The 144179-nt window shown below is 33.0% G+C and overlaps 9 protein-coding genes across 9 annotated transcripts; 7 read left to right on the top strand and 2 right to left on the bottom strand.

Annotated features, from left to right (window-relative positions):
• Positions 1–12186: 12186 nt before the first annotated feature.
• LOC132718864 (probable dimethyladenosine transferase) lies at positions 12187–27003 on the bottom strand. The gene is made up of 12 exons (XM_060702602.1): positions 26826–27003; positions 24499–24572; positions 23103–23189; positions 22700–22761; positions 21770–21863; positions 16526–16575; positions 15861–15984; positions 15531–15623; positions 14771–14835; positions 13876–13939; positions 13394–13500; positions 12187–13075 (listed from the first exon to the last, which is right to left on the bottom strand). Exons 1-12 carry the CDS (start codon positions 26881–26883, stop codon positions 13033–13035), a joined length of 921 nt encoding a protein of 306 aa, XP_060558585.1. The 5' UTR covers positions 26884–27003; the 3' UTR covers positions 12187–13032.
• Positions 27004–27025: 22 nt separating this feature from the next.
• LOC132718865 (small integral membrane protein 7-like) lies at positions 27026–36942 on the top strand. The gene is made up of 5 exons (XM_060702604.1): positions 27026–27192; positions 30467–30508; positions 32438–32487; positions 32915–33005; positions 33670–36942. The coding sequence occupies exons 1-5, from the start codon at positions 27167–27169 to the stop codon at positions 33683–33685; spliced, it is 225 nt and encodes a 74-aa protein (XP_060558587.1). The 5' UTR covers positions 27026–27166; the 3' UTR covers positions 33686–36942.
• A 5488-nt stretch (positions 36943–42430) lies between these two features.
• LOC132718863 (uncharacterized) lies at positions 42431–47703 on the top strand. The gene is made up of 5 exons (XM_060702601.1): positions 42431–43225; positions 43516–43624; positions 43877–44006; positions 44782–44845; positions 45387–47703. The coding sequence occupies exons 1-5, from the start codon at positions 42544–42546 to the stop codon at positions 46169–46171; spliced, it is 1770 nt and encodes a 589-aa protein (XP_060558584.1). The 5' UTR covers positions 42431–42543; the 3' UTR covers positions 46172–47703.
• A 2992-nt stretch (positions 47704–50695) lies between these two features.
• On the top strand, positions 50696–52865 carry LOC132718845 (uncharacterized). Its single transcript, XM_060702583.1, has 2 exons — positions 50696–51570; positions 52753–52865. Exons 1-2 carry the CDS (start codon positions 50886–50888, stop codon positions 52863–52865), a joined length of 798 nt encoding a protein of 265 aa, XP_060558566.1. The 5' UTR covers positions 50696–50885.
• A 203-nt stretch (positions 52866–53068) lies between these two features.
• On the top strand, positions 53069–57698 carry LOC132718862 (uncharacterized). Its single transcript, XM_060702600.1, has 3 exons — positions 53069–53193; positions 55088–55151; positions 55737–57698. Exons 1-3 carry the CDS (start codon positions 53113–53115, stop codon positions 56048–56050), a joined length of 459 nt encoding a protein of 152 aa, XP_060558583.1. The 5' UTR covers positions 53069–53112; the 3' UTR covers positions 56051–57698.
• LOC132718843 (uncharacterized) lies at positions 56254–72917 on the bottom strand. The gene is made up of 3 exons (XM_060702582.1): positions 72868–72917; positions 68886–69279; positions 56254–56517 (listed from the first exon to the last, which is right to left on the bottom strand). Exons 1-3 carry the CDS (start codon positions 72915–72917, stop codon positions 56254–56256), a joined length of 708 nt encoding a protein of 235 aa, XP_060558565.1.
• Positions 64740–114357, top strand: LOC132718860 (uncharacterized). Its single transcript, XM_060702599.1, has 11 exons — positions 64740–65053; positions 74665–75314; positions 85420–86082; positions 86510–86618; positions 87205–87334; positions 96573–96636; positions 97342–98031; positions 99532–99640; positions 108253–108382; positions 110586–110655; positions 111482–114357. Exons 2-11 carry the CDS (start codon positions 75305–75307, stop codon positions 112276–112278), a joined length of 2772 nt encoding a protein of 923 aa, XP_060558582.1. The 5' UTR covers positions 64740–65053; positions 74665–75304; the 3' UTR covers positions 112279–114357.
• Positions 112650–120014, top strand: LOC132718842 (uncharacterized). The gene is made up of 3 exons (XM_060702581.1): positions 112650–112667; positions 114586–116179; positions 119995–120014. The coding sequence occupies exons 1-3, from the start codon at positions 112650–112652 to the stop codon at positions 120012–120014; spliced, it is 1632 nt and encodes a 543-aa protein (XP_060558564.1).
• A 1307-nt stretch (positions 120015–121321) lies between these two features.
• On the top strand, positions 121322–131174 carry LOC132718859 (uncharacterized). Its single transcript, XM_060702598.1, has 6 exons — positions 121322–121439; positions 125721–126396; positions 127130–127244; positions 128544–128673; positions 129044–129107; positions 129373–131174. Exons 2-6 carry the CDS (start codon positions 125721–125723, stop codon positions 130035–130037), a joined length of 1650 nt encoding a protein of 549 aa, XP_060558581.1. The 5' UTR covers positions 121322–121439; the 3' UTR covers positions 130038–131174.
• Positions 131175–144179: the final 13005 nt, after the last annotated feature.

Raw genomic sequence — 144179 nt, 5'->3', positions numbered from 1 at the left:
ATATCAAACATGCTCTGAAACCATTATTTTACTGTTATAATACTCATTTTTGCATTTCTAATGAGTGCAAAGTATTTATGTTTCTGTGGCCTAATAATGCCTTAAATAAGATTTAACCTCACGATTTAACCTCATATCAAATATGTTGTCGATACCTAACATAGGGTAAATAGAATAATGATTGTTTTCATTCTTGGTTTTTTTTCGTGATAAGAAAAAATACATAGTAAATGTAAGTAAGTCGGTATTAAACTGTAAAAATAAAATATATGACATTGTATTTATTTATATAAACAAAACTAAAACAAAATAATATAATTTTTGAATAAATGATAAAGTTAAATATTTGTTCATTGATCAATTATTTTCTGGTGCATATAAATACTTTAAATCTTTTCAAAGATAACAAGGGTGCCATAGTCACAAAATACGCCCGTTTACGAAAGCTTAAGATGGAGATGGGGGCATTATGGATAAGTGTTATCTAGCAAGCAAGTTTTTATTCTTGGAACTGTGTTGTTAAATGAACCTTAAAACAAATCAGTAGGGAAGATATGCACAGGATGTGTGACCTTGACCTTGGTCGCAGGGACCTGAATTTTATGCACGGCACTCAGCCTCACAATGATGAACATTTGTGCCAAATTATATTGAAATCCCTCTATGCATGTAGAAGTTTTGCTCCAGACAAGCGTTTTTCTATGAGCTCTAACTGTGACCTTCACCTTTGACCTAGAGACTTGGTTCATGTGCAGGGCACTACGTCTCATGGTGGTGAACAATTCTATAAAGTAACATTAAAATTCCTCCATGCATGTAGAAAATATGCTCCGGACAACATCTGGATATTTAATCATCTCCAGTGACCTTGACCTTGCAAATATTAACCTAAATTAAATGTGTCACACCTGTAGTCATGATAGTTACCATTTGTGCTACAATCTATCAATAAATGATGACTAAATGGTCCCTATACACATCTTCAAATTTTTATCTGAACTTTGACCTCAGTAGGGAAGATATGCACAGGATGTGTAACCTTGACTTTGGTCGCAGGGATCTGAATTTTGCGTGCGACACTCAGCCTCACAATGGTGAACATTTGTGCCAAGTTATATTGAAATCCCCCTATGAATGTAGAAGTTTTGCTCCGGACAAGCGTTTTTCAATGAGCTCTAAGTTTGACCTTGACCTTTGACCTGGAGACTTGGATCATGCATGGAGCAATACATATCATGGTGGTGAACATTTCCATAAAGTATTATAAAAATTCTTCCATACATGTAGAAAATAATTATGCTCCAGACAAAATCTGGATATTTCACCATCTTTAGTGACCTTGACCTTGCATATATTGACCTAAAGTACATGTGTCACAGCCGTAGTCATGATAATGACCATTTGTGTTACAATCCCTCAATAAATGATGATTAAATCGTCCCTATACACATCTTCATATTTTTATCTAAACTTTGACCTCTATGGGTGACCTTGACCTTAGCTGCAGGGACCTGAATTTTGCGTGCGACACTCCGCCTCACAATGGTGAACATTTGTGCCAAGTTATATTGAAATCCCTCTATGCATGTGGAAGTTTTGCTCCGGACAAGCGTTTTTCAATGAGCTCTAAGTGTGACATTGACCTTTGACCTAGTTCATGTGCGTGACATGGCTTCTCATAATGGTGAGCATTTCTATGAAATTTCATTAAAATCCCTCCATGCGTGTAGGAGATATGCTCCGGACAAAATCTGGATATTTCATCATCTTTAGTGACCTTGACCTTGTATATATTGACCTAAATTATATGTATCACAGCCATAGTCTTTGATAATGACATGTGGAAGTTTTGCTCCGGACAAAGCATTTTTCAATGAGCTCTAAGTGTGACCTTGACCTTTGACCTAGAGACCTGGTTCATGTGCGCGACACTGTTCCTCATAGTGGTGAACATTTCTATGAAGTTTCATTAAAATCCCTCCATACATGTAGGAGATATGCTCCGGACAAAATTGGACGCCGCCCGCCCGCCCGACCGCCCGCCTGCCAGGGGCGTTCCCATAATACGTCCCGTTTTTCAAACGGGCGTATAAAAAGCGCCTAATTGATCTATATGTAAGATGATATATGATATGATGTGATATACAATACCCCCCTCGCAAAATCACTGCAATCTAATAACAAATACAAAATAAGTGTATATCAATCAAAACAAGCAACATTTTGCGCTTTAAATATCATATAGAAGCATTAGCAGTTGATGCAAGAAATAAATAAACAAAAGAATTAAGAAATACGTTTATCAAACTATTCAGATATAAATTACACCATCACAGAAGCTAAAATGTGTCCATCTATGTCTAATGAAATCAATTCAAGTTTATAATAAAAAGTCTTTTCATGCTATGCAATGTGTTATGTTTTACGTATTAAAAACTATACAAGTCTATATAATGAGTGTTGATTCGTCATAACACATAGTCAAAAGCGCAAAACACACGTACGCAAACGGACGAACACACGCACGCACGCGCCACCACACAAAATAGTGGAAACAAAATTCCCGAGGAACGCCCGAACAGGCAAAAGTAAAAATGTTGCAGACTCGGTTTGATTGAGCTTGTTCATGGGCGGTATGTGCCGCCCAAGCTCCAAAGCACCGGTTTAATCAGAATTCAACATATAAACATAAAACTAGTGACATTATGAATGTTGAAACATCCCAATATTTCTTCTTATAGCGGTTAACATGAACCCTTCAAAGTGAAACGACTGTGCCATTCCATGAAAAATGGCGTATGGTCCTCAAGTAAAAGAATACGTGTGCCTTTAACGAGAAAACAGTGTGCGGAACTGAAAAATTGAAATTTGAAAGGGGAGCCTGCGTATCACAGATAAGCTGTCAAAAGACAAATATAAAAAGCAGGCAACGTGGAATACTGGAACACCCAACTCGAAAAAGATCATTAAGAAGAAACTAAAAATACTACAAATACAACACTATCGTGGTGAAAGATCTCCAAATATCGGAAATATAACATCTTTGACTGAATGTACAGTGTGGCGATATACAGCCTCCACAAGGCACACACAACATTGATGTGACAATGACATAGAGAAAAATAAAACAACAACAAAACAACAAGAAACAAACAAGCAACATTATGCGCTTTAAATATCATATATAAGCACCAGCAGGTGATACAAGAAATAAATAAACAAAAGTGTTGAGAAATACGTTTATGTGGTTCCAGTATTCGATCCACTCTATTTTGAAAGGAAACCCTAAATATTAAGACATGGAAACTCGCGTGACTTTGCAAGCGTTTTCCTCGCAATGATTAAAACCTCAATTGGGCCAAAAATCGCGCGTCACATATTACTTTTTATGCATTGTCAACTTGAACTGAATCTAAAGGAGTCGACTCTACCTTCTGGAATCTATATAAATGTAAATTATCAGCCATGTCTTTCAACATCATGCTAAGACCATACACACCATTTTTTATATCTAATTTTGATTTCAATAAAAAATGGACAACCATGCACCATCCGATTCCAAAAACAAGAGTTATGAGGAAGATCGCTAAAACGATACCACTAAAATTTGTTGCCAGATTCGCGACAAAACCACTCGACATGATTAGAAAAGGAACACCAAATATCAACAAGTACTGCCAGATGTGATCTAGATCCCCAAAAAATATCTTACTAATTATTTTTGATGCTAAGACGATAATACCCCTTACACAACTCAGCACTTCGGTATGCAAACTGGATGGTGGTGCTTTAGGTTCCTTCCTCGTTGAGTTATAAATCTCATAGACATAACATGAACCCCAGTAACTGCAGTAAATTCCAATTGCAAAGAAGATAAGGGAAACAGCAAACGCTATCCCAATTAAAGATTGCAAAACGTTGAGAAACAGTACCAAAGCGGCTAAACCATACAAACTCACAACCTTCAATAGAGTAACAAAATGCAACTTTTTCACCATCAAAGAACATTCACTTGTTACCAATGGACCAGACACACCATGTTCACTTTCACGTACAACAGAAAATATATACATTTCGCTCAGCGTGTCAAGACCTTTTACTTCGTATCCATTTATGTAGCTCGGTAGGTTTTCTTCGACTATAGTCCATTTGCCGTCGTACCATAACTTCTGCCTTATCACGATGTTTGTTTCAGCGGTCTCTTGGACATCTTGCAGTCCCCAAACAAGAACCGCAGAGGTTTCTGTAACATTTTGGAAATGTATCGGTCCAGCTGGTTTCACGGGTTTTTTCAAGTTAAGTTGTCTGAGTTTATCTTTAAGTATACCGAAGTCTATGAGAACATCGATAACAAAGTCCATTGTAGAACTTGGGGCAAAAGGATAGTGGTAAGTCGAAATTGTTTTGTGGAAAGACGTGTTCTGAAAGGTTTCGTTTTTGTAACCAACTAGGTATATATTTGCACCATTCAATTTACTATCTCTCAAAGATTTTTTCATTTCCTCCGGTAGCTGTTCAATTGGACGATCAGTTAAAACGATTACTTTGTTGGCATCCTCCAGCAACATTTCTTCATCTTCATAAACGGAAAATTCTTCTTTAACAAATTCAACAAGTTGATTTTCAGAAGTGTTAGAGCTTAAAACGTCCACTAACTTTAGCTTAATAGCATGCGGATAATGATCGCCACTACCAAACATTTCTCGAAGAAATTGAGGCCACCAAAGGAAAATTCTGTCCAAACTTTGAACAGCAACCGAGTTGTTTTCCGTCTCGTAACTTATTCCTAAGACTTGATGGCCTGGATTTGCTTGTCTTACGGAAACGAAAAAACTTCTTAGTTTGTTACGATTATTTCGTTTCAGTGCATCAATCCATGCCATTAATTGGATAACATTGGTTTGTTCTTCTGACAACAAAAACAGCACTTTTCCTGTACGATTTTTGAATTTATCGTTTTCGGCATCATCTATGTCGAAGCAAGTGATGTCATGAAGTTTTGTTTTCCGCTTAAGTACACTACATATCCTCTCTGCAAAGGTACGTAACTCCTTATTTTTGTTGACTATAATAACAAGATCGCGTTTTATAACTGGAACAGTTCCATAGACATCCGTTGCAGATGGCCCTGCCTGATTTTGTGCGGGTTGAACACGCATGTCAACTTATGGCTCTGTCTTTAACGAATTTCAATTTTAGTCTGACGGGGCCAAATGATTCACAAAGCGTTTTGACTGGTGTCAACCCAGTTATCTCTTAGTGTTATCTTTTTTCTGTGAAAAACTCTTTTTTTCTTCCTTGTTTTGAATCTGTTTCATACTTTTCTTCTAACCATGATTAATCATAACTTGCTGGGGTGTTTAATGTGATAAGTGGATTTCAATTGACCTATATACGTCTATCAATATGTACAAAGTTACGACGAACCTTAGGACAGACCAGTGGCTTATAGTCGAAATTCGTATGTCAAACAAAACCTTTATATACATATGAACTTCATGAAAAATGCACCGTACCAACTTTTTTTTAAATTTTTAATAAATCGGTAAAACAATTAACATTATGTTCTCCTTTTGTTGCAATGATAGCACTGATTATATAGGTAATAGACCAAGGAAGAAGGTCATTATCTTCAACATAAATTAGCTACAAGGTTACAGTAAAACACCTCTGCGTGTGGTATTATATTAAATTAAAACTCGGTACACGTTTGGGCTATTTTTGCCTTTGTCATTATTTACATTGGATCAATCGAAATAAATTTTCTTTGTAGATAAAATTCATTGTGTAAGACTTTAAATTTGAAATTTTACAGATAACCTAGTTAACCTAATAGAAGTATTTTACACTTAACAAATATATAAGTTTTTACATTCATTTCGGTAGAAATATTCCATTACGATATTTTGTCGCTAGCTTACAAGATAATACCACTACAAAGTATACTGTTGTTAACCAAAATGGTTTCTTTGCGGTCAATTTTGCGTTCCCTTTCCTGCTATACAAATAAGCACCTGTTTCTATGGGAATATAAAAAAATCATGGACTAGGAGCAGAAAACCGATGTGAGAAGTCTCACAGATGCTGTGTTTCACGGATCATTATAATTATTCATGTTCAGTATTTTTATTTGTTCCGTTGATATAAGTCTGAATTAAATCGACAGAAAAGTAAAAGGCAGTGAATGAAATCTGTAAAATACAACGTTGCTTTTATGATGAAGAACTGGTAATGTTTCAATGACCATTCGCTGTGACTACAAACAACTTAAACATGTGTCTTGTGACGTTTCATTTAAATTTGTCGGTGAATATCGGTACAGTAGGGGTCATGACAAATATCAGAAAACACCCTTAGTCATGTCAATTATAATCTAAATGAAATTATTTTCACTCATCACTCTAAATATTGACAGAAAAGGCATGCACACTAAACAAATGCCAATGCACATTCTTTGTGTATAACTTACAAAACAAATATTACCATACCAGCTACACACAAACGACAGCTAGTGCAAACAAGAGGGCCAGTATGGCCCTGAAATCGCTCACCAGTATATAGGCCCCTGTGCCAAGGCCAATTTTAACCCAGGGGACTTTTATTTGAACAAACTTGGTAGACACCCATTAAACGATGGTTCATGATAAATATCAAAGCTCTAGCTATTTTGGGTTTTTTATAAGTAGATTATTTAAGATTTTACTATATACATATAGGGAAAAACAATGCCCCCCCCCCCCCAATTTTGACCCCAGGGCTTTTATATGAACAAACTTGGTAGACACTCACTAGAAGATATTTCATGCTTAGTATCTAGACTCTGGCTCTTTGGGTTTTTATAAGAAGATTTACATATCAAAAGAAAATCAATGACCCCAGGGGCGGGGCCAATTTTAACCCAAGGGCCGTTATTTGAACAAACTTGGTAGATACCCACTAGAAGATGTTGTCAAGATATGTACGTTAGCGCTCTTATGCACGTGACGTCTACCGCTATTTATACGTTACGTTGTAGACGGTGCTCCACCTTTCTCCGTCACAGGAATAGATTTTTCTGGCGCTTTATACGTAAAAGATAAAACCGGAAGTGAGACAAAAGCATACATCTGCCTATTCACATGTGCATCAACTAGAGTCGTACACTTAGAACTAGTTCCCGATTTATCTGAAGATTCATTTCTTCAAGCATTCCGAAGATTTTGCAGTCGTATGTCCGTGCCTAAGATCATGATTTCAGACAATGCTTCGACTTATATGGCAGCAGCTAACCACATCAAACGCCTGTTTAAGTCTGATTCCCTGCAATCAATAATTAGTCACAAGGGTACACAGTGGCAGTTTATTCCTAAACGTTCACCATGGCATGGCGGTTGGTGGGAAAGACTTGTTGGCCTGACAAAACAACATTGAAAAAGATTCTTAGACGGACACACATAAGCTATGAAACTTTACAAACAGTTGTGACGGAAGTAGAAGCCGTGATGAATGACAGACCACTAACGTACGTCTCTTCCGATTCTTCTGATGCTGAACCACTTACACCAGCCCACCTACTTTACGGCCGAAGATTAACGACATACCAAGACGTTACCGATACACAAATTAATAACTCCAGTTTAAGTGATATCATGTGTATTTACAAGAGCCAGAGTTCAGAAATTACTGATTGACCGGTTCAGGGAGAAATGGAGAGATATCTCACTGCCTTACGTGAACACCACCAGACGACAGGAAACAATATTCAGACGATATCAGCTGGAGATGTAGCTCCAAAAACCGTGACGAAAAACCCCCCTTCTCAGTGGGAAAAAATCGCCGTAGTAGAGGAATGGCTTTAAAACGGCAGCCAAAAAAAAGAACCAAAAAATGGTATTAAAAAAAACAAGCCCATTTTGAAACTTTAATTTCCCTTGGAAAGTATTTAAATATAAATCTAAATTTAAAATTTTCCAAAATAACAAAATCTTTATCAGTGAAAAATTGACTTAAAGGGGCAAATGTGGGTTTTTTAAAGGGGGGGAAAAATGTTGAAAACTTTTAATTTAACAAAAATTTTTTAAAAGTTTTTCAACAAAATTGCCGGCCAAATTTAATTTTCATTTCGCGGCACCCGTGTCAAGATATGTACCCTTAAAACGGCTCTTATGCACGTGCCGTTTTAAAGCTATTTATACGTTTTAAAAAATTTTAAAAACGTCATATATGTTTACAGTTCTATGTCTATATATTACAATAAAGGTAAGAACCTGAAAGACGTATTCTTATACTACAATATTATGATTCTCGATAGATGTTTCATGCTAAATATCTTAGCTCTAGCTCTTTGGGTTTTTTGGAAGAAGATTTTTTAAGTTTTTACTATATACATGAAGGGAAAAACAATGATCCCCTGGGGCGGGGCCAATTTTGGCCCCAGGCCTTTTATTTCAACAAACTTGGTAGACACCCACTAGCTTAATATCTAAGCTCTAGCTATTTTGGTTTTTTAAAAGAGGATTTTTTAAGTTTTTACTATATACAAATAAGGAAAATCAATGACCCCTGGGGCGGGGCCAATTTTGACCCCATGCCTTTTATTTCAACAAACTTGGTAGACACCAATTAGAGGATGTTTCATGCTTAATATCTAAGCTCTAGCTATTTCGGTTTTTTAAAAGAAGATTTTTAAGTTTTTACTATATACAAAAGGAAAATAATTTTTTTTTCACTATATACAAATAAGGAAAATCAATGACCCCCGGGCAGGGCCAATTTTGACCCCAGGGCATTTATTTGAACAAACTTTGTAGACACTGACTAGATGATGTTTCATGCCAAATATTTAAGCTGTAGCTCTTTCGGTTTTCTAAAAGAAGATATTTTAAGTTTTTTCTTTTGGTTGCCATGGCAACCAGAGTTCTGCTTGGAATTAAATTCTTTGATTTCATGAATTCATGTCATCATCATGTTATACAGATGCTTCCTGTTTTTACTATTGAAAAACCATCTGTCAATGCAAAGTTGTAAAATTATTTTAACATATAGATGCATGTGAATATAAACTGGTTAAAGAGATATCTCCTAACATAAACTGGTTAAAGAGATATCTCCTAATATAAACTGGTTAAAGAGATATCTCCTACACATAGATTATCCGAACACTTGGTCTGTTTTTAAACATTTTTTCCAAACAAATATGTACCTGGTCACCTAGTAATATAAGAGAAATGCAAACTGTGATAAATGATGAACTTTTAATGAGTTTATAATGACCTCAACTTTTTATAGAACTGCCTCAAAACATTCTTACTACCAAACTACCAGAAGGTAGTAAAATTTGCATTGAAAACAGGCCACTAAAACATATAAATGAGCCACGCCATGACAAAACCAACATAATGTGTTTGCGCCCAGCATGGATCCAGACCAGCCTGCGCATCTGTGCAGTCTAATCAGGATCCATGCTGTTCTCTTACAAAGCCTATGACAAGTAGAGAAACTGATAGCGAACAGCATGGATTTGATCAGACTGTGCGGCTGCGCAGGCTGGTCTGGATTCATGCTGGTCGCAAAACGCATTATGTTGGTTTTGTCATGGCGCGGTCTCAAATGTAAACATAATTGATTGAAGCTAATTTTTCAACTTATTTCTACTTAAACAAAGATTGCATTTGAGAAAAATGCTATGCCACCGCATTAATACAACACTAAATAGTAGTGTAGGAACAGATTTTTTTTGTTTCTATTCAATTTTGTAGATTGTCATAATGCATAGATCCCTGACGACCTATCTAATTCTTATCAGATTAGTGGTTAAATCTGTTGTTAACTCAATAAAAGATCAGAGTAGGAATATATCAATGCACTCAAGTCTAGTGAAATTTGGTGGTGAAAGTCATATTTCAAACAGCCTAAATTTCATGACTACATCAAAGGACAACACAGTAAGACACTTTGTCAAAATCTAGGTCAGCTGATATCAAAGTTCACTTTACACATCTTTAATCTGTGCACATGGTTCAAATTTCATAGCTGTACATCAAAGGACAAGAAAGTAGGTCACATCATCAAAATCTAGGTCACCTGATATCAAAATTCAATTTTACAACTAAAACTGTGCACATGGTCAAAATTTCATTGCTGTACATCAAAGGACAAGAAAGTAGGTCACTGTCCCCTTGGGGCAAGGCAAAATTTTGGACCCAAGGGTTTAATTCAAAAACAATCTTGATACAGGTCCACCAAACAACATTTCAAGTCAATTATCTAAGCTGTAGTTTTCTCCATTCAGAAAACATTTGTTTTTTATTTTCTGTTTTTTACTATGTGTACATAATGAGAATCACTGCCCCTGGGCACGGCCAATTTTAACACCAGGGGAAAAATTTTGAACAACTTTTGGTAGAGGACCTATAGATGATAATATATAATATAGCAAACATCAAAGCTCTATGCCTTGTACCTTCAGACAAAAAATATTTTTATTTTTTTTACTATATGTACATAATGAAAATTAATGACCCCCAGGGCAGAACCAATTTTGACCCCAGGGCTATAATTTGAACAATCTTGGTAAAGGTTCACTTCGCAAAGTCTCATGCCATATATTTAACCTCTAGCCTTTGTCAATTCAGAGAAGAGGATTTTTCAATTCTGAGAAGAGGATTTTTCAAGTTTTTACTTTATACATATAAGGAAAACTATCGCCTCTGGGCAGTTGCAATTTTAACACTAGGGGCATAATTAAAACAACTTTAGTAAAGGACCAATAGATAATACTATATACCAAATATCAAAGCTCTAAGCCTTGTACCTTAGACAAGAAGATTTTTTAATTTTTTACTATATGTACATAGTGAAAAATCAATGGACCCCTGGGGATGGGCCAATTTTGACCCCAGGGCTATAGTTTTTACAATCCTGCTAGAGGTTCACTACATAATGTTTCATGCAAAATATTTTAACTCTAGCCTTTGTAAATCTAGAGAAGATGATTTTTTTAAGTTTTACTATATACATATAAGGAAAGCCTATGGCCCCTGGGGCGGGGCTAATTTTGACACTAGAGGCAAAATTTGAACAACTTTGGTAGAGTACCTATAGATGATATCATTTAACAAATATTAAAGCTCTAAGCCTTGTACCTTCAGACAATAAGATTTTTTTTTTATTTACTATATGTATATATTGAAAATCAATTTACCCCGGGGCGGGGCAATTTTGACCCCAGGGCTATAATTTTGAACAATCTTGCTAGAAGTTCACTTCACAATGTTTTCATGCCAAATATCTAACCTCTAGCATTTGTCAATTGCTAGAAGAAATTGTTTTAAAGTTTTACTATAAGTTTTTACTATATACATTTTTAGGAAAACCAATGACCTCCGGGGCGGGGCCGATTTTTGATCCCAGGCCTATAATTTGAACAATCTGGGTAGAGGTCTACCAGACAATGCCTTATGCAAAAATATCTAAGCTCTAGGCTTTTTGAGTCTTTACAAGAAGGTATTTTAAGTTTTTTACTATATGTACATATAGTGAAAATCAAAGACCCCCGGGGCGGGGCTGATTTTGACCCAGGGCTATAATTTTGAACAATCTTGGTAAGGGTCTACCAGACAATGCCTTATGCAAAATATCTAAGCTCTAGGCTTTTGGTTTTTACAAGAAGGTATTTTAAGTTTTTACTATATCTATTATATAGTGAAAATCAATGACCCCCAGGGGGGGCGGATTTTGACCCCAGGGCTATAATTTGAACAACTCTTGGTAGAGGTCTACCAGACAATGCCTTATGCAAAATATCTAAGCTCTAGGCCTTTTGGGTCTTTTACAAGAAAGATTTTTTTAATTTATTCTTATAATTCCTTTTGGTTGCCATGGCAACCAGATTTCTGCATGAATGAATGAAATTCTTTGAACAACTTTGGAAGCGCTTCACCCAAGGATCAATCCTGCCAAGTTTTGGTTGAAATGGACTAGTGGTTTTTTCACAAGAAGATTTTTTAAGTTCACTATATAATCTATATAACACACACACACACAAACAAACAAACAAACAAACACACACACACACGCACACACACACAGGTGAATCGCTATATGCCACCGCATCGCAGATGCTGCGGTGGCATAAAAAGTACAAGTGTTTATCTCCTGTTATGGTACATAACAAACATGTTTTGGATTGAAAAATAATGCATAAAGTGCTTTTTTGTTGTAACTTTAGTAATAGTTCCAATCATCATTTCTAAATGCCTAGGAAGAAAATTCTGTTGTTGTTTTTTTTATTTATTTATCGTACACTGATTATAAACATGTTGATTTCATTGTTATGGTGCCTCTGTTTAAATGATAGATAATAATGTAAAGCCGATAATAGATCACCCCTTTCCCTTTAATAAGTTATTCATCATAAATAATCAATTTAAAAATAACACACTCAATCTCACTATTATTCATATTAAATGTCAATAGGATTGCATATTTACTTCAGTTGAAATATCACCTGGAAGAAATTTACCAGACAAAATCTTGTTGCAATAAAACAGAACAAAAGTAAAACATTCACCAACAATCATAAATAATTTTGCACTAATATTAAATTTAAACATATCATCATATCAGAAAAGAAATATCAGCATTTTTGTTACTTGAGCCCTTTGACACATTATAAACTAGCATTTACTTAGAATGACTTATTTAATTTTAAACAATCCATGCTGGATTATTCTTCTCAACACACAACTTAATGTCTATACGATGTAACAATACCTTAACTTCATATGAATATATATAGTATAGTCTCTGACAAGGGTGTGATTGCTTGAATTGTTCAATGATTTAACAATATCTAGCTATGCCCTGGTGCCTAAATAATGTACAACTCAAGCATGTCTCAAGGAGAGTTTGATCCCACTTTGATGCATGTCACATCTAACTTGACGATTCTGAGAGTTAAGGAATACCATGACGTGATAAATGTGACTTTTTCCCCTTCATGCATAGCAGAGTTACTCCCCTTTTGAAGTAAAATAACCATTTGCATTTTCATCATGAAAAGTGGAAGCCCTCAGAGTTGAAACAGTTTAAGAGTCTGGAAACAAAACAAGAACATGTTTTTATTTTTGACACAAAAGAAATGATAATATTTATATATACAGATAATTATGCTTCATTCATTTTGACTATCTAAGGTTTCTATGACATTTCAATGACTGGACAATTGATTTATTGTTTTCTCTCTTTTTTTCAAGTGAATTTGCAGACAAAAATATCAAATACATTGTACCTGATAACAATAGTTCACAGATTAATGTTTTAAATGGCCATAAAATATTAAAACCTCTGAATTGGTTTTAATGTTACAGAAACTTAAATTTTATGGTTAATTCCTACTTTATTATCAACATACCCTAAAAAGTCATCTATATCCATAGTTCTAGCTCGTTTTAATTCATATCCACTTTTTTCTAGCATATCTGTTATTTTGGCTTTGACATCAAAATCTGGCGGTACAGGCTAAAAAAATGCACAACAAAAACAAATGAAAGTTTCACAGTAAAACGTATTTATGACAAAATTTGTTTATTTGTTTTAAATGGGATGACCTAAGATGCACATAAATTGTATCTGAAAATAATGACATTAAAAACGCCTTTTCCAATTGGAAACTGTCAATTCAATAATTGGTTGTTTGTCAGTTTTATTAGATTGATGGCCATGTTGTTCAAACCCTGTCAGGGGCAAGGCGTTGTGTCCTTGAGCAAGAAACTTTACATTCTTTGCTTAGTACTGGTTGGTTACAGGAATGCATTTGTTTTACAATATGCGTATAGCTTTTTACACATGCAAACTAAGATAAATTGTGTATAAACCAAACATTCATATACTTACAATACTTTTCAATGAACAGTGAACTTTGTAATTTTTCTCTAGCAGTTCTAACACCTTTGTAAACCTGCAATTAAATAAACAAACCATTTACATGTAGTGTTCAACTTCAAATGCTAAAAGGTTAGTATACACAAACTAATCTGTCTAAAATAATCAATTCAGATTGTTGACATTTCTTTAAAGGGACTCCACTGAGGTTTTTTGACATGATGGGACTGGAAATATTTTTTCCAGATAAATGTACCATTTGATGTAGGTTTAGACCACTAATCTTTGTGCAAAATTTCAGATCATTCGCGCACTTTTTCCAGAATAATTATTCAAATTGTAAAAAAATGACCCAAAATGAAAAGCGTTTAAACTGGTAAGGTAACTGGTTTTTAAGGCATGGCAGCAGAGCTAAGTGATTTACACTTCTTTCTTAATATACAAAGTCTCACAACACATGATGCAAATCTTCTTCAATTATTTTTGTGCTGACAAAAAGAATTCAAGAAAACAGATATGCTGTAATTATTTCCTCAACATCTCATCTCTTCTGCAAAACAGAATGACTATGCAAGACTAAGCGTTTAAACGCTTTTCACTCAAATCAGGCTAAGGAAAGCATAAAAATACTATTTTCAATTAATTTCAAAATATATTTCTAAACTATATTTGCATATATTTCTGTTTGAAGTGCCTCAGCTTATTTATGTAAGAAATTCAAATGTTATGTTTTTAGGCTTTTTTAACATCAGTGGAGTCCCTTTAATATCTATATAAAGCAAGGAAAGGTAACTGGTTTTTAAGGCATGGCAGCAGAGCTAAGTGATTTAAGCATCAGACTAGTAATCTAGGGATTCCCACTGCGAGGTTAAAATAATGTTCACAAACTCATCACATTGATCATTACCTAAATGAAGCACCAATGGTTTTATTCTTTCTTGAAAAACATATCCTGACAAGACCATCCCATTCCTACAAAACAAATTAAAATAAAACATGTATTATACAAAACTTTTTTTTTTCAAATAAGTGTTTAAAATAAAGATTTACACTTCTTTCTTAATATACAAAGTCTCACAACACATGATGCAAATCTTCTTCAATTATTTTTGTGCTGACAAAAAGAATTCAAGAAAACAGATATGCTGTAATTATTTCCTCAACATCTCATCTCTTCTGCAAAACAGAATGACTATGCAAAAAAATGAAGTTTTCCATAGAAATTAAGCATAAAAAAAATTGGTTGAATAAGATGAATAGTAACTATTATCCATTTTCATTTCTATCATTTTGGACTAATATTGATAAATATGAGGACTAATATTGAAACTTTTGAGGACCAATATTGAAACTTATGAGGACCAATATTGAAACTTATGAGGACCAATATTGAAATTTATGAGGACCAATATTGAAACTTATGAGGACTAATATTGAAACTTATGAGGGACTTATATTGAAACTTATGACGACTAATATTGAAACTTATGACGACTAATATTGAAATTTATGAGGACTAATATTGAAATTTATGAGGACTAATATTGAAATTTATGAGGACTAATATTCAAACTTATGAGGACTAATATTGTAATTTAAGAAAAATGAACCAGTTCTATTTTCAAAATATTTTTAAGAAATTCCACAAAATGATAACCATATCTTACCTGAAAGTTGATAGGAGGTGGTGGATTTCTAGGTTCTATTCTAACAACACTAGATTCTACTTTAGGAGGTGGCCTAAAGTTATTCTTTCCAACCTGTCAAAGTACATTTGTAAATTACTTTATTCTATACATTCAGGTATTTTACAAACGATCTTGGAATATGCACCAAAACTTGTTATCCTGTAGGTAGTTGTCAATAAACTTATTACAGATATCTCAACAGTGGAGAACAAAGACATAATCACATAATAACATAAGCTAAGACTTTCTTACAACTAAGACTTTGTCTAGTAAACAAATAATAACCCCCAAAGATATAACTAAACATACCTTCATTAAATGATCCACTCTTGCCAGGAGTTGTGTGTTGACAGACAATCTACAGTAAAGTTTATCCCCTGGTTTTGCTACAAGTCTCTGGGCAAACTCTCTTTGAAACATCAGAACTGCACATCTACAGTGGAGTGAAAAAAAATACTGTCAACAATATCATAGAAGGGTTTCAAGACATAACAACATTAACAAACTAAACAAAGCTGTGTTTTATACACTTTGCAAGTATAGGAATATCCCTTATGCTTTTATGTTCAATATTCCTGGGCGCATGTGTAGAATCAACAATCTTCATTAGGTTACCCTTTGAGTTTCCTTGCTGAAAAGAAACCAGCGTCCCTGCTACAAGTTTTCAAAGATAACCACTTTAACAAATCAGTCAAAAAAGGTCCAACTTTTACAATTTCCTGTATATTGTTTAGTAATTACAACGCTCAAACATTCTGATGCTGTTCAGTACATGACAGAAACAGGTCAATATTAAATGATTATTACTTATTTAAACATAATAATACACTAAATAGTGTTTGATGTGTTGCTCATTTATTAATTCATATACATCTGAAAATGCAAGATAAGGCCTATTACTCTCACTCCAACAACTATACATAAATTACATATAAAAGAAGGAAAATTAATGCTAAAATTAATGGAGGACTTACCTAAAGAAAGGTCTGTGGAGAAGTAATTTAAATACAAAAGGAGAAGATATCTGAAATAATAAAATATATATTGATACACATACTTGTTAAATGTATACAAATGACAACAAAAAACTAAGATGTATTTTAAAAGTCTTGTTGAGTAAGCATAAAAGCAGTACAGAACATATTTGAAACTAGCATAATCAATGATCAATTCTTCAGAATTGAACACTAAATGCACTGTAACTTTCTGTTTTGATTCGCAACATATATATATAATCTATTTATTTTTTTGTAATACATATTTATTTTTTATCATTTTTTTTTTTGAAAGAGTAAAGTACTTTTAAGAATATGACTATGAACTTTGTCCACTATTTTATTGATAAGACATTTTAAGCAATTTCAAGCATTTTGCGAGCAATTGTAATTTTGACTTTCAATTACAGGGGTAGGATATGTTTTTTCAGGAGTGTACAACAACACAATGTCATATGAAAAATTTAAAATTCAACTTGTCTACCATGCTTTGTGTACGTATTTTTTTCATTGAAAAGAATCCAAGAAAAGTGCAGACTAGGTTTGACTAAGTCTGTCATTGAGAGACAATGTGAAAATGTAACAACCCTCATGTCCCACAGCACCAGCTTAAGCGACATTCAATCTTCAACACTAAATATACATGAAGGGATTAATGATCTCAAAGAGAAGCAAGTCCTAAGTGCTACTTACATTCAAAACATTAACTTATTTACATGTAAGTAAAATAATACTATAGTCTGTCCCATCAAATTTGAACATTCCATTTTTTATTTAATATAATAGTAAAATCATTTAAATTAATGTCATGTTAACCCTGACGTCAATATCTCTAGGCATGTTTTTCATTTTTTTCATAAAGTCACGAATGTTGTCAAAATGCTAAAATTATATTTTTTCCCGTTGACTTACGTTGTAACCTGACGTGACGTCCATTTCAAAATGGCGGCGCCCATATAGACGTCATTTAGGGTTCGTCTCACAATTAGCGTGAAATATACCCGGTAATTATAAAAAAATATTATCCTTATTCACTTACTGGTCAATAGCTAAAGGTTATCATTAAAATGAAAAATGACAACAAAGTTGGAGTCCAAAAGGCAATTTTACTAGCAAACCATTATTTAAAATAATCAAAATCATTTGAAGTGAAAATATCAGTAAGGTTTATAAATTCTAACCCAAAAGATTTAATTAGTTACCATGATATAATGTCGTATTTCATATTTTTTTAAGAAAGTGATTTGATTATAGCTTTTCAATCAAGTGCGTATCTTGAATACCGCAACGCGTCGTAGGGGAGCGGGAATACCAGCTAGAAGACTATAACAAGAGCACCGCTAGGCGGAGCATTATATGCCCGAAAGTGTTTTTTTTTTAGTAAGGCTGAATCATTTGTAAGACATGGGAATTCGCTGTTCATCCTATAAAATTTTACAGCTGTAGGTTGATTAATACTTATAGTTATTAATAATGACCTATACCTTTGACCTTGTGACCCCAAAATCAAAAGGGGTCTTCTACCTTATATGGACAATCATCCTAAGAAGTTTGAATATTGTGGGCCAATTGGAACTTTATTTATGCTCTAGAAACTGTTTTCAGTATTCAGGTAAAAGTGACTTTGACCCTTGACCTTGTGACCCCAAAATCAATAGGGGTCTTCTACCCATATGGACAATCATCCTATGAAGTTTGAATATTGTGGGCCAAATGGAACTTACATTATGCTCCGGAAATTGTTTTTGGTTTTAAGGTAAATGTGACCTTGACCTTTGACCTAGTGACCCCAAAATAAATAGGGGTCTTTTGCCTAATATGGACAATCATCCTATGAAGTTTGAATATTGTGGGCCAAATGGAACTTAAGTTATGCTCCAGAAACTGTTTTCAGTTTTAAGGATATAGTGACCTTGATCCTTGACCTTTTGACCAAAAAAATCAATAGGGGTCTTCTACCCAATATGGACAATCATCCTATGAAGTTTGAACACTGTGGGTCAAATGGAACTTAAGTTATGCTCCGGGAAACTGTTTCCAGTATCAAGGTTATAGTGACCTTGACCTTTGACCTTGTGACCTCAAAATCAATAGGGGTCTTCTAGCAAATATGGACAATCATCCTATGAAGTTTGAACATTGTGGGTCAATTGGAACTTAAGTTATGCTCTAGAAACTGTTTTCAGTATCAAGGTAATAGTGACCTTGACCTTTGACCTTGTGACCCCAAAATCAATAGGGGTCCTTCTACCCAATATGGACAATCATCCTATGAAGTTTTGAACATTGTGGGTCGAATGAAACTTAAGTTATGTTCCCCGAAACTGTTTTCACTTTTAAGGTCATATAGCGACCTTGACCTTTGACCTAGTGACCCCAAAATCAATAGGGGTCTTCTACCTAATATGGACAATTATCCTATGAAGTTTGAACATTGTGGATCAATTGGAACTTAAGTTATGCTCCGGAAGCTGTTTTCAGTTTTAAGGTCATAGTGACCTTGACCTTTGACCCCAAAATCAATAGGGGTCTTCTACCTAATATGGACAATCATCCTATGAAGTTTGAACATTGTGGGTCAAATGGAACTTAAGTTATGCTCCGGAAACCAAATTGCTAACGGACGGACGGACGGACGGACGTACGGACGGACGGACAGACAGACGGACGCCAGGGGGTATAACATAATATGCCCTTTCGGGCATATAAAAATGGTTCTTCGCTAATCAATGTTTAATTTAAATAATTCTGTAGTTGTCTGAATTCTGTCCATTAGTGTGCATCACGTCTATTCAAAAATTAATAAATTGACCACGTTCGATGGGATACAAAAATATGTTACCCTTCTTATTTCGAGTGCGATGTTCGTGCGCTAAAACTTTCCGTAGGTTTCAACTTTCACAAGAAAACGCCAACAAATACAACATTATCATGCAAATCTGACAAAAAAATATTAAGAAAACTGATTCACAATACGTTCAGCATTGGTTTGCTTGTTACCACAGTGTCTACTTTAACTAACTCCGTCGCTAACGGGAGAACACAGACTCGCGTTCGGGGAAAATGTAAATTATAAGAATATAATATCATGCTTTCTAGTTTAAGCAATCAAACGTAGGCCTATTCACTTTAAGCTCGTAAATACATGTTTAACTTTCCGTCTCGCAATTCAACAAAATGTCCAGAAATACCGGCAGTGATTTGATATTATTAAGAGAAAGTTTGAATTGGAGTGTTCAATAAGCGACAATAAGTGTTTTTTTTGTAGACACAAAATGTTACATGTATATGTTAGTCTTCATCTGTGCTGTTATACAGAAATTAGAAACTTCGACAGGAGCTATAGCGACAGGAGAATGTTTTCTAATTTCTATAGAACAGCTAAAGATGAACACTAACATATTTAGTGTCAAGCTTTATTTGGCCCTTGATTACGTCACTACGCGGTACTATGAAGCACTATGAAAAATAGAAGGCGACTATGAACGGATTTCAATATAGTATCGACTTTTTTTCTTCTATGAAAATTAACACACATAATTTTTAAGAAATACAGCGTTTTCATTGGATGACAAATAAAGCTGGACACTAAATAATTATTTTGTTTATATGAAGGGTAGATCGAGTCAAAGAGAAACATCGAGTGACGTTCTCAATAATTTTAGCCTTCCTAAAATTTGAAAATATTCAGTGTTTTACAAAAACAATAGATCTAAAATCTAGCATATTTTTCGCAGGAGAAAAATACCACGTATTGTATATTTTGTAGCTAAAAGAGTAAGATTTACAGAAGTCTTGAATAACGATAAATATGTAGGGAAACTATTTCTGAGAAATATAAAAAATGTTCAAAAACATAAAATCAAAACGAATTTTATATGTAGTTAATGAAAGAAGTATTGTACTGTTGAAGATTCATGTCATTTTAAGTGTGTTTAAAATTATTTTTAAATGTTAGAAATCTATCAAAAGTTTTATATTATTAATATATGAATTGAACATGGAATTTGCAAAATCTGGGTTTACAAAAATTATTTTAAATGCCATCAAGACAAATTTATCTCAACGCTTAAAATTATCTGTTTGAGGTTACATATGCCTAACCGCCCTCTGTCAATGCCGCAACTGTAATCATCCATAAAAAGCGCGAGGCATTTTTGTTACGTCATATATTTCGTCAATTGTTGTTGACGTAATAAAGTTTTTTTTCGTCAGGAATCCATAAGCATTGTGATGTAGACAACTAAAATTTATGGGCCGTTCTTGAATTATGGATTTGGAACATGATGAATTATGATGTGTTTCATTTACATATTTCATTTGCTAACCCAGATAACTCCACAAATTGAAGAATGTTTTAATAATGAGACGGATTATCAGTTTAAAAAATCTGGATCATCAAAAGTGTAGGAGTCATGACTCATGTCATTAAGGATTTTTGAAGTCAAAAAGTGGGATCTACGGAACTGGATAGAAAATGGCAATGAAGGAATCTTCATATGCGAATTTGTCGTGACAAACCGTCGTTTATAAAGTTCATCGGATTCTATTAAGCTTAAAAGTAAGTGCAATTTCTAGATCTACTCCATGTGACTCGGTGTTCTTGTTGCTTATTTTTCATTTTTTAAAGTTTTCCATCATGCATTGCAACTAAACTGTTACATCTTGTAGATCCAGCTTTGTAAAATAATCATGAAACGACCCCGAGAACCTCATGTATATATTAGAAACATGACACGTGCTTTCTCCCGTTCATCTTCAAATGAAGAGTACTTCGGCAATGGCTACGGAAAATAAACAAAAGAGATTTTCCATAGAGAAATCAAAATTTGCTTTCACAAGAAAAGTAGACACTTTAGAGTAAAATCCTGAAAAATCTCGAGGGTGACTTTTTTTGAGTTTACAAAAATGTTTTACTTTTTATTCAAAGTCGTTTTGCTAATTCATACCAGGCAAAAGTTCATTTCCATTTTTAATGGGACAGACTATAGTATCAAATAATTGAAAATATCAAAGAGAAGGGGTGGCATACTGGTTAAGGTGTCTGCCTCTCAACCCAGGAATCATTGGTTCAAGCCCTAATCTGGTCACAACAATGTTTCTTCATATGACACCAGAACTGGTTGGTGGTTCCATGAAAAGGACTCGAAAGTGATCAATATAAGTTGCAAGAGATTGTTTCGCATCAAGCTTAAATAAACATGTTTAAACCAGAATGTCTACCTGGTATGGAAGATTCGCCACACATACATCAAAGAATGGTAGATCTGTTTTTAGCACATCACCAACTAGAACATGTAACTTGGTCTGATATGGCCTGTAACAAATATACATAACTTATTTCAGAAACATGAGATGTAGATTATATGTAAATTATATTTTTCATGAAAATTAACAAATTAAATATTGCAATTTTATAATAACAACAAATAATTTTATTAAAGCTAGAATATCTCTCAAACACAAACAAAAAATATGGAAAAATACAATATTATTCTTTTTGTAAGCAAACACAATGTAAATTCAAAGGTTGGAATTTAACTGTAATTATTACAAACAATTATATATCATCATATAAATCACAACAGAATATAAAAACTTGCTTTAACATAGTCTGTTAGTGCTAGAAATTTCAGAGTAACTGTAAGCTATTGAAAGTCTTCAGATTACTGAATCAATTCTTTTTTGTATTATGTTTTCTATGCCACATCAAAGTTCTTTTCTGTGGTTGTGTTTTACATCTCACCAACACATTTAAGGTCATATGGCAACTTTTCAGCTTTTTTGGTGAAGGAAAACCTCAGGTGCCCTTCCATGCATTATTTCAAGCACAAATGGACATCTGGGAGAACCACTGACATTAAATAAGTTGCATGTAGCTGGTAACAATTAGCTTCCCTGACTAGACTGGAACCCACAGCAGTGAGGGACAACTGGTTTGATATCGACAACCTTAACCATTCTGCCACGGACCCCCGGAAACTTTAATTCAAATGGTGCTACACTGGTGGAGGAAAACCTCAGTTCCCCTCCGTGCATTATTTCAGGCAAAATCCAATTTCAAATACCGAGCAACAGTCACATACACATTGGTTACCATGTTTGAAGTTAATTTACATGCAAAATCATAACAAATGCCAAATTTCAACTTACGTTCCCATCACTCTCTTCTGTAACTCAGCAACCAATCTGGGATCAATTTCACATGCATTTACCTAAAAAAATAATCTTTAGCGTAAAACATTCCTTTTCTCTAAAATGATCTATTGACTGGGCTCATCTAAATAACTTTGTAAGAATGAAAAAAAGTAAAACATCACATGATCTTAAAATACCCTTAGTTAAAATTTACATCAATGTTTTCATCCCCTTTATTGAATTACTACATGTATGAGTATAAGAAATTGAATTATAATTTATAATACTCAGCTGGAAACTACTCCTTAAAACAGATGTTTACAAAAGACAGCTCTTCCTTCACTGACCTGTATCATCTTAGGTCTATCAATAATTAAGAAATAAATTACATTACAATGATAAATAAAACAGATTTTACCTTTTTAACTTTTTCAAGAAGTTTCATGGTCATGTTTCCAGTACCAGGTCCAACCTCAAGAACCACATCAGTAGGACGTAATGCTGCCTGAAAAATACATTAAAACTTGAATAATTACATATTAATTAAATATGCAACAGATCAGAACTTCGGAAGCAGATGACATTTAATGCTTATTTTCTATATTCCTTGCACCCATCTCTTGCTACACATATTCAAAAAAAAAAAAATCATTTATTATCCCTTAGTTTGTTTATCTGCACTGTGTTTTGTTTTTTTCTTTTTTTTTATCTCTACTTTGGGAATGGTGCCGTTACCAGACTGATTCGGAAAAAATTGTGTAATTTTGGGAATTTTTACTATGCATTTTTCAGCTACAAATCATCCTGAATAAAGACAGCTAACGGGCTTCCACTGTCCAGGTATTGAGTGGTGATTTATATGAATATGTTGGATTTAAATGATTCCAGAGAAATCTCATGGCCTTGTGGGAATTCTGACCAGCCATTTTGGGAATTTAAACATTGGAAATTGGGAATTTTAATGTCTATTTTCTATTGGGAACAGTGCCTTTTTAGGTTAGTAGTTATATAAAGGAAAAAAACACTGTCTGCAGATACAAGAACTTAACCCTCCTCCCAGTTGTGAGTTTTGAATTACATATTTCAATATCAAATATACAAATTTGAACAACAAATGTACCAACACAATAGGGCTTGTTCAGACTGCAAGGATGTGCAGTCTGGCCTGGCTCTATAAAGGCAAGTTTCTATAATGGTTATTTAATAAATTATCTTCTTCAATTTATATAGAGCTGGGTGTTTTTTTAAACTTGAATTTTTGCCTTGAAATATAACAAAAAGTTCAATTTTAACAGAATACACATTAGTTTACTTTTTAGATATAAATGGAATTTTAATAAGGAAGGAAACATATAGCATATCTATCATTCGATTTTGGTTTTTACTTATATTCATGTTACGGTTTAAAAATGTTTACTAATTAGGGAAGAAGATGTGTAAGCGGCCGGATAGCTTAGTTGGTAGAGCTGCGGAACCGTATCCCAAAGGTCCCAGGTTTAAGTCCCGGTCAGGCTGAACATTTTTCTCAACCTGTGACATTTGGCGCCCAATGTGGGGCCGTGACTAAATATAGCTCAAAGTTTAATTCACATTGCTCTGTAACTCTGTAAAATTCAAGAACAAATTTCAATATAGCAGGGGAGTATGTCACGGTTCAAAACTGTTCACTAATTAGGGAAGAAGATGTGTAAGCGCCATAGCTCAGTCAGTAGAGCTGCGGAATGGTATTCCAAAGGTCCCGGGTTCAAGTCCCGGTCAGGCTGCACATTTTTCTCACCCTGTAACATTCACAAATAATAATAAATGCAGTTTACCTTCTCTACCATGCTATTCACCACAAGAGGATTCTTCAAAATATGCTGACCAAAGTCTTTGTTAAAGTTGATACCTGTAAAACAATCATATAATTATACCACAGACCTATTACCCAAAAGGATGTAAAAATGCTTGCTTAGTCAATGGGCTCAGTCAGTGAACCTAAATGACTCTTAAGACATGCAAGTAGATTCTGTTATATCATCTTAATGATAGCCAATGGTCAGTTTAAATATCACCAGAACGCCATTGAATATAGTATTACATTAGTTTTATTCTAACTATGAAAGCATATGTTTACATGTTTGAAGTCCTCCAGATTAATACGCTGATGTTTATATATATGCCTCAAGTCAAAATTCTTTCTAAATATGCGACATTGATATTAAAAAATAATTTTAACAAATTAAAGATATATATATATCTATATAGTATATATTCTAATTCACATTCGGATTTCCTCACAAGTGAGTATCTGAGTCTTGTTGTTCATTACATAATGACAGTCTTAGTGTATTTACATGACAATTATGCCAGTTGTAGCCTCTATGCATCACTTTACCTGTTTAAATGTGTTGTGTTTGACAACTTGACTTTATCCAGCGAGATCATCCCAAGATCAGCAATCTCTTGTTACTAAACCCCCTCAAGGTCTGACACCAAATAATCATTTTCCCGGATGAGAGTATAAAATTTTTGTCACGGTTCATAAATGTTCACTATTAAGCCTTAGAGGGGAGAAGATGTGGTAGGCGGGCGCATAATCTCAGTAAGTAGAGCCATGGTACAGTATTTGGAGGGTCCTGGATTTGAGTCCGGGCCGGGCTGCACATTTTTCTCACAATGTGACATTTGGCACCCAATGTTGGGCCATGATTGCAGGTAGCTCAGAGTTTAATTTACATAGATCTGTGAAATTCGAGGACGAATCTAAATATAGCTGGGGAGTATGACAAGGGTCAGAACCGTTCACTATTCAAGGGAGAAGATTAGTCCAATAGATTAGACGTTACAGGCTTGTTATAGTTTTATGTTGGTCAAGCCTGACGTCTAATAGTTATTGGTCAAAAACGCGTAGCATTTTGAAAAATTAAAAAAATGTCTGTTGACTTGCCTTTTTAGCTTTATTCAAAAGCTTATCTTCTGTTCTTTCAATTGCATGGTCTATCATTAACAAAAAGTTTCAAACAATGTACTTATTAATTAAAAATAAAATATGAATATCAATCTATTTCGCTCATCGGCCATACTGGTTTGATAAAGCGTTTTACAGATTGATTCCAATTTTTTGAACGGAAAAATATTTTCGACCACACTGACGGTGCATGGGCAATTATTTCGTTGAAAAAATATTCCGTTAGAAACTTCTGGAGTCATTTAAACGCTTGCATTGAATTAGCCAATCAGATTTCGCGCACTGTATGGCGGCCATTTGTATATCTGCTGTACATGGAATTTAATTAAATGAGAGGATTTAATCATGACTTTTCGGGTGTGACAGTTCAATTATTTTGTTGAAAGGTATTTAATTTTTAGTTTTGTTCATAAATAGTTCAAAATTTATGTAAATACACGCTGTTTTAATTGTTAAAATGCATTAGATCTAAATCGATGTCTAATGTCAATTTTTTTGCTACACGATTTTGCAAAGATCTGTTAAGACCTAACGTAACATGGAAAATGAAAAATGTAAAATATCAGATTAATGAATGATAAATATGAAATAGGTTACGTATAGGTCTTATAATTAGGACTAGGGAGAAGATGTGCAAGTGGCTGGATAGCTCAGTCGAATTATGGTGGTTTCGTAGAACTACCGGTTCGGCAATCTTAATTTATGAAGAGGTGCGAAAGTGTTTTTGTCGACCTTATGTTATATAGTAATTAAAAGCAAAGTAGACGTTTTAAGGAGAGTTTTTTCAGGTTGTACTTTTATATATATATATATTTATATTTCTATGATGTTGTTTGTTCACTGAGATATAAATTAAGTTCGCCGAAACCATTACCTGTTTTATTATATAAGATCAGTTCGCCGAACTGGTAGTTCGACGAAACCACTCTCACCCGCTCAGTCTGTAATTAAATTTAAGCTGTGTTACGGTATTCTGAGGGTCCCGGCTTCGAGTCCTGGTCAGGCTGCAAGTTTTGACAATTTGTTTCTTATAACTTTATCAAGACTATTTTTAACGAATTAAACGTTGGTGAGCATACCAATATCTAGTATTCCAGTAGTCTGACTCGGAGTATCATGAACTGATATTGATAAATTATATTCCATTCTGTTTGTTGACACAATAAATTATATTAGGAGATAGATAAATACCTTGTTTCTGAACTTCTGTATGCTGTCTGGACTTCTTTCTTACTCGTTCTTTCGGCATTTTTATGGTTAAAGATTAAATTTTCAATAAAATAATAGCTTTCACGTGTTCAATGTTTCACAACAAATTTTCAGTTTTGGACGCTTGTTTTTCAACTTAAAATCATTACTGCAAGCGCTTAAATGACAACTATAGTCATCGGGACGCTTTGATGTAAAATTACGAGCCTTCATTGACTCAGATGATAAATTCCACATCGAAAGAAATGAAATTATCAAAATATTGTCTTGTTTAAGAATGTAAAGATAATTTCATCTGAGGATAATAAATCAACTTTTTAAAAATGTTTTCCGACTTAATTTTGTTTGGGTAAGATCATTACTACTTTCCAAAGAAAAGAAATAACATGGTGTTGTCATGTAAATTCGCGATACAAAAATTGTCAAAATTGTATAGTTTATCGCCAGACGGTCCTAATACTCCTATACAGCTTAAATGCACTGATTTTCAGAGTAAATTTATTTGTTATATGAAAAAGGCAAAGCCTCAAAGGGAGCTCGATTTTCTTTTACCGTAAAATAGTTTAAAATAATCATTCATTTTTATTTTACATTTTCCGTTTTAAAATTGTCATTCGATATTTTATACAATGCTTCCCTTTATTCTGGTTCACCCTTTCTATTATGGTTCCTATATAAGTGTGCAGGATACCAGTCTACGCTTCCGTTTTCAATCAGAGTACATCGGTTTTTATCGTTATCTTGTAATTTGAAAAGTTGCGATGTGTCCAATACACTGATAAACACTTTCAGAACTAGCAGACGACAGGCTATTCTTATCAGTAGTAATTTCGAGTAAAGATGACGAGTTGCGTATCTCACTGTATAAATCGTATGTAAAATGGCCTGACATATGGTAGGTTTAACAGTTAATTTAAATACTTTGGAGTCAAAAGATGTGTTGAAGTTTATACTGTGATGAAGCTAAGATCCAAAGCTTTTTATTCAAATTATTGGTGTAATACATTTTAAAATCAGACATTTAATCACAACAAACTAGCAGTTTAAAAACGGCTTATTTTGTATTGTTTTAGCATAAGCGATATCGATTTTACTCGAAGATAAGGGAAGCAACTCGTATTTCTCACTGGATATACCTCGGTTATTTACGTAGATCATATTGAAAGTGTTTATGGGTGTATTCGGTACTTCGGACAAAAGTTTTCAAAACCATCACTTAGCAGGTACTCGCGTTACCGTAAAGCTCGCTTTGCGAGCAGGCCCTTCGGGCCAGCTCGTCGGGCTCGTTATTACAGTAACTGTTATTATATAAAAAAGACTGGCTCCAAGACATATTTCTCAGAAATTTGAGTGGCATCCATGCAAATCAACAAAAACAGTAAATCTATAAAATTAAATACATTACGCCTACCCAAGTGTAAATGGTAAGTGCATAGGTAAAAGTCAGTTTTGCCATAATTGTGTTCAATTTGATAATTTACTATGCTAAAATGATAAATAATGATAAATAATCCACATGACACAGAATTTCTATAAATACAGTTTATTGGAAATAATTATTACTAATTTAACTCTAATTGACAGTGAAAATATTAGCATAATGTCACTTTAATATGAAAGTGTTTTGAGATAATTTTCTTCTTGGCAAAGCAGCTTCATATCGCAAATGATCACCATAGCTGGTCGGCAAGTAAATCATGTGAGACCAAGTATAGATTAATTTTGAGCTGTTCATGAACAAAACTAAGAAAAGAAAAAAATGAAATTGTCTCATTGGAAATATCATGCTAAAATCCTTTTATTTAATTAAATTCCCTTTCCACCAGTTATACAATTGACAGTGGGCTAAATATGATCAGCTAATCAAATGCAAGTGTTTATATATACGAGTCGAAAATTTTAAACAAAATATCTTTTAACCAAATATTTGCTCCTGCAATGTCAAAAACTAACTTCTGTGATTACTTTTAACGTAGGAACTCTGGAACAGGATCAGATGAGTACCTAAAATATTTATCTATGGATCATGTTTTCATATTCCTTTTTTCAGTTAGGCAAAATCAGTTGGACCATATTACTAAAGTGTCTGTATTCTCAATGTTAACAAAAAAAAACAGTTGAAAACACTAATACGCCCATTACAATGCCGCCTATACATGTCAACACATGTAAACAATAAACCTTGAACATTATATCTGGAAGATACCTGATAGTTGACAAAAATAACGGGAACAAAATTCTGAAAAAATAGTAATCAATTGTAGCCGAAGGGGAAAAACTCATGCCGAACGTTGCGGCATATGGTGGATGTCACTCCTTGTCTATTTTTACAATACCGTTAAATTTTACCAGTTTTAAAAGAGACAGATTGGGTTCAATTGATAATATATTTTTTAGGCCATATATTCGGATAATACTAAAAGATATTTAGATGTAGCAGAAACATTTTTAAAAACCATTACACAATCGAAAATATCTGCAGCAATCTGCGGTCCCGTTATTGAATTCCTGTGACTTTTAATAAGGTAAATATGGCCAGTCCCGTCTAATTGGGTCTCTCTAGATAGGCAAATATAAGAGACTGACTATAAATACTGTAAAATTTAATTGTTACTGAAACAATTGAGATGACTGCTTTAGAACTGGAAAAGACAGATGAAAAAATATGTGTAACTGTTTGCCAGTCTCCAATATTCCCAGGTCTAGAGAGAGGAGACAATAATTTAGAGGGGTAATACATACATGTATGCAAAGGTTATGAATAAAGATGGTGGATTGAATAGTTGATAACCATTGAGAGAGAAATTTAAGCCTGTCATCAGTTCTTATTGAAAAATGAAATATACGGAATTTGTTTAAAAAAAACAACAGATATAATATCAAGTATTTAAGTTGGATGGTTCTACCTCACTTTGCTAGTTTTTGCTCCAAACAACTTCTAATTTGACATTGTCCAAGTACAGAAATGCAGTTTGTGTTTTGACTTGGAAAAAGACATCAGTTCATCCATCTAAAAATAAATCTTGCAGAGTTCTCAGTGACGCTGCTGATGCATGATCCAGCGTTGTGGTTGGCATGTTAATTGTTGCCAGACGCATAGATTTCAAAGCTGGGATTTTGGGTATGCAAAATTTTGCCCAATGAATATTGTCTTATAGCTTGAAATAAAGGGGTGTGTGGAGTGACAAGTCTAAATTAAATTATAATCTAATACAAATAGATTCATGGAAGTGGCTTACCATAAAGGCTCGTACAGGGATAGCTATTGGCAATGAAGGCAGAAATTCCAGCATTTTTCCACTTTTTGCTATTTTTAGAGATCGAAGAGAAAAAAAATCTGGAAACAAAGTGATCCCTCTGAAGCATTAATCACAACAAAAATTACATGAAAATTGCAGACTCGGTTAGATTGAGTCTGTACATGCGGGATAATGAATAAGTGCTACATCCCTCACGCCCCTAGCACCAGCTTGAGTGGTACTCAATTCTCAACACTTGATAGTGCTGGCATCAATGATCCCGAACGACCAGAAAAATATAACAACACTGAAGTCAATTTCACCAACATGTAATATGACTAAAGGTTTTCTTGTCAAATTCAGTTATTTCTTGTTTATTTTCAGGACGTTATTGGTGAATGCCTGTGCTGTTGTCAACTTTAAGCTGTAAGTTTTCACTTTATACAAATGTTCCTTAATTTTGAAAATATATACATAGTACAGTACAACTTTGATTTGTCAAAAATGAAGGAACTTGCATAAAATCTTTGACACATGGGGATGTTGATTTATGTATTGATCTCAATTTAACGAAAAGAATTTGAGCTGTATAATTATTCTACTTGAAATAACAAAGATTTGTCAAAATGTGAAGGTGTGAAATAAAGAGGTCATTTGACATTGTTGAGAATAATACTGAAGCTATTGGTCACATAAACATCTAAAAAAAACCTATGAAAGACTCATCTAGCATCTCAGTGCGAAAGCTGTGAACTCATCCAATAGAAGTTTTTAAATTCAGTATTGTACTCAACAATGTGTAATCACCTCATATTATTTAACTTCTTGTGAAAATTACATGTTGTAATAAAACATCATTTAAAAGGAGATGTTTCAATGTCGGCGTCTGCGTTGGTTAAAGTTTTTTGTAAAGTCAAATATCTCAATTATTACTTGAGATATTCAATTGAAACTTACAATACTTATTTATAGTAACAAGGTACATCAGATTGACAAGTTGGATAACTCTGCCTACAATATTGACAGAATTATGCCCCTTTTTAACTTAGAAATTTTGGTTAAAGTTTTTTGTAAAGTCAAATATCTCAATTATTGCTTGAGATATTCAATTGAAACTTACAATACTTATTTATAGTAACAAGGTATATCAGATTGACAAGTTGGATAACTCTGCCTACAATATTGACAGAATTATGCCCCTTTTTAACTTAGAAATTTTGGTTAAAGTTTTTTGTAAAGTCAAATATCTCAATTATTGCTTGAGATATTCAATTGAAACTTACAATACTTATTTATAGTAACAATGTACATCAGATTGACAAGTTGGATAACTCTGCCTACCATATTGACAGAATTATGCCCCTTTGGAACTTAGAAATTTTGGTTAAAGTTTTTTTGTAAAGTCAAATATCTCAATTATTGCTTGAGATAATCAATTGAAATTTAAAATACTTATTTATAGTAACAATGTACATCAGTTTGCAAAATTGCATAACTGTCTGCAATATTTGCAGAATTATTTGCCCCTTTGAAACTTAGAAATTTTGGTTAAAGGTTAACGGTCTTCAAAGATATTAACTTGAAACTTTACACATGCACTTAGGGTCATAATTGGAGGGTCATAATTGTATGGCACTGACCAAGTTCCATAACTCTATCTTGCATTAAGGCTGATTCATATCCCCTTTTCTACTTAGTCTCTTGGTTAATGTTTACATATCTCAATAACTATTAAAGATATTTATGTAAAACTTCACATATGCATTTAGGGTCATAATTGTAGGTCACTGACAAAGATCCATAATTCTATCTTGCATTTAGGCTGATTTTTCTCCCCTTTTTCAACTTAGAAATTCATGGTAAAGTTTTGCTTGTAAGCTGTTATCTCAATAACTACTGTAGGGTTTGTGCCTTTTTTGGGACAATTTTATGCATTCATAATAATAAAGTAGTGATTTACTTGATAAAACATCTTAATATCAAGCCTTTGTACCTTTTCTGTCAAATTTATGTATTCATAGGTAATTAGTATTATTATACTCAATAAAAACCTTGTGACATTACCTTCCGAATAGTCAAGCCAATTCTGTATAATTAGACTCTCTCTAAGGCCTATAACATGAATTTATAAAAAAAAATTAGCCCTTTTGTTAACTTAAAAAATTTAACAATATCAAGGCTCTTTTACTATCAAGCACTTAGAATAGTCGAGCATGCTGTCCTACAGACAGCTCTTGTTATATAATAGAATTTGACACCACTGATTTGAAATAGATGTAGAAGAACATAATAGATAATAAATTGTTCTAGCATGTAATAGTTCATTTAAGCTTTGCATGAATTGTTTATTTATAGGAAAAAGAAACAAACAGAAGCCTTTGATGCAGTGTTAGAACCTGGTGTTGGTAAGTACAATAAATAGTTTATTTAATATCTTTTGATTATCAAATACATGTACATTTTGTGTTTTGTGTCTCTTTTGCATATAATTTTGTTTTGTCTTTTGCATATCAAATGTCTTTTGTGTATTAAATGTCCATAAGGTTTTACATAGGTGAATTAATTGTCTTTTTATTCAGTGCCAATATTTTTTTTTTTTATATTATTGATGTTTTTTTATTGTAACATGTAACTCAAATGATGGTCATCTGAAGTTATCCAAGTCCAATTGTGCATTTTTGAGTTATGTCCCTTTTAAAACTTTAAAAGGAAATTATCTTAATTAAATGCTACTCATACACTGTTATAAGCAAAGCAATTGCAGTGTTATCTAGTATTTTAACCTGACTAACTTTGCACATATATAACTATATATGTTTTCTTTTTATGCAGGTGACAAGATAAGGGAGTTTCTACTCAGTTTGCGGTATTTTAGAGTCTTCATAGGCCTGTGGAATGTCTTCATCATGTTTTGCATGCTAGTGTAAGTTGTTTAAAGCAAACTTAGACAAATTTGTTTTGTTTATATCACACACACATTGTAAAGGTCACTATTTTAAGGTCATTTGTTGCCTTTCCAGCTCCACTGAATAAGGAAAACCTCAGTTACCCCTTTTTGTGAATTATTTCAACACAAGCGGGCACTTGAGTAGAACCACCTTTCTTCTGTAAGCTAGCTAAATAGCATCCTCACATGAAAAAATCCAAAGTCCCCTATGTGATTTGAATTCACATGGGCCTGGAGCCCACAATATTATGTAACAAATGCATTTTAGGTACATACATTTTAAAGTACATTTATTCATGCATGACAACTGTAAGAGTTTTGTTTGGTATGACAATGGGAATTAATTTAGAACATTCATGATTTAAAGATTTTGAAAATTAGGCAGTGAACATTTATTTTATTACACATGTATTAAGTTCCCAGTCTAAATAAACTTATTAAATAATTGATCAAGATCTATGAAATAGCCAAAATATGTTTTAAGATATTATGTGTTCAAGAAATTTATGATTCAGTTAATACATGTAATATAAAAAAAATATAATAAAATAAAAATGTGGCAGTAGAAATTATCTCTTTAACAAATAATTCAGTTTTGTTCATTAATAAATTAACATAAATTATTTCTTTCTTATTTCAGATTCTTTAGTCATTGATAATCATGTCTTCAGTCATTGACATTGGAAGATGAGTGTTGGGGAATTTCATCATTTTGCCATTAGACCATGGATGAGGAGAAACATTATAAACATTAATTTATTTTTGTACTAATTTATTTATTGCTCACAGAATCTGATTTTGGATTATAGAATCATGGGAAATAAATTAGATTTCTGGTTGTTAAAGTCAAGGTTTTATTTTAACTCTTAAACTGTTTATTATGATCATGAAATGCATTTGCCTGGCATGAATTAAATGTCTTACTGTTAATTTCAGGTATTAAATTTTGAAAATTTTATTACCTAAAATTAACCAGACAAATTACAAATAGTTTTGTCTGGAGTTTAAATATACTAGTACTATTATGTTGGCAGATTGAATTTCCTATTGGTAAAATGGGCAAGTCAGTATTATCACTACATGTAGTATACAGAGTGTGACATTGTGATCATTAATCTTTAACCTGCTAGCAGCAACTGATTCAACTCATAGAACCAGTGCAAAGATCAGCCGGCACATCCATGGCATTCTGATAATGGTGGTCCTGTTCTTTATTGAGTCTGTACTTATTTTTAAATTCTCTTCAAATATGATAAATGGTTTTGTCTAGATTGAAAGATGAGCAAGCCCAGTTAAGATATTTAGTGTTGTAAGGGTTAATTGTAAAAACAGATTCTTATGTGATTCTTTATTATTTTAAAATTGAAGCATTGGCTCCGCTCGTAAAACATGTAAAAGTTTTAGCTTTGCTATTCAAAGGATAATGTGGCTATCCCACTCATTTACATACCATCATCAGTGAAAATCATGTTAAAATTTTGCTTTCAACTTCATACATCTCAAGCTGTTTGCTTAAAACTTCACATGTTTGTTTAGGGTCTGTCAAGCTATTTGCTTAACACTTCACACGTTTATTTAGGGTCATACATATAGCTGTAGGGTACTGTCCTGAACTCTTTAGTGAAGTCATTCTAGAAAAATTCTTGGTTAAGGTTATGCATGCAAGATCATTCTCCACAAGGACTCAAAGTATTCTTTTGAAAGGTCATGTATAATTCTGTATAGGATTTTGTTTGAATTATTCTGAAATTAGAAAATTTGTACATTATTAAATTTTAGACTATTATTTAACTATCAATCATAAAATAGTGACATTATGCTCATTCTTTCACTGTCAAGTTGAGTTAAATAAGTACTATATTTAAAAACATTGGCTGTTTTAATGGTGATTGAGTAATAATTGATCATGCAAAATGTGTATGATGCACTCTAAAAAGACTGCCCCACTATTTTAAAGAATTGAGCATTATCAATACACTCTGCACAATATTTAAAGAAAATTTCAATTGGTCATGTGGATTATTCATGTTTTTCATAGTTAAATAGATTATGCCTGAACATCAAGTTATATTTAATTTTATCTGTTCACTGACCATCTACATTAGGATGGGCATACATGTATTGTCATATTTTTTTTTAAGAAAATTGTTAGACTGGCAACTATTGTTCCCAAATATTATTGTAGCTTTTTGTTGCTAATGTTAAGTTATTTATACGTTAGTTGTGATATTTTCTCCAGCTTAGTGATATATTTTTGTATACATATATGTTTTGTTGTGCTGTGAATACGCCATTGTTTTCTGGTAAAACTTGCCAGAAATAGCATGCCAAAATAGGAATTTCTTTTTAGAATATAGATAATCATGAATTTTCAGTAAGAGTATACTTTTAATGTATCATAAGTATTACTTTAGAAAAGAAAAAAAAACTAGTGAAAAAAAGAATTATTTTTCATTTAAGTAAAGAAATGATCATTTGCTTTCTTTATTTAATACTTTATGAGTCTAATGAGAAATTGAATCAATTTTTGTATTAATAAATAATTGAAAGATTGATGTGATTTCAATGCAGTTCATTGATAAAATATGCTTAAATGACTCAGTTGTTTAAACACTTGACTCATCTACCACCTCCTATCTGCCAGATAAAATAACCAGCATGGGTAAAACTAACAGAAACATCAATCTGACATAGGCTGTATCAAAGGTGTAACTGTATAAAATTTTATAAATTAGAACGATTAAAAACACATGTTGTTTACTTCATTGACACCTTAGCAGGAGATTTAAAATACTTTATAGAACCTTGGAAAGATGAAATCAATAATACTGCAGTTATATTTTTGTAAGAAGAAAATTATAGTTTGAATGTAAATTATGCATAATATAGTTTTCAGCAAAATTGATAAAAGCTGTTTACTTAATCTATAAGGTTATTTACTGAAGGTGATTTAAATTTTAGAAATCTTTGTATTAGACATGTTAGATACATGGTATTGATATAGAAAATAAAAGAGTTGTTTATGTTCATTGCAAAGACCTTGGAAAGTTTTTTTCTTCTCATTTTACCATTTTAAATCATTATTATCATTTGTAAATTTGTAAAATATTGGGTTTGTATATTTTAGTTAAAATTTAGCACACATTTACAATGTATGTAAAGAGATCAATTGTATTTGCAATTGAAAAGGTATGAAACATGACCATGAAAGAGTATTTTGTTTTGACACAAATTGTCACCTCTGAATTTTTGTTGAAATAACATATTTAAATAATTATGTAAGCAAGCTTGTGAAAATTTCAAGATTTTGTTCAGTCATCTTGCATAAGATGGAACAAAAATAATGAGAATATGATTTTATTGTGAAAAAGACAGTGACAAATATATGTACAAGTAATTAACACAGACAAAAGTTTGTACTATGGTGACAGAATACTGGAAAAGACATAAAATGAGGGGCTTTAAAAGACTTGGTCAATACAAGCCAAAAAGTAGTTTCTGCGCCCGTCCCCCCCCCCCATATCTCCCTACCTTCTTTTAAACTGCAGACCCTAGCCTTGTTTGTGATTTGTGTTTTGTTTGTTTTTTTGTGCACAATAATTATATATATTGTATAAAAGTGATAAACCTGTCAACCACCATTTTCAGGGGGTCTGAGGTCAGAAACAGATTTTTATGGGTTTTATCTTTATTTTGGTACACCTGGTCCAGACAAGTCATACTTAAACCCTCTTGATGTATATGTTTATGAACATGTTTAATTGTTTATACATAAGAAAGGAATTTTTGGAATGGAATGTATGTAATCTCAATTGTAAATATGATGGATGTTTGTTTTAAGTATACATTGCATATATAAAGAAAACTTGGAAGGAAAAATAAAGATGATTTTACAAATAAAGAATAAATTTCATTTCTTTGTTACTGTTTTTGTTTTATAACCACATTGATGACGAAATTTGAACCTTAATTCATACTCTGGGCTTTCAACGTTTAAATATGTGGCTCTTCTTTCTAGAGTTTCCGGCATACATGTAGCAAGAATAAATAACAACTAACGTTATTATATATATATATATATATATATATATATATATATATATATATATATATATATATATATATATATATATATATATATATATATATATATATATATATATATATATATACATCTCTACTGATTCGGTACGTGGGTCACTTGTGGAGAAAATGATAATTCCTGGAAAACTAGTATGGTCGCCGAGAAATGACCAAAAATGTATTAAATATCAGCCAGAGGTAGAAAACAAAAAATCGAGTAAAATGTACATATACATGTATAATTGAGCATGTTTAGCCTAGTCAACATTTTTGACGTGCCAAAGTTAGATTCTGAGATATTTAAGTTCTAGGTCAGAATTTGGCTTCTAGAGGGGAGATATTGCCAATATACAAAACGCGTAGTACTTTGAACTAGTTTTAGCCGGAATGTCTTGCGCTGTCACGTACCAAGAAGTTGGTGGTGTTGGTAGATTACCCTCCGGGTCACGCAGGAAAGCCATGTTGAATTTACCAGTGCACAGTTCAGCGACTGCATCGTTCCTGAGCAGGGTGTCAAGGTGTTCACTAAGTTGCAAGGAACTGATAACTTCTGTACAGGTAGAGCAGAAGTACAATTCAAATGACCGTAGAAAGTATTTCGTAACCAGTAATACAACGAAAGTGACCTGCACAGTCCAGTATCGGACCCGGGTCGCCCGATCTACAGTCCGGTGGCAGTTTAGCAGTAATTACCTTCGTATTTATAATATACTATGGATTTGGAGGTGTGGGCGAGTGACCGGTCCAGCCAATTTTAATAGCTTGTATGTTAATGGTTTTATTATTTTACCCGAATTTATATGTATGATACATGATCCGATATTACATTTATTCTTATAGCAGATGATAAATCGTTTCTATAGTTCTTTTCAATATTTGAATTTGTTAAAATGTAAAAAGTACCCATAACCATTATGTAAATTCACTGTAATCTCTCAACTAAAAAAAAGAAATTAAATAGAAAATAGAGAATATTGAGTGAGTGTACAGTAGATTTAATACTTAATTTATTGAACGAGTTGAATGAAATCATACTAATCATCAAAAATATACTGACCTACCTTATTAAAAAAAAGATGATACATGATTACAACATATAGTGTGTAATGTTTTTTTAAAAGTGAATTGATATTTTCTATTCTTTGGCAACTATACTGTTAAAGATACGTATTTTAAAGACTTTCTTTCGACCTTACCTAATTTATTTATTAGAAATATGAATTTCTTCTTTTTATTGAAATTCTACTTTGGTAAGCAGACGTCTCCTTCGGGTAAACCGCTTTATTTGTTCGACAGACATAGAGATGATACAATCATAAATTTTCAGCTATCATCGAAGAAAATATGCATATTTGTGATTTAAGGGTGTATAATATAACAGACAAAACTTTTAAGATCTTTTTATATATCATATATATCCTGTCAATTTAGATGCTAGAAAAAAAAGAGGATAAATATATATTATATGTGATCTATAGAATAAACGCCAAACTCCTTGATAAAGAGGGGGTTAACCCATCGAAACGTTGGAGGATGATTAATTTGTGAAATAGATAGTTATATGTATTTTTAAAGATATGTTCTATACAAAGCTAGGCTTTCTTCTCTTTAAGGCATATAAGGGGGTCAGTATACTCTTCCGTATCATACTATGCGAGACTCTGGCGAGCATAATATTGTGTTGTTGTTTTTTCAACAATATTGTTGTTGTTTTTTTCAACGAGTTTGATAAATTTTCCACTGTAACACTCCATATTATTTAACGTGTGACCAGCGTTATACTATAGGCGCGTCAAATTTTCACTCTTTATTTTGGGAATGAGATAAATAAAATATTAAATTCTCTTAAAGTTCAATACTTAATTTATTGAACTCATTATATAAAGTTATATGCTCACCAGAGGCTCGCGCATAATGTAATGTTATTCAACTCGTTCAATAAATCTAGTACCTATTGGTTTATGTGATAAATGAAATATAAAATAACGATGTGAAACCGTCACATGAATATATGAATATAACATCCATATCTGGTTTGTGCAGCAGATTGTTACACGCGGATCTATTTATATACCATAACCCAGGTAAAATACGTATCAGAGAACTTCTCAAGATCACGTGTGCTTAAAACGTACCTGCTTTAAGATGAACATGGGATTTATAATGGTGAATTAGTCAAGTTATAAATAAGGTAAGTTAAAGGACCATTTAAAAATGCATTGGGTTATTTATATATTTATTAAAACAGCTGCTGTTAGTTTTATATTGATTATAAAAATATCACATTTTTAAAACCGAAAGTAGAAATACAAATAATATTATCCGCCATATTTTGGCAGACTGCTGTTGCAGTGTTAACTGATTTTCTTTTCTTGTGCTTTGAGGGTTTATTTTTCTTTGCATTGTCTTCAAATACTGGAGGAAAAAAGTATCTAATTCTATTTATTTCTGATATATATTCTTAAGTGTTTTAGCTCAAACCGGAAGTGCATTTATCAAGTAAGATTAAAACTCAAATTACGTAAACAATATTGATCTTGCACGATATATCCCTCGGCTCAAACATTTATAAATGAATATCTGCCAGTTTTTTTTAAGCCAATAAGGGTCATGTAATAATGACATGTATCAAATCAAAACAAAAAGTGCTATCTACATAATTAAATAGCTTTTTTTATATATAGATATTGGCGGAGAAAGGGAAACAACCAATAGCATCTTCTCGGCCCTTTTCGCCGAACTTCGGATAAGGATTATTTAAAATCGCCGTGGTATTCCGAGTGAAAGGGTAATTGAAGCGGCAACTTTAGGCCTAACTGTGGTATCTCGTTTAATGACCGAATATCCCGATCTATGACGACTGCTACAAATGTTTGATTCCTTTCCAGTACATGTCCATATGACCGGAAATAATCAAATACCATGTTTCACTTTACCGTCAAAGGTGCTAGTCTCACTGATTTGAATTAAAATATGTTTAATTTGTTATTCATGTAATATAATATCCATATATTAAACAAATTTAAAATAGATTTTTATTTTAGATTTTTGTTATATTGTTATAGTATATAACAATAAAACAAAAATCTTTTTTTTTCTATTATTTTTTTCTTTCAATATAAACATGTATGTCAAATCAATGCGTCTTGCACCTTTGTGCATAATTCAAAAAGAAATTGTAAAACTAATATATTTGTTAAGAACCCTTTTTATACCAACGTTTGAACTCAATATGGATTGATTTAATCTTATGTGATAGCGACTTATTTATGGAAATTCTGATGTGACGTCACTTAAATTACTTCTTAATTATGCGTGACAGGGGTGTACGCGTGGCAGTAGGGGTGTATTTAAGAAAATGATATCGGTCTTAGCGGTGTTTATCGGCTATTTAACACCGGCTTGGAGTTTTGATGCGTAGGAATTGACCACGAAGGACGTAGGCCTGAGTGGTTAATGTTATTGCATCAAAACGACATTTTTGCCGTTTTATTGATACTTTAAAAGGCTTTGTAAACTATATAATCGAGGGAGAAAACATAACAGCCGTATATGATCATTTCCGGTCATATGTACCACTAAAAAGTTTGATTGCCTGCCAGAAAATTTTTGTTTCAGAGTTAACTATTACTTAAACGATTTGAATTTGAACATAGTATTTTTGTTAACTAAGAATAAATATTTTTAGATTTCAAATAGGGAATTCTAGAGCTGTTTGAACACACAGATCATTTGTATTCTATGTAATGTTGACTGAATTATTCTATGTTATGTTGATTGAATGATAATAAACCAATTTTTTTTTATTCCATACTGGTTTTACCGGAGGGTACTTTGGGCTCACCCTCCGTCAGTCAGTTCGTCCATCCGTCCCTCCATCAGTCCGTCCTTCCACAAAACTATTCTAAATATTAAATGAAACTTGAAGTATGAAAATAAAAAATCTATAAAAAAAACTGTTTACAACCAGGGATGTTTAAAGAATTACCTTCTCTCTGTCAGCCCGTCTGTTTGTCCGTCCCTAAAAACTGTTTCCTAAGAAACAACGGCTTGGCCCTGACGGGGTTTGGACCCACGCGGTCAGTAATCCTCAGCTTACTAGTCCGACGCCTTTACTACTTGGCCACGTCGCCACTCATGTTTATGTTTTATTGTCTAAATGTCAGAGAACAATTTTCTCTGTGCCTGTTTCTCAACATCACGTACGTAAAATGTACAATTGGAGACGGAATTCTAGTATATTTCAACGAACTACTGTTAGTTTTATCGAAAAAAGACACTGCTAGTAACTTTGTTCCTGAAAATGGCCATCCAATTTTTTGCTTCAGTTTCCGATTAACTGAATTTACACCCGAGTTACGCAATCAAGTTCACTACAACTTTCCGCATTTTTATTGTGTCCCGTTTAAAGCAGTCAAAATGCCGCCTGTAAAGATGCAAGATCTCTTATAATTGGCTTGACTATTTGAAAAATAAGGAGAGCTCTTTTACAAACCAAGGCGCCGTAGTCGATATAGGCTTAACACTTTGGTGAAGTATTTTTGTCTTAAAAATTACTGAAAGAAATGTGTTAAAACTTCACATACTTATTTGAGAGCATTGTAGGAGGTCACTATGAATCTAATGTGGATTTTTACAGAACTATGGCATCTACATTATATTGTTTTTCTGTCAATCATTGAGAATAGTCTAGCACGTTTTTCTTTCGAAGAATTTTTACTGAAAGTGTAAAATAAGCTACAATTCTCGAAAGAAATATGCGAGAATTAAAGTCAATCATTGCAACGCTATTCTCACGAGGATTTATGTTAAGCATAAGACAAATTCAACGTTGAATAGTGTTAAAAGTTTCTTAACGCGAAAATGTAAAATCTCTGAAGTTTATACTCGTAAAAATACTAAAAGGCGACACACCATTTTTAGAAAAGAAATCTTGCATGTCAATAGGTGTCATTTAACTGGCCCAAGTAAGACACGCGTATATATCAACTGCACTAGATCCACTTGGAAGGTAACAGATATCTAAAAGTGTCTTCTTACAGACGTTGAATAGCTCTGCTGTGGGTATAGTTGTATAATTATAATAGGTATGACAAAACGAGACGTACAAGCTGATCTTATCTCAGAAATCTGGCAAAAGATAAAGCATGTTTTTTGTTTGTTTTGTTTGTTTGTTTGTTGGTTTGTTAGTTGGTTGGTTGGTTGGTTTTTTAATTGATCTATTTGATATTTGAGAAAATTATTGTCAAGTGACTAGATATCTATACCTTATTCTTGAATAATGCACAAGCAACGTAATGTTATCTGAAATAAACTTATGTGATAATGATAATTATAATAGTGCATTGTGTCTTGTTCTTTTCAGGTCAATATTATAGAGTGCTAGTGCATGTAAAACACTTAAATTACAGGATAACATTTATTTCAACAAATGGATGAAATAAGCGATTTAGAAGATGTTCCTGAAGTTGAGCTTGGAGATATACGATTGTTACTTAGGCAAGAGGCTGAGAACAGGGTTGTTGAAGATGATGGCTATACGTTGTTCGGCTGTCTTGCGTTAAGTATAAAAAATCTGTTGTTACGAATACCAGCTCGAAACAAAAACAAAACGACTCAAGGATCTACCATTGAAGATTATACCAAACCAGATGTTATTAAGAAAGGTGTTGTTGATCTTCTATCAAAACACAAGAAGCAGTTCAAGTCGGTATTGACAATACTTGTCGACGATATTCCACCAGAAGCGCTACCAAATAGTCAATCCGAAAGCAAAGAAAGTGAAGCTGATTTGGAAACATTTTACCAAAGGGTTATCGAAGATTGTAAAAGTGATGAAAAATATAAACCTTATGCAAAGTTATGTATCTATGCAGCAGCAACTTGTGTAAATGCACCTATATACATCCTTTGTGTAAGTGAGGCAGGGGAAATGCAATGGACTTACTTCAAACCATTATTCAAATTCGAAGGTCAACCGGCAGCTGTAATCAAATACGTGACTATGTTCATATCTTCTGACAATACTTTCCATGGAATAGAATCACACGACCAATCTGCACCAAAACCAGTAGCAAGAGGTCTAGTTGGGATGTATATGTCGATTTTAGAAGGTACATGTAGTTTTCATTTACATGAAATTATAGCATTTCACTCACATTCACAGTATATTACATTTTGTATCATTCAACCCGTTATGAATTTAAAGCGACAGTTTTGGCACTGAACATACCCCTACTACTTGCTGCTTTGTTAATCTTGATGTTTTAACACATGCAGTCATTCTGAAAGCTTCATATTAAATTGTTGAGATTTATTAACATCTCTTAGGCATGTTTTTGTTATTTATTTTATAAAGACGTCCGGATAAATAAAATTGTTTAAATCTAAATGTTTATTTCAGACACACCAGAAACCATCATTGAGGTTCCAGACGAGCTTAGGGATTTATCAATAGCTTCTAAATCTAAGCTATGTTACAATCTCAACAACGACATGGTTTTAAGATGTTGGTAAGGTATAAACTTGCTTAATTTTAACAACTTAATTTATTATTACTAGTGCAAATTCATTCGTTATTAGATTTATTTGAGATGTCTTCCTTGCAATTAATTCCTATTTATTAACGCATCATTTTATTTTTTATACTTGGGTGGGCAATTAAGCTTATGGTTTGATCCGTTTGTATGAAAATTATTCAGAATTCAGAAGATTCCAAAAAAAAGTTATCAGTTCAATAACTATGCTTTCACCTTATACTTCAGTGAACTGCTACGGAAGAAAGGCCTTTTAAACGAAAATGATTACCGCAAGATGACAGCACATAGAGCCACGAGAATTGAATTTGCCATGTTTGTCACAAACTCACCAGATGCGTTTGACATTGTTTGTCAGGTAAAGTCTAAACTGACTTGATATCAAATGGGTCTAAGCGTTGAAAAGCTGGCTTTTGGCCTGATTCTGTGTACTAGATTGTTTCTGTATACAGTTCTGTAACAAGATTCTGTTTAGAAAGTTTCATTACCCCATGCTATTGTAAAAAGTGAAAATTTATTCAAAAAAGTATAGAATCTGCTTATTATGTTTATTTTAAGCTCTCAGTCCTATACTTTAACATCGGTCTTTTTAAAGCTTTGTTTTTAAACAATAAAGAGTAATAACATCAATAGTCATGAGGGACCAGAAAACATAACAACGCCGAGATGATGTCAGTTTTCTCAGCTTCAACGGTCTGAATATCAGCTGTTGTAGTATAAATATTCAGGAAAATGAGATATCTGGGGGAGCTATGAACAAAACCACACACATAAAAACGATGACAATCTCGATTGCAAACAGCTTAAAGCAAAACAATGTGAAACGCTTCGGTTGTAAAAAGGAAAAGAAATACATTGTATTTTATCAGAGCAACCCACGCCCAGAAATTTGCATCTAAAATATTGTTAAACTTTTATTACATTGAAAATAAAAAGATGATACGTGTAAATGTTTATTTCTATTTTATTTTGATTGAAAATTTTATTTCTAAGATAATTTCAAATAATACCATCCATACGAATAAAAATGATAAAAATAATAAGAATACTAAATATTAACTTCGATTTTACTTTCTTTTTTGCGTCTACCTTTGTCTGGAAATTTATTTCAGTAACTGCTAATTATATTACAGGTTCTGCTCAAACGCCGCGAGAAGACTATACTCAAAGAATACATGAATAACTGGAGCATCTTTGGTAAGTTTTAAATCATGTTTTGTCTGTAATGATACATATATCTATTTTTAAAGTCAGCTAAAATCGTAGTGCAGTAATATTTGCTAATACATAAACTTTCACTTTATAATTTACATATTGATAACAAAATTGTTTGAATCTGAAATTATATTACTGTGAAGTTTGAAGAATGTTTTGAACTGGGTAGATTCTTTGTGGTTTTCAGTAAACGGAACGTTACAAAATATTACGAATGTATCGTATATGTTCAAAGTAATAATCATATATTGTGTGTATGGAAAAGTACAAAGACCTAGCTTAATAATCAAAGTTAATAAATTATAACCATTTGTATGAGTTATATTTATTTTACCAAAATTATAAGTATTGTCAATATTGTAACTTAATGTCAAATAATGACTGTCTGACTATAGAATGTATATAAGAATTATACTTTCATCTATTGTAACAGAAACTGTGTTGGCAATTATAGTATGAAATATTGTCGTATATTTAATCTCTTTCCTACGCTAACGTAAATGATAGAAGTTCTTTATTACAGTTCGATCTTGTGGTTTCCTTGCAAAGTTTGATGCATTAATAGAGCTGGATATTGCAATTTATGAGAGAAATATTGCTGTGTCGGCTTTTGTGAATTCTTGCATAGCCGGAGGACAAGAGTTGGATGAAAGAAGAAGGAGAATAACAACAACAGTGATAGCAAGCTCGTCAGTCGGCATTGTATCTGGAGGTATGGTCATTGCAGGGATCATACTTGCCCCCTTTAGCTTTGGTGCATCGTTAGGTCTTAGTATCGCAGGAGGGGCTATTGGCGTGGGTTCCGGGGTTGCAGCAGGAACGGCAAGGACCGTTGAAGCTGTAAAACAGAACTCTAAACTAAATGACATCAAGGCGGAACAAGAAGAAATTAAGACAAAGGAACAAAGAGTAGCTTCAGCGCTTCAAAAAGTTGAAGAATATTTTAGAACTGAGATTGCAAATTCTAGCACAACGGACACTGAAGGTCCTGGATCAAGCATACGAGGTTTGCTTGCTATTGGTTCAGCTCTCCGAGCTGGTCATAGTATAGCAGGTATAGCTCTTGCAGCAGTTAGGTTAGGGACAACAGCCGCAGCTGTAACAGCATCTGTTCTTGGACCTTTATCCTTGGTATTTGATGTTGCATTTCTGGCAGAAGCAGCGCATAATAAACACACAGGTGATAAAACAAATGCTGGAGAAATGTTGCATGACATGGCTGAAACAGTTGATGTTAAGTGTAAAATATTTAACAGTATGCTCCGTGGAAATTGTGACGAACACAAACGATTATTTGAGTGGGCCTGAAACGATAGGAACATGAAGTTAATAAAATAAAATTATGTATAAAAGGCACATAATGGTTAGGCATAATATTTCTCTTTTTAAGTTGTGTTGTTTTGTTACTGGGTGCTTGCGTCTGCTTAAATGCATATTAATATTTCGCTGAGAGTAAACCTTCTATGAAAGATTTTTAGGAAAAGGATAAGTGTATTGGTATACATTTGTATCGGAGTATTTTTTTGTTTGTTTAAACTATTTGTTCAGTGTCATCTATAATAAAATACATTACGAATCATTTATTAGTTATACATTAAATGATATTATTGTATTCTAGACAATTACTTTCAGGATATCGAAGTTAAGTAAATTACGAAAACTGTAGTAAATAAAAAAAAATAGCAATTTTTTGGAGCTATCAAGTGTAGATTAACATGTCATGATCATAAATTATTTGACTGTCACAATTTACTTTCCTGAATCTGCTATAAAGGCCACAGATAAATGCGATCAAGTCAAGATTTTGTAAATGTAATATTTTATGCATCCTTTGTCAACTATGATCTAACTAGGCACTCCATTGCATTTCTCAATGCGTATTATTCAGGATTCGTTTCTATCTAATCATCATGATCATGCTGGCATTCGCCATTTATAATTTAATGTTTTGTGTAATTGAAAAGTGTAATTCACACACTATATTTGTGAGACGTTGTCACCACTGAAAATACAAGGATTTCGTGGATGCATTGATCACATATAAGTTGATTTGTTTTTTTCACGTCAGGTCAGTTTTACTTTCATCATTCAAGAAAGATAACATTGTGTTGTTGAAATGATTTAATCATATAATGGCATTGAAACAAAAGAGAATTTTTGAAAAGTGTGATTAAAAAAACTTGTTTACATGATCTAACATTAACTTTTGATTTATTTTAGTGAGCACACATGTTACTGTTTGTTATTATCTACTTAGTTATTACGATAGCGTATTAATTATTGTAATCTAACGCAGAACTGTTCATATCACATTGTTAATCTGAACAATGGGCAAGTGTACATCCTCAAATTTGTGTGAAACAAATGATGTCTCGAAAAACAATTAATTGAATTCAATACTATGATTTTATTAACAATGTTAATTGTTGGTTTTAATCAATAAACTTACAATTGTTTTGATAAAACAATATTTTTAGTTTGAAAGTCGTTACAGTTTTTGCAATGGAACGAAAATGATCTAAATCTAAGTAGTATATAGTAATTTAAGGTAGTATAGTAATTTAAGGTAGTAGACAAGTTTTTTATTCGCATACTTAACGCCTTTTAATTCGAAGAAAAGACTACAGATAAGGAAAGTTTGATTGCCTGTCAGAATTTTTTGTTTTAGAGTTAACTATTACTTGAACCATTTGAGGTTGAACATAAGATTTTTGTTAACTAAGACCAAATATTTTTAGATTTCAAATAGGGACTTCTAGAGCCATTTGATTGTATTCTGTTATGTTGACTGAATTATTCTTGTGATGTTGATTGAATGATAATAAACCAATTTATTTTGATTACTTTTAGTTCCCTATCGGGTTTACCGGAGGGTATTTTAGGCTCACCCTCCGTCCGTCTTTTCGTCCCTCCGTCCGTCCGTCCTTTCGAAACACTGGATTCCTTTTTAACGCAAAAAGTACTGAAAATATGTATTAACTAAATGAAACTTAAAAAATGAAAATTAAAAATCTATAAAACTGTTATATTCTGGTTACAAACAGGGATGTTCAAAGATTAACTTCTGTCTGTCAGTTTTTCTGTCTGTCCGTCCATAAAAAGTGTTTCCCGGGATCTCTTTTAAAAACTTGGATTTTTTTGTGCCCCCACTTTAGTGTTTACCCTTGTCCGTCCGTCCGTTCTCTTTTGTGTCGCACGTAACTAAATAAGTATTTGACCTAGAGTCATGAAACTTTACAGGAATGTTGATCAGTATGTGCAGTTGTGCACCTGGGTATTTTCGTGTGGATTTATTCAGTATTTTTAGAGTTATTGCCCTTGACTTAGTAAAAATTTGCAATTTTCAACTTGTGTCGTACGTAACTCAAAAAGTATTTGACCTAGAGTCATGAAACTTTACAGGAATGTTGATCAGTATGTGCAGTTGTGCACCTGGGTATTTTCGTGTGGATTTATTCAGTATTTTTAGATTTATTGCCCTTGACTGAGTAAAAATTTGCAATTTTTGAACTTGTGTCGCCAAAACTCAAAAAGTATTTGCCTAGAGTCATAAAACTTTACAGAAATGTTGATCAGCGTGTGTAGTTGTGCACCTGGGTATTTTCGTGTGGATTTATTCAGTATTTTTAGAGTTATTGCCCTTGACTTAGTAAAAATTTGCAATTTTCAACTTGTGTCGCACGTAACTCAAAAAGTATTTGACCTAGAGTCATGAAACTTTACAGGAATGTTGATCAGTATGTGCAGTTGTGCACCTGGGTATTTCGTGTGGATTTATTCAGTATTTTAGATTTATTGCCCTTGACTGAGTAAAAATTTGCAATTTTTGAACTTGTGTCGCCAAAACTCAAAAAGTATTTGCCTAGAGTCATAAAACTTTACAGAAATGTTGATCAGCGTGTGTAGTTGTGCACCTGGGTATTTTCGTGTGGATTTATTCAGTATTTTTAGAGTTATTGCCCTTGACTTAGTAAAAATTTGCAATTTTCAACTTGTGTCGCACGTAACTCAAAAAGTATTTGACCTAGAGTCATGAAACTTTACACGAATGTTGATCAGCAGGTGTAATTGTGCACCTTGATATATTTGTGGACACATTTCTAGTTTTTTAACAAATTTACATAAAATAGAGAAAAGTTGAAACATTAGTTATATTTATTCATCCTAAAAAAATTTGTCTATCTGTGGTATAAACATAATTTTATTATAAGGCAAGGAAAACACATTATTATGATACAGACAAACTTAGAACTCAAAATAATTAACTTCATTTATTTCTTCCACAATGACAAAATTATATGGCCATGCCCCTTAAGAATGTTTCTGTGGCTCTAACCGATAGAAATCTTTTGTATTGTATTTATTCATTTATTTTTTTATTATTTTTATTTTATTTATTTTTTTATATATTTTTTTTATTTATTTATTCATTTATATGTGGGGAAGATGGGGGTAGTGAATGTCTTGGTAATGTTTTAGTGAATACACATTTATTTTAGTTCAATTTTGTTGGAAGCTATAAGCGTGTTTAAACACTCTCGAATGCGTTCCTGGAACCAACCAGTATTAAGCAATGAATGGAATATTTCTGCCCAAGTCAAGGAAACAACGGCTTGGCCCTGACGAGGTTTGGACCCATGTGGTCAATAATCCTTAGATTACAAGTCCGACGCCATTACCACTCGGCCACGCCGCCTTTCATGTTTATGTTTTATTGTCTGAATGTCAGAAAATAATTTTCTCTGTGCCGGTTTCTCAACATCACATACGTAAAATGTACCAGTAGAGGCAGAATTCTAGCATATTTCAACGAACAACTGTTAATTTTGTTGGCAAAATAATCACTGCTAAAACAGACAGTAACTTTGTTCCTGAAAATGGCAATCTAATTTGTTTGCTTCCGTTTTCGAGAAACTGAATTTACACCCGAGTTGCGCAATCAAGTTCACTACAACTTTCCGTATGTGTATTGTGTTCTGTTTAAAGCAGTTAAAATGTCGCCTTTAAAGATGCAAGATCCCTTATAATTGGCTCGGCTATTTGAAGAATAAGGAGAGCTCTTTTCTTTTGCAAACCAAGGCGGCGTAGTCGGTGTAGGCGTCACACTTTAGTTAAGTATTTTTGTCTAAAATATTACTGAAAGAAATGCGTTAAACTTCACATACTTATTTGAGAGCATTGTAGGAGGTCACTATGAATCTAATGTGGATTTTTACAGAACAATGGCCCTTTTAGAACGTAAAAAGTCTACATTTTCTAGGCTCTTGTTTTATTGTCCATCACTGAGAATGGTCTAGCACGCTTCTCTTTCAAAGAATTTTTACTATAAGTCACTGGAAGTGTAAAATAAGCTATAATTCTCTCAAAAGAAATATGCAAGAATTAAAGTCAATCATCGCGAAGCTATTTTCACGAGGATTAATGTTAAACATAAGACAAATTCAACGTTGAATAGTGCTTAGAGTTTTTTTCTCGTGAAACATCTCGCTACATTATCTGAAGACTATACGCGTACAATACAAAAGGGCGACACAACATTTTTAGAAAAAAAGCTTGCATGTCAATAGGTGTCATTTAACTGGCTTAAGTAAGACACCGTATATTTCAACTGCACTAAATTCACGTGGGAGGTATCTAAAAGTGTCCTCTTACAGACGTTGAATAGCTCTGCTGTGGGTATAGTAGTATAATATGTAACAATAAGTATGACAATACAATACGCACAAGCTGATCTTATCTCAGAAATCTGGCAAAAGCTAGACACGTTTTCTTGCTTTTTTTTCTTCTTTTTTTTTGTTGTTCTTTTTTAGCTTTTTGATTGATCTAATTGATATTTGAGAACAATTTTGTCACGCAATTAGACAAATACGTTTTTAAATAATGCACACGCAACGTAATATTATCTGAAATAAACTTATTTGATAGTTATAATAATGCATTGTGTCTTCTTCATTTCAGGACTTTAAAGAGTAGCTAGTGCATGTAAAACACTTAAATTACAGGATAACATTTGTTTCAACAAATGGATGAAATAAGCGATTTAGAAGATGTTCCTGAAGTTGAGCTGGGAGATATACAGTTGTCACTTAGGCAAGAGGCTGAGAACAGGGTTGTTGAAGATGATGGCTACACGTTGTTCGGCTGTCTTGCATTAAATATAACAAATCTGTTGTTACGGATACCAGCTCGAAACAAAAACAAAACTACTCAAGGAACTAAAACTATTGAAGAGTATACCAAACCAGATGTTATTAAGAAAGGTGCTGTTGATCTTCTATCAAAACACAAGAAGCAGTTCAAGTCGGTATTGACAATACTTGTCGACGATAATACACCAGAAGCATTACCAAATAGTCAATCCGAAAGCAAAGAAAGTGAGGCTCATATGGAAACATTTTACCAAAGGGTTATCGAAGATTGTAAAAGTGATGAAAAATATAAACCTTATGCAAAGTTATGTATCTATGCAGCAGCAACTTGTATAAACACACCTATATACATCGCTAGTGTAAATGAGGCAGGGGAAATGCAATGGACTTACTTCAAACCATTATTCAAATTCGAAGGTCAACCGGAAGCTGTAATAAACTACGTGACTATGTTCATATCTTCTGACAATACTTTCCATGGAATAGAATCACACGATCAGTCTGCATTAGTACCAGTAGCAAGAGGTCTAGTGGGGATGTATATGTCGTTTTTAGAAGGTAGATTTCAATTACAACAGCATAGCTCTAACATGAACAGTATATAACATTTAATTTTTGCATCCAGTTACATATATGCATTAAAAGGGACAACTTTGGCAATGAGCACACATCTCTACAACTTGCTATTTTATTAATTTCGCTGTGTAACTGCATTCATTGTGTCGAGACCGCTTGCGCTGAGCTCGACTTAATAGTATAGTTGGGTGTATGTGCGTCCGGTCTATATTTTGCTCATTCTTTGAAGGTTGGTACAAATGTTCACCATGATGGGGCGGTATGTCACCCGCAAAACCCGCTCAAAGATCAAGGTCGCACTGGCCGGCTCGGCCCAAAACCCGTGTCTGGAGCGTAATTTCTACATGCGTTGCGAGATTTTAATATAACAAGGGACAAATATTCTCCATAGTGAGCGAAAAAATGCAGGTGTCTGTGGCGAAGGTCAATGTCTTACTTCAGGGTCAAAGGTCATATAACAATTGAAAACATTCATATATGAGTATAATTTCTATATATAGTGATGGATTTTACTATAACTACTTAGCACAAATATTCTCCATGGTGAGTTGAGTTATCTTGGGCAAAATGAAGGTTAAGATCACATAAGGTCAAAGTTCAAATGAAAATATCAAACTTTGGTTGTCAGCACTGTATCTTGCTTATGCGTTGAAGTATTAAGCTAAGTGGGTCAAATAAGACAAACATGATCAACAAGGAAGGGCGGCGTTCAATGAATGCAACCCCCAACGACCCAGCAACCCCAAAAAGACCCGCAACCTCCAAACGACTCTGCTTGCGATGACCTGAACATAGTTGTAAAAATGGCTGTTCAGTGTTTGCGTGTGCATGCATACATCCAAAAATATTTCCATGCCATTACTTCTTTGTGCATTGAGGAATTTTCAAATAACATGAATCGAGGTTTTTTAGACACAACTGTCCATCATGCAATGTTAAGATTTTTCCTCGGGTATAAAGAGGATGTGTTGCACACTACTCACCTATGTATACAGCTTTCATGATCTGGAGCTTATAGGTTCAGGTTTGAATTATGATGAGCAGACATGTCTTGTAATAAATACATATTAAAGTTTTGATATTTAATTACCACTGTATGGCATTCCTTTCTTATGATCCTTTTATAAAGACGTCCAAATAAAATTATCTAAATGCTTATTCCAGACACACCAGAAACCAGCATTGAGGTTCCAGACGAGCTTAGGAATTTACCAATAGCTTCTAAATATAGGCTATGTTACAATCTCAACAACGACATGGTTTTAAGATGTTGGTAAGGTATAAACTTGCTTATTCTTAACAGTTTTTAATTATTATTGATTACGCAATATTCCATTTTTATAATTGGGCAATTACGCTTATAGTTTAATCCATTAGTATTAAAATGATTCCTATCAGAATTCAGAAGACTTAAAACATTTAGTTCTAAAGTAAAATTATCAGTTCAATAAATATACTTTCACCTTATACTTCAGTGAACTGCTAAGGAATAAACGTCTTTTAACCGAAAATGATTACCGCAGGATGACAGCACATAGAGCCCCGAGACTTGAATTTGCCATGTTTGTCACAAACTCACCAGATGCGTTTGACATTGTGTGCCAGGTAACATCTATAATAGCTTATATCAAACGTGTCTTTGCGTTATTTAGCTGGCCTGTGGCGAGCTGTATGCCAGTTCAGTCACAAGTTTCATTACCCAATTCTATTGTGAAAAAAAACTTCATAATAAGAGAAAATTTATTCGACTGCAGTGCGAGTTTGCTAATAATTTTTTGAATTATTTCAAGCTATCATTCCATACTCTAACACCGGCCTTCTGTGCACGTTCGTTAACAATTATCATCAATAGCCATGAGGGTCCAGAAAACATAACAACACCGAGATGATATCAATTTTCACAATAACGCCGGTCTGAACATCAGCTCTTGTGTGTATAAGTATCTTGGAAAAGAAGATAGACAGAGAGCTATGAAAACAAACACATAATATTTAACGATGACAATAGCAAACAGCTTAAAAAACGACTATTGTGAAACGTTTCGTTTGTTAAAAGAAAAAAAAATATTCCGAAAGCAGAACACTCCCAGAAATTTGCATCTTAATTATGGTTAAAGTTACATTACATTAAAAACAAAAGATGACTGTTTATGTTTATTTTATTTTGCTTACAATTTTTATTTCTAGATAACTACATACGTAGCAGAATGATAAATAAAACAAATCGATTTTACTTTCTTTGTTTAACGTCTGTCGGGCCGTATGTCACATAACGTATATGTCACACCTGTGCCATATTGAATATGCCGAAAATGTGCCATATTTGGGTTGATTGAATTTTTCTATGTTCAATGCTCACCAAAACGTATTTGTCACCTACCAAAAGTGCACATAAAAATGAAAATACCAACGTATACGTCACATGTGTTGTTCATTTACTTAAATAAGCCCGTTTAACACAAAACTGTTTGCTTACAAACATTGATTTAAAAATTCACAATCCGAGCTATATTTGTTTTTTCAACAACATGCATGACAAGTTGGAAATTGCTGATTCTGACAAAGTGAAGGGTAATAACTCTGACATAAATGCGGGAAATCGACAAGCGAAACTTTATACCCTGACTAATATTCACGTAAAGTTTCATGACCCTAGCCCAAATACTGTTTGGACTACATGCGACACAAATATAAATTGCAAATGTGTACTAAGTGAAGGACACTAACTCTGGCATTACTGTGGAAATCGACAAGCTAGACCTCGTGTGGACAATTATATTCATGTTATGTTTCATGACCATGCCCCTAGGTCAAATACTGTTGAAGCTAAATGATTCACAAGTTGACAATTTCCGATTTGACTAAGGGCAGTAACTATGACATGAGTGCCCGAATCGACTAGCGAAACTCCAGGTGCACAATTACATAATGCTGACCAACATTCATGTAAAATTTCATGACCCTGACTAAATTATTTATGGAGCAACACTCAAGAAAGTTGAAAGTTTAAATCCCCCCACCCCTCAGAATGGGGGCATACAAAGTCGATATTTTATCTTCAAGTCAATAAATATTAAAGTCCAAAATATTTTGCATATATTTTCGTCCAAGCCAGTCACTGTGTATTGATACAGTAATCATCTTACTGGTAAAATAATAAGCAAGCGGTGTGGATTTAAACAAATATATAGCTGTACGATGACGATGATGATGTATCATTGATGATGATAATGTTGTTATTGTTGTTGTTGATGATGATGCTGATGATGATAATGATGATGAAGTAGATAGGTTAAAATGACGATGATAATGTATGTTGACTGTGTAAAATTTGTGACGTATACGGTCAGGCATTTACTACTAAATTGCAGAAACGTATGGCACATAAAACAACTGTGATTAATTCGGTCGAATATGTCCCACACGTGCGACATATACGTTTCGTGACATATACGGTCCGACATATGTCTACCTGTAATTGGAAGCTCTGTTTATACAGGTGCTGCTCATACGCCGCGAGAGGACTATTCTCAAGGAATATCTGAATAACTGGAACATCTTTGGTAAGTTTTAAAACATGCTTTGTCTGTAATAGGGAAACTATACATTTCAAAGTCAACTTAAATCGTTGTGCAGCAATATTTGCTGATACATTAACTTTCACTTTATAATTCACATATTGATAACATAGATGAAATCATTCTGAAATTATATTACTATAAACTGTGAAGAATGTTTTAAATAAGGTGGATTCTTTGTTATTTTCAGTAAACGAAACGTTAGAATATATATCAAATGTTAAATGTTCATAATAATAATATATTGTGTGTATGGGAAAGTACAGAGAACTAGTATAGTCCAATGAGTTATTAATTAAGTTGTTAAAATTATCACCATTTGTATGAATTTATTTATTTTACCACTATTAGTCTCGCTGATATTTCACTTAAGTTCAAATAATGCCTGTATGCTTTTTAGGATATTTGAATTATTCTTAGAATGGGACTCGTTTCATCTGCGTATATCACAAAATGTGAATGTATTTCAACGTATATCATGTTCTTGTTGGTTTTTTTTTTGGCAATTAATATACCGGTTATCAATCTCTTTCCTAAGCTAACGTGAATAACAGAAGTTCTTCATTACAGTCCGATCATGTGACTTCCTTGCAAAGGTTGATGCATTGATGGAGCTGGATATTGCAATTTATGAGAGAAATATCGCTGTATCAGCTTTTGTGAATTCTTGCATAGCCGGAGGACAAGAGTTGGATGAAAGAAGAAGGAGAATAACAACAACAGTGATTGCAAGCTCTTCAGTCGGCATTGTATCTGGAGGTATGGTCATTGCAGGGATCATACTTGCCCCATTTAGCTTTGGTGCATCGTTAGGTCTTAGTTATCGCAGGAGGGGCCATTGGCGTAGGTTCCGGGGTTGCAGCAGGGACTGCAAGGACGGTTGAAGCTGTAATCAGAACTCTAAACTGAATGACATCAAGGCGGAACAAGAAGAAATTAAATCAAAGGAACAAAGAGTAGCTTCAGCGCTTCAAAAAGTTGAAGAATATTTTAGAACAGAGATTGCAAATTCTAGCACGACGGACACCGAAGGTCCTGGATCAAGCATACGAGGTTTGCTTGCTATTGGTTCAGCTCTCCGAGCTGGTCATAGTATAGCAGGTATAGCTCTTGCAGCCGTTAGGTTAGGGACAACAGCCGCAGCTGTAACGGCATCTGTTCTTGGACCTTTATCTTTGGTATTTGATGTTGCATTTCTGGCAGAAGCAGCGCATAATAAACACACAGGTGATAAAACAAATGCTGGAGAAATGTTGCATGACATGGCTGAAACAGTTGATGTAAAGTGCAAAATATTTAACAGTATGCTCCGTGGAAATTGTGACGAACACAGACGATTATTTGAGTGGGCCTGAAACAATAGGTACATGATGTTAATAAAATAAAAGTATTAAAGAAAGGCACATACTGTTTAGGCATAATATTCTTCTGATCAAGTGTGTGTTGTTTTGTTACTATGTGTTTGCGTCTGCTTATATGCATATTAATTTTTCGCTGAGAGTAAAGGCAATTCAAACACTTTTAACATCAGAATCTTTATATAAAATATTTTAAGGCAAAAGGTAATTGTATTGATATATCGGAGTAGTTCTTTGTTTGTTTAAACTATTTGTGGGTCGTCTATAATAAAGTACATTAGAAATACAGTAAATAATATTATTTTATTTCAAAAAATTACTTTCGGGATATCACAGTAAAGTAAATTACGAAAACTGTACTGAATAAAAAATGGCAATTCTTTGGAACTATCAAGTGTTTATTAACATGTCATACTAACTTGTCTGACAAAATTAACTTTACTGAATCTGCTATTAAGGCCACTTCTGAATGCTATGCCGTCAAGTCAAGATTTTGTAAATGTAAATATTCGTCAAATATGATAGAATCTAACTAGACACTACGTTGCATTACATAAATTAAATATGTATTATTTAGAATTCGTTTCTATCTAATCATACCGGCATTCGCCATTTATAATTTATTTTTTGTGTTATTGAAAAGGTGTATTTTTTACTTTTGTTTACGTCACGTCAGTTTTATTTTCATTGTTCAGGAAAGATTACATTATTTCGTTGAAATGATTTAATCATATAATGGCATTGAAACGAAAGAGCATTTGTTTTGAAATGTGTGATTAAAAGAAACTGTTTACATGATCTAACATTAACTGTTGATTTTTTCTAGTGAGCACACATGTTACTGTGCACTTTCATTGAGCATAGAACAAACAAAAACACTTAATTGACTTATGATTATTATAAAAAATAAAGCACATTTAGAAAATAGAGTATTGTCTTCTGCATGAATATACGTTTACGATTATATACTTTCATGTAAAATATGTTTGGCGAAAATATGCAGAAAAGAATCAAGTCACAGGAACAGGCTCAGTTCATACGTGCTTTGTTATTGAGCAATGGTGTTTTGCATTGTTTTTCTGTCATTTCTCTATGTATTGTTTTAAAATTTAAGTTTTAATGTTTCATTATACATGTATTTTATTTTATTACATATATATTATATGAGAAGAAAAGCAAAAAACAATAGTTAACGGACTGAGACGTTTTGTGTCGCCTTGAAAAAGGGCGACATATAGAGGGTACTTTTGTCGGCGTCGTTGTCCGCGTCGGCGTCCCCTTAAGCTTGTCCGGAGCATAAAACAGTCATAATAAGTCGGATTGACTTCAAACTTGGTATGCATGCTTCTTATAATGACCTAAAGGGAAGTGCACAAGTACCGGTACTCTGCACTTCTTAAATTTTGAGTTATTGCCCTTTGTTAATTTTCATACTTTAATTTTTGTCCGGGCCATTTCTCTTTAAGTATATAAGCTATGGACTTGAAACCTCACAGGGTGATAGATCTCATGAAAAAAGTGCACTGCACAAGAACCGGTACTCTGCATTTCTTATTTTTTTACTTATTGCCCTTTGTTCATTTTCATACTTTATTTTTTTCCGGGCCATTTCTCCTAAAGTATAAAAGCTATGGACATGAAACTTCATAGGATGATAGATCTTATTAAGAAGTACAGTGCATAAGAACCAGTATTCTGCATTTTTTATTGTTTTAGTTTTTGCCCTTTGTTAATTTTCATACTTTATTTTTGCCCAGGCCATTTCTCCTAAAGTATCAAAGCTATGGACAAGAAACTTCATAGAATGATAGATCTCATTAAGAAGAAGTACAGTGCATATGAACTGGTACTCTGCATTTCTTATTTTTGAGTTATTGCCCTTTGTTATTTTTCGTACTTTTTGTCCAGGCCATTTCTCCAAAAGTATAAAAGCTATGGTCATTAAACTTCATAGAATGATAGATCTCATTAAGAAAAAGTGCAGTGTACAAGAACCGGTACTCAGCGCTTCTTATTTTTTAGTTATTACACTTTATTAATTTTCATACTTTATTTTTGTCCAGACCATATCTCATAAATTATAAAAGCTATGGACTAAAGGATGATAGATGTTATTGATTAGAATTGCAGTGCACAGAAGCTGTTGCTCTGCACTTTTTATTTTTTGAGTTATTGTCCTTTCTTAATTTTCATATTTCATTTTTGTCCTGGCCATCTCTCCTAAACTATATTGTTCACAAGGCGACACATCCGACTCGCGGAGTTCTAGTTGATGGATGGAACGGCTTCTTTACAACAATATTCCGTGGTGATGGAAATGTGATCTATGTGCCCTATGAAGAGTATCATGAGTGGCTTAATTTTTCTTGGAATAATGTCCGATAACTTAAAATAATGTGAATAAAAGTGAAATTAATTAGATACAAATAAGCATGAAAAATAAAGTACCTTTGGAATTTTTCTCATAAAAAAAAACAGCATTTATGACTGACAAATACACAAGTTCATGCGTTTTAGGGTGATTAAAAAACACCTGTGTGCTCTGAATGACAAACCAAGGGTTTGTTTTTGTCCCTGACACATATGAGCAACAAAATAAATGAAATGAGCACTTTATATACCCCTGACTAATATTTTGAACCATTCTTTGATGAAACATTTAGTTTATCACGATTGTCATATTTTTTAATTATACCTTATCTTTGTGGTTCTTATAGATTATATAAAAATGAGGATGAAGACTTCCATTAATGACGTTTCTTATACGACTTTTTATGTACCAATTTATAACTAAACAATATAAACAGCAAAAATGAAAGACAAAAATGCTATGTAGGCCTTGTAAGCATATTTCATGTTTTTGTGTGGCATATAGCGATTCATCTGTGTGTTTATAAGCGTGCATGCATGTGGCGTGTGTGTGTGTGTGTGTGTGTGTTGGTGCGTGTGTGCGTGCGTGCGTGTGAGCGTGTGTGCGTGTGTGCGTGTGTGTGTTACATGGATTATATAGTAAATTAAAAAAAATCTTCTATTAAAATACCACAAGTGGAAATAAGTCAAACAAAGAAGGGGTATTTCTTTTAAAAGACGATTGTTATATAAAAAATTTGAATAAAAAGGAGTTGATAATAGTTAAATTAATGCGAGTAGCACTTGTAGTTACAATAAGTGAAATAGCTTTTACCATGTGGAACATTGCCTAAATGGCGATAACATAATTGTTTTTATTTGATTTAGGAGTTTATTCTTCAAAACGACGACAAGAATTTTATACTTGGTGGCGATTTTAATACATCGCATTTCATACTTGGTGGCGATTTTAATACATCGTATTTTATACTTGGTGGCGATTTTAATACATTGCATCAACATAATTTAGGTTTCCAGCTTTACTGGTGGATGGAGACCTCAGGTGCATGTCTGTCACGAACGGGAACATAAGTAACTATTAATAGAAGAAAGTATTATAGACAAAGAAAAGAAACAATAAGGAGGAAAAATACTAACAACTATAAACAACGAACAAAACAATGAAAATAAATTGCATAAAGAAATTATGTAAAAAATTCAAGAACTTAAACAAATTTCGATTTTGAGAGCACGTGCTATTCACATTGAACAAAATAAAAAAGTAAAAACTTTTATATAATTTTTCCCAAAAACATGGTGTAAAAAGGTCGTACACAAGTCAAAAGTAAAAAAAAAATATCACAGAAGCAAAAGAAATATTTAAAGAAGAATATCATTTTTAAATACTTGTACAAATGCAGACACCCACATAATTTAAACATAAACGTCTTTAATACAAAATTAAATTAACATTTTATACAATGGGTCAAAATTATTTACACTGATATTTCAAGTATTATTGCAAATAACGATCGTTTCTCAGACCCTTTTACCATAAAAAGGTGTATTCGATACAGATGTCCTTTATCATCATCATTAATTTTTTATCGTTTGTGAAGAAATTTTAACCAATAACATAGAAAAAGATTTTAAAAATGCAATCTTCCTAAATGATGGTTCAGTTAAGTATTCCGAAAAAAACATGTTTAATATGCGATTACAGAATTAAGTAAAACTTCCGGTTTAAATCTAATTTTAAAACATCTTCAGTATTACGAGTTGGGTCTTTTAAGAATACTAAACTTTATTGTAAGATAGAGAAATCAAGTGGACATCTGATTCAGCCAAAAACATTAGGCATTTATTTTCGTAAGATAACAGTAAAGATACAAGCATTAATTTAGAAACCGAAGTTAAAGATTTTTTCAATTGCTTAAAGCAATGGCAACCACAGACAGTTTTAATATTCCGACGGGAAAAGAAATGGTGATAAAAAGTTTGGATTGCAAATTTAATATGACTCCTTTTTCAAGTATGAGCAATCCATCCCATAGAAAAATGGGAAAAAAAACTAATTGAAAGCATTTTTCATTTTTTGTTAAAATCATACGTTAAACTTCAATAATAGTGAGATGAAAATGACTTTTTTCTTTATGAAGTAAAAGCAAGCATGTGAACAGGTAAAATTAGGGTTCTTGGAAACTTTTCTAAGACAAAATAAAACAATAAAGAAGTGGTCTTATCTTTCAATGTTTTCTTTTAATAATTTATAATTCGTTCATGAATGACGGTTTTCGTCTTGGTTTCATATTCAGCATGATCGTAATAAAAGCAAAGAGAACGTTAAAGACATTATATGGAATAACTAAATTTCGATCATTAAAAGTGACAATCACTTAGTTTATTACTATAAGACGTGGCACGATAAATGCATACTTTATATAAAATAAAAAAAAAAGAATCCCTAAAGAAGGTCCAACACGGCACAATTGAAAATGTTGCAGGCTTGGTTTGATTGAGCCTGTTCATGGACGGTACTGTCAAGTGCAAACTACCGTCCACGCCCCCTAGCACCGGCTCAAGCAGAATTCAACATTTAACATGAACTGGTACAATTTTGAATTTTGAAACATCCGCAGATGTGTTAATACCGCGGTTATCAATGTGACATGTAAGTGCCATTCCATGAAAAGCGGAATATGGTCCCCAAGTAAAAAAATGTGTGTCACCTGAACGAGAAAACAATGGGGGAAACTAAATAAAATGGAATTTTGAAAGGGGATCACCGGTTATTAATCCAGCATATGACAGATAAAAAGAACAAAGATGAGAAATTCTAGTACAACGTACAGCGGAGGTCCCGGAAATAAGTAATCGTGGTTTTCTTTCAGTTCAGATCTGAGATTTTTCTCAACTCAGAAACTTGGTCTTTCTTCGAGTAAAAATTTCTGAGATAACAAACACTTCAATTAAATATTTCTTAATGTTTTGATGAGCTTTTTTTCTTGAAATGTGCATGCTAAGTTTCATCTCTTACCAAGTTATTCTATGATAATTTATCGAAGATTCTGTATTTACCATACAAAACTATTCAAAGTACTGATGCATGCTTAATCAATATTGCACGGAACAAGAGTTTTTGAGGCAAATTACAGTTGAAAATTCAGATTTAAAAACCATTGAATAAACAGTTAAAGAATTAACGATTTTATATAACAGTATTTAATATACACTATAACATTTCATCTTTATACAACAAGTTACTTACCACTTAACGTTTAAATTCATTTGGACAATATCAGGTTAAATTTGCGGCAAGGACTAACTTTGTCACTGGTGTCTTAGGCATCTTAAGTGGAAAAAATACATACATGTATATGCACGAATATTGATGATATAAGCATGGGATTTCTACCTTATGATTTTTTATCAAATCATTTGTTTTGTATATAAAGTTTTTATAAACACATTTAAAATGTCGGTATTACGTTCGTTTTTTTGTATAAAAAGACGTGGCAGCATTCATGTTTTTAATTGCTCGCCAAATTGTATGTTTTATATTAGCAAATCAACTAATCTAAACAGGTTATTCATATTTCAATATTTTCAATAAAGCGTCGATATTCGTGTCGCTATAATTCAAATTTTGTATTTGTGCCTTACACGAACTATAACACGGATAACTATTAATAGAAATAGGTTTTGCTATATGTATAATTGTTGATAACACTCAAACGTTATTTTTTTTGTTTAGTTTTGGGTTTTACGTCACGTCGACACAGTATAGGTCATATCAAGACGTTCCAGCTTTACTAGTGGAGGAAGACCTCAGGTGCCTTTCCGTGCATTATTTCAGGCACGAACGGGCACCTGAGTAAAACCACCGACGTTCCGTAAGCTAGCTGTATAGCTTCCTCACATGAAAGAATCCAAGGTCCCTGTCGGGATTCGAACCCAAAGCGGTGAAGGGCAAGTGATTTGAAGTCAACGACCTTAACCACTCGGCCACGGTTATTTTTAGTATTTTATTTAATTAGTAATTAATATAATTTTTTATATCTGAAAAAAGGCATTTAGGGCAAAACATATTAGAACAAGAACAATATACGAACTCCCTGAAGAACAGACAAAACGGCAAAATCAAAAATATTTCAGACCCGGTGTAAATGATCCTGTTTGTAAATGTAAGCTACTGTCCACGTCCCGGGCACCAGCTTAATATAACATTCATACTAACCGCTGTTTTTATGTGACACGTTCGTGCCATTTCTGGAAAAGCGACGTATGGTTCCCAAATAAAAGAATGAGTGTGTGCCATAAACGAGAAATCAATGGGCGAAACTGTATACAAAAAATCTGTAGATTTAATAAATACTAATTAAAATAAAAAGCAATATAGCGTGAGATTCATTAAACTTAATTAAATTAAAAAATAATGGAGCCACCCAACAAGAAAAGATGATCAAACGGAGGAAATTAAAAATGTCACAAACATAACAATAATATCATTCTTGTAGATTTAAGGATACGAAATATAACACCTCTAATTGAATGTACGTGGCGACTTTTTACAGCCTCCATAACAAAGCTGATGTGACAATGATATAGAAAAAAGAAACTTTGTTATCACGAGACAATTAGTGATTCAGTTATAATTTTTGTAGAACGTGATATGTGATCTAGATCTAAACGTAGAAATACACTTTACTTTATTTGCAATGCGCTTACATACGGGTTTAAGGTTGTATACGTGCTTGTATAAGAAATGATATCGGTCTCAGCGGTGCTTATCGGCTATTTAACACCGGTATTGAGTTTTGGTGCGTAGGAATTGACCTTGAATGAACAAAGAAAACTAGTTTAAATCAAATTGAAAATGAAACTGTCATTGGAAACAATGTAAATATACCTATTTTGTTTAGCCCCTTTCAGGAATGAAAGTAGAAAGTAGTAGAATATAGAACATGGACATGATACAAATTAAATTAATCTAAGCATGGGAAAACGCCGTATAACGAAATGAATTGAAATGTAAGGTGGCTGATTTGTGTCATGTCTTATTTTCGCCTCGAGGTAACCTGAAAAAAATTATGACAAAGTAACCATTTTGTCGTGTTTTCTTGCTTTCGCCTTGCGTCCCGCGTTGTTTCCGTGAGCAAAAAAATTTACAAATTTTACACTCATTGCTTAGTACTGGTTTCTTCCAGGAACGTCACGATATGGCCAGTTATGTGTTGACGTGCCGTTAAAATCCAAACAAAATCTTCCAGGAACGTAAACGAGCGTGGTTTAATAAGCTTCTTTCAACACAATCGAACTAAAATAAAGTAGTATAATCCTAAACAAATTGTAATACGTAATGAAAACAAACAATGATATTTCTACTTTCTATTGTTAGTAAATTTAATAAATTTTGATGTAGTCGAAATCGTTTTCATACAGGTTAACCTGTCATATAGTTTGTTCATTATCTACTCGTATTCTGCAAATAAGTCCCAACCTAAACAAGGGAATAAAAAGGGTCCCATGGAAATGAACGAATAAAAAAATCATCCGACAATGATGTTGTGTTTTGTAAAAGCAGCTATATAGTTATTTTTTCTTTAAATCATGATACACATCAAATTCTATATTTCTCCTTGTTTACATATTCAACACGAAACTCGGCTGTAGCGAATTCGTCGATACTTTTGTTCGCTATATCGTGGTTTCGTATAACAATTACAACACACAACCATTATTTAGCAAACATTTACTCCATAACGAACACAATAAGTAATTTTTTCTCGATGTATCGTATATCTGCATTAATAAACATTCAGGATGATTATCGTCAGAGTATTATGCGCATCAAAAAATAGACATCCGTTTGCGTTATCTTTAAAGAGATACACTTGTTTTTCATTTCACGGCCTGTCTATAATATATGTGGATTATGCATAAAATTAACATAAATTTGCGCTAGTACGGTCGCATGTTTTGCAAACATATACTTCTACAAAACAGAGGATTGTAAATAACGACAATTATCACATCAGATCGTTTTAAATAAAGTATCCTGATTTTCTTTAAATTCAGAAATCATATTATTTTAAATATACGGAAGTGTAAATGCTTCGAAACAAATGGCACAAAATTAAACGTTTAAAGGGCACAAATAACAAACAGAATATTAATGAGGTAAGATAAGTTAAATCTATCAGTAGAGATTTTTAAATTTACACATTGCATGTTATATAACTAAAGTACAATTTTCGAATTTTATTGATTGAGACAGAATTGCATATCTTATATGAAAAAAAAACGCATTATTTTTTAATGCATAATAGCTTATGCTGTTATAAGGAAGTCTTGTTTATTTGCTATCTTTTATACAATCGCAATAATCTTATAACATTATTAAAACTGTTTTTCAATTCACACTATATTGTAAATTTTTTATTAGCCAAATATCTGAACAATCTTTTCATTTGTTAGCTTTATGTAATAAGGCTAATTTAAGTAGTTTAGTATTTTTTATGAAAGTTAAACTGCTACTTTGTTGACATTTTTCTACTGTTATGAAAAAAGGTCAAAATTATCTTTCAAATGGTTATAAGCATCTAAATTGCTCTAAGACTTTTATTCAACATTATAAGAATACTCATGTTTGCATTTTCTACAGAAGTAAATATTATTTTGTTTCTGAGGTATAATGTGCATTTAAAAGAGATTCATATCGACAAAGAGGTGGACTAAACTTTCTTAAACTTTTCACGATTGCAAAAACACTTTAAGAAAACTAAATGGGAGTCACAATTAAATCATCAGTGTTGACCAAGTTTAAAGTTTTGGTTACATCTTAGATATGTGATTAATATACCAAATGGTACTTGTGACTTTTTCGTAAAGACTAACTGTTAAAATTATCTAGCTGCTATTTGGTGTTGCTGTTGCAGGAGAATGACTGGCTTTGATGTTATTCAATATGATAAAGGGTTTGGCAAATAAATTATAATCAAGGCAGGTCAGCACCGCCTGAGTTTTATGCAAAAATTGAATTATTCTCAGTTTTAAAACAAGCAAGTAGTGGTTTAGTTAACACTTTTTTTCTTTGCATCTTTTGTTATCCCAAATCCATATATGTTAACTCTGAGGAAGAGTCAACACAACAAACGTCTCTGATCATTATGAACACCCAAAACAAACACATCATTCATTGACCATTTATAAAAAAAAAACCTTACATACGAGGATTGATCAAAGAGTTAACGACCTGAATTACTTCCGGTAGTAAAAGAAACCAACTTATGGTCTTTTTTTAATATAATCGCCCTCTACATCATTGCACTTTGCCCACCTGTGCTCCAACTAGTTTAACCCTTCAAAATAGAACTCTTTATTTTGCTTCCTCAAAGAACTCATTGACCGCCTCCATGACATTTTCATTGCTTTCAAAATGTCTTCAACGAAGCTCGGTATTCAGTTCCGGAAACAGGTAGAAGTCAGAAGGGGCCAAATCCGGAGAATACGGGGGATGGGGGAGAATTTCAAAGCCACAGACTCAGTTGCAGCAGGCATCGCAATTTGGGATGTGTTAGCTGGCACATTGTCGTACAGTAGCAGAACGCCTTGAGTCAGTTTGCCCCTCCTTTTACGCACAATTTCTTGACGCAAACGTCTCATTTCGTCTGCAACATCTTACCTGCTGATAGTACCCTCTTGAATTTTTTCGAAGGGGATGAGCCAGGGTGCTTCCACTGCATGCTCTGTTTTTTGTATTCTGGATCAAAGTGATGGACCAACGTTTCATCCTGAGCTACGATCCGGTAGATAAAATCAAGTTCATCCTCGTAGCGAGACAAAATATATTTTCAAAAGCCACGCCTGATCCGTTTCTGGTCGTCAGTCAACTTTGTATGGGGACCCATCTAGCGGAAACCTTTGACATGCCATAGACATCAGTCAGAATTGCCTGAACTAAACAGAAGCTTAAACACGCTTCCCTAGCAATGCTTCGCAGGTCTCGCATTCTGTTGCACATGGCCAGATCGTGCACAGCTTCGGCAGTTTCATCGTTGGTGGCCTCTTTTGGCCGCCGAGGTCGCTCATCATCTCCAATGCTCTGCCTGTCCCACTTTAGGTCACCAACCAATTTTTTTTCACAGTGCTATTTGAAGGGGACTCCTTCCCAATTGTAAACATGAAATATTCATGGATTTCCTTGGGGGACATCCCTGTCTTACATAGGTACTTAATGACGGCTCTGATTTCAATTGTCTCCATTTGGTCTAAATGACACACCACTCTACTGATCAAAGTGTGTTTTATGTCACTCAATCTGTGTAAAACCGCGTGTAACTCACAGGTTCTCGTCCAGACTTGGTGCCCATATAAAAAAATTGAAGTTAAAAAAAATTGAAGTTAAAAAAAAAAAAAAAAAACGAAAACAACTATTTTGGTTTGAGTGTAAGAAAAAAAAATAGATTTTTTTCCTAAATACCATTACTACTCTTTACACATCGTGCATTTAGAAAATTGTTAACATTCTTCTTCTACCTTACATACAATCTTAAATAACCTACATTTAAACTCGGGCACTCCAACTTGTTAAAAGTTTGCAAAACAACAGTGATTATCGGCCATTTTATCGAAAACGAAAACAATCGGCCATTTTATCGAAAACGCAAGTACAAAACATACACCGTATTGTTCCGCTGTTCTGGTTTCCTACGACTACGTTCGCTAGTAACCAATAAATTGATAGTTACCGTTGTCTACTGTTCTGCGAACGTAGTCGTAGGAAACCAGGAGAGCGGAACAGTACGATGTACGATGTAGGTTTTGTACTTTTTGACGTTTTTGACAAAATGGCCGACCATCAACGGAATTTTGCAAGATTTTAACAAATTGAAGTGTCCGAGTTTAAATGTAAGTTATTTTAGATTGTATGTAAGGTAGAAGCAGAATGTTAACAATTTTCTAAATGTATGACGTGTAAAGAGTAGCAAAATAGCTTGTTTTGTTACAGAACTGGATATTGTGGTTGTTCCACAGCGTGTCCTAGTAAAGCTCCATAGCGTTACGGCGACTAGGTGACCTTTTCGTAGTAATGGTATAAAGGAAAAAAAATTCAGATTTTTTTTCATATACTCAACCCAGAATAGTTGTTTTGGTGCTTTTTTTTTTTTTTTAACTTCAATTTTTTTATATGTGCACCAAGACTGGACGAGCCCCTGTGGTGTAACTCAGTCAGTAATCTTCAATAAGATATCGGTATCGACGTATTTTGAGTAAATGTCAGTGTAGTTGCTAGAAGTATTTCGGGCCGAGAACTTTTTGATCATACCTCGTACGTCACTTATACGTAAAAATAATATATATCATTCTGGGAAGCCCAAGCTCTAAACATATTACGATCAAATAGGACAGAAAACTTGCCAAAAAATAACGAACACAAAATTGTTTTAAAACATTAAGATACGGTATAAACCACAACAATTCTACCAAAAAATATCAACTTAACAGCATCGAATCAACATCATAAAACAACCAAGACTCAGACAGAAAATATAAACAGATATCCTCAAAATCAAAGCATCAACTATGAAAATATTGGCAAGACAAAATCACTCAATATAACTTAGCCAATATATACCAAATATAGCAACCAAAAAAAACTTAACTCAACAATTAACCACATTATTTAAAATACAACCTATGAACCCAGATGATTTTAAAGCACCACAATTAAATTCAACCAAATTCAACAAAGCCGCAAAAATATTCTCTTCACTGAAACGAGAAACGCAACACACTCCAATTTCACCCTTAAATTAGTATAATTTACAACATTTTTTATCTTAACGATCTGACATTTACATGTCTAGAGAGTTTATACAAACTACAGGTAGCAACAGATTTAAAAATAGCTGTACATTGAAATATGATATTATTGCTACATGTGATATCGCTTTAGGGTTTAAAAAACAAACAAATCAACAGATAAAACCGTGTTATCATTCTGACATACTGCTTGACCTATATTACATTTTGGACTTGTTGTACTACCTAGACTTGCGGCACAATTTGGGCTTGTTTTACTTCTTAGACTTGTTGCATTATTTGGACTTGTCGCACAAGCCAGACTTGCTGCACAATTTGGATCTGTTGCACCACCTAGACTTGTTGCACAATTTGGACTTGTTGCACCACCTAGACTTGTTGCACAATTTGGACTTGTTGCACCACCTAGACTTGTTGCACAATTTGGACTTGTTGCACGACCTAGACTTGTTGCACAATTTGGACTTGTTGCACGACCTAGACTTGTTGCACAATTTGGACTTGTTGCACGACCTAGACTTGTTGCACAATTTGGACTTGTTGCACGACCTAGACTTGTTGCACAAATTGGACTTGCTCCACTACCAAGATTTGATGCACAATTTTAGTAAACTTTTTGCTCAATTTTAACTTGTTGTACTAGCTTGACTTGTTGCATAATTTGGACTTGTTGCACTACCTAGACTTGTTGCACAATTTTGACTTGCTTATCTATCTAGACTTGTTGCCAAATTTGGACTTGTTGCACTACCAAGATTTGATGCACAATTTTACTAAACTTTTTGCTCAATTTTAACTTGTTGTGCTTGAATTGTTGCATAATTTGGACTTTTTGCACTACCTAGACTTGTTGCACAATATTAACTTGCTGATCTACCTAGACTTGTTGCCAAATTTGGACTTGTTGCACTACCAAGATTTTTTGCACACATTGGACGTGTTGCACTACCTAGACCCGCAGAACAATTTTGACTTGCTGATCTACTTAGACGTGCTACACAATTTGGACTTGTTGTACTACCAATATTTGATGCACAATTTGACTAGACATTTTGCTAAATTTTGACTTTTACTAGCTAGACTTGTTGCATAATTTGGACTTGTTGTACTACCTAGACTTGTTGCACAATTTCTAACTTGCTTAATATCATAGACTTGTTGCCAAATTTGGACTTGTTGCACTACTTAGGCTTGCTGTACACTCTTGACTTGTGTTACTACTACGTAGACAACTGCTGAATTGTGACGTGTCGCACTACTGAGAATTTCTGTTCAATTTGCACTTATTGCACTTCCTGTTGCACAATTTGACTTGCTGATCTACATCGATTTGTTACATAATTTGGACTTGTTGCACTACCTTGACCTGTTGCACACTTTAAACTTGTTGCACTACCTAGACTTACTGCACACTTTAAACTTGTTGCACTACCTAGACTTGTTGCACAATTTGGACTTGTAACACTACCTAGACTTTGGCATAAATTGAACTTATTGCACAAGCTAGACTTGCTGCTCAATTTGGACTTTTTGCACTACTAAGGCTTGCTGCACAATCTTAAGACGTGTCACTACGTAGACTAGCTGCTCAATTTTGACGTGTTGCACTTCTCCGAATTGTTGTTCAATTATGACTTTTTGCACTTCCTGTTGCATAATTTGGCATTGCTGATCTACTTTGATTTGTTTCACTATTTGGACTTATTGCGCAACGTAGACTTGCTGCATAATTTGGACATGTTTCACTGCCTAGACTTGCTGCACAATTTGTACTTGTAGCACTGCATAGACTTGTTGCACAATTTGGACTTGTTGCACTGTCTAGACTTGTTGTTCAATTTTGACTTGCTGATCTATCTAGACTTGTTGCACAATTAGGACTTGTTGCACTACCTAGACTTGCTTCACAATTTGAACAAGTTGCACTACCTAGACTTCTTTCAAAATTTGGACATGTTGCACTACCCAGACTTGTTGCATAATTTGGACTTGTTGCACTACCTAGACTTGTTGCACAATGTGGACTTGTAACACTACCTAGACTTTGGCACAAATCGGACTTATTGCACAACCTAAACTTGCTGCTCAATTTGGACTTATTGCACTACTTAGGCTTGCTGCACAATCTTAACTTGTGTCACAATGAAGACTAGCTGCTCAATTTTGACGTGTTGCACTACTAAGAATTGCTGTTCAATTATGCCTTGTTGCTCTTCCTGTTGAATATTTTGGGCTTGCTGATCTACTTTGATTTGTTTAACGATTTGGACTTATTGCACAACATAGACTTGCTGCATAATTTGGACTTGTTGCACTGCCTAGACTTGCTGCACAATTTGGACTTGTTGCACTGCCCAGACTTTCTGCACAATTTGGACTTGTTGCACTGCATAGATTTGTTGCACAATTAGGACTTGTTGCATTGCCTATACTTGTTGTTCAATTTTGACTTGCTGATCTTTTAAGACTTGTTGCACAATAAGGACTTGTTGCACTACCTAGACTTGTCGCATAATTTGGCTTTGTTGCAATGCCTAGACTTGTTGCACAATTTTGTCTTGTTGCACTACCTAGACTTGTTGAATAATTTGGACTTGTTGCACTACCTAGACTTGTTGCACAATTAAGACTTGTTGCACTATATAGACTTTTTGCACAATTTGGACTTGTTGCACAACCTAAACTTGCTGCTCAATTTGGACTTGTTGCATTACGTGGGCTTGCTGTGCAATTTTGACATGTGTCACTATGTAGACTAGCTGCTCAAATATGATGTGTTGCACTACTAAGAATTGCTGTTAAATTTGGACTTGATGCACTTCCTGTTTCACAATTTGGACTTGCTGATCTACCTTAATTTGTTGCACAATTTTGACTTATCGCACAACGGAGACTTGCTGCACAATTTTGACTTGTTTCACCACCTAGACATGCTGCATAAATTGGACTTGTTGCACTATCAAGAATTGTTGCACAATTTTGACTTGCTGAACTACCTAGATTTGTTGCACAATTTGGACTTGTTTCACTTAGCAGACTTGCTGCTTTGGACTTAGAACACTACCTAGACTTGCTGCTCAATTTTGACTTGAGATAGTTCAGGTCTTGATGTAAATCATTGACTTGCTGTTGTATTAATGTTAGCTTTCTTATGCACGTGACGTCTATGAGTCCACTTTTTTAATCCAGGTATATAATTTATATGTATATTTATATATTTATAAATGAAATATTGACTACTATTGGTGAAAATAATGCATATTTGCATTTTCCGAATTTGCTCTATATTTCTTAATTTGCTCCGAAATTATTATCACCATTTCATCAAAATAATAGAGTTATTTGTAAATCATTTTACTCGTGGGAGTATTTACGTAGCTGCCTCAGATATAAGAAACAATAATAATACTGTAGTCTATGACACAGATAAAAACATACAAAAACACTTTAAGATAATGGAAGTACTGCTTTCATTTTTTTATAGGAATTTATTTTTTAATCAACAAAGCTAGGTTTATCTTGTAAAGTGTAAGTCGCCATGTATATGTATATCAATCTTGTACATCCATAAGAGCAAAACAGAAATAAAATATTATGCAAACTTTAATTTAATATTACTTAAGATTCTTTCATTTAACTTTATATTCACGGCTTCCATTACTTTGATATCTCGCTTATATAATCTTATATGTTATGCAACAGCATATATTATACAACAGTAAAATTATGGGTCATGGGTCAACTCCAAAATTAACGGTGCTAGGATATTGACGCTCCATGAACAGTCTAATAACAACAATCGAAATAAGCAGAAAAATTAAAAAGTGAGTCCAAAATGTCTCCATTGAATAGACTAATAAATATTGTGTCTATAAAAAGCCCTCAATATAAATTAAATATTACGATTATCGTATATCCACCTTTTAGAAAACATAAATGCGGTAATAATTAAAGAAATGGGGTCATTTGTCCAACAACATCTCATAATAATTTTTGCTTTGGGAATATTTGGATATAACTTAACAGCAGACCATTTGTTTTTTAAAGGTCATTCCAAATTTCCTTGAAATGAACGAGTGTTGTTCGAAAACTAATGTCATTGTCCTGTGTTTTCCTAAGTATTTGCAGCATTTTAAATTTCTCTGGCCCTCAAAATACTCCTCACCTACCTGAACACACCGTTTGAGTCGCTCAGTCCAACTTTGAAAGCAGACTTCATACTCTTAAATGTGGACACTCATTAAGTACTAATAAAAGCAGACCCGAGGGCATTTCTAGACCAGTCTTGTATCTCTTTCCAGACAGTTGGAATTTGAGTTTTGGAAACAAGAAAAAGTTATAAGGGGCCAAGCCTTTTTTGTTACATTTGGGATACATTTTGAGAACCTTTTTTTTGCATTTGCGACACGGGTTCTCTTTTGTATGTCTGTCAGCAAATGAGGTATCCATCTTGCAATCTTTTTCGAAGTTGAAGATGTTTATTTAAAATACCATGGACTCGTGCTAAAGACAAGTTTGTCAACCGTGCTAAATCCCCACAGTGTATCGGGCATTTTTGTTCAGCATATTCCAGATTTTTTCTATGTTGCTTTTCGTCATTGTTGTTACAGGACGACCTGGGCGATTAGCATCTTTGACTTGCAGCTGACCGGTTTAAAATTTAGCAACCTACCTACAAATAGATCTGTGAGACATTTCACCCACCCAATTAATGTCTCACACCAAACGGCTTTATGCCGAGTAATGCCCGACCTTTTATATAAGCCCTAATTTCAAGCAAATCTTTAGTTCTTCTTCCAGTCATTTCATGTATAGTGTAATGAAAACGCTATAAAGCAATGTACACTGTATCAATGGCAGTGAAATTGTGAACAAAAATTTCACCTGTGTAATGCTTCAGTGATTATTCTATCGGTCCGAAGAGGTTTATAGTACATAGCAAACGTTATTCACGAGATTATGCACAAATGAAATTATTTTTTGAATAGATCACATTTAAGAAATATTTTTAAAATCACAGATTACCCAAAGAAGTCTCATTCGTCACGCAATTGAACAGAAATGACGCAGAAAATCAACAATTTTTCCCAGATAATGTCTATTGCCACTTTCTCCAATTCATCAAATAACTGTTGCTCCAAAAGTTAGATTTACGAAATATATAAAAGTTCCCGGTACGCGTGGAATTCTTTTCTAGTAAGTATCATAGTCTGACATTAATTTGTCAAAGTCCCGTTTGACTTTTTATAGGGGATTGGCTTGAGAGAACAGGTGTTTTAATACTGTATAAACTGTGAAAATTGTTATCTTCAATAAACATACTTTAAAGGATATTTGTCACAATTGTCGTAAATCAACATTATCAAATGTTACCCATTCGGACTGGATTTAATAATTCAGACGAATTTTATTGATAAAATATTTACACAATTTGACTTCAGAGATTTAAACTCTCTTGTTTCGAATATTTACTCTAAATAAGTATCAACTATAAATTTAAACTGAAAGATATAAAAGTGTCATGTTTTAAAGAAATGATTCTCTTTTTGCCAATAACCATTTTTACGTTTTTACACAATATCAAATACATGTACGAAAAACGCAAAGTGTTATTTAATTCACAGCGTGACTGGTGTTCTTAGGGGCCGGGAAAAGATCGAGTTAATCACTGTTTTTTCATTTGGAAAATTATTAAAAAAGATATGTTATTATATTGTCTTATGATCTATTATTTATATAATATGTAAGTTTTAATCCATACCTTGCCTTGCAATAAACAAGGCTATAGATTTTATGAAGATAAGGACGTTTGATGTTATAATTTTTTAAGTTTAAGTGATCAACAATCAGTCCAGGGAACAGTGTCATCAAATCAAACAAATGAATACATTTTTAAGATATATGCATGAGTATTTTGTGTTTTAAGGCGGTGATTATCCATATGTCTAGACTAAATTTTATTTCAGCAATATGACAGATCAGACATTTCTTTAAGAAGAGAAAAGTGTTGATTAAGGTAAGACTTAATATCATCAATAATTGTTTATTTTATTACTTTCTAAAATTGATTAATCATTGCAATTCCGATCACCAAATGAAAGTGATTTTGTTGGATAACTATCTGTCTATCAATCAACTCAGTGCGGAAACTTTACATGTTAAAACAATTGCTACAAAGCAAGAGTCTAGCGACCGTTATGACATTACTCTATACAAAACAAACATAATTATCAAAATATTTTAAATACAAGAATGTTGTTATAACCGAATATCATGATTAGCAAATTATTCTGAGTGCATATGATTTAAAATGTTTATCGACATCGCGAAAATAGAAAAGTTTGAAAAATTCTGAAACTAACAAATTACATTTTAATATGTAAATATTATCCTAAATTTTTATAAAATGATAAAAAAATAGTTTCTAAGTTGTCACAAATTTATAATTATTTAATACATCATTTAAATCATGTTAATAAAAACAGAATATTTTGGTTGGTTTCATGTTATTTTGCCATGACTGAGGGCGCAATAATTTTCGCATTTTGCATAATGAGCAGTGGATGAGTGCAAAAAGACGTAAACAAGTGCTCAGAGGCTTTCAAGATGGCTGCTGGTGAGATGTTTCTTGCATATACACAATTTAAGATTAAGAATGATATAGAACAGGATAGATATAACTAAAAGAGCTCAACAAAGTATAAAATTTTAAAATAAATGTATAGAATAGCAAGAAAAATAGTCCAGTTATCTTGTCATAAACACTATAAAAATGACTTCATCTACCCACCTATGTAGTTGATGTTTAACTTGCAATTGACAGAATCAGAAAAGTTTCACGATGGTAAGATATAACAACAAAAACTAAAAGGAAAGAAAACAATGACTTATTTTGTTCTCACGTGTAATAATTTACAATATTCATTTGTCATTTGCATTGTTTCGTCGGATGTATCTGGTCAGTAAGCAATTTAAAGATAAATAAATAAGGGAAATGGTGATGTGTTTTCGCCATTTATGTATTCAAGAATCAGAAAATCGATGCCACACGATAACAGTTTCGATTATTTTGATATTTTTTGTCGTTATATACTATATGCATGTGTCTGAAATAAGCAAAAGAAACTGCAAGTAATGACTATCTTTATATCTATAGTGTCTACACAAGTTAATAATACATGTAGATATGTTATGTTGTATTGGTATATTTTATCGTTCTGTGAATTTTTCGATTGCAAAGAGTAAGTTAACATTTTTTTTCCATTTTCTTACAATGTCTCAAAATAATTTTAATAATTTTTGTAACATTATAACGACCACTTTTTAAACAAAAGCGTCGAATATCGAGTGTAATCATGAAAGATAAGGTAATAACATTTTGCATTGGTTAAGACACTGAATGAAGGATCTAGGAGTTGTTATTACTGCCATTAGGCACTTGCAGGCCATAGTTACTCACATACTAGTATACCACATATGTCCATAAACAAGCTCATTAGAACAAATTCGTCTACATTTGTATAGTTTTGACAGTTATCAAGGTTTTACTGTCAAATCAGCGAAGCGTGAGTTTTAAAATGGCTGTAAAAGAAAATTCGTAAATTCAATTTGTGATGTTATGTTCATATACTTGAAGATTAAATCATTATTGTTTGTGGCTCCAAAATTCTTTTTTGAAATTTTTGTTGTTGTTTTTTCACCATTAGAATATGTCAACTGCCTGTTTAAGTATTTTGACAATTTTCTTGCAAATCAGACAATATTATCTACCGTTAACACCGGTGCTAGAAAACCCTGTCTCACACCCCCATGTAAAACAAGCCGCATGCTTTAAGTGATATCATTTCCCCGGGGCTTTTGCGAATGAATTGTGTTCATTGGAGAGTTCATCATACAGAGGTTGCATGTACTTGGTTGAAATTTTGAGCTATACAAATGAGATTTTCTCGGTTTATTTTTCTGCTGTTAACAAGTTTAAAGAAACGTTAATCAAATATAAGTGTTTCAATTTTGTATAGTTACCATAAATAGTACAAATATATTTACTTTTTGCAAGTTTATGCTACACTAAGTTGCATTTATTATGCCCCCATTTCGAAGAAAAGGGGGTATATTGCTTTGCACTTGTCGGTCAGTCGGTCCAAATGGTTTCCGAGTGATAACTAAAGAACCCTTAGGCCTAGGAACTTCAAACTTGGTATGGTGATTGGTCATGACCAGTAGATGACCCCTATTGATTTTGGGGTCAAGGGGTCAAAGGTCAAGGTCACATTGACCTTGTAAGCAAAAACGGTTTCCGATCAATAACTAAAGAACCTTAAGGCCTAGGAACTTCAAACTTGGTATGGTGATTGGTCATGATCAGTAAATGACCCCTATTGATTTTGGGGTCAAGGGGTCAAAGGTCAAGGTCACATTGACCTCTTGGGTAAAAACGGTTTCCGAGTGATAACTAAAGAAGCCTTAGGCCTAGAAACTTCAAACTTGGTATGGTAATTGGTCATGACCAGTAAATGACCCCTATTGATTTTGGGGTCAAGGGATCAAAGGTCAAGGTCACATTGACCTTGTAAGCAAAAATGGTTTCCCATCAATAACTAAAGAACCTTAAGGCCTAGGAACTTCAAACTTGGTATGGTGATTGGTCATGATCAGTAGATGACCCCTATTGATTTTGGGGTCAAGGGGTCAAAGGTCAAGGTCACATTAACCTTGTAAACAAAAACAGTTTCCGATCAATAACTAAAGAACCTTAAGGCCTAGTAACTTCAAACTTGGTATGGTGATTGGTCATGACCAGTAGGTCCCCTATTGATTTTGGGGTCAAGGGGTCAAAGGTCAAGGTCACATTGACCTCTTTGGTAAAAACGGTTTCCGATCAATAACAAAAGAACCCTTTGGCCTAGGAACTTGAAACTTGGTATGGTGATTGGTTATGACCGATCAGATGACCCTATTGATTTTGGGTTAATGGGTCAAAGGTCAAGGTCACATTGTACTTGTAGGTAAAAAGGTTTCCGATCAATAACGAAAGAACCCTTAGGCCTAGGGACTTCAAACTTGATATGGTGATTGATCATGATCAGTAGATGACCCCTATTGATTTTGGGGTCAAGGGGTCATAGGTCAAGGTCACATTGACCTCTTAGGTAAAAACGGTTTCCGATCAATAACTAAAGAACCCTTAGGCCTAGGAACTTCAAACTTGGTATGGTGATTGGTTATGACCAGCAAATGACCCCTATTGATTTTGGAGTAAAGGGGTCAAAGGGCAAGGTCACATTGACCTTGAAGGTAAAAATGCTTTCCGATCAATAACTTAAGAACACTTAGGCCTAAGAACTTCAAACTTGGTATGGTGATTTGTCATGACCAGCAGATTACCCCTATTGATTTTGGGATCAAGGGGTCAAAGGTCAAGGTCATATTGACCTTGTAAGTAAAAACGGTTTCTGATCAATAACTAAAGAACGCTTCGGCTTAGGGAACTTCAAACTTGGCATGGTGATTGGTCATGACCAGCAGATGACCCGTATTGATTTTGGGGTCAAAGGTCAAGGTCACATTGACCTTGTATGTTAAAACGGTTTCCGATCAATAATTAAAGAACCCTTAGGCCTAGGAACTTCAAACTTGGCATGGTGATTGGTCATGACCAGCAGATGACCCCTATTGATTTTGGGGTCAAAGGTCAAGGTCAAATTGACCTTGTAGGTAAAAACGGTTTCTGATCAATTAACTAAAAAGGCTTAGGCCTAGGAACTTCAAACTTTGTATGATGATTGGTCTTGACCAGCAGATGACCCCTATTACGTTTTGGGTCAAGGGGTCAAAGGTCAAGGTCATGACCAGTAGATACTTGATAACCCTTATTAATTGTTTGATCAATGGGTCAGAAGTCATGCATAATAACCTTATCACATGACTAATTGGCTGCTGATAGGGGGCATACATGTTTTACAAACATATCTTGTTTTGATTCAAAATTGAAATCTAACCTTTTGAATGACTTCTTTAGCGACGAATGACTACAGAAGATTATGCAATTTTATGCATTTATTTAAAAGAATCGTCATATTCTAAAATGTTTTGTTGAGATTATCATTCTTTGAGGTCAGCAAAACATTGCGATGAGACATCAAGCATGGTACATCATTATTAAAGTCATATATCTGCTAATGAATTAATTTTATCACTGAATCCGTTAATGTATTCACGTGATCCACATTATCTAAGTTATACGCAACAATTTTTAATTAATTCATAGACAATTCTGAAAAATTTTGTAATATGTTTGCGTGTATTATTACGCGGTATTTTTTATATATTTTAATGTAATGAAATATTTAACAGGCAAAAAACTCACTGAACTTAATCACAATTTTCTCGCTTTTATCATTCTAAAATTAATATATTGTTACAACAGTTGCTACTTGTAAAGGTGCATAATGACAGTCTTTCCTGAGAGAACAATGGGGCATTGTATGAATAAATTCATCTTTGTCCGAGAGTCTCAGTGTTAGCTGGACTAACGTGAATTTGACAATTGCCGCCCAGCGGCCACGGCTTTTCTAAAGGAAGCAAGGCTCTGTACCAAAACATGAAATATAATCAGTTCAATGAAAACAAACGCTTTCTTTAGTTTTTGACGTTTCTAGCGTTTTTTTTTTCATTTAAAATTTACTGAACATGGGAGGTTTGTTGCTATAACATCAGTTTGAAGGTCGCAATATAACATTTTTTTTTCTGCAAAAATCGATTATAAATATAAACAAGGGCCTACGCCGGGCGAGGGCAACGCTCGACTTGTTACTTATTCTAAAAGCAAACAAAGAAACGTTTGAACAAATCTTAACGTTTCCGTTTTATATTTTTAATATGTCTGTCTTGCCACATTAGTTTTGTCAAAGTATGAATCCTTTCTATATATATCCACATGTGTTTTACAGAAGAAGAAAAAAAAGGATACTAATATACTAAAAAATAACTGACATTAACTAGATTTTCTCAATTTAAGGTAGTACACCCCTAATGCACTATCTCTACTTTGAAGAGTAATTAAATAGGCTAGAATCACTGTAAAGTGTATTGAAACTGAGGGGCGTTGGTTCGAACCCCAGGAGGGGCAAATTTTTTTCTTCCGTTTTTTTTCTTTTTAACATTTTTTGTTAATCTCTCAGATCCTTAATGTAAGAATAAAGTGTTTCTTTTTAATTATATAATTATTGTAGGTATTTATTTACTAAATAATGCCAAATTTAATAGCAAATATGATACCAGATATTTTCAAAGTTTAGTTTTCAAAGAAGAAGATGTTTAAATGTTTTTTCTATTTTTAGCTCTAGAGACCCCTAAAACGGGTCAATCAAATTAATATGAGCAAACTTGATAAAAGACTTCCTTAGAAAGCTGCAGACAAAGGTGATCATCCATCAATTAGTTCTGTAGAGTTAGACGTTTAAAGGTTTTTTTCTATTTTTAGCTCAAGATTTTTATCTTAAGCGGCCCCTTAAAGGGGCCATTCAAATAATTATGAGCAAACTTGATACAAGACTACCAATGAATGCTACAGACAAAGTTGGTGACCATCCATCTATTAGTTCTGTAGTATTAGACGTTTAGAGGTATTTCTATTTTTAGCTCTAGAGACCCCTAAAAGGGCCAATCAAATTAATATGAGCAAACTTGATAAACGAATACCAAAGAATGCTACAGACAAAGTTTGGTGATCATCCATCAATTAGTTCTAAACAAATAGACATTTAAATGTATTTTCTATTTCTAGTTTGAGCGACCCTTAAAGGGGCCGAAAAAACTTGATAAAAGTCTACCAATGAATGCTACAGACAAAGTTGGGTGACCATCCATTAATTCGTTCTTTACAAATAGACGTTTAAAGGTATTTCTATTTTTAGCTTAAGCGGACTCTTAAACGGGCCAATCAAATTAATATGAGCAAACTTGATAAAAGACTACCATAGAATGCTACAGACAAAGTTTGGTGATCATCCATCAATTAGTTCTCTAGAAATAGACGTTTAAAGGTATTTCTAATTTTAGCTTTATCGGCCCTTAAAAAGGGCTAATCAAACTAATATGATCAAACATGATAAAAGACTTCCTAAGAATGCTACAGACAAGGATTAGTGATCATCCATCAATAAGTTCTGTAGAAGAAGACGTTTAAATGTTTTTCTATTTTTAGCTCTAGATACCCCTAAAACGGGTCAATCAAATAAATATGAGCAAACTTGATAAACGACTTCCTTAGAATGCTGCAGACAAAGGTGATCATCCATCAATTAGTTCTGTAGAATTAGACGTTTAAAAGGTTTTTCTATTTTTAGCTCTAGAGACCCCTAAAAAGGGCCAATCAAATTAATATGAGCAAACTTGATAAAAGACTACCAAAGAATGCTACAGACAAAGTTTGGTGATCATCCATCAATTAGTTCTTTAGAATTAGACGTTTAAAAGGTTTTTCTATTTTTAGCTCTAGAGACCCCTAAAAAGGGCCAATCAAATTAATATGAGCAAACTTGATAAAAGACTACCAAAGAATGCTACAGACAAAGTTTGGTGATCATCCACCAATTCGTTCTCTAGAAATAGACGTTTAAAGGTAATTGTATTTTTAGCTCTAGAGACCCCTAAAACGGGTCAATCAAATTAATATGAGCAAACTTGATAAAAGACTACCAATGAATGCTACAGACAAAGTTTGGTGATCATCCATCAATTAGTTCTGTAGTAATAGACGTTTAAATGTATTTATATTTTTAGATTTAGCGGTCCCTTAAAGGGGCCAATCAAATTAATATGAGCAAACTTGATACAAGACTACCAATAAATGCTACAGACAAAGTTGGGTGACCATCCATCAATTCGTTCTGTAGAAATAGACGTTTAAAGGTATTTCTATTTTTAGCTCTAGAGACCCCTAAAACGGGTCAATCAAATTAATATGAGCAAACTTGATAAAAGATTTCCTTAGAATGCTGCAGACAAAGGTGAACATCCATCAATTAGTTCTGAAGAATTAGACTTTTAAAGGTTTTTCTATTTTTAGCTCTAGAGACCCCTTAAAAGGGCCATTCAAATTACTATGAGCAAACTTGATAAAAGACTACCTTAGAATGCTACAGACAAAGTTTGGTGATCATCCATCAATTAGTTCTGAAGAAGATGTCTAAAGGTTTTTTTTTATTTTTAGCACTAGAGACTCCTAGAAGGGGCCAATCAAATTAATATGAGCAAACTTGATAAAAGACTACCAAAGAATGCTATAGACAAAGTTTGGTGATCATCCATCAATTAGTTCTGTAGAAACAGACGTTTAAATGTATTTTGTTAGCTTTAGCGGACCCTAAAAGGGGCCAATCAAATTTATATAAGCAACCTTGATAAACGACTACCAAAGAATGCTACAGACAAAGTTTGGTGATCATCCATACATTAGTTCTGTAGAATAAGACGTTTAAAGATTTTTCTATTTTAATCTCTAGAGACCCCTAAAAGGGGCCAATCAAATTAATATGAGCAAACTTGATAAAAGACTACCCAAGTATGCTACAGACAAAGTTTAGTGATCATCCATCGATTAGTTCTGTAGTAATAGACGTTTAAAGGTTTTTTCTATTTTTTGCTTTAGCGGCCCCTTTAACGGGCCAATCAAATTAATATGAGCAAACTTGATAAAAGACTACCCAAGAATGCTACAGACAATGTTTGGTGATCATCCATCAATTAGTTCTCTAGAAGAAGATGTCTAAAGGTTTTTCTATTTTTAGCTTTAGCGGCTCCTTAAAGGGTCAATTAAATTAATATGAGCAAACTTGATAAATGACTACTCAAGAATGCTACAGACAAAGTTTGGGGATCATCCTTCAATTAGTTCTGTTAAAGAAGATGTCTAAAGGTTTTTCTATTTTTAGCCCTAGATACTCCTAAAAGAAGGCAATCAAGGTAGTCTTTTATAAAGTTTGCTCATATTTTTCCCGACATGGTGCAGTGTCTTATATTAAAGACAATCATATTATTACTGATTTGTATTAAAAACCCACCGATAAACACCAATACCTTCTTACAAGCAGCTGCCACCCTCGATACTGTTGTAAGAACACAACCTATGTGGATTTGAGAATCAAACGAATCTGTTCAGATCCCAACATGTTTAATATCAGTCTGAGAGCGAAATAACTCTCTGAACACCCTAAGAAGCGAGGATACAAAGAAGAAGACATCGCAAACGCGATCTCAAATGCAGACAGCACGCACAGGAAGGAACTACTAGAGTACAAACACCACTCTAGTGGTTCTTCACAAAATAAAATTCCATCTGTTCTCACATATCACCCGGATTTACCAAACACTAGAGCCATCATTGACAAACATTGGCCAATTATTGAGCCTTCACAGAAACTCAGCAAGATGTTCCTAACTAGACCAACCATGGCATATAGGAGACCTAAAAGCCTCAGAGACATGATTGTTCGAGCCCAACTGATACCAATAATGACAGATAAAGTAGGTTAGTCTGGACCATGTGGCACATCATGATGCCAATCCTATGCTGCCATGCACCTTACAAATACATTCTCCTCAAAAATAGGGGCCAAAACATCTCTCAAAGACATAATGAATTGTAAAACGGCAAACGTTATTTACCTTATTTCTTGCAAAGTGTGCAAAAAACAATATGTCATTGAAACTAAACTTCATTTATTATAAATAAACGAATGAACTTACACCGCTCTGACAGGAAAACACGAAAATTTAACAGATCCCCAGTTGCTGAACATTTTCACCTTGAGAAACACAGTTTTAAAGACGTGTCCCTCTGTTGTATTGACCATAACACAAAGAGGTCAGATGTAACACGGAAATAATGCGCGAGACATACTGGATTCGCCGACTGTATACGCTAGAGACATCAGACATCTATAAACGAGACTAATTTTAACACGAATTCTTGCCCATTTTTGACAAACTGTTTTAAACCTGACTCTAGGCGGTGCCAAGAATGGCTCTTTTTCCATGTGCCTGAGAGCATCCCTATTACTTTCACCCTATCGAAAATTTCCACTTCATATAGTATGCCACTGACTGTAACTTGCGTTTTCTTACATTATATTGTCAGTAATGAAAACACAAAACGCCCTACATACACACCAATATATATTTATGGTCATTTAATGCACAAATCAGTGAAAATTCGATAATTTAACCTTCAAGGTCAAGGTCATAAAAGAGCCAAGGTCAATTTGAGTTTGATAAACAAGAAGGTCTTGTCCTTAAAAAAGTTCTGTTATAATATGAAATCAATCCATTCAATGATAGCAAAGCTACAGTAAAAAAATGTAAATTTCAATAATTTGACCTTCAAAGTCAATGTCATTTATGAGTGAAGGTCAAGGTCTGTCTGGTTATTTTAAAGGGCTATCCTTGAAGATTATTATGTTCAAATTTGAAGACAATCCTTTCAAAAATAACAAAGTTCCAGCCAATAATAGCAAGAACAAGCAAAAGTTTGACATTTGACCTTGAAGGTCAAGGTCATTTATGAGTGAAGGTCAAGGTAAGTGTAGTCTACTGAAAGGTTTTGTCCCAAGGGTTGTTGTGGCCGAATATGAAGACAATACTCCAAGAACTAAAAGTTATGATCAAGGTACAAGTTTGCGGACGACAACGCTAACGCCGCAAGGACTTTAACCATACCTCTACTTTTTTTTCCAAAAACAAAAGTCGAGCTAAAAAAAGTTTTATGGTATATGTAACGTACTTGTTTATTTTACATATTTTAAAATTAATAAGAGTTTGAAATCATCCCCAATATGTTGTCACTATAGACTCTAGATAGTCACAAAATGCCAGGATATCCCTTATTCTTTCAAAAAAATTTCTCGGGAAAGCATGACCTCGAACCACCCTAGTTAAGGAGTACATTTCAAAATAGCTCAGTTACGCCAAAATGTGCTGCTTCTTTAACTTCGGAACATCTCGCCGATTATTCCTAATCTGAGAGAATGACGGAAATAGCCGATATGTTGCTATTTGTTCGACTTATCAGAAGTTATTACTTTCCCGCAAATCGAACAATTAAATAAATCTTCAACATCTGTAAAAAAAAACCTCTCGCATGTTTCTTTTTAAAGAAGCAAACTTGTTTTACCATATGCTATTGTAAGAAAAAAATGCGTAATGAAAATACCAGTTCTCTTCCGAAAATTATTGACATGTAATAATCAAACACTTACTGTCGGTATGGAAAAAACACTGGCTGTCGGTATGGACGGGAATACCTAGCTCTTGGGTAACTGTTAAGCGGGAACTCGGCAGAGTTACCCTCTGGCTAGATATTCCGGTCCGTACCGGCAGGCAGTGTATGATCCTAATAGCCTACAATATACATGTTTTCTAGGCTTTAAAAACTTTTACACTTACCATTTTACAAAATTCATTCCATTGTTTCTCGTTTGAGACGTAAGGGTTTTTTTAGGCATGATCTTTAATTTCAAAAAATGACTAGAATCAATTACCTTTTTAATAAAAGGTAATCGATTGAAGAATAAGGTAATCGCATTTAAATTTGCGATACTTCAGACAATGTACGTTACATTTGCGTCACATTTTCAGGATTTATATCAACATTTAAAACAAGTACGTAACACTCATAAATAACCCTCTAGATTTGACAACTTATTTGGACAATTCATTTCTAGATGATTGTGTACCTGAAAGCGTAGATGAAGCGCTAAGATCTGAAAAAGAAAATAGGGTGATACAAGATAATGGTTATCCTTTGTTCGACTGCCTTGCACGGACTATCAGATCAGTTTTAGATACCAAAAGTCGATACAAATGCAAAAACGGCGATGCTAATGATAGCGCGACTCAAGTTAATACGATGGAAATGTATACGTCCTCAGTCTACCTACATGAAAAGGTTGTAGATCTACTCTTGACGCATGCGGCACATATTATGCCTGTCTTGTCATTACTTTGTGACAACGTTCCTACAGCAGCTATGCAGAACGAACAGGAAATGAGCAAAGAGCAAGAAAAACATTTGGAGACTTTTTATCAAACTGTGATTACGGACTGTTTATTCGGAACATATGATTCTTTTCCCATGCTTTGTCTCTATGCTGCGGCGACTTGCTTACAAACACCTATTTATATCCTTTGCGAAAACCAGATAGGTAAAATGCAATGGGCTTACTATCAGCCTTTATTAAAATGTGACGGTCAACCAGATGGATTCGAGTATTTGACAATGTTCATGTCATCACAAAAGAAGTTCCATGCGATAGTATCAAACGATGGGAAAGCGGGCATACCAATTGCTAAAGGACTGGTTGGCATGTATTACTCCATACTTGAAGGTAGTTTCATACAATAATTAAAAAGATGTATATTGTTTAAACCAATAAATTAGTTATAAAACTTAAATTAATTGGATTATTCATATGATAGTCATTTCAGTAGATTTTGAATTATATCATTTATATAAATATAATACTCTGACATTTTTAGGTCTTATCATGCGCATTAAATAGTATGTTTGTTTATTTTTTATCATTCAATGACATAAATACCTAGTATTAATTGTTAAAAGAAGATTTGAACTAGCAAAATACTTTGTTTTGTTTGACAAAATACAGTATATGATTCACCTAAACATGTGCATATTTGGCGCCCACATTTGTATGAGGTGCTTACAGATTTTTTTCTATTACCTCATTATTTGTTAATGAATTTATTAAACATATAACTATCGACATTTAAGTCCAACACATTGTTTAATTGCAGACACGTTAGTAACAAGCATCATGGTACCAGATGAGTTACAGAACTTACAGATAGCAGACAAAATTAAGATGTGTGAACAACTTGATCATGAAATATTTCAGCAATGCTGGTAAAATCAACACTTTAGTTTAACTTTGTTTTGCAGATGCGTTTATCATTCGCCTTTTAAACTGTTTAATTCGATGCGATCCTATAAATATCTAAAGCCTGTATCACATCAGTTGCACGAAATTTGGTTCGTACGATTTGTAGAAAAATCTGTGCCGCAGAAAGATCGTAGGCAATTTCGAAGTCTATCTAGATAGATTTGTAGATATGTCACTTGACATCATTTGATTACGGCCGCGTAAGCTGCAATATGCTCGGGCGGCGTATCTGCAGCCTTCGCAAAACACAAAAAAAAACGCAAAATATTTTTACATGAGAACCTCTATAAATCGAGAGTCTATCGTACGTTTGTCTTACGACAGTCTTGAGACGTCCAAAATATGTCAACAAATCGCAGAAATAATGTGCATGATGAGAAATGAGTCTGCGACATTGCGGCAACCTTGCGACCTTAAATAATTCGTGCGAATGTCTTGCGGCTATATTTTCAGGCTTTCACAGTCCTTGTTTACTAATTTAATGTTTGCTTATATATTTAAAGCAGAGCAAGAAAATAACAAATATAACAAATTCAAACTGAATTTCAGTGATTTGTTTTGTAAAGAAAACGTTGTTCAGAAAGAAGACTACGACAGAATGACAGCACATCGAGCTGACAGGTCAGAGTTTACCCGATTTGTCGAAAACTCACCGGATGCCTTCAAAATTGTCTGTCAGGTAAAATAAGTTGTAAATCCTACTATGTGTATTAAAAAAATGTTATTATTATCTTCAAGTTCAAAATTTCTTTACATAATTAATGTTTGTAGAGATCAATCTTTCTTTTCAAGCTATCATTAAAATCACTTAAAGAATTTTCGGTAGTTGTGCGCATTGTAATGCGCTTCCAAGAAAGATAATCACCGATAATTACTCTTCAAAAAAGAAGGTAGTTGAATAGTACTCGGATAACTGTTTAAATTTCGGCTGCAAACAAATAATGAGTAATAAATACAGAATAAATATTTGTAAATATTTGGAGAGCGGTTCAAAAGAATAAGAGGGTCGTTTAGACAACATAAGATAAAGGATTTCTCCTTGCATTTGTACGAAAATATTGATTTATTATTATAATACTGGGCGTTCTATAATTAAGTAATCCTTTATTTCTTTTTGAAATACAATCCATGTACTCCTCTTTTACATTACAACAAATACAGAATTAAGACCGTTTAGAATAATTAGTCAATGTATCTTGCGCAAAGACCAGTTGCCTACCTCCAAGGTCAAGGTCACACTTAGAGTTCAAAGCTTAATATTGTCTGTTATAGGGTATATTTTGTTTCAAGTTCATAACTTTATCATCCATCGAGGGATTTTGAAAATACTTGGCACAAATGTTCACATAACATCCTTCAAGATCATGGTTACACTGATTGGTAAAATCTTAACACTTTATAGGGTATATATTGTGTCCAGTTACTTTTTCGTCAGTCAAGGGATTTTAAGATGACTTGGCACAAATGTTAATAATAATAAGACAACAGGTCATACGCAACACACAGACCCCTACTTTAAAGTTCAAGGTCATACTGGAAGGTCAAGGTCTAAAATGGCCTGTTACAGGCTAAGATGTCAAATCAGGCCCATGCAAATAAAATGTCATTTGTGAATCTCCTACGTATCTTGATCGATGAAAAGTGTATGGCCTGGACACAGACCAAACTCTTCATTGATTTTGTATTTGTCACATTTCATAGCTTTAAGATAGTGATAATAATTATTCAAATGTAGGTATGTTGACACATTTCATTTCTGTTGACATAATGATCTTAATGAATTTATTGTTACTTGCATGTGCAGATCTAGCATTGATCAATATTTTGCACCGAAATCATTTTCTCATTGTCTGAGTCTCTAAGTGCCGCATTACCAAGACAACGTTTTTAATGAAACGTGACAGTGTATGCTCACACAGCTTATCACCTAAGGTCTTATGTTTTTATACAGAGAGGACAGTCTAGAGAAAAACGATGAGATGTTTCTCTTTGCCCACAAACCATATGATATTCTTATAAAAAAGGTAGTTGGCCAATAAGCTACAGTTGGTCTTCTACTCTGCTTTAGTAACGATAATGTTTGAGAGTTGCAAACGTCGATTTGAAGACTGTTTAAGGCTTGAGTTGTGGACGTTGGAGAAGGAATTATAATATAGCGTGATACGAGCTCTTGGAGCTCTGTAACAGCTCTGTTACAGTTTAAATGTCGTTAGTTGTTCATTGGTGGAAACTTGTAACATTTAAGAAAGATAAGGATGGACAAGATATTTGGTCATTTCATAGCAAGAAAAAATATTACATACATTCATATGTAATATAGGTACGATTGCATACAAAATTATGTATGAGACTTTTTATATTTGGTTCAGAACATATGAAAATCGTGCAAATCCACAGGAATAGGAATATATCAATAAAAATCCATTTTATAATTTTTTTTGTTCTCTGAACTGTAAAACAAAGCTAACACGGCCACTATCTGCCCATGTTTTGTTTTTGTTTTGTTTTTACAAAAACACCATTATTTAATATCAATTGATCCAATAAAACCCAAAAGATACGGTTTGTAAATATTTATTACAAATAAATATAAAAAGAATTTTCCTATCCTATGCGACGCGCCAATTTAAGCTATAATAGTTATATATCTCGCGTTGATTTTGCGATGGAGCTTCAAGATAAATCACGTGTTATAGTAACGATACTAAAATGCATGTCCCTGCTCGGAAAGTTTCTTCAGCCAAAATATGTTAGAAATTTATAATTGCAATAATTATTCTAAGTTTGTTTGCTACATACAGATTTTCGATTTACTATTTGCAAACTTTTTCTCTGTCTGACTATGACGGTGAGTTGGTGTTTTTTCATTGACTGAATCTCGTGATCAATACACATGACGGTGTGAACTAATTTCATTTTCTTTGAAATGATGACTTTAATCGGACATCTAACAATTTTATTTACAAAACAAATGATAAACCAATCTCAGAAGCATTTAAAATAATAAATACTCATTGCAAAATAATAAATGCATATAAATTGTAAATTTGTGTATGACAACTTACCCCCTAAATAAAAAAAATAATAGACCAAAAAAAGCGTTTGCTCCTTTAACTAATTATGTAGTGTAGTAGCATGACCATGATTTGCAAATCAAATTTAAGAGCTAAACCAATTGATTAAAAAATACAATACACAGCAGATTTTGTACAAAAACAGTTTGTTTTGGTTTCGACGTGATTCAAGGGATTGATTCCACCCTACCTCGGACAAAACTTTAGCAATTGACACAAGGTTAGTTGCACCCGATACAATACGAGCTACCACCTTTTCGATTGTTTCATATCCGTGGGTTGTACAGTTTTCAAAGATTACATCATCGTATTGTAAAAGTAGACAAATAAAATACATATATTTTTCCGGTGAATGACAACAAAGACTAATTTAAACTTTTGCATTACATTGATACGCTTCGCTTGTACGCCTTTTCAGTTATATAGTTTATTTAACTTTTCCATCTGAGATCGAAAAAGAAGACTACATGTACACCAAGATGTTTATGATGTGTAACTTCTTAATTAATCTCCCCATTCATACCTAAGGTTGGATGGACTTGATTGCCAATTATATTGAAAGTCAAGATAAGAGATTCTATGTTGTTGTTTTTTTGGATTGAACTGGGTTTTAGCCCACTTGGAGAAAGTAGAGAGGTCAGGATTATGAGTACTATCAGCAGAGGTAGGAACATCTTCTATTAATATAGACTCATGTTGTTATACAATAGGCGAATATTGGCTTGTATATCAAAAACAATGTCATAAATATACGTTAACAACAAAAGAGGTCCCAAGATGGATCCTTGATGTACTCCTGCTTTAATAAAAGTGTTCCATTTAGAATGTGCACTAGGTATAAAAACACATTGATTGCCTGCGGCCAAAACAAAATGGGAGAGAACCATTCAAGAAAGCTTGAATGCCATACATTTATGTATAAACAAGAAGCCTGTATGCCACATCCTGTAGAATGTTTTACTAACATCACAGAATACGGCACGACCTTTCTTTTAGGATTTAATTGCTTGAGCCATCGGGTATTAAGCCTGACTGAAGAGAAGTACAGCGGTTGTTTGAGTGAAGGTAGTTTCAAAAATTTTGCCAATTGTAGAACGCTAGTTTCTAGAAAAAGACCGATCACCAGACTTGAATTTGGGCAATTCCAACATATGGGAAATACCCAGACCGATAAATTCAACAATTCAGCTAAAGGAGTAGAAAGCATAACATTATACAATTCTATTAGTCTTCTATTTTATACAGTCTGGACTTGCTGCTTTACCAAATGCTTAGTGTATAAGGTGTAGTATGATGCACTTTTAGGTTAATTAGTCAAGCATAATTTTATGATTCAAATAAATGACACACACAGTTAGAGTTAAATGTATTTTATGTCATAATGGAAATGTTATGCATGACATGATTTATTTAGTTATTTTACTATACGCGAATATACTTGTGAATTATATCTCAAAGTGATTAATATACCTATACAAGTACAAATGTTGCTGCAATGCAGCAATTGAGAAGCTCTGCGCAAAAAAATGCGCTCATTGCAGCTACCTTACCAAATCATTTCTGTGCACAAGTCATTTTCTATTCAGATTAAGGAGTAGTGTACATTATTTTGAATGTTTTGTAAATCATTTAAATTTGCATAATTATACTTATCGTATGCACTGTCCATGACAGAGGGGCCAGATGTTAAATTTGAAAAAAATGCTTTCACTGATGCCTACCTGGTTAGGAAAGTAATTCCAATACAAACAAGACTTACAAGACTTGTAAATGTAATGTGACATGACAGTAGTGCAACATTGTTCTGTTTGTGTCACTACTGTAGTCAGTAATATTAAATGATAAAAAATATAAATGCATGTAAATTTTCTTTTTCACTTTTAAAACTACTCACTTTCTACAAATATCAACAACTTTTCATTGTAGGAAATATTAAAATCTACATGTTAATATTAATCCAAATCGACTTTATTTTTTCAAAATATCCGTTACATGTTTCGCGCTAAATGGTAAATCATATTACACAAGAAAGGCATTGATGCAAAGCATCAAATGGTGTCCAAGCAAGAAATGCAGCAAGTGACGATGAATTAGTAGACATCTGATGACGAGATATTCTTTTAAATTTTTCAATGGTTAATTGGATTTTAGAGAATTGTACATGTATATCATAGATGAATGGGCGGACGAAAGACATTGTTCATCATGAACTTTGATAGTTTTGCTAAAGATAAAAAATATTAAATGTCTTTTCTTTGAAACATACAAAACAGTAGTCAAATTGAACAAAGTCTGTTTTTTATTATAGTTGTAACACATATACAAATAGCATTCAAAAATAGTAACAAAAGAGATTAATATTGTAATATAACAGTCATTTTTTTTGCTATCAAATTAAGAAAAATGGTTTCTTTTGATGCTTTGGACTTAAGATACAATAGCTATATTTTAAGTCTTGAAACAATGTTGTTGCAAAGTGTCTCTAATTGCAGCCAATCATGTTCAGTATTGGTACGCTTGGCTTTTTTGTAATATCTTCGTCTTTGTCTGACAAGTTGTGTTAAGTTATGAGGAAAGCAGGGTAGGCTATTTGGTATAATGGTGACGTCAATGTTAGGAATACATATTTTTGAAACATCTATTATGACTTATGTGATTCTGTAATTTTGTGTGTCTGTATATCTATGCTTAGATCTTTAAACTGGTGCCAATTTGTATTACTTCTAGTTCTCGAAGTTGTTGATATTTGTCTTTGTCAAACAGCAATTATTTTGTGTTTTGTGTAAGTGTATTTGGCCAAAATTAGGACAATGACATCTAACATGTTGCTCTCACCAAGATTCACTTACACCAACAGTGTATATGAACGAAGGATTCTATGTGATATATTGATCAGCGTGGAGGAAGTTTATTGAAGTGAATTGGCTCTGATATAAGTTTAGTAAGAGAAAGTTATTGACAAAGTAAAAGAAACGTTCTTGCTTCTATAAAATTGAGCATTTTGATATTTAATATAATATAATTATAATTTTAACGCAAAGACGCTCAATTCTTGAATTTCTAAATCGTGACGACTCAAAAACGATAGCAAATTTTCACATACAAAATCACTCCTCCGTGACTGTCCCCATATCCGATCATGAAAGCCTTCAAAGGGTAATTCACAGTTTGGTGTATAACTATTTATACACGCTGTAGAGAAAGAAACGATATCAAAGTCCTACTATTCGGCAAAGAGTGTGTTTAGGTTATGCTTAATGTCCTGAACGTAGTGCATAACAGAAAGTTAAGATAAAATATATATTAAGTCTATGCTTGATTCAGATAAACGGGAACTACATGTACTTGAATTTGATCGTGAGCTTCAAACGGAAATCCAATAAATGAGCATTGGAAACTTAATAACTTATTCATGTTTTGTGGTATTTTTAGTTTCTTCTACTTGGCTTTTTTCAATTTGGGTGGTTCCAGTATTCCTACTTGAATACTGTCTAATCACCCTTAGAATATGTTGCCTGCTTTTTAAATTTGTATTGTGACGTATTATCTGTGATATGCAGGCTTCATAACCTCTGATCCCCTTTCAAAATTCAATTTTATTTAGTTCCGCCCATTTTTTTCTCGTTTAGGGCAAACGCATTTTTTTACTTGGGGACCATATGCCGCTTTTCATTGAATGACACTTACGTGTCACATTGAAGGTTCCATGATAACCGCCATATGAACACATCTGCGCATGTTTCAAAATTCCAAATTGTAACAGTTCATGTATAATGTTGAATTCTGCTTAAGCCGGTGCTAGGGGGCGTGGACGGTAATTTGCATTTTCCAGTACCGTCCATGAACAGGCTCAATCAAACCGAGCCTGCAACATTGTCAATTTTGCCGTGTTGGGCTTTCTTTAGGGATTCTGTTTATCTCTATTTAATAACATAACGGAGACAGTATAAAATACAATAATTTGACATTATTGCAGGGAATTCTAAACATAGGATGCTTGCGTTTGAATCTAAATTTATCATGTCATTCTGATGACTGAGTAATGACTGAATTATCGACACGGGGTATAGTGGTGATAGATATAAGTATATAGGAGCTATAAATATTACAGAGAATTGCAATTGTGAGTTAAGTTTGTCCGACGCCAGACATCACAGATATAAAAAAGAAAAGGAAAATAATCATTCTGTGTAAATGTGATTCGTGTGAGATAGAATAATATGACATAAGATTCAAGAGGTTAATTTTAAAATTATAAATGTGCAATTATATGTTAATAATTTACTAGAAAGAGCGAAAAAAAGTGTAATCGTGATAATTAAAAAATACAACAATAAATTGGTAAAAATGGAACATCAATGACTTGTTAATAATCATCACTCTTGCAAACCATTAAATACATTTAAGGACTGCAATAGCATCTTTTGGTACGAGAATATAAATCATGAGGCTTAGCCATTGACCCTGCCAGCAGATTTTGAAAGAGCAAAAAAAATATAAATATAATTTATTATGTATTATACAGTATTGTTGTGCACGCACGTGCATATAATGTTTTTTCGTATTTTCATGTATCTGTTGTATTGTATACAATGATGGCAGGCTTCTTAACACCAAGTTGAAATTGTATAATTACATAACATTTTTGGTATTCATACACGTACAAAAACAACAATTCAATACTGTTTAATATCCCTTATGATTTGTTGCCTTATTTCTTCATTTGTCTTCTGACGCCATTGTGTCATACGCGGTCTAAATAACCTCTGATACCTTTTATTTTTTCATTTATTTTGCACTGCCAATTATTTATTCGTTGGTGGCATAAACATTTTTGAATTTGAATAAATTCTAAAAACTGCTAAGCCGATGATAGGGGCCTTGGACTGTTCATTTGCATTACGCCAGCGAGTCAAAGAATTTATACATAACTGTATGGATTCAACTGTTCAAACACAAACCATATACGAATATTTTAAGTTGTGTAGATTAAAATGAGGAAAACAAATCTTAAGTAATTTTTATCATTTAATTAAAGATATGCAATCGTTATAGACACATTGCTTCTGACAAATGTAGCAAAATTTGCTACGACGTCACTTTGTCAGAGGAGTATTGCCTTTTTTAATAGTTGAATGGTGAATACAATTTTTACTCCTTCGCGAGTTTAACCCGAGGAGACTATAAATTTTTCTTCCCTCCGTCTGTCCGTCGGTCAGTCCGTCCGTCTGTGAGTCTGTAAAACTTGATACTCAAATAGAACTAAAATAATTTTATCAAACTGGAAATATGGAAAGATGCCAGCAAGGAAACTATGTACCTCTTTTTTCCTGCATTGAAATATCTGGTTTCTTTGACAACAAACGTTAAATATGGCTAAATTACCAAATTATTGTGATAACTTACACATAACTGAAACTTTCACGAATTTCAATCTTAAAAAAAACCCGGATAAATGGTGTTTATGTACATCAATTTTAGCTCGTCTCATTCGAAAAAAGTGAAGCTATATTAATTGCTGATCTTTGTTGTTGCAAAAACTTTAATGTAGCCAATTTCTTAAAACAAAAAAAACATGATTGAGTCATTATGTAACCTAGAATGCTTTGTTATCATGAAAATTGCAGTTGGGACATTAGTTAAGCAGAGCTAGGGTTCGTTTCCACTGCATAAATGACGCAATGAGATCTATCTATCTACAAAGCTTCATGTTGATATCGCTTAGAGTTATATCCCGAACAAATTTGAAGTGTGAAAATGAAAATAGGGTAATAACTCCAAAAATAGGCAAAGTAAGGGTTACGTTTGTTTTTTGTTGCTTTTGTTTTTTTTTTTTTTTTTTTTGTTTTTGTTTTTTTTTTTTTTCACTGTCCACCTTCCCAATGTGATCTATCTACCTACAAAGTTTCATGTTGATACCTCTTGTTGTTTCAAAGTTATGTCCGGACAGACGGACAGAGCGGCAGCTATATACTCACCTTCGGGGAGCATAATTACTAAAATGAATGTTTGAATGCTTTTTAGTCATGGCAAAGCACAGTTTAAAGATAAAGAATATTATTCTGAAGGCTATGTTTTTTAAAGGATTGTCGCTTTTTAACTTTTTGTTATAATTGCCTTATAACTTGATTTATTTAAAAATTATGTAAAGGAAATTATACTGACGCCAAAATTTTAAACGTTATGGCCCTTTTAAAGTAATCAAGTTTTTAAAACTTTGTTACTTATAAGAAAAGCGTATAAACACTTCACGCGGTGATGTTTTTTCTTCTTCCTATGTTGCTAGGACAACAAATAGACCTAACATATTGAAAAAACAAATATATTCTGACTCATTTATTAAGGGCGTTACTGACATACTTCTTGTGGGTTCTAATAGGTAGGACCTTTTTGTATTGCTTGCAGTACTTTTAAAATTGCTTGATTAGTTTTAGAAGTATACATTCGCAGGTTTTTAAACATTCAGGTAAAATGCAGTGTGATTTTGACATTTATAAAGTATTTATGTACATTTTTTACTTGAGCACTTTCGCAAAATCTCAAACTAGCTATCAATTACGACCAATAAATACAAAACACAACATCATACTGCGTTTAGAACTTGTTTGTATCCCTAATTGAACGAAAATTTATTTGTCACGAATAGTCCGACCTAAAACTTCCAAACAGTTGATAAATATTATTTGTGCAACTTCAAGATAATGACTTGTACACATAAATAATGTTTATTAATGCCTACAAACCAAGCAAAGATGTTTATATCTAAAGAGGGTTTTGTTTGTAAGAAATGTTTTATTCTCATTTATAGTTACTGTATCCAATGAACGTTTCTTTTATTTTCAGGTTTTAATTAAACGTCGTAAACGGACTTTCTTAGAACCGTACATTAGGAACTGGACTGAATTCGGTGAGTTTGCCTTATGTTACTGTTTTTAAAACTTTAAATTGCAAGACTGATAACGAGCAGTTTGTTCTCTCAATGGTTTGACCGTACACGCATATATATCATTAACACTAATAAGGTAATGATAAATGAACAATTTTCTAATATATCTTACGTTGCCATCAGAACATATGGGTTTGTTAATGTCATGATTATTGTATTCAGATATTTAAGTGTATCCTCTTTTTACAAGTATATGGAACGGTCCAAATACATTTGAAGTTCTTTCAATTTTGCAATGTATTGTAGAATAACACATAAAAAGTGCATAATTTATGTATGCACAAAAGAACATGATCTCACAGTTCCAGGAGAATTAACTAAATTCTATTTCTTGAACGATATAGTTTAATATTGTAAAATAACAAATGTAAACACCATTTGTTTATCATGGAAAATTAAAAAGCTTTTTTGAAGTAATGGAAAGTGGCAATTCTGAACTGTTTCTGTCCAATCACATATCCTAATTCTAAGTTGAGCTCAGAGAATTTCTTTATAACATGGACAAATGAGAGAACATGGATGTACCCCAGACAAAACTTGAACCCACAATCACTTGATTTAGAAGCAAACATATTAACTATGGAAATGCTATGGAAAGAGCGAGAACAATTGCTTTGTAAGTATGCAAAACAATATACATTGATTATCCTATATATATTTTTTCAGGATATCTATCAACAGATGAAACAACTTTGTTGAGAAATATGGCGACTGACTTTGACATGTCAGGTCGTGATAATTTGGAGCTTGAAAAAGTTAAACAAACACTCATTTGCGAAAATCAAAGTAGAATTGTTAAAAGCAATGGTTTGTCTATGTTTGAGTGTATTGCTGATGGTGTCAAATCGGCTTTGATAGCTCAAGGTCAAAATGTAAATGGTAGAATAATAAATATAAATACTTTACAAAAATGCACTGACAAAAACTACCTTCATAAGGCAGTTATAGATATACTGTCTAAGTATGCGGAACAGTTTATCCCCCACTTGCAATTACTTTGTGGGAATATTCCAAAAGCAGCTATGGCAACTGGACAGAACAGAAACAAAGACCAAACAAAGGTTTTGAAGAATTTCTATCAGAGTGTGGTTAATGATTGTAAAGACTTTAAAGCATGCCATTCATATGCTGATCTATTTATTTATGCTGTGGCGACTTACCTACATACACCTATATATATCCTTAGCAAAAACCAGAATGGAAAAATGCAATGGGTTTACTATCAGCCGTTATTCGAAAGTAATGGTCCAATAGGCTTCAAGTACTTGACAATGTTCGTGTCATGCCATGGGAAGTTCCATACAATAGTGTCAGACAATGGAAACGCAGAAAGACCAATTGCTACAGGACTGATTGGTATGTATTTCTCGGTTCTTAAAGGTAATATCAACAAAATGACTTTACTGCTGTTTATTTTATCTTTTCTACCACGTTGTATTAAGAGACGTACGATTCTTTTTCTACCACGTTGTATTAAGTGACGTACGATTCTTGTTGTCTTCAATTTCTTAAAACTATATCTCTCGTCAAAATCGATCCCACCTTAGAGGTCATGTGTTTTTTTATAGTTTAGATAGACCAAAAGCCTTCGCAAATTTTGTTCTCTGGGCCAACAATGGCTAGGACATAGATATTTTGCATTAAGTATTATCATAACGACATTTACAAAGATTGCTTGAAATACGAATATGACTACAAACTTTGCGCTACCGCATAGGTTATTGGCTTTGTTTTAATAATTTGAAATAAAAACATGAACAATTCTTTCCTTAAGGCCCTGGTGGCTAGAACATAGATATTTGGCACGAAACATCATCAAAGGCATCTCATACCATATTGTTCACATTGTGGCCCTTGAGTAGAATTTGGCCTTGTCCGTGGTGGGGATTGATTTTCCTAATATGTATATAGTAAAAATCTTTTACCCTAAAAGATGATCCATTGAAGCTTAAATATTTTGGTATTGAATCTCAACCAATAATCTTGTAGTTTTGAAATTATGACCTTTGGAAAACAATATTATACCCGGGTGGTATGCAATTGATTTACATTGATTTTAATAAATGTGATGTATATAGTATAACCTTCAAATATCTTCATTTCTGAAAACCTATAGCTTAAAGCATAGACATTTGGAATAAAAAAAAATTTGGTGGGCATCTATAAAGGATGCTCAAACTATGGACCTGAGGAAAAATAGTCTTTTCTCTGGGGACATTGATTTTAATACGTATACAATAAACCACTCAATTTCCCTTAATGTTCAAAACCCTAAAAGGTCATATTTATTTTTGTTTCGCAAAAAAACAATGTCAAGTCTACCTTTACCAAAATTGTTCTTATTAAAATTCTGTTATCAAAATTAGCTAATCCCCGAGGGACGGGCAATAATGGGTCATAGATTTTTCTTCAATGTAGGCTTTTTTCTAAAAACGAAATGGGTTTTACAGTCATTTCATTGGACACGGAAGTAAATCATTAATACTGATTGATTTTAAGGTTAATTGGTCAAAGGTCTAGTTCAAATTGGCGTGGACTACTTAAACATTGTAAAATGTGATCATGTGATATATTCGTCTTTAAATAATTTCTTGCATCAGAAACACGCGATTGTCAAGAACAAAATATAGTGTTGTTTAGCTTGTTAAGCTAGCTGGATAATTTCCTCAAACGGAAAAATAAAAAATATCCGGTTTGAGCCCACTGAGGTGAGAGAGAAGTTATTTGAAGTTAATAACCTTTACCACTTGACCACGGATGCATTCGTAAATATAATAGGTGAATAATCATTAGTATCATAGTTTTTAAAGACACTTAAAAACAGCAATCTGCATTTGTAGATTTTTTTTATTTTAGAAACGCCAGAGACAAACACCAGAATATTAAATGTGTTAGAAAACTTGCCAGCGGTTGACAAACATAACCTGTATACAGAGCTTAAACATGAGGTAGTTTTGGAATGCTGGTAAGTTCTTCATTAATATTTCACTAACGTTTTGCATAAATATAAAAACAGACTTTTCATCATTCTTTTAACGTTAAATTATCAGTTCACATCTTCTAACTACCAAGTTGAGTAACATTTCTGCACATTTCATTGCCATTAATGCATTCTGTACGATAATGGTTAATGCTTTATACAATGTTTGAATGACATAGTAAAAGCAGCAGTAGTTGAAAAGTTTGTATTTTGTGCACTTCTCAAAGTTATAAAGGGAACGAACGACAAAAAATATTATTAACAAGTTATAAAATGGTACTCAAAATGTTATTGTAGTTTTGCTTATCTCAAGGGGGAGAATCACGCCGTTCGTTACCCAAACAAACAAGATGGCGGATGCAGCCGAAAAGTATTTTTTTCCTTTTCCTCTCTGAAATTCGCAATGTTCTTGTATAAAGGTATATATAATAACCTTCTCCACAATTTTTCGGGCACACATGATTTTATTTCATGATGTTTCGTCATGTACTTCTTTTGAAATGCGCGTCTCAAGAATCGAAGCGAGAGAATCGTCCACCGGTTTGATCGTGATAACGTACGGCTTCTTCTCTAAAATTCACGGTTTCTTTTACATATATGTATATTAACTGAAACCTCTGACTTAAAAAAGTTGTAATATGTCGTCATCTAAGCATCCATGCCCATTCTTGCTAGATTTACGTCTGTTAATATTAATATCGGGCATTTTCTGGAAATGATGACGTATGGCGCGAAAAATATCAATGATTACGTACGGTGCATTTTCCTACTTGGTAGATTTCTATTTGTCCAATCAGCTGATAATGAATTATTTGTATGTAGGAAATGATAGATATCTGAAGAAAATGTTTGTCAGTTCAGAAATAGATAATTGAACAATGCTGCCCCTTTGGGTATAAATATCTTTCTACTTTCGTTCTATGCTCCAATACAATTGCTTCCAAATCCGATATAACATAACATATGGGGCATTACAAGAAAGCTACATTTTGATATTGCATTTTCGAAACCTTTTGTTTCGCGATTTCGTCAAGGCTTCTAGAATTATGCGTTTATCACAAGCTTACACATTGTACATGTCAAGTTATAAGATATATTTTACGTGTTTTAATTTAATAAGTCAATCCATTTCTCAATATGTCTATTTATAAACTTTATATTGGTTCCCTAAATGTAAAGGGATTACGTGCAAAGCCCAAACGTTTACGGTTTTTAGAATGGGTAAATCAACAAAAATTAGATATATCATTTCTCCAAGAAACTCACTTTACAAATGATATTTTGGAAGATGTTAAAACAGATTTTAAAGATTATCACTTTTACAATGCATTTGGACCTACGACTCTCTCAAAATGTTGCACTTTATTAGTTCTGGGGGATTTGTGCTTTTAAATATTGACTTTTCGGGAACAGTTTTCACTTTTGTTAACATATACGCACCAAATGACAAACGTTGTAGAAATAACTTTTTCGAACTTATTAACAATAAGATTGAAGAAGAATCATTAGGCTTAAAAATAATGGGAGGTGACTTTAATGATGTACTCAACGGAACAGACAGGTATACTCATTCCAACTCGCGCACTAAAACATCAGAAAAGCTTAAAAATCTAATACATTCACATAGTCTATGCGATATATGGAAACTTGAAAATATAAATAAAATACAATTTACTTGGAAACGGATTAAATGCGCGGAAAAAAGTCGCATTGATTTTTGGCTTATTGAAAAAAGTATGTCACCTTTAATCGTCAGCTACGACATAAGACCTGCACAAATAATGTACACTGACCACTTAGGTATTAGTCTAAAAGTAAATATTCCTAGTCATCGTGGAATAATTCTCATTTAGAAGATAATGAATATAAAAATCATATCATAAATACCATTAGTTCTGTTCAAAATAAATTCAAATCTCATGACATTGATCATAGAACAATGTGGGAAATATTAAAAAAACAGTATTAAAGAAAAAAGTATTTATTTCTCAAAGCTGAAAGCTAAACATAATAGTAACCGATTAACGAGTTTAGAAGAAAGACTTTCGCAGCTATACGAAGAATTTCATTCGCATAATTCTCAAACAAATAAAAGATTTAAAAATCGAAATCGAGACGATATATATACATAAAGCAAACGGTGCAAAAATACGCTCACGTGTACAGCTCATCGATGAAGGTGAGAAAAATACGAAGTATTTCCATTCGTTAGAAAAATCGAAACAAACGAAAAAAGCTCTTAACTCGTTAAAAATTGACGGAAAACATATAACCAACTTTGAAGATGTAATGAACGCAGAGGTAAAATTTAACCAAAATTTATATACAAAAAAATGAAGAAAGCGAGAATTAAGGGGATTTTTTCGATAACATTGTTTTTAAGAAAACGCTAAAAGACAAAGACTTGGAAGACTTAGAATGTTTAATAAATATAAATGAATGCGAAAGCGCACATCTTAGCATGAAAACCAACAAAAGTCCAGGTAATGACGGACTTACAGTCGAATTCTATCGTACATTCTGGCATCATATAACATTTTTTTTAGTAAATTGTTATAACGAAATACACAAAGAAACGAACTTTCAGCTTCTCAGAAAATCGGTGTTATTTCAGTATTGTACAACAAGGAGACCCAGACACTATTTAAAGTTGGCGTCCAATATCGTTGCTTAATAACGACTGCAAAATTTTAACTCGGGTACTCGCGATAAGGTTACAAAAAATACTTCCGAATATTATAGACAGCGATCAACAAGGTTACATAAAGAATCGTTTTATTGGTAATAACATACGACAAATATCAGACGTTATTGACTTTTGCGGAAAACATAACATTGATGGAAACCTTTTGTTTTTAGATTTTAGAAAGGCTTTCGATACGATCGAGTTTGACTTTCTAGTTAAAACCCTTGAAAAGTTTCACTTTAAACCAATATTTATTCGCTGGATCTTTACAAAGATATCTCGTCATGTATATTAAACAATGGTTGGATATCAAAAAACTTCTCTCTATCACGTGGTCTCAGACAGGGATGCGGAATTTCTTCGTTGCTTTTTATCATCGTTGCCGAGGTCTTAAATTCGAGAAAATAAAGACATTAACGGAATCTCAAAAAAAAATAAACAATGAAACTTTTATTCTTAAAATGACACAACTAGCCGACGATAATACAATGTTCTTAAAAAGCAAAGAAGACATACAAAAAGGATGATCAACTATTGAAATTTTTTGAAAACATTCTGGTCTACATCGAAATTTGCACAAGACAGAAGGTGTTAGATTAGGGAACAACTTTGATAATTTAGAATTTACTAACATAAAATGGAGCGAAAAAGTAACAGCTTTAGACGTCTTTTTTGGCACAAAAAAAAAATGAATGCGAAGAATTAAACTGGGAAACGAATATTCAAAACTGTTTTTTTTTTTTAACTGTAAAATCTTAATTACTTCATGGAAGAAAAGGAAACTTACTATTTATGGACGACTTACTGTTATAAAACCAATTTTACTTCCAAAATTTACCTACTTAATGCAATCACTGTATTTTCCAGATAAGATACAGAAAAAACTCAACTCATTATTAATAACATACCTCTTGGACGATAAACGTGTAAAAGGTTAAAAGAAAAATATTGATAAACGATTTCGAAAATGGCAGTTTAAACATGATCGACATGAAAGTTTTGTTACTATGCTGCAAGTAAAATGGGTAAAATCCCTATACTTTCAAATGAATTTGCGAACTGGAAAGTCATCCCAAGTTATTTCTTAAACAAATTCGGCAAGAATTTCCTTGTTTTTGCATGAACTTAAAATCTGTCTCAAGTTTACCAAAATACTATTATACTTTACATGATTTCTATAAACTTTTAAGAACTTATTAAAAATGGATTTTATTTAAAAAAAATTAATAAGAAGCAGCCAAAACACTTCTTTGATATTCGTAAAGAAATAATTTGGGGAAAAGAACAAATTTTATGAAATAAAAAATCTTTATATTTTCATATTTGGATAAGTCTGACATAATTTTTGTAAATCATATTTTCGATGCAAATTGCGATATCAGTTAACATCTTATTCTTTATTAAATCGAATTAGCTATCCGAAATTTATAGGCTACGTAAAGTTATACCGCAACTCTGGAAATTCATCTCAAAATCTGACGAATCAATCAAAAGTAGAGTTAAAACTGACTTATCTCCTTTACTTTTAAAGGAATCGAAAAAGAGATTTATATCATACTTAGAAACAATAAAGCGGAAAAAACATACATTCATCGCCTATGGGAAATTTTATTTGAACATGACATTCCGTGGAATAAAGTATACCTGAATATAAAATCAAGCATTGACGATAGATATAAACAGTTCCGTTATTAACTCATTCATAATATAATACCGACAGGGGATAACTTGTAAATATAGTCCGAAATGCGTCTGATAGCACAGAACATTTCTTTATTCATTGTCAATCACTAGATGCTTTCTGAAAAATAATTATTGAAACTTTTAAGTCGCTAGGAATCTGTAAACATATTTTCAATCTCAAAAATATTGTACTAGGTTATAATTTCGAAAATACGCAGCAATCAAGTCTTTGGCAAATTAATTTGATCTTTACAATTATTGGTTTAAGTATATACAAATATACAAAGCTTATATGATGAGTAACCAACGCGCCGATACTATAAACATTGATGGAACTTTTCTACACGAACTTAACAATATAAAACTATACCTGGTCCATAAGAAATATAATTCTCATTTAATTAAACGCTTTACAACAAACTTTTAATATTGTCAGGCATGTTAATAGATGAGTAAAATTATGTTATAATAGTTTATTACAGCTATCAGGGTCTTTCAAATAACCCCCTGCAGCTATGTATACCTTTTTCTAAACTGTAATTCTTATATAATATCATACATGTTTTTGATATGTTAAATGCACTAACTGTACAAGTATTATATGCAAATGTTCTTTGTGCAAATGTTCTTAAAGTTTTTAAATAAAAGATAAAAAAAATGCCAGTTCCTGGTCACAAGAAAATCAAAAGCAATGGATGGTGTGATATTCAGACTTAATTAACTTTACAAATGCTGCTGAAAAACAAACAAGAGTATTGTCAATTATTATTAATTAAATGATATTGTTTTCCATAAATGCTGTTGTAATAAAAGAATAGAACATCACTTTTAACTGCTAACAGAACCATAGTGTATTCTGGTGTCAGGAAAATAATTATTATTGCTTATTTTTGTATCTTTCTTTAGATAGATAAAAGTAATAAAACATTTAAAGTGGACAACTATACCTCAATTGGTATTATGTATGTTGTAGTTTCCTTTAAGTACAGAAATGACTCCTTCACACAGTAAGCTTCACTTTAAATAAGTTGTTCCGGACCTAATACATTTGACTGTTTACTAAGTACTTCAGAGAGCTTCATTTGAACTGTGTGGGCAACTTCTTACTGCAAAGTATGAGCAAAGATTAGTTAAAGAATTCAACAGCATAATTTGTTCAAATACAAGAAACTAGAAACCGATAATGATTATGCTGTTATTGTTTTTCAGGAAAAAAACTGAAAATTTTAACTTTTGAATGCACGTTCACTATTAGTAGGCATTTCAATTTCAATTTATTATCTAGTGTAACATATTTACAATAATATATATAGGAAATCTTAATATTTGAACCGCGTCAAACATAACGAAAGGTGATTGCGACCAGCTTACATCCAGATGAGCCTGTATTTATTCAATCTGGTCGCTCATTGAAAGAAGAAAAACATAACAGAGAATAATGAATGAGTGTAGGTTCTATATTGAATTTATGAATGAGTTAAAAATAGTGTTATGCGAAAAAGTACAATAAATTTAGTAAATAAAAAATTGCCTATTTATTTGACGGGCGGTTAATACTGAAACGCTACCGTTTAGCGTGACGTTGCGCCACTTTGACGCCAGATATTTGCACGACCTAGCCATACAGTTTTTTTAACCAGGTTTTCCACGAAAACCGGGTTATTGTAATGCCGAAGTCGGCGGGCAGGCGGGCGGGCGGGTGTCAACTTTTGGTCTCCGCTCAATACCTTTAGTTTGCTTTGGCCTACTGACACTTAACGTGGTGTGTAGGTAGCTAATATCAAAAGGAAGCTTGGGATTTCTACCCAGGTGTCAGTGGTCAAGGTCAAGGTCACTGATACTAAAAAAAAGAAATTCAGTTTCTGCTCAATAACTTGAGTTTGCTTTGGCCTATTGACACCAAACTTGGTGTATGGGTAGGTTATATCAAGAGTCGGCTTGGGATTGCTACCCAGGTGTCAGTGGTCAAGGTCAAGGTCACTGATACTAAAAATAGAAATTCAGTTTCTGCTCAATAACTTGAGTTTGCTTTGGCCTATTGACACCACACTTGGTGTATGGGTAGGTTATATCAAGAGGCAGCTTTGAAATGCTACCCAAGTTTCTGTGATTAAGGTTATTGTATTCAGTTTTCACGAAATAACTTGAGTTTGATTTGACCTTTTGACACCAAACTTGCTTTGTGGCAGCTTTGGATTCCCACTTAGATATCTGGGAGGTCAAAGTCATTTGCTTACAATAGAATTTTCAGCTTCTACTCAATAACTTCAGTGCATTTTGACCTTTTAATTGCTGTCAAATCAAAACTTGGTCGTTGAAAACCTTGTTTTCGTCGCATTGCGGCGCTTCTTGTTTTATTTTATTTTACATGAAAGGAATCAAAACAATAACATGCAATTCATGAATTTGTCTATCATATTCTGGCGTTTTTTCAATAAACGCCATCACAAAAACAGTAGGTTTCATTAATAAAAGAGTGACATTGAAATTTGCTTATTAAATTCTAGTGGTAAACATTTTACCGACTATGAAATATAAAGTTTCAAATCGGATTTGGATTTCGATGTTTTATCTATACCGGAAAACCCGTCTGAAACCTTTAAATGCGTTCATATGACGTCATTATCTTTATGAAAGAATGGTTGTAAAAATTACTACGCTACTATGAAAACAGTATTTACGAAGCATATGTAAGTGTTCATCCGTGCTGTTCTACAGAAATTAGAAACTTCGACGGGAGCGATAGCGACAAATTAATTGAGACTTTTCTTATATTAGTTATAAAAATATATTAATTGACATTTTGTATTGATTGTTACTTTTACACGTGCAGTATCTTTTTTCGCCAAGACGTGGATTAAGATCTGAACTACATGTATATCCTTTATCCATAAACACAAAATTAATGTAAGTTGGCCTTTTGACGTCATTTTAACTTAATTAATATTCAAAAGCATGTGCAAATTTATGCAAATGACTATTTTTACAAACGAAAACTAGAAGACGACTATGAACGGAATTTGATATAGTATGACTTTTGTTCATCTATGAAAATTAACACACATAATTTTGAAGAAATACAGCGTTTCCATGGGATAAAAAATAAAGCTGGACACTAAAATAATGTTCAAACCACAAAAAGTGGGATAGCTGCTCTATATTCGAGTATGATATGCTAGAAAATATATCACTCGTGGTTACGTATCGGATTTAAATATCCATCCCTCGGGCACCTGTACAAGGGCTCTCGTTACAGCCCAATGCGCAAGCGCTCTCGGATCGGATCCGATACGAAAACACATGACAGATATTATTATGCAAACACTAAATGATATTCAGTTTCTTTATTTGGTTCTACACATCCTCTTGTCTGGAAAGACCTGAGCGATAAACATAACTTTTCTATTCATAAACTGATATATAGAAAATCCATCGAGCAGAAAAATGCGCCGTACGTTTTTACTGATATTTCGTACGCCATACGTTTCCGGAAAATGTCCCGATATTGATATTTACGGATTTAACTCAATACAGGATTGGAGCAGTACTTCTAGTCGCTTGCAGAAATCATGGTCACAAAAAAGACAAATATCGTTTTTCTCGCCGATTTTTACATTTTTCATTCATTATCATACCTAAATCGGTGTGAAAAGATGAATTAGACCTATTAAAGTTCATTCCGTTGGGTAAAAAGGCAATATTTTAGCATTTTATCATTCAAGCGGTATATACCGGAATACGGTATTTAGTGTGGTGCTCCAATCCTTTTTTAGTCCCACTCAATATTTAAAGGCGGTAATTTTAGCCAGAATGGACAGGCATGAATGCTTAGATCACGACATATTACAACTTTTTAAAGTCAGAGGTTTCAGTTAATATACATATATGTAAACGAAACAGTGAATTTTAGAGAAGAAGCCATACGTTATCACGATCAAACCGGTGGAAAATTCTCTCGCTTCGAACCTGGTCACGCACATTTCACACGAAGTACGGGACATAACATCACGAAATAAAATCTTGTGGGCCCGGAAAATTGTGGAGAATGTTATTATATGTACTTTTACGCTAAAACATCAAGAATTTCAGAGAAAAAAAGGGAAAACTTACTTTTTGGCTGCATTCGCCATCTTGTTTGTTTTGGTAACGGACGGCGTGATTTTCCCCTGTGTTATCTATAAACACGATATAGCTAAGCAAGAAATAACCGTCTTAATCTTGTTTTTAGTCGATCGTTTAGGAAAGAGAAACTTATTGAGAAACAAGATTACGACAGAATAACTGCAAATCGAGCAGACAGGTCAGAGTTTATACGGATCTTGGAAAAGTCAGAGGCTGCATTCAGTATTGTCTGTCAGGTAAAATTATATGTTTATCAATATATTTTGTAACCTGTAATACCTTTCTCTAAGCACATAGTTCCTTGCTATCACCATTCGTCCAGCGTACGCCATTAAGGTGTCAAACAATGTCTTATCATACTCTACCGGGACTAAATGTATGTTTCTAATAAAATTCTTTATCGATAGGACAGCGTGCATGACTATTCACAGTGCATGGTAGTAAAATAAGATCCTGGGTCATTTAAGAATTAACAAAGAGGAAGATTTACATAAATACAAAAGCAAAAGAGAAAAAAGTAAGATGTTGCACAAACTTTTGAGTTAAGAATTTTCAAAGGTTAATAAGGCCATAATTAACTTAAAAACCAGGAGGATTTGGCTATTTTTGGCTTTGGACACGTATGGATAGTGACATTCAATTATAAACCCACAAACATGTATTAAGTTAATACCTGTTGTTGTTTAGAAGAATAATTTTACACTCAACACTTCAACCAAGAATTTTCAAAATTCAAAAAGATTCATAATTCTGTCAAAATTCATGCAAAATTCATGCTTCAATACTGACCTCTGAGTATGATCCAGAAGTGATTGATGCTGCATGCTAAATGTTTACCAAGAATCTTCTAAGTACCATAAGATTATTTTTTTCTGTCAAAATCCATACAACAATTAAGGACCTTGGAAAAAGACCTCCAATTATGATCCCCCAGATGTGTACATTTTTGTATTAAGTTTTATGTTAAAGTACCACTATTACATTTGAAAATTGATTTGCATGCAAAAGTTCAAAAGTACCATAATTTAGCCAAAATCCATGCCAGGACAGTGACTCCTGTTATTTTTGCAAGGACTATAAACCCTATTGGAAATTCTGAATTAAAAATAATGTTTGGTTTACTTCAGCCTTTCTTCTAAAAAACTATATTGGAAGCCTGTAAACATTTAGTAACATGTTCGCTTCGGATGTGAAAGATCCAAAGTATGATCACGCAGGGAAAGATTGTTGCAATTCTGATGCTCCAACCCTTGGCCACAAGAGAAGATGGGGAAATATAAAAACAAAAGCGTAGAGAATTGCTACAAAAAATTTTATATACCAAAGTAATTCCTTTAAATATGCCAAGGCGATTGAACCTTAGGCAAAAAATGCAAAAAGCGGTTGTGGCACAAAGACTAATCGAATAGTGGGATTTTCTGATATTTGTGAATTAAGTGCTTTATACTATCTAGAAAGGTATGAACTACATGAAAAGCTTATTTCTATTGGTAACAATAAGGAACATATATCTTTACATCAGTATATGAAGTAACAAGCAAATATCTTTAGTGGTTGATAAAATAAAACGTTGAAAGCAAAAAAAGCGTTACGCCGACGCTCGCTCCGGTGTGAAGAATAGCCCGTTTTTATTTTGAATAGTCGAGCTAAAAAGAATAACTAATAGGAAATACAAAACAAACTAATAAGAAGTTTATTACACCCACGAAAAACTTGCTTTTCAGTCCTACTTAGGAGACATAGATACAGCTTAATTAGGAGTTTACACGCGTAAAATGGTGGCGATCGAAGGAATGGTCAGCTGTGCACTGAACACTTTTAGAATAACCAAAAAATTTCTGTTATGTTTTTTTCCAATGCAACACAAATGCAAAGCGTTTTGTCTCATGTGAAACAGTTCCCCTTTAGTTAACCTTTGCTCTTTATAAATAAAACGTGTTTACGCATGATTTTATTTTAGCCCGATTCCACGATATTTAATCTCGGTAAACTACAGCCAGTTGCACAGTACGGACATAAGAAATATTGTCTTTCCATTTGATGAAAATGTTAATAAAAATGTTTTGCAACAAACCAAGAAATTTTCAATTGGTCCTGAAGTGTAAAGCTGATGAATGTGAATGTTTGTATATACTTTTGTTTTTATTGACGACTCGCAAAGTTAATCGTAAAACCAATAAACCAGCATTGTGTCAAGGTTCTGCGCATATAAACAATACTGATAACAAATTTTCCATTAACATACGAAGTTCGGAAATAAGAAAAAAATTGTCATGCAAGACCTTAACATACAATTGCATAAAACAGATTTAAAAAATAAGAATGAACCAATACTCATAAATCTGTTTTAATTTTGATAATAACAATTGTCAGTTAGATTTGTTTAAAGTTTTCAAAACAAAAATCAATATTTTTTAACTTGACAATATTTCATTACAGATTTTACTACAACGCCGTGAAAAGGAATTTCTTGAGCTTGAGCCTTACATTTGCAAATGGAATGTATTCGGTGAGTTTGCATCCTGTTTATCAAGGCTTAAGAATTCACAAAAATGATAAAGCGTGAATACAGATTGAAAGTTTCATGATTACCGCCGTATGTACATATCTCAGGTGTTGTAAAACTGTATCGAAATTTCACCATTTTCATGTTACACAGTTGTTGATTTCAAGTGCAAGACACATTAATAACAGCTTGCATTTACAACTCACATCAATGAACAATCTCGGTCAGACCAGGCCTGCCGTTTTGGCGTTTTTAGAGGTTCCATTTTATTTTGTATTTCATGACATTTGACCCCTCAAAAGTTCCATTCAGTTGAATTCCGCCATGTTTGCTCTTTCATTTGAGAATTATTCGGCACTTATCATGGAATTGCGGGAACGTGAAAAACATGAAATTAAAGATATCAATGTAATATATACTAGGTACATTCAGCGAGTGGATTAAATAAGTTCTTTATGAAGTAATAAAACATGAAAGAAACAAGAATTACAAGTACTATATAGCGTTTTTATGCAAAGCTTTTTTTGTTTCCTTACCTAAAGCAAAAGAGATATATTCTATTTAGCACAACTATGATCAACAGTTATAACTGTTATAGCTTCCGTCTATTGGACATTCTTAATCGCATATGTGCGAAAGCAGCACCAAATTTATGATAACAATTACAGAGCAGACAAAGCAAATGCCGGACAATTATTATGAAAAATTGACAACAGAAGCACAACTCTTATATGTAAATTTCTTAAATTGTATATAATGTTTGTTGGCTACTTAAGATATTATGGATGAAAATATATTTCTTAATATAACAACAAATGTTTTATTACAGTTCGATCATGTGACTTCCTTGCAAAGTTTGATGCTTTGAGAGCGCTGGATAATGCAATACGTAATAGAAGTATTTGCGTGTCGGCTTTTGTGGATTCTTGCAAAGCCGGGGGCCAAGAGTTAGATGAAAGAAGGAAGAATGTAAACACAAAAGTCATAGCAAGCTCGGCAGTCGGCATTGGATCTGGGGGTTTGATCATTTTAGGAATTTTACTTACTCCTATTAGTTTTGGTGCATCGTTAGGTTTAAGTGTCGCTGGAGCGGCTCTTGGTGTTATTACTGGGGGTACAGCAGCAGGTGTAAGGACACATGAAGCTGTGAAACAGAACTCTAGAATTACTGATATCAAGGCGGAACAAGAAGAATTTCAGTCAAAGGAACAGAGAGTAGCTTCAATGCTTAAAAAGGTTGATGAATATTTTACAACAGAAATTGCAAATTCTAGCACCGCGGACGCTGAATGTCCCGGAATAAGCAGACGCGGTTTTCTTGCTATTGGATCAGCTTTACGAGCTGGTAAGGGTGCAGCCGGAATAATTATTGCAGCAGTTCGGGTAGGGACAACAGCCGCAAGTATAGCAGCACACGTTCTTGGACCTGTTTCCATAGTGGCCGATGCTGTATTTCTAGCAGAAGCAGCGCATAATAAACACAAAGGGGATAAAACAAACGCAGGTGAAATGTTGCAGGAGATGGCTGAAACAGTTGAAGTAAAGTGTAGAATAAAGTGTAAAATATTTAACGACATGCTGCGTGGGAATTGCAAGGAAAATGAAAGATTACTTCGTTGGGACTAGGAAGATAAGTCATATATCGCAGAAAAGAAAGCTGAACGTTCTGAATATCATTACGCAAAGTGTATTTCTGACATTCCTATAAAGTTTCATGACTCTAGGTCAAATACTTTTTGAGCTACATGCGACAGAATTCGAAAAATGGAATTTTTTTCTTAGTCAAGGGCAATAACTCTGACAAAGCAGAGTTACTCCACAAACAAAACAACAGGTGCAAACCGTCACATGTTTTTCAACATTCCTGTAACATGTCATAACTATGAGTCCTTTCCGTGACACAAGTTGAAAATTGTAAACAAAAAACTAAGTCGAGGATAATAACTCTACAAATTCTGATTAAATTCACACACCAACACGCAGGTGCACAGCTAAACATGCTGACCAACATTCCTGTAATGTGTCATGACTCTAGGTCAAATACTTTTTGAGCTTTGTGCGACACAACATGGAAACGGACGGACGGAAGTACGGACGAACAAGGGTTAATCTTAATCTCCAATTTTTAGAGTAAAATTTTAAAAGTATTGTACTGGTACTGATTACATCTTTGATATTACCGACCCATTATTTTATATATTTTTATTAACGAAAAGTGCATCAAATTAACAAGCGAAGCAGGTGCGTACTCAATGAAATGACTCCTTAATACATCTTTTTGTTAAGATTAAATACATCTAATCGTTGTGATAAACGTGTGTGCTTGAAAAAAAAAACGATTCTGATGACACTCACTCATTGATCTTTTTTCTACCGTCAATCTGAAATAATTCTAGGAATTTCTGAGGTTTATGTTTTGTCTTGGGTAGAGTAATTTAATGTTGTTGTTTTTTCTTGAGTTAGTATATCTCCGATGTTAAGCCTAAATCATTTAAAATTCGAAATTTCGTTCGGTTCTAAGCATTTGTATTTCCCAAGTTGTTGGCCCCGGAAAAATAAAACGCATACGTAAAACATGTAGAATTGGATAAATACCGTCCAAGCACAAGGATTTAATGTATGAGTTTTGTATTAAATCTGTTTAAAAATTTATGCTATAATAGCGTCAAATCACGTTTATTTAAGAAATTACATCGGCCTGACAGGTGTATATCGGCTATTTAACACCGGTTTGGAGTTTTGATGCGTAGGAATTGACCACGAAGGCCATAGGCCTTTTATCAAGTTTTCAACAATAAAAACTTACGTCGTATGGTGTTTACATCAGTGCCGCATTTATCATTCGTGTATGTATGAAATAACGTCAGCTTGTTTATGAATGAGTTGTTTATTTAGGATGACGTCATTACGCTGCTTACGGATTGGCGCCGTTTTGTCAAAATATTTATTAACTGATATGGATCTAATATGTGGCGTTAGTGTATGTGAGATATTATTTCGGTATTGTAAGAAAAGAAAACATTATACGAACTGAAAAAAAATGCTTTTTATTGTTGCTTTAAAATGTTTTGTAAACTATACAATCGAGGGTGAAAATATAACAGCGAATATACAAGTAGTCCCTAACTGGTGTTTATTGGCAATTTAACACCAGTTTTTTTTCCTTCTTTGTCTATAGTGACAAAATCACGTGAGTGTTAGTATTCGTGATATAACGCCTGCATAGTCCCTCGGAACTGTTGGAGCCCTCGCCCTACCGGGCTCGGGCACCAACCGTTCCTCGGGACAATGCAGACGTTATAACACGGAAAAACGTGCGTTAACCGTAAACGTATTTCCATGTACACAAAATGATTTAAGTTTTTAATCAGTTCATGTTTCTGTTTTTTTATATGTTTTAATGATTTTATATATATATTCAATCATACCTTTCCTTACATTCTTCCTTTCTTTTAGCATTTCACCATAATTTACCTTAGTTTTTCTATAGTGATAATTCAACAATCTATTATTCTCTTATTCTTTGTTGTACATTTTAAGAGCTTACATCTAACCGCAACATTTTTGTATCTTTATCTTGAAAATTACTTTTACTGGAGAGGAATTGATATAAGTATTTATTTACTTGTTTAACAATCCAGTCTGAATTACATTGTTGTGCAATGTTTGTAAATGTAATTTATGTACAATTTATTGAATAAATAAAGTTTAAACTATATATATATAAAATAAATATATATTATATAATTTTATATATATATATATATATATATATATATAAAAAAAGTATGTTTTGGGAAATGCAGAGTACAAAATTCTTTAATTTTTTATACATTTATTTCTGTTAGCGCTTTCAAATGTTTCTACATATCTTCAGACAGTAACGTATAATATAAACATAACAAATATAACAATGACGTAACGTTATAAAAGTGCGGGAAACGTAAAAATACGACGTTGCGTAAAGGACTTAAATTTACTCCCACCCCTAATGAAAACAAAATAGAACTAAATACAGACATCAAAGAATTTTGTAGAAAATTGAGATTAAGTGAACGTTTTCATGATGACAATCAAGAAAATAACGATGAATTACCTCTAGTTAGAAATAAGACTGGATGGAACCCTCCCAAAAGTAATGACACAGCATTGGAAGACGCTATTCAATTTTTAAAAGAATATCCATTAGAAAATAACTGCCCCGTGAAACATAATTTATCCCGTAATGACCGCGAAGCACTTAAAACTTTAAAAGATAAAAATACATTGATAATTAAAGAGGCTGATAAAGGAGGTGCTGTTGTTTGCATGAATAATACTTTTTACAAAGAGAAGATTTTATCTATATTAAATGATCCTATTTATTACGAAGAAACAGATGAAGGAGCAGATTTAAGAACTAAACATGTTTTGCATGACATTATTAGAAAATACGGTGATGGCCTTATGAAAGAAGAGTCTGACTATCTAACAAATTTTGAACACACAACAAGTTATTTCTATGGTTTACCAAAAATTCACAAAAGTAAAACAATTGCTGATTCATTGAACGAACAACAGTCAGAATATCTGAAAGTTTGTGATCCTAACGATTTACCTTTTAGACCTATATGTGGAGGACCTAATAGCATAACACAAAGACTCAGCCGACTATTAGATATAATTCTTAAACCTCTATGTAAATGTGTCCCTAGTTTTATTAGAGATGATTTAGACTTTCTGAAATATTTACCAGAACACATAGAAGATCATGAATCTAAACTAGTCACTTTCGATGTAATAAACTTGTATTCCAATATTCCCCACGATCTTGGATTGAAAGCTGTGATATTCTGGATGGAAAAAATGCCAGAAAAGATAGACAAACGATTTCAACATAATTTCATAATAAAATCGCTAAAACTTATTTTATACAACAACGTATTCTACTTCGACGGAAAATACTATATTCAGAAAAAAGGCGCAGCTATGGGTACCATTATCGCTCCAACTTACGCTACCTTAGTCCTCGGATACTTAGAAGAAACTCTTTATGAAAGGATGAAAACTAAATACAACAATGAATTTTCAATCTATTTAAGACTTAACTGGAAGAGATTTCTTGACGATTGCTTTTTAATTCTACCAAAAGAAATTGACACGTCTGATTTTTTAAACGAACTTAATAACTTGCATCAAAGTATACAATTCACATATAATGAAAGTGAAAGTGCGATGGCTTTTTTGGATATTCTTGTTTTGAAGTCAGGAAATAACATTTGTACAGATTTATACTGTAAACCTACAGATACACACAACTATTTAGATTTTAGATCATGTCATCCTAAGCATACTAAAGTTAACATACCATTCAATTTAGCTTCAAGAATTATTACTATCGTGAAAAATAAAGACTTACAAGAAAAGCGTCTAACAGAATTGAAATTACAGTTAAAACAACAGAATTATCCAGATGTACTGATACAACATGGAATAGAGCAGGCTATATCTAAGGGACCCATCAAGACCACTGATCGTAAAGACACTCGTACTTCCGCCCATGATGTTATCCCTTTCGTTTCAACACACAATCCCAGAAATACAAACATGTTCCCAGTTATAAATTCTTGTAAAATAATTCTACAAAAGAGTGAAAGAATGAAGAATATATTACAAAAGAAAAGAATTATAAACAGTAAAAGACAGCCGAAAAACTTAAAACAAATTTTATCACCCTCCAGATTTGATATGAAAGTGGACATTCCGTCTGTAACAAAATGTAACAGAACCAGGTGTAAGACATGTCCTTCAATTATCGAAGGTAACACAATTCAGTTTACAAATGGCAAAAATTTCACAGTAAAACAAAGTATGACCTGTATAACTAAAAATGTAATATATAGTATTATTTGTCCAAATTGTCAACAATTTTATATTGGGCAAACTAGAAATGGATTAAACTTACGAATGAATTTACATAGACAACAAACTAATACAGAGTCACTTCGTTTTCTTAAGGTGAATAAACATCTACATGAGTGTTCAGGGGGAAAGTTTAATATATTTCCCCTATATAAAGTACTGAAGATTGATGATCATTTCAGAGATGAAAAAGAATTATTTCTTATAAGCATATTGAAGCCACAATTAAACAGCTCATATTAACCTTTTACAATAAACTTGGGTATTTATATATAACAATTATTTTACATTTCCACATGGTTTTAAGTTACTTTCTGTCTGATATTTTTTTACTCGTTTAGCTAATTCATATAAAAAAGTACTTATTAGTAATACAAATTTTGCATTTACTTCTATGATAAGTCAATGCTTTTCATTTTAAAGCATATTTATTACCTCCCTTTATTTAGTCTATATAACGGTTCATGCAAGATCTTTAAATTTATATAAGTAAATATTTTTCCATTTCCACATGGTTTCAAGTAATACATTTTCTGACATATTTTTACTCGTTTAGCTCACTAATATTAAAAAGTATTTATAGGTAATGCAAACGTTGTATCTACTTCTATAATTAGTCAATGTTTTGAATTTTAATACTTATTTATTACCTCCCTTTATAGAATATTTACCCTATGTATTTTTGTAGCAATTTCATACTTCTTATATAGAAGGTAAAAGAATATCTCATTTCCAGCGCAACGTCGTATTTTTACGTTTCCCGCACTTTTATAACGTTACGTCATTGTTATATTTGTTATGTTTATATTATACGTTACTGTCTGAAGATATGTAGAAACATTTGAAAGCGCTAACAGAAATAAACGTATAAAAAATTAACGAACTTTGTACTCTGCATTTCCCAAAACATACTTTTTATACATGAGATCCACACAAGGAATCGAACTTCTTTTTATATATATATATATATATATATATATATATATAAAGGGACATAATTAAATTCAATACAGTTATACTTTCCCCTGCGTGGGATCACTTAAGATACAAGTGTGCAGATAAATTGATAGAAATGAGAGAATATATACACACATACCACCACATCGATATGCCAGTCCAATTACGGCACAGCGCCTAACAGAACAGTCATGAAAGCATAGCCACTGCTCATCCACCATCACAAAATGATGGTTTCAGAACAGCTTTATATACAGTCACAAACTGCACTACACATTGAAACAAGCTCAACATTCACATATATAGAGTTTGTTCTCTGATATCATATCTCACAAATCAACGATGACATTTTTATTGTCTTCTTCACTGATTGGGACCAGAGAACTATATATCTATTTCCGAAAGTCAACTGGATCACGTAAGATCAAGTAGATCCGTAGGATACAATGAATTTAGACAGATAAAGTATATATAAAGGGAGATAATTAAATTCAATACATTTATACTTTCCCCTGCGTGGGATCACTTAAGATACACGCTTAAGTTTATCAGAGAACAAACTCTATATATGTGAATGTTGAGCTTGTTTCAATGTGTAGTGCAGTTTGTGACTGTATATAAAGCTGTTCTGAAAGCATCATTTTTGTGATGGTGGATGAGCAGTGGCTATGCTTTCATGACTGTTCTGCTAGGCGCTGTGCCGTAATTGGACTGGCATATCGATGTGGTGGTATGTGTGTATATATTCTCTCATTTCTATCAATTTATCTGCACACTTGTATCTTAAGTGATCCCACGCAGGGATTATAAGTAGTTTTCATGACGTCATTTTGGAAATTGGTAGGCATTCGTTGTTTATGGTGTGCATATTTGTAATAATGAACTTGATTGTCCTATCTGCAGCTGTTTGATGAGGGAATAGTGTGAAGTGTGTTAGAATATTATATATATTTTAGTCCTCGTCCTATTTATGTATCAGCGACAGTTACCATGGTCTAATCCGAGCTAGGTACATGCAGATAAAATGTAGGTTTAAATATAGACTTATCTCGCCACGCTACTAGATTATTTAGATTCTCGGTTCAATTTCTTCATGACTTTTATATCCGTTTTGAAAATATTCGAAATCTTCCATTTTGATATCTATGGGCCTTGCGTTTTTAAGAATTCTCCTTCGAAACGCTTTTTAGTGGTTTTCTGATTAAAACATTAAACAAATTGTACTGGATTTTAACAACGTCTACAGAATGTCAACAGAATGCTGTTATATGAACGCCTCAAGACAAATGATAATATCTTAAAGGCTAAAAAAGGCATATTCTGTTCCGTAAATATAGTGGAAAATATATTTCCGATTAATATCTAATACTTTGCTCAAAACGAAAACAAAATGATATATATTATTCAAATCTCTCAAAGAATTAATATAACAGCTTTTTCGTTAAAACTCTAAAAGTTTCAACAAGAAATCCGCTAAAAGACATTTGATAAAACATCATCGAAGGAGAATATATACATGTATCTAACTCAGTTAAGGTCTGTCTAAAATTCAAGAACCGGACAAGGACGAGGAAGATTGCTCATTCAATATGACACTAAACATCGCCAAGGAAGGCTAGCATTCAATCGTGGCCATACACAAATGCAGTACAAACCATACTCTTCTACTGCTTAGGTCCTTTAAAAAAGATACGATATGTAAGATGAATTTTAAAATATTAAGAAGCTTCATTGATGTATTTTATTCACTTATTATTGTTGCAAGGAAAATAAAACATAAAAAAGAACTCAAGAAAACTATAAAAAAATGTTAAGTGAATAAGGTTTAGAAAAAAACACCACATTTTCAGAAGCCCGGAGTTACTTTCTTAAGCACAGGCGTTGATTATTCCACTCAGTAACTCTCAACCTTTCCTAAATAAAATCAAACTGCGGTGTACTTTCATGTATCAGGTGTTTAAATATGATTCTGATAACATTTCTTTAATTTTAAAAAAAATGAAACAATATGAAGATATATTTCGTAAAGGTACGCAACGCGCCGCTCATATTTCAACACTCATCCAAATGTGAACTTCATTATGACTCCATCACATTTTTCACTAAATTTCAAAATTTTGGTACCAAATATTAGACAATTAATTAATCGTTAAGAAAAGGAACTGCCATTTCAATGATTTCTAATGATAAGTAGATATGTTATGATATGATTATTAACTTAGATAGCAATTCTGAGCAATAACCTGCTATTAGTTTAGTTTCTTAGCGTAGGTAAGACCGAAATACCGTATCCATTCTGTGTATTCTGACTATTGATATCAAGGTTATTATCAAAGGACTGGCGGATAAGGACAAAAAGTGATTGCATATAGCGGGGACTATATAGTATTAGCCTAAACCTGAATTAAATGCTATGTGTACGAGTTTTATGGAATTCTGTTTTTAATATAACATGCTATAAAATGAATATACTTTGATTTGCAGGTGCAAGAGTGACAAAATAATTAGTTGAAGCGTAGAATTTGGCTAATTTTAACAAAAATTGTATGACAAATTTAACATACTTGAATGCTCATCATGTCTCAGAAGTACTTGCTACCTTTTGTAGTTCAAAATGTTTTTAATGCTTAATAAATTGTTACAGTATTCAAACAAACTAATACTCATTTGACATATACATGGACTATCTTTTGCAACTATATGCCTGTTGGCAATCGGTATCATTATGATAGTAAATTATTACTTTGTATGTAAGTCAAAATACTCCTTTTTTACAGCATGCTACCTTATCGACACAATACTGCATGTTTAGCGCCACTCCTTCAATTGTTTAACATCTGACATACTCTGAATTCATTGGTCTGTAAAGAACGAAAACATAATTTCTAAATTTTTGGTTTATCTACTTGTTCATCAGCTTGTTACATGACGGTATAAATGTATATGTATTTGTATCATGTGATTTATACCCCGGCCAGATTAGATATATTTTAACATACTTTAGAATCATTTTTTAAAAATCATAGGATCACGTGTGAATTTGATTACAGTAACTGTAATAAATTTAAAATGAATAAAGGAATAAACAGGACAGGCTTCTTGATTATTATTTAACGATGCGGTAACTTTGCTGAAGATACTGCAGTTGGATTATCTAAATCCTGGATTTTTCTTTTCATTAAATTGTGATGGTGTCTAAGTCCTACTGTAGTTGACAAATGAGTAATTAAGGCATTTAAATCTTACTAATGATCTATAAAGCATATTTATTTAAAGTACCATTTCATATACAAAAATTACACATGTAGGAAAACTTATCAGTTTGTTACATGATGATGTACTTGAATTTGAGTATAATTGATACATGTTTAACTAGATATTTAGGGACACCACTGAGGTTTAAAAGCCTAAAAACATAACATTTTAATTTCATACATAAATGAGCTGCGGCACTTTAAACAGAAATATATACAAAGATAGTTAAGAAATATACTTTGAAATAAATTGAAAGACGTCTTTTAATGCTTTTCTTAGCCCTATATGAATGAAAAACGTTTAAACGCTTTTCATTTTGGGTCATTTTTTACTATTTGAATAATTATTCTGGAAAAAACGAAGTGCGCCAATGATCTGAAATTTTTGCACAAAGATTAGTGGTCTAAATCTACATCAAATGGTACATTTATCTGGAAAAATATTCTCAGTTCCATCATGTCAAAACAACTTCAGTAGAGTCCTTTAAATTACGTTTCGAATACATGTAGCATTGAAATATTTAAAGATAACGTGTGCGTGTCATTAATGTCTAGGCTTTAAGATAAACTTGGGATTCGTCAAAACAAATCTCTGTGGATATTGTTCGGGCAATATTGACCTGAGACATCTGAAAATTCAATGAGCTTTTGTTGGTTCCGAAGAATCACCGTAACGTATGAGTTATTTTTAATTCTATTTTGCAAAACTCGGCAATCATTTTTAATATATGCTAGTGACTCATTACAAGTACAATGTACGAGTTCACCATTGAAATTCATGAAAAAAAATGCAATTATCAAAATGATAAAAATGAATAAAAATGATAGAAAAGAAACACACTTTAAGAACTCGTGTTTTGCATAATTAACGGAAAAAAAGTTTATAAAAACTCAAAAAGGTTGGTTTAAGATTTAAACTTGAAAGTACGTGTTCACAATTTCGTCATTCAATCAGGCAATCGAGCAGTTTTTTTATTTCTTAAAGTATCGTTATCTATAGTATCATAACATTCTTAAGCATATTTCATAGCAAAGGAAAGACTCCCGTCAATATTGCCGTGCTACGGTGTCCTTATCGTGCCATTTATTAAGGGGTTTAAGGGTTGCTTCGTATTGTCGAGCGTCACTTTGCGTTGTCATTTGTCACTTCGCGTTGTCGCATTGTCACTTCGAGTTGTTGCATTGTCGCTACACGTTGTCGAGTGTCAGGGTGAGCAAAAATATAGACAATGACACGCGACAATGCAATACGACGCTTGACAATGCGATACGACACACGAGAGCACGAAGTGATATTTAATCGAGTTTTACTTCGCATTGTCGAGTGTCGCTGCGTATTGTCGTGTGTCGCTTCGCATTGTCGGGTGTCGCAGTGTAAAAGTCAGAAAATGATCGCGACATTTTTTTAATATCGCTTCGTGTTGTCGTGTGTCAAATCGCATTGTCGCGTGTCATTGTCCGTATTTGTACTAAATGTACTCACTCCGACAATCGACAACGCGAAGCGACAATGCGGCAACGCGAAGTGACAATGCGACAAAGCAAAGTGACAATGCGACAACGCGAAGTGACACTGGACAATACAAGGCGACACTCGACAACGCGATGCAACACTTTTTAAATGTCACCCTTTTTTAACATATTTATTACTAAATGGCATCGCGATATTTCGTTTGACAATGTCGAGCGTGGCTTTGCGTTGTTGAGCGTCGCTTCGCGTTGTTGAGCGTCGCTTCGCGTTGTCGAACATCGTATCGAATTGTCGCTATGTCAATTTGCATTGTCGTGCGTCGACCCTTTAAACGCGACGGACGACATAATAAATGACACGATAAGGACACCGTAGTACAGGAGTCTTTCCTTTGTTAAGGACACTGTACCAAACAATTAGTAAATATTCAGCTTATTTCACGTAAGGTAAATGTTTCATTTTGTTTATTATCTACATTCGTCTAGGGGCTAATTTATATGTTGATTAATGATTATGAAATATATATTTAGAACTTTTATGAGTATACTTATACTTGTATTTTTTTCTTATTGATATACCAAGAAATGTTCCCGAAATTAGATACATACATAAACTGCATTTTAAAACTTTAGAAAGGTATCTTGCTGTCGGCCTAAATACCATACATTTTATTGTTTTATTAACTTTTTTAACTGTATCGTTATAATTCTTATCACATTTTTTCAGACTTATTATCTTAAAAGAAAAATCCATCGGTTAAAGTTCGTATAATTTAAACTATAATCTGCATTTAGACTCTAGTTATTTTTTTTAATCAAATATTTGTTATCCAGAACAGTGCAATGTGGGATTTTCCCATCTAATCCGAGTGTGTAAACAAACCTTTAACTTTTATAGTTTAACTAGGCCTGTCGTATACAAAACAGTAATCAATTAATAAAAGAAGATGAATGTTTGCATGTAAATATCTGTTATTTAACACGAAAAGATGACTGCTAACTTAAGTCATATTTCTGTTTTGGATGACACAAGGGTGCAGTTTTTCATAAAAACAGATATTGTACTTTTGATTTCCCCACAAGGATGATGAAAACATTTACTCTTATTAAACTAGGAATTAAGAACGGAGTCGATGTGACAGTCATTTTATTAACAATTTGTAGCTTTGTCTGTGTTATTTAATTTGTAAAAATAGAGCTTTAAGAGTGTTAAAAATATTACAATGACATATATGCCTCTTTCCTGAATCTTTAATGTGTAGTAATTTAAACGTCACAGAGAAAAATGTGTTCATAAATGAGGATAAATAACACAAACTATTACTCACCATTTCAGAAAAGTAGGTTTACGATGATCAAGAAATTATAATAATTTCTTTGATTATATTATAGAAATTATCGATCAGAACAATTATCTTTATTTTAACTAGTAATATTCAATCATTTGCAAGTTATATTATAAATCATGAAACAAGGAACACATCAAATATACATTAGGATTTTTAACAAATTCACTGTGAGCAACACATTTTGCCTACACTAGGTATAGTGGGCGGAACTATATAAAATGGAATTTGAAACAGGATGTGAGGTTATGAAGCCTGCATATCACAGATAAGACGTCAAAAGACAAATTGAAAAAGCAGGCAGCATAACCTTCGGATGATTATACAGTATTCAGGTAGAAATACTTGGACCGTCCAAGTTGAAAAAAGGCCAAATAGAGGAAACTAAAAGTAACACATAACATGTATACACAACAGTAATGTTGTGCTGAACGATCTTCAAATTTACATTCGGCACTATTAACTTAAAGTGTTTAGCATTTATTTGTATTTTATCAAACATTTTGCCTTTTCTGCAGACAGAAAAAGGAGTATTTCTTTCTTAAAAAGAGTATTTCTTTCTAAGTCTGAATATGCCTTTACGAGTAATTCAAACCAAATAGCTATCATGAACCGATATCGCTCGAACAAGATAAATATATCAGGATATTCTTTTATTCAAAATACCTGAACGATTTGAAGATTTTTGTTAAACATTTCCTAATGATAATTGCTGTTTTTTCTAACTCTATCATGATGCTGAGAGAGTGTTTTCTCTATTGTTTTAGCTAACTTGAATCATTCTAGCAATTTTATACAAAGACCACTTAAGAATCATTTTTGTAGAGTTGTTCAAAAGATCTGGACTATAAAAGAATACCTAACGATACATAATGTACAGTTTTAAAAATAATCTATCGAGTTGATGTGGAAAAGACGTTGTTTAAAGGGTTTTTGTATCCCTTGCAGCAATCTTGTTCAACGTACCCGAATACGTTTTCAAATGAGGAGGTATATATGTTTATTTTCACGTGAGTGTTATTTGTGCTGTATGGACGTCGTACAAAGTCGCCCGTGTATTTTATTTAAAATGTTATATTTTCGATGATTGTGGTAGTTTGGATGTGTTCGTAGCGTTTAAGGCATATTTATTTTTATCTTTTTTTCTGTTTTAGTGTTTCCAATATTCCTGAATACTGTTGATTATCCTTTCTTCGTTTAGGACAATCGCATTCTTTTACGCGGAGACCATACCCCGCTTTTCATCGAATGTTTCATATACTCACAATGAAGCTTTCAAGGTACCGGTAAATGCCGTATGAACACGTCAACGAATGTTCCTTAACCAGTGCTAAGGGCCGTTCCGGTTTAGGACATTCTTTATGTTATATTTTTTACTCTTTATTTAGTGAGCGAAATTGTTTTCACCTTTTAGACCACGGTGATTTTCGCATGTAAATTTAGAAGGCTTTGAAAAAAAGGTCTAAGTAGTTAATAATAATGAGCGTAAGCGGTTTTTACTGTCAATGTCGCTGCGAACTTGACCTTGAAATAGCTAATCCAAAACCCAACTGGATTTTCATTTAATGACTATCATGCTAATGAGGTTTAGTTGCTGTGGATCGAATCCAACGATCGACTATATTTTCAAAACAATATATTCCCTTTTCTCCAGATAACCATTTTCTCCAGATATTTCAACAATTGAAACGTGCATTATTTTCTTATAAATTTGCAATTGAAATATATCATTAAAAACAGAATGATTCTATCTGGACTATACAATGACAAAATGAACAATTATTTATGTGACAAACCAAAACCTTTTATTTCTTGCGTCTTGTTTGTTATTTTTTGTTGTTGTTGTTGATATGTTTTGTTTGTTTTGATGATTGTTTCCCGACTTTTTTTCATTATTCTTCTGATACCATTATATGATCTTCTTGGTTTCCATGATAAGCAGTTTGAAATACGATAAGATGTTACTTTCTTTTCGTAAATGTAAAGTTTCAGTGCGTCAGCACTAAGTCTTATCTGAAATACTTGATAACTTTAATGTTAAGGTCAACATTTAACTCTTGATTTAGTTTAGAGTAGGGTTTTATAAAAGGTTAAATGCGTGCAAAATTGTTTTCTCACATGAAAAGTTTGGCTTTAACAGATGGATGCAACGCGTGCTTTCGAAGAGGTTTCCAAAGTAGAGATTGAAAAGGTACGATTATTTCTTAGACAAGAGGCAGAGAACAGAGTTGTTGAAGAGGATGGATTCACGCTGTTCGACTGTCTTGCATTAAATATTAAGACCCTGTTGTTACGTTTACCAGATCGAAATAACACGGGAAATGCTCACGTAACTACTATTGAAGATTATACAAGCTCAGGTTTCATTAAGCGAAGTGTTGTTGATCTTCTGTCGAAACACAAGAAGCAATCGGTATTGACAATACTTGTTGACAATTTTCCACCAGAGGTTTTACCAAATAGCCAGTCTGAAAGTAAAGAAATTGAGGCTCATTTAGAAAGATTTTACCAAAGAGTTATGGAAGATTGTCAAAAGGATGACAAATACGTACCTTATGCGAGGTTATGTATCTATGCAGCAGCAACTTGTTTAAATACTCCTATATACATCCTTTGTGTAAGGGAGGCAAGGGAAATGGAATGGACTTACTTTAAACCATTATTCACATTCCCAGGTCAACCAGCTTCTGTTTTCAGATACGTGACTATGTTCTTATCTTCTGATAATGCTTTTCATGGAGTAGAATCGCACGACCAATCTGCACGGGCACCAGTTGCAAGAGGTCTAGTCGGGATGTATATGTCGAAATTAAAAGGTACAAAATAATATACATATATATTTGCAGTTACATGTATATAGTTTTCTGTTACATTGCCAAATAAGAATTTATCTAAGCAAGATTAAGAGACGCTTTCCTGAAACGACACTCAATTGAAGCATATACAGCTACACAATTTTTAATCAGGTGTTTGCGTAGTCTTTATTTTTGTTTAATTATTCTGATATTTAAGGCTAATTTGTTCAAAAAAGTTTAGTGTTGGAGATTTGACACACATTAAGCTGATGCAAAGTGACATCAAAGTTGAACGACCTTAAATAACTTTACATAGATAGACCCGATCAAACAAAGTCTACATGTTTCGCCTCTATATTTTATTTATTATCACTCCGTAAATAGTTTGTTTTACAAGTATACCCTTAATAAGTAATTCATTTTGTTGCTTTGATGTAATTGTAAATGTTTGTATTCTAATATCTCATCCCTTTACCCGTTTAACTCGAGTATCAGCTTTTATTTAATCAATTGTCATTTTTAATGTAGAGTAAAATAGTGTTTGATACGACACGCTTTGCGTTGACCTTATGCCTTCTTTTTTCGATCGGTGCCTTGCTGGATTCCTTGATGGTTATCGTGTGTTGTTTTACTTTGTTTTGTTTAAGCTACTCTAGTACTTTAAGAAGATCTTGTTGTTCTCATATTAGAAAATACTAATAGTTATTGAAAATCTTAAAATTGTGCTTAAGCGAACTTTTATGTTATCTTTTAGAAACACCAGAAACAAGCATTGTAGTTCCACCAGGGCTTTTAAACTTGCGAGAATCTAAAAAGTGTGACATAGTCAAAGGTGACATGGTCAATAGTGAAATTGTTCGGAGATGTTGGTAAGGTTATTAATTTTTATCCCCCCCCCGAAAGACGGCATATAGTAATCGCACTATCCGTCCGTCCGTCCGTCCGTCCTTCCGTCCGCGCTTTATCACAAAAACCGATTCAGCGAAACTGCACAGGATTGTTTGTCACCAAGCCTTGTTGTGCATACTCTCTTTATTTTCCACTTGATTTTTTTGGCACAGTTATGGCCCTTAAATGGTCAATTTTTGAGTAAAATAAAGTTGTCCGTGCTTCATCTCCAACATCTCTGGGGGATTTCAGTGAAACTTCACAGAATTGTTTGTCACCGTGCCTAGTTGAGCATACTCCCTTGATTTTCCGTTGATTTTTGGGGGCAAAGTTATGGCTCCTTAATGGTCAATTTTTGAGTTAAATAAGCTTGTCCGCGCTTCATCTCAAAAACTAGAGGGAATTTTTGTGAAACTTCACAGGATTCTTTGTCACAATGCCTAGGTATGCATATTCTTGTCATTTTCCACTTGAATTTTTTGTCACAGTTATGACCCCTTAATGGTTTTTTTTTAGTAAAATATTCTTGTCCGCGCTTTATCTCCAAAACCGCTGGGGGGGGGGGTCAGTGAAACTTCACAGGATTGTTTGTCACGATTGCTAATTGTGCATAGTATCTTGTTTTTCCACTTGAATTATTTTGGCACAGCTATGGACCCTTAATGGTCAATTTTTGGGTAAAATAAGATTGACCCGGCTTCATCTCCAAATCATCTTTGGAATTTCAGTGAAACTTCACAGGATTATTTCTAAAAAATATATATAACTTTATGCTTATAGTGCTGTGGACCTCAGTTGAGCTCCTTTAATTTTTTTTGAAACATTACCGAGTATCTTATAACTGATGGTACCCAAAATTAATGTGTGAGAGATATATGTTTTTTTTTTCCATTTTTAGGCGTCCTTTAATGTATCCATGACATCTATTAACATTGATTCGTTAATGTGTTTTGTCTTTGGTACTCTGAGTTTTTTCCTGACACTATTAGCTCTTTTAATGATGTCCCGTTGAATGATATATTTTTATTAACCAATATATTGTCCTGTCCTATTTCTGCTTTCAATATCTCTTCTTTTTTGCTCCGATTCTCTTCAGAGCTGATATTGTGAGACTTGTGTTCATTGAACGCAGCCTTTCCTTGTTGATCTTGTTTATCATATTTAATTGATAATCTGGAAATTAAAGGGTCCGATACCCTGGCGTTGCTCCTCCATGCTGAACTCTATTATCGAGATCTTATTTAGTGGCTGACTGTAAACAATATTATTCTATTATACAGTGAACTTTTGAAGACTAAAACTCTTTCCAAAAACGTCGACTTGGACAAGATGTCGGCACACAGAGCCCCAAAGACTGAATTTGCAGAGTTTGTCAAAAATTCTGAAGATGCGTTTTACATTTTGTGCCAGGTAAGAGGTTTCCTGTTGCGTATACTACAATAGAGCATTTTTTTTTCAAAAGAGTCTACTTTGGGTACTATACTATAACAGATTTTTTCAAATAAAAAAACCACCACATTCAAAATTTCATAAAACCCCTTACCTGTAAAACACCCTCGGCCCAACTAATGAAAACTTTGTTCGTAGACGGCAGTGGTAGTTTAAAACTCTTGTTAACAAATTGGGAACTGTGGGTTGAGACAAAATTGAAGGGGAGGACATACCTTCCCGAAGAGTGACAATTAAAGTCAATACAAAAGACACGCTTCTAACATATACTTCAAAACATTTCTCTCGTTGTTGTCTTATCTGTTTGTGAGATTATTACTATACATTTCAGGTGTTGCTCAAACGCTGCGATAAGACTTTTCTAAAACTATGCATAAGTAACTGGAGCGACTTTGGTAAGTTGTAAATCATATAAACATTTCAAAGTCAGTTCAATGTAATACAGAAACATTTTATGTTGCATACAACTTCACTTTATTATTCACACACTGATTATAGTTATTAACTCTTTCTGAAATAAGAAACATATTTTAAGATAGGTTGAATCTTCCACTTTTTCATTAATAATATAACAAATGTAAATGATATTTTTCGTTTCATTTGATATAAAGTGTTCATCTGTGTATATTATATAACATAATAATTGATTGTTTATCACAGTAGGATCATGTGACTACCTTGCAAAGTATGATGCATTGATTGATGTGGATAGAGCAATATATGAAAGAAATATTGGTGTGTCGGCTTTTGTGAGTTCTTGCACAGCTGGAGGACAAGAGTTGAATGAAAGAAGAAGAAGAATAACAACAACAGTGATAGCAAGCTCGTCAGTCGGCATTGTATCAGGAGGTATGGTCATTGCAGGACTAGTACTTGCACCCGTCAGCTTCGGTGCATCTTTAGGTCTTAGTATCGCCGGAGGGGCTATTGGCGTGGGTTCCGGGGTTGCAGCAGGAACTGCAAGGACCGTTGAAGCTGTAAAACAGAACTCTAAACTAATGGATATCAAGGCGGAACAAGCCGAAATTCAGGCAAAGGAACAGAGAATATCTTCAATTCTTCAAAAAGTTGAAGAGTATTTTACAATAGAGATTGCAAATTCTAGAACGACGGATGCTGAAGGTCCCGGAATAAGCAGGCGCGGTTTTCTTGCTGTCGGAGCAGCTTTACGAGCTGGTCATAGTGTAGCAGGTATAGCTCTTGCAGCAGTTAGGTTAGGAACAGCTGCAACAGCTGTAGCGGCAGGTATTCTTGGCCTTTGTCTTTGGTATTTGATGTTGCATTTCTGGCAGAAGCAGCGCATAATAAACACCAAGGTGATATAACAAATGCTGGGGAACTGTTGCAAGATATGGCTGACACAGTTGATGTAAAATGCAAAATATTTAACGGTATACTTCGTGGAAATTGCGGCGGACACACACGACTTATTGAGTGGCCAGATTAATTGATTGAAATCAAGTGAATGAAACAAAATACGATTAGCATTGTTGTCATTTAGTATTTTTCTTACTCGATCTTTTTCTATCTTGTTATTGTTTTTGTTTACGTCTAATTTAAATGCATATTAAAGCAAGAATTAATTTGCTGGTTATGAAATTTGTTAGATAAAAGTTTGCAGAGAATAGAAGTGACCTTAAAATCAATGTGATATTTATAACTAAAACGTCACTTATCAACAATAACCTTGAAGGAAAAAGGCGATAAGAGTTATAATATCATATCCCTTTTGAAATATATTTCTTTTTTAAAATTTCTGTACGAAAGGCTTCTGTTATACTATCGGACTTTTGTGACATGAAATAACTAACTTTAGATTACAGAAACAAACTCACAATACTCTGGAGCTCTTCAACATCAGTTTATACGCCTATTGGATTTTACAAGAGTCCTCAACGATTGTATCTCTATACTATTCTAAAAAATATTTCGATTAAATATTTTAAGAATTGTGATCTACTAAAACATTGCATTACATATTAGTTATTGTTCAGAAATTTAATTATAATTTCTCGCATTCTTTTTCTTTCTTTTTTTTCTCAATTTAGTGCCAGCAATTAGTAAAATTGATACAGCTCTAGATCAATTATCTATTATACCTTAAAGACTTAGTGTAGTTGTTCAGCCGAATAGTTATAAAATGTATTTAATGTAATTCCATTTTGAGTTATCTTAAGGTCATATTTTTCTTTTGACACGGCACTTTAGAATTTCAAATATGAAATCAAAATGGTAAGATATAAATTATTACACAACATGAAATTATATTCATGTCAATATATTCTAGATGAATTTAAAAAAAGGTAATTTTGGTATTTTGAAACTGCTGAAATAACATACTAACCTATTTACCTACGTTTACGAAAAAAATAATGTTCACGTGATATGGTTGTTGCATCTAAATATGTGCGCATGTTCTAAAGATTAGTTGATTTATTGAATAAAGTATTAAATACACATTTGATGTTTTATCTTTTCATTTATTCATAATAGTTACTTATTTATTGTTTAACGGCGCATTAACACGGTATAAGTCATATGGCGCGGAAACAGGAAAGATTAATTTGGCAGCCCTTGGATGATATAAACTTCATAGCAAGACATGGAAACCATATTGTTATCTGCTAGAGCAATTTTCTTTAACAACTAGGGTTATTAAGTCAGCGTCGAAAAGGTTAGATAGTTTGAGCGGAAATTGCCAGATGACTTAAACCAGGTCGAATATTATTTACATAATAGCCGTTATAATACACTTGCCATTATAATAATAAAAAACAATACAAAAATAAATATAAAATTTTAAAGATATAAAGAAATATACAAGATGCATAAATAACAATGTAAACGTACAAACCCTCCTTACACATGGTATAAATGATTGATTAGTGGATAGTTCAATCGTGGACTGACTAAAAGCAGCTGCCTTCCAGATTCGTACGGAATGCAGTTAGGGCCATCACCTATGAATTGTTTGATCTGAAATGCGATACTCGACAGTACGATGATGAAAACGCGAAATCACGATAACGAAAACGCGATGATACGAAAGTACGATGATGATAATACGATAAACTGTCGTGTTTTCATCATCGTACTTTCGCGTTTTCACAATCGTAATATCGTGATTTCGCGTTTTCATCGATGATGAAAACACGACAGTACGATGACAGTACGATGATGAAAACGCGATAGTAGAATGGTGAAAACACGACAGTACGATAATACGATGATGAAAACGCGAAATCATGTAACTACTACGGTGAAAACGCGACAGTACAATGCTGAAAACACGATATTTTATCGCCTTTTCACCATTGTAGTTTCGTGATTTCGCGTTTTCACCATCGTACTATCGACTATCGCGTTTCAGATCAACTCATTCATAGGCGATGGCCCTAATGGCATTCCGTAGATTCGCGGTAATTTCATGAACTTTTAAAAATGTGTAATCCATGAACATCTTATAAAGTGAAGTATTAAAAAGAAGTTAACTTAGTCAAATGCAGCACTTGATATCCTCACAAAATACAAAGTACATTCTGCCAAATAGTATGTAACAATTTCGATGTGACAATCAAAATTGAATGTTACACTTTTCTAATACATTTGTTCATGTTTGATGCTTTGAAAATTAATTTTCTTCTTAAGAGATGTAAGAGTTTATGCACAAGTTGTATTATATTTAAGTATTATATGGTGGATTCATAGAACTTCGTATCTTTCATATCTTATCATAAATGAACACAACACAATAGAGGTAAAAAAAAGCCAAAAAAGTTTAATTAATTTAAAAATGTATTATTTCCTACGTAATGATTGGTACAAGCTGTATTAGTACAGAGCACAAATATTTCGTGCCAACTTATCTAAAGTAATGCAATGTTTGAAAATGTTACTAAGCATTTCGTCTAATATATGCCTAACCAATAAGCTATATTTGGGTGACTGAAAATACAATGTCTTTTGATAGCAAAATCATAAAGCACCTATATAACGGCGAAAAGTCTAAAACATTCATTATTTTGTGTAAGAATTGCACGAATTTATTGTAATGCAATTAAACGACTTGTTATAAAAATATAAAAACAGTTTTTATAAACCCTACAAGAGAAAATACAAGAATTAACTTGTCAATTTTTCGAAGAAATGCAGACCGGTATGTTAATTCTATAAACTAGAAATTATACGGATACCATCCCTACCAATTCCATAACGCCGACGATTGGTATATTTTTCGATAATTGTATTGTTTGCCCATGATATGATGACAGTGACGTCGACGTTGCAATTTATCTGTGCACTGAAGTTAACAACCAACCACTGAAAAGGTAAAAAGAGTCTTCAATAATCAAACATTACAGTAAGTTTTCTAATAAGAGGAGATTATCAGGATGCTGAACTTTGCTATGCCGTTGGCAAAGAATGAATGCAGTTAATCATTTATTTTATCCCGAGTTCAAGTTTCACAATATTGTTTTTCAATTTCATATTGGGCGTAAAAAATGTTCTTCCTATGACGGTTTCAATGTAGCTTATCATAAAGCTTTATAAAAAATAAACCGGTTATAATGAATCATTGTCCTGTATAGAAGTATTAGTACAGAGCACAAGTATGTATTGGCAAATAATCAAAAGATAATGCAGTATGTGTACATATACATGTATGCAGTCTCTATAAAATTCCTTTAGAAATGGCTTTACAATATATTATAGCCCTTTTGTCTATTTTCATGTATGCCTATTTGTAATGTTTCTGTTTTGAATGGAGTGTTAAATCAAGAAAAACTCAGACATTGTTTGCAAATTCTTGCAAAGCTTTTGATATGTTAATAGGGATAATGTATTGCACAAAATGATTGAATTGGGATTAAGGGGTAAGACTTTATATAAAAATGTGTCTATAAATAAGGGCTGTTAGTCATAGCTTAAGTTTTTAAATAGATGAATGATGAATTTACATGGACAAGGAAAATGTGTATCTTCTTTTATGTTTTCACTACATGTATTTATAAATGACAGAAAGATATTTCAAGATTTTTTTCTTCATAGCGGAGCAAATGGAATTCATGTTAGGATGTTTAAGATGCTTTAAGTATTATATGTTAATGACATTTTTATATTTGTAAGCTTAGCTGAAGACATTAAGTATTGTGTGAATATATTAAAAGATTATCGTAAAACTTAAAAAAAAGAAAGTAAATGTTTCAAAGATTAAAGAGGGGCATTTTCGCCCATTCTCAATAAAATAAAGCATTTGAGGTTGAAAAATATTAAAAATTTGATGTTGTCATTGTGTCATTTTTTATCGCTGAAGTAAATGTTTAGGGTATTTTGCAAGTTTGCCAGAAATATTTTGAACAAGAAACTATGATATAACAGGATGGCATTTATTTCGGTAATGACACTGTATTTCTTCGGTAACGTAGATTTCAGATCTAATAATGTAACATATTGGCTGCATATTAATAACAAATGTCTGTAAAATATATCAAAATCTGTAAATTCTCTATCTAGAGGGACTTTCTAACCCAGGAAAATTCAAAGAAGTTGGGTACCTTGCTAATTTTCAGTCAATTTCTTCAAAGTTAAATATTCGTAGAAAGCAAAAATAGTCAATTTTGAAAATGATTATTTTATGTCTTCATTCAAAGGATATATATCATATATAATATATGAGAGGTCGAATGCATACACAATTTTTGTATTAGCATTTTTTTTTCTCAAAATATTCAACTTTCCACTTTCTTAATATTTGGAAAATTTAGTACTAAACAGTTCGATATTTATCCCCATTTTATTATAGGATGTCACGTATGTTTCATTTTATTCAAATGCAAGTAAAGGTTGAGAAAACAATTTTATTTTTTGTAAAATAATTTATATTTATGGATATTATTTTAACATTATTATATATAGAATGAAATACGGCCAGTAAGCTCTTTGCAGAAACGAATTAGTTGTTGCTGAGAACATCAATATCTTGTAATATATTTTTAACATTTCTGCTGGTACATCAACATATTATTAACATATCTTTCCATTGTAAAAACAATTTTGTGTCTTCTTACATCTAATACAAGGTAACCGTTACTAACATGCATGCTAATCACAACTTTATCTTTAATTTTCAAAAATTGTTGAATTGTAAGTTGGAGTAACGTATGTTTCACACTCGCTTATTTATGAACTTTATCACGGAATTTAAACTTACATGTAAAATCGACTTTTTTATTTAGGAATCAAATGCACATCATTCTATTGTCATAAAAATGCGATTTTATGGTTTTATATATGCATGTGTAAACAATATAAAGTCTGTTTGATAAAAGTAACGTTTGTTTCACTGTGGTTACTTAAACAAGTAAAAACACGACCAAAGTTAACAAAATTTACTTACTAATGTCAAATGGAAGTTAATGTTGGTGTTATACGTGCTTTCTGACTTCAATTTCCCTTTTGATAAACTTACTTTAAAAAGTTGATAACGTATGTTTCTGTAACGTACGTTTCATTTTTACATTGAAAGTGGGTTAAAAATGACGCAAGACCGTTTAAGCCGCCATAATTTGTGGTTAATATATCAGAGTTACACACATGTTAATATTCTTTCTTGTTTGGATTCTTCTTTGAATGGATTGGCTCTTAAATAATGGTAACGTATGTTTCTTTTTAAAGTGCTGTTGAAAAGATTTGAATAAAAAATGAAAATTTCCGAAAATAGAATGATATTTGAGAGGCTGCAAGCTTATTTTTACTTATAATTATATATATGCTGTATTATTAAGCATGCATCGATTCAATTATGTAATTTGGGTTTCACTTCTTATTGTTTTAGGTTTGTCACTATTTATTTATATGCATTTGGCGACATTTGATTATTCATTATACCAATGAGATTTTAACAGTCAAATATAATTTTTACCAATAATCAAAGTGCATATACACACAGCAATGACTAATTGCACATGTTTCGTTTATTCTGGAACTTATTTTTCTGAAACACAATTTCAAAGTTGAAAATTCTAGGTGGCGACAGTAACGTATGTTACATTTTAGGGCATTAATGGTACTTGTAAAAGAAAAATAACAGACAGAAATGTAAAACTGAGAGTGTCCCTATTAGACAAAGTGGCAGCCACCTTTCTAACGACATTTTGACCTCAAGAAAAACCTTCGTATAAGAGCTACCCAGTGGAACATCAAATGCTGTGTTTTATTGAGAATGAGCGTTTACCTAACATATTACGTTTCTTTTTTTATTGTGAGCATGTAGCAATTGTTAATAGATATTCATTTATGAACAGCCACGCGAGGAATAACAAACTATCAAATTGTGTTTAATGGCCATACCATATGTTGTATTTTCAGGGTGTAAACATAACATCTAATATAAACATGTGTGTACCATTTTATTCAGTAACAATCTATATTAACACCGTCTATGGGCTATGTCTAAATACATAACTTTCCTAGCATGATGACATACAATTAACTAGGATATTTCACCATACTATAAGGTATGGCCTCTATTTATTGTTTTAACCAACAATACTTAAACATGTGCAAAGAATAGTACATACATCAATATTATGCAATTTAATACAATATAGAAAATACACATGTAGGAATAATAATTAATCGAATTCTACTATAATAGTAAGAAATGTGAGGGTTTCGTAAGAAAAGCGCACTGAAACATGTGCAAAGAATAGTACATACATCAATATTATGCAAATTAATACAATATAGAAAATACACATGTAGAATTAATAATAAATCGAATTCTACTATAATAGTAAGAAATGCGAGGGGTTCATAAGAAAAACGCCCCCTTACATAATTATTAACATTACAAGTGTTACAGAAAGAACTGCATGTATATAAAAGTAAATATTGCCTATCTTTCTAACAATCACTGAAATATGTGGGTTACACTGAGACCCTTAAAATTTGTTGTGGTGAAGGGGGTGGAGGAGGGTAAAATTTTTGCTTCCTCTTTCTACGCTTCTTAGTAATTGCTAACTGGTTCAAAACAATTTTATGTAGGGCTAATATCCGTTCAGCCGTTTCTACGAACGGCTAAAACCCGTACCTCCCGTGGCGGCGCATAAAGTTCGCTGATGCTATTCGGCATAGCTTATATTTACGTGTAGTCTTTAATGTGTTGGGTCTCTTACAACGGCAAAGAAACATCGGTTTGGTGTTAAATCACTTATATTTATCCCAAATAAAATTGGATTTATTTGATGAACTTGTATCGCTTATTAAAATTGATATTGTAACGATGTATTTGGTTTTACTGAGGATATGACAATTGAAAGAATTCATCTACTGTTACAGTTTTGTGAGACATTAGTAGGTATAAAAACAGAACAGAATGCTTTTATTTTATTTTGATCTGGGAAAAATAAGTTAAATATTTACTTTTTTAAATTATTACGTTTTAGACAAAAAAATCCAAATAGAGTATTACAAAAAAGTGACGTTCATCATTAAAAGATTGTTATTTACACTGAATTTTTATGATGCTTGGTTGCATCAAAGTGTTAGAAATGCTGATTTAATTTCATATGTTGTAAATAAAGAATAAAGGACAGTTTTTTTAATTATCTGGACAATTATTTTAACAACGGCCCGGGAAATGAACCGCTTGCTCGTAGGCTCGAATCTGGAGTTTCAGTCCTTTTCTTAGCTTACAGTATATTTTAAGGGGGCTCTTATTTCACCTTTTTTGTTTTTGACACATTTAAGATGAACACAGGGTTTTTGTCAATCAGCCCTTCGATCGTAGCAGTTGTTTGATGCTTTTGTGGGATCTGTCTTAAACTATGCATGTCCGGTTTGGGGTTTCACTAAGTCTAAGGAGATAAACGTGTACATCTCAAATACTGTAAAGCGATTTTGGGCGTTATGTTCATTACAAGTAACGTGTCGGTCTATGGGGAATTAGGGAGGTATCAGTTATTTATTACTAGTACTAGGTTTACACATACATGTATAATAAAATATTGGTTTAAATTACTGAATACGGATAACATTATATTAAGATCAATTTAGATAATGCGTGACAAATTTGAAAATGACACAAATAACTGGCCATGTGAAATTAAAAAACTGCTTGCCGAAATATGGAATTTTCCCAACAGTGTTTGTGGTGAAACAGTTCATCAAGGACTTATCGATTGTTACTTACAAGAATAGCAAGTAGATACATCTTGTAATGGTGTGCTCAGATGTAAAAGGACAGTTCTGTTTTAAATTATATATTTAGACAAGATCAATAGTAAATCATTAAGAAGCACTCTTACACGCTTTCGAGTGTCCTCTCACAGGCTTAGAATTGAGTCCGGAAGGTATGGTCGAGGCCTTGTTGAACGACACAAAAGAACATGTCAATTCTGTAATGCTAACGAGATTGAAGACGAGTATCATTTTGTTTTAAAATGCAGTGCTTATGAAAATCTACGTAGCCAATATATTGAGCGTTATTTGTACATTTGGCCTAATATGGCCAAATTTATAGAACCACTGCAATCTAAAAGCCATAAGGTACTTACAAACTTATGTTATTATCTAAAAAAGGCATTTGATAACTCTAGACATCTTCAATAGTATTATAATGCTGTTGATAATATATACTGTGACGTTATTTTTTTATATTATATAAATATTTTGTGAAACAAATTCGATTAAAAGCGAAGTTTTAGTTTGTTCTCTGCTTAATTTAGTACTCTTCATTATTTATTTACAGAAGTAATTTATTGATATAAATATATAATTGATAATGGAGTTTTGTCACTATATGTGATGTATTGCATTGTATGTATTAAATATCCCATTGCTCAATATTGTATTGTTTGGTTTGTTTTCTTTCTTTATGTGTTTATTTTTCCTATATTGTAAAATATGTTACCTAAAATTATATTTCAAAATGCTTGTAAATACGATGTACCTATGTGTGTACAAGTTACGAAACAAATTCTGTTCTGTTCTGGTCATATTTTTCTTCCCAGGTCCGATACTCGTGCCTGTGGTATAGATATTAAATAAATAAAGAATATATAATACTATATGCATTCTGTTTAGTATATTATTGCACATAGCTGAAAATACATTAATGAATCAATCGAAGCCATACTAGTATAACGACAATAAAAGGCAGTATTTACCTGACATTTATTCGGATTTGGTTAAAATTGTACATCGATGGACATTTGTTCATTGATTATGCTTGTCACACATGTTTTCATTCATACTTTTACCGAACAAAGACTTTATTTTTCATTAGATGTCAAATATAAACATTCTCTACACATTATCAAAGATTACAACCTCTTTTATGTTTGCATCTCAAACCACGCGGTAATTTACATCTAAAACCACGTGGTAGAATTACTTTCAATCCGTATTAAATCCGAGGTTATTATGAATAATAGCCGAGATGTTCCGATTGCTTTTCATGAAAAGCAAGATTAAAATCCTGTACAAAATGTAATTGCAAATATTGCTATACAAACGTTTAATTTTCCGAAAACAACGACAATATGTGCCTGAACGCCCATTGCACTCAACATCTAAAACATATTTTATTTTTCGACTTTCGAGTGTAAACTGCGAGAACTACATAGTAAATAACAACTTGGCCGTACTACAGTATGTAATAGAATTGATTTGCATAGTATTTACAGACCCGGGTGGCGATTTGAAGATCGAGAGAGCGTTGCGACTGTGGTTTTTAAAAAAGTCACCCAGGTCTGTAAGTACTATGCAGACCTATTCCGAGTGCAATAACTATCTTACCTACATGCTCTTTTGTTTTTCTATCCACACATCAGTTTTTAACTTATTATCTATTTATATTACTCACAAGAAACCTATTACACATGTACTGTTCATTCCGTTGATATGTCTGGACTTATCGATAATACATGCAAGTACATGTATTAGTATGAAAAAAAACTTTTAATTTCAGTGTTTTTTATCGTATGGTCCCTCGGGATCATTGATTCAAGCTCTTTTAAGTGTTGAAAATTGAGTAATACACTGTTTCATTATCCCTCATATGCAGGCTCAATTGGGCCGAGTTAGTTATTTTCATGTAATTTTGCTATTTCTTATGCTTCCAATAGATCACTTTTGTCTAGTTATTTTTACACAATTGCCTTTTTCAAGTAATACGGATATGGACTGAATTTAAGAGGACTGAAAGCGAACTATGTGCGAAATTTAAAATGTAATCAGGTGTAATGTAAATAAAAAGCAATCGTTGTTCAAAATTTAACGACTTTAAAATTTAAAAGACCAATTGAATTTTAATGAGAAATTTGAACTTAGCTTTTATAACCAATGAAATCTCAAATTATATTTTTGTAAAGCTAATGAAAATTGATACTTAATGTTATATGACCGTGAATCAATATTAGTGTTTTAATCTATTAAAATTGCAATTGAAAATGTATATTATGTACAATTTTTATACAGAACAGAACAGAACAGAACATTTATTTCACTTGTACATCATGTACATCGTGCACATAAATAACATATTTACACAACACAATTATAGTCACACAATCTATATAAAACAATACAAATGTTATATCAACCAATGAGTTATTAAGAGGATGATTATGATTATACATTTTGACTCATTTGTTTATTTCTACGATTAAAAGCAATCTTACTAAATTTACAAAGTTTAACAAGAGTATCTTTTTCCCTGCAATTTAACAATTCGATAAGTTTATGCATATTTGGTCTGATATAATAATATCGATCAATATATAACCGTCGTATATCATTAAAACATGGACATTTAAATACAAAGTGGAATTCGTCATCGATGTCTCTTGTATCACAGAAAAGACATACTCGTTCATTTCTGGGTAATCTATTAATTCCATACCTATTTGTTTGTACCCGTAATGAATGAGCTGACACTCTTAGTTTTACTAAATAGGTTCTTAAATCAAAAGGTAATAGATCAAGATACCTTTCATATTCAAATTTTTCTTTAAGATGGTGATAAAGGTTTAACATTGTGCTACCTGACTTATTACTATGCCAACCTTGCAAGAAACAATCTATTAACTGCTGTCTAAAAATACTTAAAAACGGCTTTTCTTTAACAAATTGAGGATTATCAAAAACATAATTATATCCATTTTCACACAATAATTTTTTTACATTTGAGACCCAATTCTTTTTACCATTTATACAATCATTATATGACATGTTATATACAGTTTTCAAAATTATATTATCTGTACTGTTAAGTTTAAGCCAAAATTTTAATATTCTAATATATCTCGAAATATACAAAGGATATCGACCCAATTCACCATAAACTGCAACATTAGGAGTCGACATTTTAACAAAAAGAATTTTCTTACAAAATTTAAGGTGAATTCTTTCGATTTCTTTTGATTTTGTAAACCCCCATATTTCACTTGAATAATTTAGTACTGATCCGACAAAAGAATCAAAAAGTTGACAAAGAATTTTAGGTTTCATTTTATATTTTTGACATTTAACTAATAAAACATTCATTGATTTCAAAGCTTTACCGACCAGTTGTTGTTGATTTAATGCAAAACTTCCCGTATAATTAAAAACAGTTCCTAAATAGTTAAAATCATTTACAACTTCCAAAATTGTCCCATTATACACAAAAGTCTCATTATTTCTAAGTCCCCCACGTTTGCGAAATACCATAACTTTGGTTTTTTGTACATTGACTTCAAGACTCCATAGTTTGCAATACTCAGAAAGTAATATAAGATTAGTGTTAATTTCATCCGGAGTCTTCCCAAGAATAACCATATCATCTGCAAACAAAAGTAGAATAAGAATAATATCATCAATATTTACACCTGAATTTATATCATCTTGCAAAAATAACTCTAAGTCTTCAACAAATAGTGAAAATAATACTGGTGAAATTACCTCCCCTTGTCTTAAACCAACAGCATATTTGAAAAACTCAGAGTACGAATTACACGACCGAACACATGATTTTTACTTTTTCATACATGTCCTTAATTATTCTCAAAATTTTACCGTTAACCCCATGCTTATACAATTTAAGCCATAATGCATTTCTATATATACAATCATATGCCATTTTTAAATCAACAAAAACACAATATAATCTTTTATTTTCATTTAAATATTTTTGAACCAAATTATGCAAAATAAACAAGGCATCAGTTGTCGAATAGCCTTTTCTGAATCCAAACTGCGCATCTGATATGGTATTATTCTCATTACAATATTTAACAATTCTATTATTTAGTATTGTCGTAAATAATTTCGACAGACAACTTACTAAAGTAATGCCTCTATAATTTTTAACATTGTTTTTATCTCCTTTCTTGTGCAATGGTACAATAACCCCTTCAGTCCATCTTTCAGGAAAAAAACCGCTATCAAAAATACAATTAAAAATATCACATATATGCGCTGCCAGTATATCTACAGTTTCAATAAAATATTCATTCAGCAAAAAATCGTTTCCGCAGGATTTATCACGCTTTAAAGATTTAACAGCGATTAAAATTTCGTTAATAGTAATTGAACTATTCAAAACGTCAGTGTTATCATCATTTTCTAAATTTGAGTTAAAATTATGATTTGTAGAAAAATCTTCTGCTTCAATATTTTCATTTTGAAAAATATCATTACTTACTTCTGAAAAATATTTGTAAAAAGATTCAAGCGATATATCTATGTCATTATTCTTTTTTTTAGCTTTAAAATAATTCCAAAAATCTTTAGGCCTTCGAAAACGTAAATTTTCGATATCAGATACTTTTTTTATTTCAAATATTTTCTTCTTTTTCTTAACTATTTGTTTATATCTGCTTTTGAGCATCAAAAACTGCTCTCTACTATAGTCAGAGTTACATCTTTTAAAGACACGCTGAGCTTCTATATACCTTTGCCTTGCATGTTTACATTCAAGGTCAAACCATTCTTTATCATTGGTTCGATTATCAACAAAATGTACATCGCGTCGATTTGACACATAACGTGTAAACAGAGGGTCAGCTACCTGACGAACCGTATCGGTGAATTCATTTAAAATGTTATTTACAGAAGCTCTATCTTGAATGTACATATCCTCCGTTAATCGGTTAAATTGCGGTAAACAACCAATAATACCTGAACGAAATTCAGATTTAAATTCGTCTGACCATCTAATTTTCATAAATCCTGAATTATTTACTTCCTCGGGCATTGCATTACAGTTTATATTAACGGAAATCGGACAATGGTCGCTCCATTCATTGAAGTCGTGTACTTTGAAATCACTAATATTTACAAAATCACGCTCTTTCGCGAGTAGATAGTCAATTAATGATGCCCCTTGACGCGATACAAATGTAAACGCACCAATACCATAGTCATTACTGATCCGACCGTTAGCTATTCGACAGCACGTAGATTTGCATAAGTCAAGAAGTTTTATTCCGTTAGAATTACACGTTTTATCACAGGAGGCCCTGACGGAGGATATATCGGGAATATAATCATCATTATCTATAGACTTAATAGCAGTATCACATATAATATAATCCGCCTTAAGACCTACCCGACTATTTCAATCGCCGATCAAAAACACAGACCCTTCATTTTCAAACTCACAAATATCATTCTGAATTTCATCAAATAAATCTAAGTTATATACATTATAAAATGGTGATCCTTCAGGCCACATGTAAACCCCACACAAATATATATCATTTTCTATATTAAAAAAAAACTTATCTATCTTTAACCAGATTACAGAATCGTGATTATTTCAAAAAACTGAAATACCTTATTTTAAATTGTCTTTAACATAAATAACAACGCCTCCGCTACATCTTTTAGCATTTCGATGCTGATATTTTCGATAAAAATTATATGATACATAACCTTCAATATCTACAATACTTTTAGAATTTGTCCACGCTTCAAACAAAAATATCACATCATTTTTGTCAATAATATCTACAAATCCTTGACATTCTTTTTTCACGTTCGTCAGTCCGTTAACGTTCCACGCCAACACGTTCAAACCACCCCCTTCGTGGTCCTAGCTTCGTTCATCGCGCTGCGCCTTTCCGTTTACATATAAAGTATCATATGAGATCCAAGCATTATGACCGTTCCGCTTCGCTTCCTTCATCTTTGGCACCAATTTTCGCCTCTTAGCAATAATTTCCTAGGAGAATTGTCCATGAACTTAATTTTTGGCTTTATCTCAAGTTTTCCATTGTTTTCGAACTAATTCTCTTTCTTTGAATTATGTAAATTTTGCAACGATATTTCTTGTTCTACCTGATATTTTATTCCACATCCGATGTCCTCTCTCAAACGCCATCCTCTCCACCTGCTCTTTAGCTATCTTTATAGATTGCTCCAAAAATCTCTTAACTTTTGCTCCGTATTTTCCAGTACCCCTGACGGGCTTTCGTCGGAGT

The sequence above is a fragment of the Ruditapes philippinarum genome, unplaced genomic scaffold (assembly GCF_026571515.1).
Source record: "Ruditapes philippinarum isolate M1 unplaced genomic scaffold, ASM2657151v2 ctg1271_1_1_1_1, whole genome shotgun sequence".
Lineage (NCBI taxonomy): Eukaryota > Metazoa > Mollusca > Bivalvia > Venerida > Veneridae > Ruditapes > Ruditapes philippinarum.
This window is presented reverse-complemented; position numbering and strand designations above follow the sequence as displayed.

What these genes read in the sequence shown, in the direction of transcription:
- LOC132718843 (XM_060702582.1), bottom strand. Translation starts at nt 72,917, where the DNA reads ATGAAGTCTGCTTTCAAAGTTGGACTGAGCGACTCAAACGGTGTGTTC. An exon ending in GACTCAAACGGTGTGTTCAG is followed by an intron (nt 69,280 to 72,867) that starts GTAGGTGAGGAG and finishes AAATCTTGGTAG; the next exon opens with TGGAGCAAGTCCAATTTGTG. An exon ending in AATGTAATATAGGTCAAGCA is followed by an intron (nt 56,518 to 68,885) that starts GTATGTCAGAAT and finishes CTATTGTTTCAG; the next exon opens with GCCCACTCAAATAATCGTCT.
- LOC132718859 (XM_060702598.1), top strand. Translation starts at nt 125,721, where the DNA reads ATGGATGCAACGCGTGCTTTCGAAGAGGTTTCCAAAGTAGAGATTGAA. An exon ending in GTATATGTCGAAATTAAAAG is followed by an intron (nt 126,397 to 127,129) that starts GTACAAAATAAT and finishes GTTATCTTTTAG; the next exon opens with AAACACCAGAAACAAGCATT. An exon ending in AAGTAACTGGAGCGACTTTG is followed by an intron (nt 129,108 to 129,372) that starts GTAAGTTGTAAA and finishes TGTTTATCACAG; the next exon opens with TAGGATCATGTGACTACCTT.
- LOC132718860 (XM_060702599.1), top strand. An exon ending in GTATTACTCCATACTTGAAG is followed by an intron (nt 86,083 to 86,509) that starts GTAGTTTCATAC and finishes GTTTAATTGCAG; the next exon opens with ACACGTTAGTAACAAGCATC. An exon ending in CCTTCAAAATTGTCTGTCAG is followed by an intron (nt 87,335 to 96,572) that starts GTAAAATAAGTT and finishes TTTTATTTTCAG; the next exon opens with GTTTTAATTAAACGTCGTAA.
- LOC132718842 (XM_060702581.1), top strand. An exon ending in CACTGATCGTAAAGACACTC is followed by an intron (nt 116,180 to 119,994) that starts GTACTTCCGCCC and finishes TTTGATTTGCAG; the next exon opens with GTGCAAGAGTGACAAAATAA.
- LOC132718863 (XM_060702601.1), top strand. Translation starts at nt 42,544, where the DNA reads ATGGATGAAATAAGCGATTTAGAAGATGTTCCTGAAGTTGAGCTTGGA. An exon ending in CGTTTGACATTGTTTGTCAG is followed by an intron (nt 44,007 to 44,781) that starts GTAAAGTCTAAA and finishes ATTATATTACAG; the next exon opens with GTTCTGCTCAAACGCCGCGA. An exon ending in GAATAACTGGAGCATCTTTG is followed by an intron (nt 44,846 to 45,386) that starts GTAAGTTTTAAA and finishes TCTTTATTACAG; the next exon opens with TTCGATCTTGTGGTTTCCTT.
- LOC132718845 (XM_060702583.1), top strand. Translation starts at nt 50,886, where the DNA reads ATGGATGAAATAAGCGATTTAGAAGATGTTCCTGAAGTTGAGCTGGGA. An exon ending in GTATATGTCGTTTTTAGAAG is followed by an intron (nt 51,571 to 52,752) that starts GTAGATTTCAAT and finishes TGCTTATTCCAG; the next exon opens with ACACACCAGAAACCAGCATT.
- LOC132718865 (XM_060702604.1), top strand. Translation starts at nt 27,167, where the DNA reads ATGTTTTCCGACTTAATTTTGTTTGG. An exon ending in TCCGACTTAATTTTGTTTGG is followed by an intron (nt 27,193 to 30,466) that starts GTAAGATCATTA and finishes GTTTATTTTCAG; the next exon opens with GACGTTATTGGTGAATGCCT. An exon ending in GCTGTTGTCAACTTTAAGCT is followed by an intron (nt 30,509 to 32,437) that starts GTAAGTTTTCAC and finishes GTTTATTTATAG; the next exon opens with GAAAAAGAAACAAACAGAAG.
- LOC132718864 (XM_060702602.1), bottom strand. Translation starts at nt 26,883, where the DNA reads ATGCCGAAAGAACGAGTAAGAAAGAAGTCCAGACAGCATACAGAAGTT. An exon ending in CTCCACAGACCTTTCTTTAG is followed by an intron (nt 15,985 to 16,525) that starts GTAAGTCCTCCA and finishes ACTCCACTGTAG; the next exon opens with ATGTGCAGTTCTGATGTTTC. An exon ending in ACCATTGGTGCTTCATTTAG is followed by an intron (nt 13,940 to 14,770) that starts GTAATGATCAAT and finishes ATTTAATTGCAG; the next exon opens with GTTTACAAAGGTGTTAGAAC.
- LOC132718862 (XM_060702600.1), top strand. Translation starts at nt 53,113, where the DNA reads ATGACAGCACATAGAGCCCCGAGACTTGAATTTGCCATGTTTGTCACA. An exon ending in CGTTTGACATTGTGTGCCAG is followed by an intron (nt 53,194 to 55,087) that starts GTAACATCTATA and finishes CTGTTTATACAG; the next exon opens with GTGCTGCTCATACGCCGCGA. An exon ending in GAATAACTGGAACATCTTTG is followed by an intron (nt 55,152 to 55,736) that starts GTAAGTTTTAAA and finishes TCTTCATTACAG; the next exon opens with TCCGATCATGTGACTTCCTT.